The sequence below is a fragment of the Papilio polytes genome, unplaced genomic scaffold (genome assembly GCF_000836215.1).
Source record: "Papilio polytes unplaced genomic scaffold, Ppol_1.0 DF820889.1, whole genome shotgun sequence".
Classification (NCBI taxonomy): Eukaryota; Metazoa; Arthropoda; class Insecta; order Lepidoptera; family Papilionidae; genus Papilio; species Papilio polytes.
In genome coordinates, this window is record NW_013528315.1 from 424,196 (window position 1) to 554,806 (window position 130,611).

At 32.8% G+C, this 130,611-nt stretch overlaps 6 protein-coding genes and 1 long non-coding RNA gene across 16 annotated transcripts in view; 4 read left to right on the forward strand and 3 right to left on the reverse strand.

The window, feature by feature from the left end:
* The window catches only part of LOC106110069, a 102,300-nt gene extending 60,050 nt beyond the window's left edge, over positions 1-42,250 (forward strand). Inside the window, exons 3-17 of the mRNA XM_013291755.1 lie at positions 26,609-26,668; positions 26,754-26,890; positions 27,218-27,411; positions 27,637-27,765; positions 28,537-28,657; positions 30,852-31,130; positions 36,501-36,687; positions 37,897-38,025; positions 38,209-38,440; positions 38,544-38,717; positions 39,587-39,783; positions 40,449-40,564; positions 40,889-40,975; positions 41,254-41,410; positions 41,920-42,250. Coding sequence (XP_013147209.1) covers positions 26,609-26,668; positions 26,754-26,890; positions 27,218-27,411; positions 27,637-27,765; positions 28,537-28,657; positions 30,852-31,130; positions 36,501-36,687; positions 37,897-38,025; positions 38,209-38,440; positions 38,544-38,717; positions 39,587-39,783; positions 40,449-40,564; positions 40,889-40,975; positions 41,254-41,406 — 2,195 coding nt within the window. The 3' untranslated portion in view covers positions 41,407-41,410; positions 41,920-42,250. The remainder of the gene's footprint in view (positions 1-26,608; positions 26,669-26,753; positions 26,891-27,217; positions 27,412-27,636; positions 27,766-28,536; positions 28,658-30,851; positions 31,131-36,500; positions 36,688-37,896; positions 38,026-38,208; positions 38,441-38,543; positions 38,718-39,586; positions 39,784-40,448; positions 40,565-40,888; positions 40,976-41,253; positions 41,411-41,919) is intronic.
* Positions 42,251-47,847: 5,597 nt separating this feature from the next.
* Positions 47,848-50,905, forward strand: LOC106110105 (coatomer subunit gamma-like). The gene is made up of 2 exons (XM_013291818.1): positions 47,848-48,464; positions 48,787-50,905. Exons 1-2 carry the CDS (start codon positions 47,919-47,921, stop codon positions 50,830-50,832), a joined length of 2,592 nt encoding a protein of 863 aa, XP_013147272.1. The 5' UTR covers positions 47,848-47,918; the 3' UTR covers positions 50,833-50,905.
* LOC106110106 lies at positions 48,882-51,506 on the reverse strand. Its single transcript, XR_001226056.1, has 3 exons — positions 51,337-51,506; positions 49,092-49,177; positions 48,882-48,970 (listed from the first exon to the last, which is right to left on the reverse strand). It is a non-coding gene; the product is annotated as an uncharacterized LOC106110106 (long non-coding RNA).
* Positions 51,507-54,581: 3,075 nt separating this feature from the next.
* Positions 54,582-80,508, forward strand: LOC106110082 (period circadian protein). 9 transcript variants are annotated; one of them, XM_013291774.1, is made up of 28 exons: positions 54,582-54,807; positions 60,117-60,217; positions 61,074-61,151; positions 61,828-61,994; positions 64,059-64,183; positions 64,659-64,742; positions 65,545-65,676; positions 65,754-65,829; positions 66,312-66,515; positions 66,828-67,056; positions 67,443-67,554; positions 67,694-67,813; positions 68,159-68,308; positions 68,773-68,891; positions 69,293-69,382; positions 70,066-70,200; positions 70,474-70,648; positions 71,236-71,380; positions 72,044-72,142; positions 73,049-73,162; positions 74,004-74,170; positions 75,853-75,987; positions 76,389-76,484; positions 77,719-77,910; positions 78,381-78,476; positions 78,823-78,924; positions 79,343-79,480; positions 80,084-80,507. In XM_013291774.1, exons 2-28 carry the CDS (start codon positions 60,129-60,131, stop codon positions 80,183-80,185), a joined length of 3,471 nt encoding a protein of 1,156 aa, XP_013147228.1. In that variant the 5' UTR covers positions 54,582-54,807; positions 60,117-60,128; the 3' UTR covers positions 80,186-80,507. The 9 variants fall into 9 exon arrangements, with proteins under 9 accessions (XP_013147228.1, XP_013147230.1, XP_013147229.1 ...); XM_013291776.1 differs by having other exon boundaries at positions 65,754-65,814; XM_013291775.1 differs by having other exon boundaries at positions 61,831-61,994.
* Positions 80,509-83,432: 2,924 nt separating this feature from the next.
* LOC106110084 lies at positions 83,433-102,510 on the forward strand. Its single transcript, XM_013291783.1, has 5 exons — positions 83,433-83,580; positions 93,516-93,725; positions 97,294-97,359; positions 100,368-100,501; positions 101,793-102,510. Exons 2-5 carry the CDS (start codon positions 93,524-93,526, stop codon positions 102,108-102,110), a joined length of 720 nt encoding a protein of 239 aa, XP_013147237.1. The 5' UTR covers positions 83,433-83,580; positions 93,516-93,523; the 3' UTR covers positions 102,111-102,510.
* Positions 102,511-119,649: 17,139 nt separating this feature from the next.
* On the reverse strand, positions 119,650-120,222 carry LOC106110070. The gene has a single exon (XM_013291756.1). The coding sequence runs from the start codon at positions 120,220-120,222 to the stop codon at positions 119,650-119,652; it is 573 nt and encodes a 190-aa protein (XP_013147210.1).
* Positions 120,223-129,059: 8,837 nt separating this feature from the next.
* Positions 129,060-130,081, reverse strand: LOC106110079 (flightin). 2 transcript variants are annotated; one of them, XM_013291770.1, is made up of 4 exons: positions 129,982-130,081; positions 129,682-129,871; positions 129,305-129,568; positions 129,060-129,183 (listed from the first exon to the last, which is right to left on the reverse strand). In XM_013291770.1, exons 2-4 carry the CDS (start codon positions 129,855-129,857, stop codon positions 129,168-129,170), a joined length of 456 nt encoding a protein of 151 aa, XP_013147224.1. In that variant the 5' UTR covers positions 129,858-129,871; positions 129,982-130,081; the 3' UTR covers positions 129,060-129,167. The 2 variants fall into 2 exon arrangements, with proteins under 2 accessions (XP_013147224.1, XP_013147223.1); XM_013291769.1 differs by having other exon boundaries at positions 129,060-129,568.
* Positions 130,082-130,611: the final 530 nt, after the last annotated feature.

A 130,611-nucleotide genomic window follows, 5' to 3' on the forward strand; every position in this document is an offset into this window, starting at 1 on the left:
ATACGAACTATGGCTTTGATAGAATTATGCGACAATTAATTTACTTTCAATTTAATTACTATTCAGCTATCCTCACTCGGAAATTTAGTACATGGCAAAGGCAAATCCATAACGTTGCTCCTATTACATTGACATTATTAATGTTTAATTAAACCAATAACCTGACAATGGAATACAGAAATTAAATTATAAGGAAATACGGTGAAATCATTTTTATTAATATGTCGAAACAAATAAAAGATAATCAGCTTTACAAGTAAACGCGGTATAAAGTTAAACTTAGGAATAAACTGAGTATAAGAAAATGTTGGTACAAATTATAATTTTATTTCGCGTTTAATTGTAAGGCTGAATGTGTTTCGTCAATAGAATTTCAAAATTCGATTTTAAAAAATGGCGACTTATTTCTCAGCATGAAATTTTTCAAAATGTATCTTGTATCATTTGTCGGGAACAGTACTCGGGAGACAGCTGTCAGCGCACGTCTTCCTTCCTGCTATATGACAAATACGTCCAGTCCCGGTTTGAAAAATACGCTATTGTCATTTTAAAAGTAACATTAAATTGAAAAAGGGAACTTTGTACCCTTTTCTACTCCTTCCTCAATTTGCATAGCTGTCACTAAATCAAATATTGCATACTAGTTTTAGAGATGTTTTTAATTGCATTAGCGTAATTAACTTAAACCCTCAGAGCTACTGAACCCGCCAGAATGGCGCTTCATCAATACATCTGAATGATATTGACAGCTGTCAGATGGGAACGGGACATATGCCAATACGTGTAATGTAGTGTCACGCCAACTCTCCAGCACAGTACTGTTTTTAGCACTAGGTTCCGGCATGTTAGGCGTTTATATTCCTGTTACTAGTACGTGCCAACGAGCATGAGTATTCCCGGCCTAAAATTGTACTGCATTTGACAAATTAACAAGAAGTTTATTTTTTATGTAATTTACATGGCTTCTTTCTGTTGTTCAATGTACCTGAAAGTGAAGGCATTGGCTCCTTAAGCACAGAAATTCCTAATTAAGGAGCCAAAGCGGTATTGATCCTGTAAATAATGATTTTTCAATAAAGAATCTTTATTATTATTATTATTAATTGCATAACACCTATCATTGAAACATTACATCACATCACAGTAAAAAACCTCATAAATATTTAAAACAAAAGAATGCTAAATAATTAAGAAATTATTACTTTGTTGTAACTCTTCAGAATACACGTGAATTATTTCCCAGCTTTCGTGAAGCTTCTGATCGATATGAACTTTTGGCACAAGTCCAGTTGCCTACAACTTGAACGTGAATTATCAATTTTATCGCTTTTATAAGTAACTACAAAACTATTATAGTAATATAATATTAATTGTGTTTTTTTATAATTGCAAGGTTTACTAATATTACTAATAATTACTAAATGTTTAACCAATCAATTGTATAATCGACCCTTAGTAGGTACCTTGGCATCAAGAAAACTATTATATCTTCTTAAGAAAATGTATTTGTTTTCCTATTTTTTTATGTGTATCCACTTTCCAAGAAATTAAATTTTAATTATTACTTCTAAAAATAGCTACAATATAAACAATAAGTCAGTTATTTTCATACCTTTTATAATGTGACCAGACTTTCATTATTGTTATATTGAACCTTTTACGCTCGACATTTATATGCCATTTCCTTTCGCATGCGAAATTATTGTACATTTGCTACGTTGCTAAAATTGCACGTTCACCATTTTTTAAACAATTGCCTACCGCCGTTATTTCATCGAATTGGAGGTTTAATTGTACATGCTCATTTAATAAAATGCTGTACCAGTATTAGTAAAAACTAATTTTAAAATACTTACATTTGAATGCTGGTGTAATATTTAAAAACTTTAGGTTATTTGCTCATTGTTCAGCCGGGGCAAGAGGCTCATGCCAACCTTGACCCAGGAGTTTGTAGGTCGCAGGAATCACGTATCAAATACAATTCATGACGCAGTATCCTGCGAAACGAGTATTGATGTTCCCTTATTTGAGTAATCACAGATTATTCATTAAAATCCTTTTTTATTTTATATGTGTATTTATATCTAATTGCATTATTATTTGTAGAGTAAAAATGTCTCTTTACAATAAATCAATAATCAAAACAAATAGAAATAAATAAGTTATCATAAATAATATTATAAATGCGAAAGTTTAGATGGATGGATGTTTGTTAGAGTTTGTACCCTAAACGGCTGAACGGATTTTGATGAAATTTAGTATAGATTGTAGAGATAGGATAGGATCGTATGGAAGAACATACAGACTACGTTTGTTTTTTTTAATTCCACGCGGACGGAGACGCGGGCGAAAACTAATGCTTTATATTTTACACACAGGTTTTAATTATGACACATGTAGGTCGCATTCTTTAGCGTATAAAGAGAGACGTAAAAGGAGTTTGGCACCCTGCCAACTCCTATTTCAAATTCCGAACCGCCAGTATGTCGGGACATTCTCCCAGTGCCCCAAGCATCCTTGCTGGTATGAAAGTGGGGCATGTTATTGTGTACGCGGTCTCCCGTTGTGTTGGTTTCGTTCTCCTTTATCCATCCTTTTGTTTCGTTCATTAGAACTGTGACACTAAGAACATAGACACAGGTTCCCTGATTTCAAGTCTAGTTTACGTATACATAGTTGGGTATAACATATAATTTGAACAAAATACTGTTTTTTTGATACTTAATATATTTTGCAATATTTTTAATTGATTAATATAAATGTTAACAAGGAATTATGAAAATTTATAAGAAAATTATCATATAGTAATAAGAGTAAATTTTTGTTAAAATGTCAAAATACACATTAATTCCTACTTTATAAAGCTTATTAAAATTTACTTTTTAATTCCAAAATAATCTAGGATTTTATAAATCTTACAAAATTTTTAACCTATACTAAGTGAAAAATATTTTTTCGATTTTTTCAGGCCCGCTAACTCCAATCTTTAAAAATCTATTAACAAGGAGCAAATTATTGATAGTTAAGAAAAAAATCAAGATAAAAGTTGTTTTGTTGTGTTACGAAGAAATATAATTTTTCTTCGTACTTTACTTTCGTTGGTATTTTATAAATAATTTTATTCAAATTCAACCAATCAAGGATAAGGACTAGCGATCGAATGCCCGATTTGTTGTTTAGAAGTCGATCGATCTTATTTTTTTCTTCTGTCTTATGATTATCGATTGAATATCTTTTTCTACTTACTTATATAGATAGTAATTTTGCTTTGGATCGGTGATTATTGTCGGCCGATAGTCAAATATACGTGCCAAAGTGTAATATAGAATGGATTAAGTCAATCCCTTTCTCTTTGATCTCTGATCTTAATACACATATGAAGTTATTGCGTAACTGTTAATCTGTTTGTAGCTCAACTGACTGATTAGTGGGATGCTATCACGTTCCGTCAACATAACGTCGATCTAGTTACATCAATATCCAATTAATATTGAGGCAATACCAATATTATTGACGTTTGCGTTAATTGTAGACTATATTAAACAAAATATGTTTATATACACCATTATATCAACTCTTAATTATAAAAAAAAACTAAAACTATACTTAAATACCCATTTAGTATGTAGCATTTAAAAGAACAATTTAGTTCCCGTCCAATATTTCAAGTTTTTTTAACCTAGTTAAGCGTAAATAAACATCAAGTATCTAAACACAAAACAATTATTAGGCGTTTTAACATTAATAACGCATCGTTGTAACAATGCATATTTTATCTCCAAGACTTGTAAACTCGAAATGTTTCAAAAATTTCAACGAGCATTAAGAAATTTGTAAGCTGACGTAAAACTTAAAATTGCATTCTCCAAACAATGTCTCCATTGTGAGTCTATTAAAGTTTACACTTGCTATAAATTTTAATCACAAATGCTCATTTTCGGGTCGTAAATATGTCTAGACTGTCGCCAACAGGCTGCAGCTACGAGTATGTTTAGCGTATGAAAATTTCGAATAATTCACAGCAAAGTTTATTCTTGCTTGCGAGAACAAGATAGTGAAATTAGATGAAATTAGTTTAAGCCTGCTAGAATCGCGCACTTGAACTGTTCAGTTTAAACTGTGTAGGCAAAACTTTCAGCTAAGTTCAGAGCTGTAATTGGGACATTTTAGAATTATCAATGTCAATCTTTGTAGTGGTAGTGCCCGCTTTAACATCTTAGCACGAACGGGCCGGCACGCCCGGTGTAATACCACGACCACACAGAAGACAGGCGTGAAATGGAAGCAATTCCGTGTTTCGTCCGATGAGTGTGGTGTGTGTGGAAGTGGATTTGACGGTAGAGGAGATGCTAGGGGAAATATCCTCTTTATGTGCGTCTCCTCCTCCGTCGTATAAGGGTAGGCAACGCATCTGCAATTGCGGATGTTCATGGGCAGCGGTCGCTTCGCCATTTTGGCAGATTCAGGTGGCCGCTTGCTCGTTTGCCACCTTATGTTATAAAATAAAAATAAGAAGTCAACGTATTGAAATTCATATTCGACAGTATGGTATATTGTAACAGTAGATGTGAATCATAGAAACATATTTTATTAAATAAATAATATAACTAACTTTATAATATGCATAAAGTATTTTGGAAAATTCAGTAATGTACACATGATTCTGACATATTAATTAGCGTCGAAGCCTTTGTAGCTTTATCCAAAATGTTAACATATTTTTGTTAACTTCGTACATAAGCTTAATTATTTATTCAATTAGGTGGTTTTTTTTTTACTGTTAGATATAACCAAATAATGAATGTAATTTGAATGAGAGCAAAACGTTTTGTCGATTGTGGCAATAGAAAGCCACGGCAACAAAAACTAAGTTCTAAATAATTTTATGTTGATGTTTTATTTAATTTACAGCTAAGTGAGAACAATGAATTATTTTAGCTTGCAAACATAAACCTGATCCTATAACAATGAAAGCAAAAACAAAAGAAACACGATGTTATTGGAGCCAAAAGTGATTCGTGAAAATGTCATAAATAGTGTTTTATTTTTGGATTTGCTAGTTTCCTTTGTATAATAATTTAGTTTGTTATAGTAAAGTTTGTTTAGAGTAGCGTATTCTAACATGGCTTTTAAAGTATTTAATAAAAAATTGTGACTATATTAAAAAAAAAATACTAATATTATAAAGAGGAAAGATTTGTATTTTGATATATTGGAATAACTCAAAAAATAATAGGCCTATTTTAATAATTAGACCGTTATCGTTCGATCGAATCGATCGTTACCGTTATCAGTGAGGTCTAATCTGTTAGGTTACATTTTTTATTAATATATTTTGTAATTCATGCAGGCGAAGTCGCGAGCAACAGCTAGAGTACAATAAAAAAGATTACACGAATTCAGCTGAATGTTTCCTGAATTTTACTATTGAAAAAAAAATATACAAAGAGTTCTATTTAGTGCATGTGCATAGAGGATGTAATCTCTTAACAGCCAATCGACCATTCGACGCTAATGGTTTACACGTTTACATCCAACAACGCTTTTGTTCGACAAAACCTTGCACGTTGTCTAACAAAGTGGTTCCCGACTTTGTTTGAGATTATTCACGCTTGTTTGACGAGTACAATGTTTATGTCGTCATTCATCAAGTTTTGTATCAACATAAACATAGCCTTAAAATGACAAAATTAATTCGCGGAACCTTCGTGTGATATTTAACCCTTAAAAACCTGATTTTTTATTCAAATTTAAAATGTATGAATGTGCCCTTTACTGTGGTTTTTACTAATTGGGAAAATAGTAAAAAAAAACAAAAAGATATTCTTGTACATTTTCATAACATGTTCCTTTTTGTTTTCTAACTTGAAAATTATTAAAAGTAACATGTAAACAACCTAATCTATACTATTATAATAAAGCAGAAACACACACTTCTTTGTTGCCTAAGACGTCAGTAATTACAGCATATTTTTTAATAATTCTTTTTTTAATAAAGAGCCCTACACTTACGTCACGCTTTAGGCTATATATTTCACGCTATTAATCTTAGGAGGTAAATATTTCGGAAAAAAGAAGAAAGTGGGCAAGAGACCATAAGTTACTGCCAACATCAAGGAAGCAAGGTTGCCATGGTTTGTCATCGTGTCATCATTTTGACATCTACTATTGATAATTTGACACATGTAAACCATATAATAAAATTTTCTTAATTTTATGCGGATGAATCCGCACGCGAACAGCTAGTCAATCGATAAAATTTGAAACTTCAGTTATTTAGGGGTTAAGATAATATTTTTTTTTATTTCATGCATCTAAGGGAGAGTAAAAATGCAGTTAAGGCGAAGTACTCCACATTAAGTGGTTGCATTGACTTCCTGCAAAGTAACAACTCTGTATGTAATATTTGTCAATAATAACCTAAATATGAATGTGCTTAAGTAAAATATAAATTCACATTAAAAATTAATAATGGACGTACATTTTAAACGAAATCACAAACGCTCTCTGGAACCTTCTCAAGAGCTTTTGAGGTAAACTTTAACGTAAATACTCGTACTTGGTAAAATTACAGTTCGCTGAAAATCGACGATTCTCAGTGCTATTAAAATATGTACAAATGTTAACAAGTTCGTACTAACATTATAAATACGAAAGTTTATATGGAATAATGGCCCGATTTGGACCGGACTTTTATTGAGAGGAAGCTGACGTAGACATATTATGGTTACTTTTTTATCTTGCGTAGAGGAAATCACGGGCCCCAATTAGTTTTATAAATAAATTATAATTGTGTTTGTCAAATGGGAGCGAAAATTATGTATTTAAGTGCAATAATTCTATAGTAACGAGTTTAACGTGGGCTTTAATCATCTGCGGTTTGGAAATTAATTATGTATTGCAATAACATGTATTGATCCGCCACCGAACGACTAATGGTGCTGAAACCAGTTACACACATTCAGTTAACTGAATAGTTGGAACGTTAAGCTTGCTACATACGTTGTTTTAATTTAAATTAAAAAAAATCTTTTTCTATTGGAAAATCAATCAAGAAGCCATTTATTCGCCAATAATTGCTAACTTTAATTCGCCAATATTGAAATTATACGTAGGACTAAGATTTAAAAATACGTGGTAATATGTATTGAAGAGTTTTTGAGATATTTAAAAACCACAAGATATGCTGAAATGTATGAGATAAAATTAAACAACATATTTTTTGCATTATCAAAGATGACGACATGTTCAAATCCTAATTTAACCAGTAATATTAATAATTTTTGAAGTCTACTTCAAATTACTCTTTGATATGTTTTCGTAATTAAATATCAAACGTCAGTCAACAAAGTTATGTTTAGTTCAAAGAGTTTTGATACGTAATAAAATACCAACGAGTGTAAAGTTTTTCAAATTGGTGTCAAAGTTTATAATCACTTCAAACAATTCTTAAACAAAATTCGCTATTCACGTATTTCTGTGTCGATTCGATTTGCGATCGAACCCAAAAACCGATCTTCAAGATTCAAAGATAGATAGATAGAGGTAGTTTCAAAATGTTAATTGAAATCTTTGATAAGTGATAGAGGTATGACATTTATAACTAACCCTGTGAAGCGTTACTTACGATTATAAAATTATCTCTAAGCAATTAATACATTGTAATATTCATTTTATTAAACAGCCATCTACATGTAAGAAGGATACATATCTCTTCGAATGTATCCAATTTAGCGCTACACCTAACATTAGTAGGTAAAGTAGGGGAATCTAATTAACACACATTGCTCCCGATGTTATGTCAATTATCTAAGACAAAACATTCCATGATCATTATGGAATTCTTGGAGAAGATATACTTGAATTATATCGAGTAATGACTTGATTCATTGTAATGTAATTAATCTGATTGATTTAATTACAATTTCAATCACTGGATTTAGATAAAAATATGTTTCTGGGCTTGACATTTTCCATCTGTACCCAACTCCACACGGTGTCTCCCGTTTTTTAAGTTAAGTTACTGAAATAGCAGGTATTTTTAAGATTATAAGTATTTCACTTTTAATAATTATTACTGTTAATTAAAATAAAAGTAAATACTGGTCTGTTTATAATTAATTATTTACGGCTTACTCACACGTGCGAGGCGCGACGCCACCGCGATACATACATACAAGAAGAAGATACAAGAAGGACCCCCGCACGGTCTGAAACTGGTCGGTGCCGTCACCGGAAAAAGAAAAGTATACCTGAGTAAGCCGTAAATATTTAATTATTCTGAATACGTTTAAGTTAGTTTTAAAAAATCTTATACATTTTGCGGTATAAATGAAAAGACCTCTCAACTTTTTGCCTTTCATATCTAAATGGACAAATAAATTTGTATTCAAATAAATTATTAAACGAAATCTCTTTATATACGTAAACAACCAAATTGGTTTTGCTTTGTACAAGACAAAAGCCCGAAAAGAATATGTTTCTCGCAGCAGAAAACACACAGTACGTAGACGGAATATTAAGAATACATTGGGTTTTGGATAAAAAGACTACATTTACTCTAAACAATAAAACACATACTAATACTTTTTGTCTGTGTGTCTTACAATAAATAAAATATTTCATATTTGTAAGTACAATACTAGAGACATATAAAAATGTGAGAATAAACATTTATCACAAAGATCTTGGAAGAACAAAATCTAGTTTTGCCTTCCCAGGTTTGCACGTCTGTTGAATTCTAGACAGCAATTGTGTACCAACAACCTCCAAATGACCGTCGCCCCTTCCATCGGTTCAAAGTAATAAAGACAGGATGATCTGCAGCATTAAAGTTGTATGTAAATTGTCATATTTCCATCTTAAGCGGGCAGCATTCGACGAGATTAAAATTTACATTTCGTGTATTTACATTACTTTTTTTTCTTTTAAAAACTATAATTGTTATATGACATCCCGTATTTAAAAAAATCCATTTCTAAATTATACTAGTAAATAAATAGTTAAATAATATGATAAGATAGTATTATACTGTCGGTCAGATTTCGGGTTCACCACGTGTGTAATCTGCAAGGACTTCGACTGCACGTTTGAATACCATGTTTCCAGTTAGAACTAATCTTATTCCTAGCGCGCTGAAGTAATTTCTCTAATGAATTGCTGTGCGGGTGAAAGTTCAGCTCGGTTTGCTCTCGCGTCGGATTAGACTGGGAGTGAACGATGGAACTAAGCTACTAGTTTGCGACTTCTGTTGATTGTTATAGTTTTGAAACTTCGACAACTGGTACTCTAGTTTAATTTTAACATTAATCTCAATAGATTAATATTGTCGGCTAAATGTTTAGTTGCAATATTTAATTTACACGATACTATTACTGTCGCAGACTTGACATTTATTAAATACTAGCTATTGGAAGCGATTTCGCTCGCGTGAAATTAAAAAAAAATATCGGCATATTTCATTTATTTAAAAACGTTCAAAAATACAAATCTTTCAATATATAATACGAGCTGTCGCCGCAAAATTCGTTAGCGCATATTTGGACCACCTGTTACGCTATTTATACAGCGCGGAATTAAAAAAGAATATGCCTATTCATGAAAGTCCCGTCGAAATCGGCCCAGCCGTTTCGGAGATTAACCGGAACAAACGCGACTTGTAGACAGATAGACATACAAAAAAAAAATTAATGCGATTTTCGTTATCAGCAACGCAAATTCATCATTTGATATTCTAAACAGACACTCCAAATTATTATATGTATAGATAGAGGAGTTTTTTCCAGAAACGTTTTTTTAAACACTGTCACGGTTACAATAAATCCACTGTTTGTTATTAAATAAACAAACTAAACGGTAAAGTTGCAGTGTCGTTTGAAAGAAAAAAGTATACCACGCGTTACATTGTTTACGCTTTTTCTGTTTTCAACGATTTCGTTTAACGTAGCGACTAAATGTCTGTGAATACAAATGTGTTTTCAAACTTCGTTAATCCTAATATGTGTTTATTTATGTTATTTCGACAAAAGTTTAATTTCGAATATAATTTAACACAAAACGAAACTGTTGTTGTGTTAAAAGTTATTATTATTATTTTTTTAGTAACTTTAAGAGCGAATCTTTGACAAAAATGTTGTGCGATTGTCGATTGTTTCGTGCTCAATTCGACTGTTTAGTTACACAATTAAAAATCGAATAGTGTGCGCACCTCCATATAAGTTCATAGGAATCAAACCTAAACAGTCGTGCGATACTTTAGTCAAAGGTGTGCGCAGGCTTTAAATTGCTCAGACGCGCAGGTATTAAGGTCTTAAAACTAGTTCCAAAACTTCTACAGACATGACCACGTTATCCCAGTGCTCGGGTCTTTTTAAACTAGTCACCGTAGACTAATATTGTGTGAAAATTTTAGGCTTTAAATGACGTAGGTATTACGTTTGTACATTATGAAGTCACTTTTTAACCGTAACTTTAATTATTATTTTACTTTTAACAGTGGTTAAGATTAGATTTTTTTTATAAACATCCCATTTCAAAAAATTCTGAACTGCAAAACTGAATTATTTAACAAGGTTTGCACCTAATTTATGTATTTTCCTTATATAGAATGACTTTAAAGGAGGCCTAGTCACCCTTAACTAGGGGTGGGCTTCGGGCACTTCAGAGGGGAAATGTAGTAAGCTGATGATGATATTGTATTTTACAGTTGTCAAGAAAAAGCTCAAGAAAACTTTAATTCAGTAGCTTTTCCACACCTTTTTAATAGCGGTATTTAGAGCTTGTAAAACGACGCCGACGGCTATTTAACTTATCACTTTGCAACGAGCAATCTAACCTTAAACTGATTACGTCTAGTTTAATTTTCAGCACAATTTTCTTTAAAGAATTACTAGCTACCGCGTGACTCCGTCCGTGTGGAATTTAAAAAAATTACATTGCCTGTGTTTCTTCTAGACTGTGCTCTACATCTATGCTAAATTTCATTGAGATCCGTTCAGCAGGTTAGGTTACAAACTCTACAGACTACATCCTAATTATCTTGTACATTAATAAGATATGATTTTTAGAAAATTAAATCATTAATCAATGAGAACCCTAAGCAATGCTTTAGAGGCACATTACGGAGCAGTTTCATTAGTCGTTAGGGCCCGCATGCGTTTCCTTACCTCATATTATACTCCTCAAGTGAGTCCCCGCACGATGCATGCGAGCTGTAAAACAATTCGATTATTAATTTGTTCCATTACCAAAACGAATTAGAACCTCATCAAAATGAATCATAAGTTACACATTTAATGAAATACATTTCGTAATTAATTTTTGAAGCTAACCAAAGCTTGGTGTCTTGTTACGTCAACAATAGAGGAAAATATACCGGTCGACTAAAACACAGTAAACATGCCAACAAAGGCAGAATAACGTCGGGCATTAATAACAGTCATTTCGTTTTTATTGTGACAATGTCATTTTCAGCTCTGGAAATGTTTGAAGGTTTTTTGTATTTCAGAAAAATAAAAAGCGCGCGTACACCTTTGACTAAACTATCGCACAACTGTTTTTTTTTGTTTTTTATAACATAAGGTGGCAAACGAGCACGCGGCCACCTGAATCCACCGAAATGGAAAGCGACCGCTGCCCATAAGCATCAGCAGTTGCAGATGCGTTGCCTACCCTTAATTGACGGAGGAGGAGACGCAGATAAAGAGGACATTTTCCTTCATATTTGTCTCCTCCACCGTCAAATTCACTTTTCCTTCCCACCCTTACCTCTAAAGAAAAAGGTAGAAAGGGAAAGGGTCTAAAATTAGGCCTCCAAGTTAGTCAAGCTTTGATTCCTATCCTATGATTATATTCCTATATATATGTAAGTGCGCACTCTACTCGATCTTTAGTTATGCAACTAAACAGTTGAATTGGCTGCGAAACAATCGACAATCGCACAATTGCTCGATAGTTTAGTCCAAGGTGCACTCTCTTAGAAAAACGTTGCTACTTTTGCGTCTTTTGTCTCCATATACTTGTACATAATGTTTATGTTGGTAAAATTATTATATTATGTCTGACAAAGATGTCTGCAACCTAATCTGTTTATTTTTGACCGACTTCCCAAAAGAAGGAGGTACTTTATTCGTCTGTATGTTTTTTTTTATATCTAATTTCAATGAAAGTTTACTAAATTTTCAAACACTTGAACCACGTTACTGCAACATCGAAAAGGCATTTGTCTTCTTTAAGACATTGTTTTTTTTAAATAAACAACACATAAAATTGTCAAAACAGAACACTGGCCAAAGAGATGTGAAATAAAACGACGTGTTGAGTGAAATGACATGAAGAGGACAGTTCTTTTTTCGGTATAAATGGATTGGCACTTAGCGTTCATGTCCATTTTATTTTCCTTGTTTCTTGATGGACACTTATATTAAAACACATTTAATTTTCAAGATAAAAGGATATGGGAGTAGGATGTGTTGTAAGAATGTTTTCTTACGAAGTCTCTTAACCTTTTTGGAAAATTTGCATTTAAAAATTCAAGCGGTAATGGGGCTCCATTTATAAGTGAACACTTCATTATTTTAATTATTATCAAATTATAAATTCACGCCGAAAGTAAAAAAGAGCATTTACAAGAAAGCAATGTGAATACGGTGTGTTTAGTCAGGACGTTGATTCCCGGTCGGGAAATTTCTAGTTTAATTTTTCAGTACTTGATAAAGAACAGCGTACTTTTATTGTATCACAATGTATTAAAAAGACTTCTACTTGAAACTATTTTTTTAATTATTCAGCAAACAGAAAAGGTAAATGTTTCCTTTGATATTAAATCAAATTTAATTCAAATTAAACTTTGCTTCGGAGCTGTGACCAAATCGTGCAAAGAACTTTCATAATAGCGCTTTTTAATATCACATCTGTAAATATGACATCTTTGATTTGCGATGGTTTAACACTAGATGGCCTGCTTTAAATCTCAGAGCGCACTAACACCTTTGACTAAACCATCGCACAACTGTTTAGTCGTGCTTTGATTTTTAATATGCAACTATTCGATTTTAGTATGCAAATAACAGTTTGTGCGACAGTTTTGTCAAAGGGTGTCCTGTCCATCTGTTGTTAAAACAATTATTTTAAATAACATTAGTATTGAAGCAAAATAGAAAAAAACAACTTTCATATCTAATGTATATATTAAAAAATCTAAAGCATTTTTAACCATCATGGTTGTATTTGTATACCTTGATGAATATTTTTGTCAGCGTGACGTCACCCGTGTTAACAAGTCAAACAACGTATGTAGCGGACAGATGCGAGCAAACACGCGATACGTTCAAATTATTACAAAGCTTTATAAAATGTTTGCTATGATCGAAGTGTCACACGCAAAGTTTATTTTAAAATATCTTACACAATTAAAATCACATATGCATAGTTAAACTTTTTTAAACTTTCGGATATGGTTTATTTTGGTTATTTTTTGGCGATTTGTTCTTAATGTTTGTGTTGTGATTTGTTAAATTTTTCGTTACGATTTTTGTAGAATAAAATCTATACTAATATTATAAAGAGGAAAGTTTTGTATTTTTATATGTATTGAAATAATTCCAAAACTACTTGGCCGATTTTAAAAATTCTTTCACCTTTATAAAGGTAATTTATCTATGAGTTACATAGGGCTTTATTTACTTTTTTTTCATGCAGGCGAAGTCCCGAGCAACAGCTAGTTTGTAAATCCACCTATACTAATCAACGTCTGTTACTTATAGCGGTATGCATAGAGTATGGACCTACAGTTTGCTTTAAGACCAGAAGTGCTCAAACACTTTTCCCAATTATTTCTATACTCTTAAATGTATGATTGTGTGTGCCTGAAGTCGTCCTACTCGAGTATTAATTTAATATGGTATCCACGGCACCGTATAACAAATACAAAATGTTTTCATACAATATGCAAGTCAAATATAAATTACATTGAAGCAGACTAATAACATTCCATTGGCATTACTTCACTTCGGGGAATCAGTAATCAAGGTTCAAATTTAACGCAGAGGAGAACCGGAAACGTAGTTAGGCATGTTTTGATTGGATAGCTGGAACTGTACTGCACTAAACATTTCCCATTTCAAATTCCCTGCAATTAGAAATGTTCATGCGTGCTTATTGCGGGAGTTTAACATTACACATTCCTTACAGAAACTCAACATTTATATGACTGTTTTAGTAAATTCAACAGCGAATCTTCTCAGGTAAAACTGTTTAGATAACTATAACTGTACAGTTCAATTTGCAATTTACGTTTTGCATCAAACTGTCAGAACTGAGCCTTTGTGGCAAACTTTAAATAATATAAAATAGTTCTAAGAAGCGATGAATTTTGAATGGACAAAGTAACATAACCATTGGAGAGAACTGTATATGTTAGCGCGATTGGCTTAAAGCCGGTTCTTGTTGAGAACAGAGAAAATGCATTAGTACCCTTTCTCTCTTCGAGGTATCTATTTGCGAGTTTTTTACACAAGCTTAGGAAACATAAAATTTATTTCAAGTGTATAAAACCTCTATCTAGGTCGCTATTACAAACGGAAAAGCGAATTGTTTAAAAAAATCCCGTACAATAAAGTGGAAAATCGAAGTTATTGGATAACGTCAAAACATTGATTCATTTTATACAAACAGCGCGATTTTTTTTATGTTTTTAAACTCGTAACACGTTAAATAATAAGCTTTTAAAACAGATATAACAAACTGTTCGTTTGTTTGTTATTCGTAAAAAAAATTGTTGTAACTTTTGTTTAAGTTTTCCATCGATGCATGTAATTTTTACAGCAACTTGTCTTTTTGTATTTCTACTCAGGATCATTATTAAAGGAAACAAATAAACAATAATTAGAATCTTAGATATATTTCACTAACAAGGTCTGTAATTAAAGCGGGTTTTCATTTCAGCAAGTATGTTGTGATTGCTGTTTATAACATGGCCTTTAATGACCGTTTTGCGTCCAGAGTCAAAGAGATGTGCCACGGGCGACTATTGACGGCCCGACTGCATACAAGATACAATTTCATGCTTCATGGTTCATGGTTCGTTGGCAGAATTCGCTTAATTTTGATGGTATAATGCTAACACATGCTATGCTAGATTTAGACTTGATCGCACAATATTTAGAGCAATAAAACGACCTTACAAGTAAATGAACGTTAATAAGAGGTTCAAACTTATTTCGTCTAAAGCCCACTTTAAAAATCAGTATTTTGAAGGGCCGTCCCCAATTTTTTCGCGATAAAATCTTAGTAATATATTTATCCCGTCTGGAGTTTAATTAAACCTATAGTCGATACGAGATTCTTTTTGCCAGATCATACTATCTTACTAATATTATAAATGCGAAAGTTTAGATGGATGAATGGATGTTTGTTACAGTTTGTAGCGTAAACGGCTCAAAATTAAAAATAATCAACAGCTCCTCCAGTACCCATAATAGGCGTTACCCACGTGAGGAAAGACTAGCTTAGATATATGATTGTAAAGGAAACGAGAAATGTGTACTGGGGTTACGCCACGTAACAATTCGTGGACCTTGTTAGTGGCGTTAGGAACGTAGTGTTGTATCTAAAATTTATTGTTCATATGATACGCTTGTATATTCGAAAAAAAAAAATTAAAAGGTGTGCAGAAACGAATTCCAATTAATTCAGTCCGATGTTACCTAAACAAAAGCGAACTGCGTAGTCAGTCTTATTGTCGTCAGAGTTCGCATTAGCCAATATCAAAAACCGGTAAATCTTTTAACAGACGTGGACTTTGACAATAATTGAATGGACGTTTGTTAAATTCAATTCGTCGGAATTTTGTACAGTCTGTTATTTTAGTTTTTATTTTCGCTTCGCAGCTTTGACATTTTTTGTAAAACTGTGTTACGGCTTTCCTATCATCCAGTTTAGTGAGAAACGTAAATTGTGGATTCATTTTACAATTAATCTTTTATGAAATTATGCTCAAAGTATGGAATTAGCTTTAATCATACAAATATTATAAATGCGAAAGTTTAGATGGATGGAAGAATGTTTGTTAGAGCTTGTAGCCTAAACGGCTGAACGGATTTCGATGAAATTTGGCATAGACGTAGAGGATAGTCTGGAAGAACACATAGGCTATTCGGTTTTGATTTTTTTTAATTCCACCTGGATTGAGTCGCGGGCGAAAGTAAGTTTAATAATAAATCATATCATACATATCTCGCAGCGATCAGTGTTCAGAGTTACGATACGTACAACTATAGTTAAAACTCTATAAAATACTTTTACATAATTGGGTTATATACTCCAAAGTTTACACTAAAATGAACAATACTTTAGGTGCATCGACGATTAAATAATAAATGGTATACTCCTATGAAACTCATACATGACCAAACATTAAGCTGTGGATTGTCGTTGAGCATAATGTTAACAGTTTAAAGTTAAACGTCAGATTTTCATGCTCTATATAATGGGCGGTTTTCGAACTACTTTTAACAATTTGATAGTGCTTATAGTTTGATAAATTCATAAAATGCGTTTCCGAACTGTGTAACTTGAGTTTTACCCCGTTGAAACGTAGTTCAACCTAACACTAATGAAATACTAGGTAATGATAAAATAAGTGGTGACTTCAGAAACCCAGCATAAATTAAACATAAATTTGAATTAACAGATAACTTGTGAAATGTGATCTTCTAGGTTCATTCTTTATTTAACTAGATTAATGCTGGGTTGCTGAAATTTTACCTTTATTTTATCATTACCTAGTGATTCATTCCTGTTAAGTTGACCTAAATTTCAAAGGAAAAAGCTCAAGTTACAAAGTTCGGAAACGCATCTCACATATTTATGGAACTGTAAACACTAACGAATAGTTAAATGTAGCTGGGAAACAGGCATAAATCGATGCGTTACTAAAAATGTTAAATCATGCCGTACCCTGTGTTCACATATAGCTTTAAAATACATCGCCATCTACGTGATGGAATCGTGTTGTTTTCCTTTATCGTAAAAACGTAGGAAATGTATATCTATATCTATACTATTATAATAAAGCGTAAACACACACTTCTTTGTTGTCTAAGATGTCAGCAATTACAGCATATTTTTGAATAGTTCATATTTTAATAAAAAGTCCTACACTTACGTCACGCTTTAGGCTATACATTTTCACGCTAGTAAACTTAGGGGTAAATATTTTGGATAAAATCCCTAATGTGGGAAAGAGACCATAAGTTGCTGCCAACATTAAGGAAACAAGATTGCCAAGGTTTGTCATGTCATGTCAGTTTGACATTTGCTATTGATAATTTGACAAATGTTAACAATGAAATAAAATCTTTAAAATTTCATGCGGATGAAGTCGCACGGGAACAGCTAGTATGTGAATAAATTAAAAGGTACGTGTTGTTAAATAAAAAAAGTACGTTCAGTGTTGGTCTATACGCAATGTGGTTGTGGTAATTAAGCGACATCCCTCTAATGACTATGTTTGCGGTTTGCTTTGAAACACTCTTAATTCTGACCACTCAGCTTTAATCTTCTTATGCCACTACTATCATGTCGTTAATTAAAAAGGACTATACAACGTTACATTATAGTTAGTTATACTTTGTATCCAAAAATAAGCTTTCTTTGATATTGGAATAGGTTCCAGCATTAGCCTGAGATTTCATATGCGTGGAATTAAAAAAAAAAGTAAATATGTGTACTTAGTCCTTCCAGACCATCCTTTACATCTATGCCAGATATCATCGAGATCTGTTGAGCAGTTTAGGCAACAAACTCTAACAAATTTTCATCCAAACTTTCGCATTCATAATATTAGTAGTACTAGTAAGAAGTAAGAGTTACTATAAGACTAAGATAATAATAGTATTTTACGAAGTATTGTAATGATTAATGCTCTACATTTTATACATTTTTGTAAGTATTACTTACGAATAAGGTCTGCCATTAAATCTGAAAAGACGTCCCGCAGTAAGTAAACAACATTATCAAGGGAATGTTATTGTAAATACGTTCTGTAATCCTTACTACGCCTATATGAACGGTCCGTCGGCTTCTGCTAGGGGCGCGATCAATCAGACGGAGTGACGTCATCAACTGTCGAAACCAAATGCGTATCCCGGATTATGTTCGTATTTCGAAATAACAAAGGTACTACGCAACAGTTTCAACATCTTGAAGAGAAACTTAATTATGTACAGGTTCAGTACTATTGAATAGCACGTATTTCTGACGAAACGAATAAATATTCCTTGTCGCGGTTTAAATGCACCCGTTTTTAGTAAGTAATTTAGTAAAAAAATACAATGGTAAAATAATGTAAATTTGAATTCGAGGTTTACTTCTTTTTTTGCTTATAGTTTGTTGTTAAAAAATAATATCGATGTTATCCTAAAATATTATACGAGTATTCAATCCTCATCTGTCACATGCAGTTTTATGCAGCAATCATTATATCTAAGATCCAATTTGCTGGCAATCATATCTAGAATAAAAAGTGTTAATGAAAACAAGATCGAGTCACAAGTAGCTCTCAGCTGCATGTACGTGTCATATTCTAATTGTGCCAGTTATTATACTGTCTTAAAAGTCTTCGGACAAAGTGTTTCCTCTGACAAAATTGCATACAAGATGTGTAAAACTAAACCAATGGTCAAAATGTTCAGACGTTTTAAATTAATTATCTAACTAACATTATAAATGCGAAAGTTTAGATGGATGGATGTTTGTTAGAGTTTGCAGCTTAAAATACTGAACGGATCTCAATGAAATTTGGCATAGACGTAGAGCATAGTCTGGAAGAACACATAGACTACTCACTTTTGTTTTTTTAATTTCACGGTGACGGAGTCGCGGGCGAAAGCTAGTTTTAAATAATGGCTAGTACAATTATTTTAGTCTGATAGATACTGTTTTCAGTTACCACATGAATTGTTTCTGAAGTCGCTCACGAATACGTCGGTTTAACAAAAACATACAGACGAATTGAGTACCTCCTTCTTTTGGTAAGTCGGCCAAAAAAGAAAGTAAAACCCCGTTGCCTTAATGCTTTTCCAGTGTACAAGCCATCTCTGTTCAGTTACGTAGAAGCAATCATTCATATACTACTATCTCCAAAGTTTCACAATACAAGATCTTCAATACTAGTTATAAAAAACGAAAAAAACTGTATCTTTGTATGTAACAAATAAACACTCAAACTACTGGATCTATTACAAAAAATCCTTGTTCAATTAAATTTTAAATAATCGCTTAGTAGTATAGACCATATTTATTAGACAACTAACTTTCGCACGCGCAAAAGTATGATATTGATCTGTGACGAATCTCATCGAGATACATTCAGCAGTTTTAGCTTCAATTCTACCAAATATCCATCCATTCGTCCATCCATCTAAACTTTCGCTTTGATGATATTAGTAAGATATGTTTTTAATTCTCCGTGGACGAAGTTTTGTGCAACAGCCAGTAATTAAAAAAACTTTTAAAAGTAATCATATGGTATGCTCTGGTTGAACTGTTTGGAAGCAATCAAAATAACGTTTCCATTAAATAAATACTGAATCAGAGCAAATACAGTCATTTTATACACAGATGAAGATAGTTAAAGTTGAAAACATGAAATGAGTTCTTTGAATCTTCGTACGCGGTGCGTAAATATTGCATCCTATTTGAACTGAAGTGAACCTAGATTGAAATATAAATTAAAAAAAAAACGATTCAGTGTTTTACCACCGTATTTTCGTGCCTTTGATTCATACTTTTTTGATTGGGTATGGATCTCACATTCATATTACATAGCCCAGTCATATTGAGTTAAGAGGTGCTTGATAATATAAAACCAAACGCTGTGAATAAATTTATTAACATGCGAAAAAAACAGATTTCTGTTTGTTACGTAGGAATATTTTCTAATAAATAACACAACTTTTTTCAATATGTTGTGATTTGATGACGACGATTTTAAATTCACAGTTACAAAAGTTGTATTTGAAAATTAGCTTTCGCCCGCGAATCCATCCAAGTGGAATTAAAAAAAACAAAAGTGAGTAGCCTTTGTGTTCTTCCAGACTATCCTCTACATCTGCACCAAATTTCATCGAAATCCGTTCAGCCGTTTAGGCGACAAACTCTAACAAACATCCATCCATCCATCTAAACTTTCGCATTCATAATATTAAAGTATGATGTTTTTACTTACAAGCCGAATTATTTTATCAACAAACTAATACTTTAAAAATGAACCTTTAGGAATGAAATGAAGAAGTAAAGTCTTGATACAATATAATATCATAAAATATGTCAGTTACTAAATACTTACTGCGTTGGCGCAGCGACCCAAAGTGGGTCTTGGTCTCTGACACGAGAGAGCGAACTAAATCGATATATATTATTATGTCATAAGATATAAAGGACTGCGGAGTGGTTTCTCTGTACTATGAGTACATATGACTAGGTCTGTATGAGGCGCAACACTCGACGCCACAAAGGAAATTGTCGGACGTCTGATCGGTCGGTTAAAACACTTTCTCGGACATATTTGTTGATGAACTTACTTGATACAAAAGCGTACAATATTTATACGGGTATTGTGAGAAAAATCAATGTTTTAAATGGTCCTTGTAACGAAAGTATAATTATTTGAACACCAGTTTAAATGTAAACGAATGAACGAATTCCGCAAACCTGAATTGGTGTTTCAATTATGATTTAATTGTAATTGACTATTGGATTTTCAATTAGCATGTTGAATTATTTTCATTCATTATCTTGGTTGTTGTATCTAGTAAAATATTTTGTTGTTTTTGAAATTCAAGTGAATAACTACATATTAGTTTTGTCATTAAAACTTTTAATTTCAATTACTCTTCGTGTATGCTCATGTAAAAAAATACACAGTAACAATACGTATATGTAGAAATTACGTTCGAGATAAAAGATAAAACATTTGCTTGTGTTTAATTTAAAACAAAATGCTCTAGGGATTTAATTAGTGTGCCCTGAACCGAGCTCGTTCTTGGCTTTCGTTTTAACTTTGCGGCTTAAATGACAAATATTTGCGTACCTCCTTTTTGTCCACTTGCTGTTCTTGTGACGAGTTAGGAGTTTAAAAATGTTTGTATTTTTTCAATTTTTTTTCTCAAATAAGCTGATAAATATGGCACTCAGAAAAATACGATTGTAAACTATAAAACACACAACCCTATAAATCAAAGATAAAAAAGATTCTTGAAATAGGCTTTCAAAAACATAATATTTTTTTATGTTTACAAATCGATAGGTAATATTCTCTTATTTGATACACTCAAATAAGAGAATATCTAAGCTACAGAATATTTGTTTTATATACACATTAATATCCAAGACCAAAATCTAAAACTAACACGAGTCGTATGAGCTCTCGATGCAAGTCGTAATATCCGGTGCCGTTCGATTGATTACGAAATCACATCGTAGCACAAGTTCCATTTCAAACGAAAGTTAACTAAAGTCCATTATTATAATAACTGTACAATGTTATTCATGTTAATTATTATATATTAAAATTTATCTTATTTGTATATTTAATACTCTCAATACTCTTTGAGTATTTTAGATACTGGAAACAAAAACTATAGTGCAGTATTTTTTGATACAACAATCGTGAGATATTCATTACGTGATGACGGCATTGTCATGTCGCTTATTCTCTATAACAAATAACAATATGGTTTTGTATTGAAATTTACTGTTTTAAAAGGAATTGTTTGTGATGAAAACTCAAATTTGAAGTTAGATGTAAAAGTAAATATATGAACCATCTTATAGGAGTATCTCAATTAAAAAAAACCTCGTTGTATGCAAAAAAAGAGTTGAGTTGCGTTCAAAAAATGCATAATAATAATATATATTAAAAATATGACGTAAAACAAATTAGAAAAAAACTTATCTTAAGTTTAACAACTGCCTGTTTCACCCCTTCTGGCTCGGAGCCAATTTTACCTTCGAAATGTAGGCTGAATTGAAACGGCTTCCGGTCAAATGTGGCGATTCTCGAATATTACACGAATGCAAACATCAAAGGCTATTGGAAGCTTTTAATGCATCGGAATATAGGGAATAATGTGCAGTTAAATGCCTTTTTTAAATGGAATACGAATTTTAATTTGACATTAAACGAAAGTTGCAATTCAAATAAATATTTCACGCCCCACTTATCTTTTACTTAGATTTGTTAGAATATCTTGTTAGAGAAAAAAATTTACAAGTCTCTCTTTCCGCTGGGAAAGGAGATAAGATTATTACGATTTTATAAGATCTCAGCAACAGTTCCTCTAGCAGAGTTTAAAAAATATTTCTATCAACTGTTCCTTATTTTTTACCCTTTGTTACATCCCCATACTTTCTATTAAAAACATCGTCTAAATCAATGCTACCATTTCGGAGATTATTATCAGAGAGACAAATGTAAGAGATTGGATTTTTGTTATAAGCAACGCAAATACATTATGAGCACAAAATAAAATATAGTCATTCTATTTTCATTAACTAAATGTATAGTCATTTTTATTGAGTAGCTACATTGTTTAAAAAATAACGCTATTAACATTGTTACCATGATAAAACACACTTAACATCTTCTATGCACTCTACACAAGACTAAGCTACGTTTCAAGATATACCCATTGTTATCGTAAATCGACGATAGAAAGCCTCAGCGCACTTCAACTCTAAAGCCTGTAGTACACAGCCACGAAATAGAGATGCAAGCGAAGTGAAGCGTAACGCTTGTAGCACATCGAGGCATGAAACTGCAACATAGTTTCTCCGTATTATGTTTGTTTTGACCCAGTAAGGCTGTCTGTTAATGCATAGACAGGAATCAAATCCATACATTTCATATAAACCTACGCTTCACATCGGTGCATGTTTCGCTTACACGGCTGTGTGCTACATACATATATTTGCGATACCCGGCACAACGGTTCAAGTGCCGATCAAACATCTATTTCCAGGAACGTTAGTCCGCTTTAGATTCAACCGGGAAAGATCTATTTATCTTTCTCTTAGTTCCCGTTTATAAATTTACACTCATTTCGTATTAAAATATTCAAACAAGCCAATTTTTATTACTTTGCTTCAAACCATTATTTCGATATTTTTTTCTATCAACAAGTTTATAAACGCTCCTTAATTTTAAATACCAAACGAATAACAAATATAACCATTTCTCTTAAAAATAATACTACTAGGAATATGAAGAGTAAACTTAATCGCAAAGAACGTATATTTTAAGTAGGGTTGTAACCCAGCTTCCGCATCCGCAAGTGCGGAACTTCCGCAAGAAATTATAACTCCGCATCTGCTTTCCGCATCCGTTATTTCTTAAGCGGTATTATAACGGAGGTAATTTAACGTTTTTAACGTGAGTGGGGCGATTAGGTATTGTTTATGCGGCCCGCGCGGGCTTGATATGTCAACTAACTATAATTGTTGTACATTATACTTGCGTAATAAACTGTATATTGTAATTATGTACCAATCTGTATTTTGAATTTAAGTAGTTTTAGTTTTTATTTCTTTAATAAATAGCAATTAGTATTTTAATCCGCTTCCATTACCCACCGCTTCTGCAGAGGTGATGCCCTTCACCTCCGCATCCGCATCCGCTTCCGTTAAAATGACCTCCGTTACAACCCTAATGTCAAGTTATAAAGGAAAAAGGGTCCGAGCACAGTGAACACGCCACATCTATCATTACTGACTGCTCTTCTAAGTTGCGAGTGAGAATTTTATGTAGGTATGTATCGCAGGGCTTATTTTACAGAGTAAAAGTTATATTTATGTTAGAAAATTTCTAAGGTAATACATTTAAATGGTATGTGTATTGCATGGTGTATGCGGCCATGGCGATAGTAATAAGATTAAAGGAACGGAAGCAGGCCATTAGTGTGTAAGTTCACTGAATACCCACGAGCGTACTATACGTAGCGTATCTATACTCGACTGTTATTATTACAAAATGAAATTGTATCCTGCTGTAAATACTCCATATTTAAGTGTAACATTATGTTTATTTTCTTGGTTTATTTATGTGTTAATAACTGTATAATACCGCTTTGACATTGATAATTTACTAATTTGGTTTACGATAGTTTTAAGAACAGTAAATTATCTATGAAATATTTTAAATTCCTTTTTATTCATATCTAAATGCTTTACCTATTTTTCCCAGTTTAACCGAATAGATACTAGCTTTCGCCCGCGACTCTGTTCTTGTAGTATTAAAAACGACACAAAGGAATAGCCTATGTGTTCTTTTAGACTATCCTCTACGTCTACCAAATTTAATCGAGATCCTTTCAGCAGTTTAGGAAACAAACTCTAACCAAACATCCATCCATGTAAACATTCGCTTTTATATAACATTTAAAGTGTGGAAAACTTGATGTAGATTGTTATCGAATCAAAGAACAAAAATTCATAGGATCTTTGTCAATGACATTACAAAGAAACAGAAGGATTCGAGTTCCAACTTTCATCGTTCGTCTGCTTAAAGAGTCTACAGACTCATGCATTGCAAAATTCTTTAACGTGGCAGCGAACATTGTTCCTAACAGAATTTCACTGCGCGTTTAGTGTACATTGTCAATTACATAGTCATATATGTTAAATATGTATTATTATTTTCAAATTATTACGTGGACGAAATTAAAAAAAAAAACTCATGTAACCACCCACTATGTATCCATACACTTTTCCATTCCATTTAATTTGACTAAAGACAAAAGGGTTGTACAACAATACCAATACGACTTTTATGTATCAACTTTTTTTAATTAAAATCCATTTTCAATTGGATTAGTAAAAAATTGACGTGTTCCAAAAAGCTATATACAATCGCTTAACCGGGTTTTTCACGCTTTAAAAGTTTCATCGGGTATTTTGGAAATGTCAAGAGTTCTACGAATTTAGGAAACGCTACGAGCTACGAAATGAATGGAATTTTTGCACTGCGACTTCAATAAGCCTCCGTTCGCTATTTCGTTAGTCTATTTTTCGACCGTTGTAATACTTAACTGCTGGACTTAAACTGAATTAACACCTGCGTCAAATAGTACTTTGAACTTTGTAACTGGATGATTCTTTTTAACTTTATCTTTATCATAAGGATTAAAACTATAATATTTATGATTCTATTACAACTAGTTTTCTCCCGCGACTTCGTCCGCGTGGAGTAAAAAAAACAAAAGTCGGTAGCCTATGTGTTCTTCCAGGCTATCCTCTACATTTATGCCAAATTTCATCGAGATCTGTTCAGCCATTTGGGCTACAAACATCCATCCATCTAAACTTTCGCATTTATAATATTAGTAAGATAATAATTAAAACTTGCTAATCCCACATTTATATTATGTGTATAGAAAAACCATATAAAGTTATCATGATTCATATTAAATAAAAAAAAAAAAACATTTTATTTTCTTAATTCAAAACGCGATTGTTCCCTAATTACCGCTAATAGTGTAAATCCGCAATCGCTTGACCCAAAATTGAGGGTTTCTGAATTTAAAATTAAATAGACCGCAACGACGAGTCTATTTTGAATTCGTCGGCCTGGTTTTCTGCATTCGATTGCAATCGCCCTGGTACTAACATCTCAGTATTCGTGAGATCAAATGTCCAGAGTAACTGTATATCTAGCCTAAATTGCCTTTTGCTGCGAAGACTGGGAAAACTAGATACATAGAGTAGGGTGTGTATGATGTGTGTATATAGTTATATTAGTTATATTCTATTGTTTCCGACTTCGCGCGCGTAAATTTAAAAATTAATGAAAAACACAGCCTATACTACTCACTAATTACGTAGCTTTTTAATGGTGAAATAATTTTTGATATTGACCCAGTAGTTTTTGAGTTATTTCAATACATACAAAAATAAAAATCTTTCCTCTTTATTACAATAGTACAGATATAGATATAGATTTCCATTAAGAAATCTTGATGCTTGTCTTTGCGATAATAGTTATAATTACCCGGTCCTATTTTTCATTTAAGCACATGACTCGTGGTTCAAATTAAAGATAAGAAAAAATCTTAACCGTTCTGTTTATTCTTTAATTGGTTCCGAGTTATAGAATTTCTTTTGTTCCTGGTGTTTTATAAGAATTTATGCTGGGAATTTAATAGACAATCAACTATCATCTCTGCAAAAAATGAACAAGGATTTATTTAGTGTTGTGTTCTGGGAAATTAATTTATTAGACAATAATAAGTAACTTTCATAAAGTGTTTGCTGGAAACGAATCTCGATAATACGGAGTAAATAACGTAAGAAATACTTCTCTGTACTTTCCAAGAAAATAGAAAAACACAGTGAATGCAAAGAATATAAAAGTCGAAGGTTTCTAGGAATTGTATATTTTTACACTAATGTACTTTCATTTTAATTTTCATTTAACAATTTAGTTCCAGTTATTCAGTAATAGAATTTATATTAAAGAGGAAAAAAATTATAACCAGTTCGTAAATCAATATTTCCTATTAATAAAGGTAATGCCACTTGATCTTATTAATATGTCATTTTCCTGTTGTTTCAGAATGCCCTCCGGAGACATGCGTTGAGGAAACCCAAACAGATCCTCCCGCGCCTCTTACAAGTAACGCTTCACCACCTTAACAGTTTTGAATAATAGATTATTATAAAGATATTTAGATAATAAAACTTATTATGTCTTTAATCAGGCGAAGAAAGTGACGCACCTGATAGTGAGGGCAAACTGTCAACCGAAAGCTCACCGCTGCGACGCCGTAGGGGAGGCATACTCAAGGGAGGACGGCTGTGGAAATCCCTTGACGCTGATAAGGACTTCAATGAACAAGTAAATATTTTGAATAAGTAGAAATTCGTTCTTAGTTTTACTCGAGAAGAGTTTGCGATTGTTTCGATCGCTGAACTCATAATATTATGCCCAACTAGCTTTGACTCCGCCCGCATGGAACTGAAAAAAATAAAAGAAAGTAGCCTATGTGTTCTTCCGACTATCCTCTACATCAATGCCAAATTTTATAAAAATCCGTTCAGCATCCATTCATCAATCTATACGTACGCATTTATAATGTTAGGAAGATGGATATGAAACGAATAAATGTTGATTTGTATAACTTTTTTTTATATTACTATATAAATAAGTTATTAATTTTAACAGAACGACGATCAGAGATCAACTACAACTGCCAGCGATGAAGACGGCTCGGTCACACCTAGATCTGTACGTTTCGTGGAAAGACCCCAGGAGTCAAAGGAGGAAGAGCCTATTCCACAGACAGAGCCGGAGTCAGCGCCAGCGTCCGACGATGAGATGCCCATTCAAAAGGACACGACCGCTAATACCACACATAGGTAATTCTTGACACATTCTAGAAAATACTTTCTTTCTTTTCTGCTAATTCAAACTTTCTTTTTATCTTCTTATTTTTGCCTTTTGTTGATTTATCAATTCTATACACTTATCATAAATTTCAAATCTTATTGTTTTTAAAAAAGGTTATACATTTTTCATATATGTTATTATGCATTATTCGAAGTTGTTTTTTATCAGACCTCATGGATATTTTCTTGTTTTAGATTGGAAACACCATTGATTCTTACAATTCAAACACCGAAGACAAACTCCGCGGTTCAACAATTGTTCAACAGCAACAGGCCGCCGCCGCCCGCTATAGAACCGCAGCTCATCACATCCGAAACTTTGAGGTTATTAGAAAATATTCTCTCTTTTGCGGAGCGTTGGTCGCTCAGTGGTTTGAGCTACTTGCAATCTACAGTAAACGAAAACGAAACTAAACGAAATTAGAATTATTCGCACTAGAAACTCTGTTAACTACGTATAGTTTTGTCTGTCGCTGTAGGATTAAACAACATTTAGTAGTGAATTTTGTTATCAATTGCTAATTGTCTTTATCTACTTCATTAAGCGGCAAGTATTTTAAACGTTCATTAATTTCAGAAAATATTTAAAGCGTAAATACCGAAGTGGAATTCCAACAACCATTCCAATGTTTCTAATTAGCAAATATAAATTTAAAGGTAAAATCAAAACCTTTCAATTAGAAATAAGAGAATTTCTCAGAGCAATGGACGCTTGCTGTGTTTAATGAAAGGCGATCTGAGTTATCGTGTTATTGAGTGTATTTATATTACTCAAATTGCTTCTTCATTTATTTTAATGACGTCGATTATTTCTTTTACCATAAATATTTAATTGTTCAATTTAAAAATAATAACGGACAATAAGTATTACCCTCATTATAACTTTTCACATAGAAACAACGTAAAACTGCATAGATTAATATTTTTTGGTAATTAGTTTATGTGACAGGGATAAAACGTTATTTACAGTATACACTAGGAATTAAATAATTGTTTTAAAACTGGTATTTACGAGTTTAACTGTAGTTTGTTTATGGTTTATAGTTTGCGTTGTAATGTAATGTCGAGTTTGATATTTTTTTTTGTCTAAATCAGGGCTTGGGACGCTGGTGTGCGACCGAAAGCAGAAGATGTCGCTGTTAGACGTGTTGCTGAAAGAAATGCTCTTCGCTGCTCATTACTGCGCAGCGAGGCAAGGAAGAAACAGCAAGCAAAGGTATGTGACCATCCAAAACTAAGTGTTAATTTTGAAATAAAATCATATTAGATACACAAGAACATTTGTTGAAGCAGCACCGTGTGCAATTACCAGTACAATGGCAGTCGCCAATACGCCATTGGAAGTCTATACAATCATTAATCTAAGATTAGAGGACAGCGCGGCTATCGCACTAGTGGAAAAGTGCTTTAGAGTAAAAAGCTTTAATAGAAAATGTTATGTATGTTAGGTGTCAAAATTTTCAAAATTAAATTGTACAGTAAATAAATGATTAAATGCAAAATTATAAGTCTTCTTATCTATTTAAAAAAAATAGGATAGAATATAGGTGGAATTAAAAAGCGGTAATCTTATCATAAATTTATCGTAAAACTATAAAACTTGCAGATAAAAATAATGGTATGATAATTATTTAACAATATCTTCCTTGTCATCTGAGCGTAGTTATATCAAATTAGTTAGCAGTGTAATTAGCAATTTCATTGCAACTGCGGCAGCGAGCGCGGCTTTGACATTTATACGTTACAATTTAACACGTTCCGTGCGTTACGGGAAGCATTTTCCCGCATTTCAGCTCCCGTGTGGGCGGTAGCTAATCGTGTCATCTCTACGTTCCCATATACGAACGAAAGAGATAACTATACTCTGACATCCTTGCTTCATATGTATAAGTTTAAGTTTACCGTTGACGCACGGAACGTGTTAATCCAATCCGACGCAGATTACGAGCTTGCGAATATCGCATCGGAACCACTACCTACTGTGCTCTTAATTGTTGAGTTATTCCATTGTAGGAACATTTATCTGTTACCGGCGATCTACATTCCACGGAATCTTAATACTTTTTAATTGAAATTTTAATTTTGAATCCATTTACGATTTCTTGTATGCAACTCCCGTATGGTCGGTGCAACAGGTTTTTGTTCTCCACATAACTCCATCATACGTCATCTCAGTCATCACTCCATTTTGATCATGTCACCTTTCACGCAATCCATCCATCGCTTTCTAGGTTTACCTCTACCGATGTACCTCCCCACTCCTAACTAATATTCTCCTTGTAACATGTGAACCGACCCTCCTCATACCATGACCTCATTTTATCTTGTAAAGTGTAACACAGAACATCAAAATTTTAATGCAATCTGATCAATAGTTACCAATATAAACATGGAGTTTATTTTCAAATAATGAAAGAACAATTTTTTGTATGAAATCTTTCAAATTTCTTAAAAGAATATTACAGGATTTTTTTTTTAATTTGAAGTTAGATGCAAGCGCATGTCTTTAGGGTCATCAATAAACTTATAAAAATGTTATTAATTAAAGACTTAACTTCTTAGCTGACTAGAATATTTATCATATTAAATATCTTATAAAATATTATAAAAGCTTATAAAATGAAACACCTTATTTTATAAGCTGTTATAATATTATGCTTTAAATTAAATAGAAGACGATTAAAATTATCACGCAAATGAAATAATTGAAAAGCGCTCTTTATTGTTTAATTAAGTTTGTACAATCTGGCGCAGCAGACTATGGAAAAATAAATGAAGCTTACATTGGCAGATTAATTAGTGTGAAAAATATATTGTGAATTGCTACATGCTCGCGGTTTGGTTAAACATTGCTTTTTGTTTTCTATTAACCAACGGGCGTAACACTCACGAAATTTTACTTTATTTTGAGTCAATATTACACTGTGAGCATTTTAGTACACAAATATTAAATGCTTGTTTTACCTTTCTATCTTCATTTTCACCTCTAATAAATGCAGTTACTTTATAAAGATGAGACACCACTGTCGTAACATCGTCGTCGTATCTGCATATAACAATATCTCCTTCCCTTTCAATCTCTCCGATTTTCATCGCCCCTATCTTAGTCTACTCCTGTAGGGTCAGCTTACCAGGTTTTCGTCCTCCAAATAACTCTATCATACGTTATCTCAGTCATCACTCCCATCTTGATCATGTCACCTTTCACGCAAACAATCCATATCTTTCTAGGGTTCCCTCTACCAGATTACCTTTACACTCATAACTAACGTTCTTATTATTACATGCTATCCATCCCTCATAATATGCCCTCTCTTAAATAAACTGAGATAACAATTCTGTACTTCTTGCGGCATGATAGTTAAAATGATTGAAAAAAAGCATGTGCTCATACGAAGCAATTTTTACAGCAAGAAACAACATCGCTGGCAGAACGTATACGTCTTCTTACTTGTGACGTGGAGGACGAGCCGGCCGAAGACCGCGCATCTTCAGCGAACGTTAACGTTGACAAGCTGTCAACTAGCAGCGACAAGTCGAGCGACAAATCGTTCACCAGCATGGATAAGAACAGCGAGAAGGCATTCGGAAGCGCTTCATCCAGCTCGTCATCTTCTACACTGTCAGCTCCAATGCTCGTACGACAGCACCCACCAGATCTAGGTGACGTTCATCATGAACAACCAAAGGTAAGATTTCGCCTGTAATGTTTTTAAATTGTATGAAAATAATTGAAAGTCGAAATACGAAACTTTACTGCGAACTGTAACATTGATTCGAAATCACGGCCATAATAACTTAATAATATTTTGTTAAAATAGTTATTAGTAGATTTTTGTAAATTTAAAAACATTTATTGTACTATTCCAACTAAGCTCTAGGCTTAAAAGCAATATGCGAATGGCCAAGGGCGGATCCAGCTTTGGCCCCAGGTGTGGGGGGTCACATAGTCGTTGTCAAGTCATATTTACATATTTTGTCAAGCTCTTGACCAACCAGATCAGGAGGGGGTCAAAGCCATCATGACCCCCCCCCGCCCCTGGCTCCGTCCTTGCGAACGGCCAGATTCGAACCCTCAACCACATTATCGGCAATCCCCGTAACTACTAGACTATTGGCGCTTATTAGATGAGATTAGACCTAGATAATTTAGAAAAGACAGTATTGTAAAATTGATACAGGTGAAACTTGCGATCTTTGTTAACAAGAAAATCGATAGAATTACTGAGCGTAGGTCACCGGGGAAGAATTCAATAATAACAAAAATTCCTCGGTTCAAGCCATCTAAAATTCCAGCCATTTAGGCCACGACTATAAGCTGTTCAGTGTTGGTCGGATTATGCCGCATGCTCAGACGATAAAGAAATCTTTGAAGGCGACAAATAATGTCACACTGAAAAATATTAAATGGATGAAGTGTAAATTCTTGTACTTGTCTACAATATTTGGTTATTTACTTGTTCTTTTTATAATTCGTCGTTATTTCTTTCAAAGGACTTAATTAAGAATTTGACTTTCAAATTATTCCTCTTCTAGTTGACTTTCAACTTTCATTAGCGCGCTGATCAAACTGACACTTGTTTATTTATTATTTGATAATCTGACCCCAAAACGTCACAGCAATAATGTAATTCAACAGATCTGTATAAATAGATAGGTCATTGCTTGGAAAAAACAGCTTTTGTTTCGTTCCCAATCAAACACGCCATTTGACGTTAGTGACAACTTCGAATCCTCATCACCGCTAGCAACCACGACCACCACCGCGGAAATGAATAAAAATACACAAAAGAAAGCAAAAATGACCCGAAATTTCGTCGCGCGATTTTGAGCTAAACTATTTAACTACGTCGTAGTCTTAGACTCCAAAAATTAAACAAAAAAATGGGACCCACCTGCAAGCATTACCTTTCGGATAAAAAAAGAATTATCCAAATCGGTCCACTAGCGGCGGAGTTATGCCGTAACACACATAAAAAAAAATAAAAAAAAAAACATACCGTCGAATTGAATACCTCCTTCTTTTGGGAAGTCGGTCAAAAAAAATATCTTGTCTTATAACCTAACCTGTCTTTTTGTTGAGGTCAGTGTGTAATTTAGTACTTATAAAACAAATGCCACGGCTTTTAAATAATTCAATAAGTGTATTAAAAAGTCAGATGTTCCAAAATAAATTCCTTAAAATGGAACAGACAAATTTAAGTTAAAAGTTACGGTTAGTCTTCCGAGAAAAAATCTTAAAACGCCATCTGATCGCTCGAGGACTGAAACAACTTATTCTAGATGCTCTTTAAATTTTCAAACTGTCTTCTTCGAGAATGCGGCGTAGTTTTAGTAAATCGATTTCTTGTTCTTTTCTTAAAACATCTCTTATTCTAACGGAAATTTTATCGCTAATTTAAGCGTAATTTATGTTTATTGTACAAATATTTAGAACCTTTCGAAGTAAACTATATGAGATGAGATTTTATTAACTACGTTTTTATATAAGAATAGCTGTTGCTCGCGACTCCGTCCGCGTGAAATTAAAAAATAATCACAGATGTAGCCTATGTTACTCACAGATAAATTACCTTTCTAATGGTGATAGAATTATTGAAATCTGTCCAGTAATTTTTAAGTTATTTCAAAACATACAAAAATACAAATATTTCCTCTTTATAATATTAGTACAGATTTTGAAATGCTTTCAGACTTGGATTCAGTCGCCACTTTCCATCAGAGATAAATTAAAATATACCCAATTATAACTCGGCTGCATTAAATGGCCATTATTTGAGATAATCCTATTCATAATTGAACAGTTCAACGTGCCACTTAGAATTTCAGCGCCGCAGTTCAACAATTATTGAAGTAGCTCACCGCCGCCGGACGGACGCAACAAAGTGAGCGCAATTGAGATTTAATCCAATCCTATTGGATTTTGTGCGCCGATACCAAGCTTAGTACTGACCAATTTATCGCTAACCACAAACTATTGGAATAATCGACAACTATTTACAGAAGCTTATTACTTCGTGTCTGATACACAGTGCTAATAAACGATGAGATTTAGTTACAGCGAAATAACAACGTTCATTTATATTCGTCTTTTGTTCGATATTGAATCTATAATAATCGGGCACTGATCTATACAAATAGATATGCGATTGTTTGGAAATTACAGTTTCTGCTTCGGCCCACCTAAAATGCACCTTTTGATATTAACGAAAGTAAAGTCCATCACTATTATTAATACGAAATCAATGCGACTATCAGCGCCAAAATAGACAATCGAATAGACACAAAGTAGCGCAAATTTAAAGCTGTCCATTTATGAAGGTCAGGGACTGCGGTCCATGAAATAGCTTTCAAAAGAGTAAATTAAGAACGGATTAAAACAGAACTTGAACTGAGCAAAGGATTAACAAGTCTGTATCATTTCAGTATCTTGTCAACTCCGGAAAGATTTAAGACGCGGAAAAATGTTGAAAATGTTTCTGCCATTATGTGTCAAGTAGCAACAGCTAATCCTTACATTTTACAAATATCTTAAATAAACGAGATACAGTTATCGTATTAAAAGAAAAAGTTAGCTAAAAATTCAAATACACTGCACAATTAAGTCTCGTGACTATTAGCAAATATCATGCAAGTATAATTATGTGTCTATATTAAAATAAGCCTGGAATTCAAAAGCATATGAAATTTCGATCTCAAGGCTTAGAAAACTTTGTAATGACGTCACGAGCTACTAAACTATAAGAAATGATACGTGTGTGTTGTATGGTTAACTCGCCAAGTCATAGTCCCATATGTGACGTATACAAGTTACTAAAATATCATGAGAGTGCCAACACCTTTGACTAAACTATTGTACAAATGTGCTATTGTCGATTGTTTCGGAGCTCTTTCAAGTTTATAGTTCTACAACTAAAAATCGAATAATGTGCACACCTCCATATAAGCTCATAGGAATCAAAATGGGACTAAACAGTTGTGCGATAGTTTAGTTTCATGTGTACGCAGGTTCTAAATCAACAGTATTTGTCAATGTACAATGCCATTATTTCTCGTTAAGGGTATTATTTTATCATAACTGACATAAAGTTGTCAATTTAGTAAGATATATAGCATCGAAAATTGTTAACGGTTAGACTAGATAACATTTTAACTGACGTAAATTATAGTTTTTATAAATAATCTTTAATTAAATGTAATACAAGACTCAGTAAACACGATGGTAAAACAATTATTATTTAAGCAAATCAGCTTTTTTTACTTAATAACACGATATCTTTTAATCACCTTAGATTAAAGTAAACCCATAGCAAAAAAAACCTCAACGCTTTAATTGATAGTTACATAATAATGTCTCTGTTTTTCTTAATCAGTTTGAAAGGCACACGGTTTAAACTAACAATTAAAAAATTGGACGATAAGGGTCCGTCTACACAGACCGGGGCGGACATACTATCCGCCGCCGCTATTTTATACATTTGGAGTCGACCGATCGCTTGTTATTTTACACAAAACAAATTACGCTTGATCATGATAACAAAAGATGTGAAAAGTAAAATTAAACCTTATACCAAATGTATAAAGCTCAATTTGAGCGATGAAAATCTTCGCACACTAGGACCTGTCTGAACGGCCCCTTAAGGTGTTGAATGATTTACAATTGCCATTCCCGTCGAGAGCTATTCCGATGCATGCGATGGACCAATTAATTTGTGCACGAAATTCGAAATACGCTCCAAAATACCGAACTCAATATACCTGTGTAATGAAATAGTATTTACGGTACTTCACTTGTTTAAATACCGCTTTGCATTACTTTTCAATTCGATTGCAATGGCACTTTTACTAACAGATGTTGTCATTCTATTCATTCTCTTGGACTCTTTGACTACAATGTAATACAAGTGTTATCCAATTAGCATGGTATGTAAGGAGGCAAAAGTCGCCTGTGACAAGAACATTATTTATAAGTTTGGAGAAGTACATAGGTAGATGTGGGTTTGGAAAGAAATGGATGGATTACGTGAAAGGTGACATGATAAAAGAGATAGAGGTGACAGATCAACCTAGAGAGCAAATACGTGGTGCGACAAGCTTAGGGTGGTAAGATAAGGACGGGGAGGTTGGTGAGATTGTGACATTACAAAACATTTAAAAATTTCGTTTGTTAATGAAAAAATGTTTATTCAAATGTAAATAACAATGCATGTTATTACGCCATGTACCTATATTAAAGAAATCATTCCAAAGTAAAAACTGGATCAAATTTTACGCTCGATGTTCTGTATGTTTGTTTTTCGAATGAGTTACCGTATAGGAGTGCTAACAAATCTGAAACCTTCGGAAAATACGTCCAGAAACGAGCTACGTCGAAATTCCATTTTGGCAGCATATCGAGTGGATCTATCTACGTTAAAGCTAATAGCAGAACTGTCCGTATTTGAGTGCAATTTTGTGTTTATGCCTGGATATTGGTATTTTAATTTTCACAGGAGTTATCATTTTCGCGAGTAAATAACTAGTCTAAAAATTAGTAACGTAAGTCTGTAGGGTAGAGTAAAAGTAGTAGGTACCTGTTTATAAAATTTTAAAATCCTGGAGGCATTTTTTTAATTCATGTGCACGATGTAGATGTAGAGTAATGCAAATGAATGATGCCGGGACACGTTTCGCGCATGATGAAGTACATGCATACTTGGTTTCCGAAATGTAAACAAATCCTCGAAACAATTTAGTTACGGGTAATTTGATGAACAACAAACAATTGAAGGGTTTTACGATTTACTTTAGTAAATCTAAATGAGGGGTAATTCAAAATACAATCTTATCCCACGACCACTAGACCAATACTATCGTTATACACTAATAGTTACATTTAAAATAAATGTGAAGGAGGAAGATATTAAAGCAATATCCAAAGGTATATGCTGCTTCTCTGATCTGATCGTTCTTTTGAAAGAAAACTTAGATGTCGATAAGCAACGTTAACTAGGCTGAATGAGATTTAAAAAAAAATAAAAGTCTTATTAAATGATCTTGATAATCCGGTATGTATACAGCCAAGGCCGGAGCCCAGACGTCAGTTCCTGTCTACATTGGCACCGCTAACAGCGTGCGTCGGTAACGCCGCTCACCACGAGGGCTTCTACTATGTGCCACCAGGAGACAGGACCTCAGCAGCTACTAACAATGACTACAAAGATCATAATGAAGCACCAGCTCCTGACGTGGTCGCCGGAACTCCTGGTAAGAGTACCCATACGCCAGATAACCAATTCTACCTATATGTTAGAATAATTTATAATGTGAAAAAGTTTCTTTTCGTAAAATGTCTTAAAAATATATTCATGTCACACTTGTTCGTTTTGAAAAATCTAGTCTTTTATAACAGTGCTGTGGCTGAAAAAACTCACTTTAACATACGCACCGGAGTCCGCAAAAATAATGAAACTCGACTGGACAATCGCTACAATTAAAAAAACAACAAAAGTGCGTCTAAACAGCTGACTATGACGCTACAAAACTAAGAACTATGTTTTGCAAGATCGTGAAATTTTCATCTTTGTCACAACGGCAGAAAAATAAAAATAATAATCATCATTTAATTATTTTTATTTTATATGGTTTCGCAAACAGGATATCGTATTCCATCCAAATTATCAATAACATCTAACGTAATTAATATAAAGATAACAATAACATAAAACGAAGTAACTAGGAATGTCTTTCTGTTTGCCGTAGCGTCGTAGATATGTTCTCATTAGTATCGATTAAACATAAAACAACGTCCTTGGCTGCTATCTAACAAAGCGATCGAGTCTGGACAATTTTCTGATATACGACTAATGAAAATGTAAAAATAAAGCTGACTTATAGTAAAACAAACTTACGTAAATAAATTATTATATCTTTTATTTAAAAGATGTTTAAAAATGAACACTTAATAATTTTTAGGTATAAAGTACAACATGAACAATAACGAAATTATTTCTCAGAATTATCCGAGGTCGTAAATTTAAATGAAAATGTTATTTAATTAGAAGAACTTTTCGGAATAACTGGAAAATACTTCCAAAAAAATATGTAGGACAAAGCCGTGTAACTTTCAAGGGCAACAAAAACTCTGTTTTGTAACTTTTTTCAATTAAAATATTTGACGTAGATTTGTAACCTTCCTTGTACAAAAATATGAGTTAGTTAACACTGAAGACAAAAGAATTTTAACAGTAAAAGATATTTTTTATACAAAGATAGGTATAATTGACATTGGTAATCCTGTCAAAACTTGAACGTTCTACAACTAGGCGACAATAGGGAATTACTAAGTTGAAAAACAAATTGGCACATGGCTGTGACTTAGGCTAGCAGACATAAATTTCGGTACGATCTAATGGTTAAGAAATGCACCGCTGATTCTCTTAACCTACATACTAAGTGTTGTATAATGTACACCAGGCGCCAACGACGGTGACGATGGATTGGCTGCATTCGCCAGAGCAAGTGCACCACGAACTGAGCGCATACGACAACGATACGGTCAAGATTCACATCCCGTCAGCAGCGATGATGAACATGATGATTACGGTAAGAAAACTACACTCCTATATTTATCATCTTTAAATGTGTATTAATTTCGATTCATTATATTTTAGAACATTCAACATCCATTGATTTTGAATGTACACAGAAAGTACTAATAATGCAAAATATATGAATACAAAACAGTAAAAACTCGTTAGCGAGAGATGTTTCAATGTTATTTTGTAGGCTTCCACCGTCGACCTGCAGTCCGGGGCATTGCGGTCAAACAGCAGCTAGGCACATCGAACGATATGCTGCAGCAAATGCAGAACGAGTTGCAGCCAACATCGAGCACTGCTGCAACCCATCACCAACCCCATGCGTGCCAACGCACCAGCTCCACATACTCCTGGCCGTATTACTCTGAAGCCAATCTTAATTCGAGGCCGCAGAGCCGCACGAGCACCAACACTAATTGGTAAGTAACTCAATAGAAGCTACGAATATTTCTGAACTGTTTGGGAACTGCTTTTGTGTAAATACGCAACTACAAACTACACATTCGTCGTTTTCGTTATTAGGATGAAGGCAACAGATCACGTGGTATCTCGCCAGTGCAGCATCTCCTCGATGCCGCAGCAGCAGCATTCGGAGATGTGCCACGCTCACGCCCAGAACATGGTGCCATATCCGCAATACCAACAGCGACAGCCAGAAAACATGTTCAGGAACTGTTCCCTCTACGCCAATATCGGGTAATTACTAATACGTAACCGGGTAGCACTATAATGGTGGGCCGAATTTTTTTGCCAGACGCCGCGGACATCACGGGTTTAGATTTCGGTGGGGCGTAAAATGATACACACCCCTCAGCGCGCTTTCCTTAACCCTCCGTGGGCCTCACTTCCCTTGGAACATGCACTTGCAGCTATCCACGAGACTGCATAAAGTTTTAATCTAGTGCTACATCTGTACTCCGTACTAAACTAGTTACTCGTAGATAATACTGATATCTCTTAAAAAAGTCTCGTCACAAATGTGATATAAAAAATCTTAAAGTTATCTTTGTATTCGGAGCAAACGATACTAATCACATTACATAAATTCCAATTTCTCCACGATAGAATTAATCCAAACTAGATTCTAATAATAACTTTTTTTAAATAAAATTAATGTCAAAATAAAAAAAAGCCACGTAACCCTTACTCCGGAAGGTTTTAATTTAAAAAAGTTGACAAACTGTTTTTGTGCCTACATTCCTGAATCTATAGGAAATGGGACACAATGCGAATGAAGGAGATTGCACATTGCGGCCCAGATAGTCAACCAGGCCTTTAGCGATTATTTCAAAAAAACATGGATCAGAAACAGCGAGAAACCCAGATAACAGCCGGATGCCGACCTAGACTCCGGCTTTGTTCGCACGGATGTACGGGAAACAACAAAGTCCCTTTTACACCGCTGTTTATTGTCGTATCTGCACGTTCTATTTTTTGAGGACGTGCATTATCGCACTTTGTTCTTTTGCGGGTAGATTTCAAACGATAGCGATTATGTTACGATGCGTTAAAGTCATTTCCTGCATTGATTTGACTATTAGGTTCAAATGTCTAAGACTACGTAGGTGTTCCGACAGCAGTCAGGAGTTGTACAGCTCGCAGACGAGCTCCGAGCAGACATCGCCGGTGCGTGCTGCTGCGCGCGGTAGACGGCCGGAGTCCCCGCCGCCGATTCGCAGCCACCACCAGCTGCTCTACGTGCCCTACAGCAGCCACCACCACTACCAACACGAATACCCAGCTCAGTGGGCACCTAACGACTGTATGTATAACACTAACTTTCGCCCGCGACTTCGTCCGCGTGGAATAAAATAAAAAGAAAGTGAGCAGATTATGTGTTCTTCCAGACTATCCTCTACATCTATAATAAATTTCATCGAAATCCGCTCAGCCGTTTTGGCTACAAACTTGCATCTATCAAACCATCTAAACTTTCACATTTATAATATTACGAGTAGTATGTTACTAACTATATAAAACGGCTCGTCACATGTTTATCCCATTTATACCAAATACTTTTGAGCTCTGCGGGGACAATTCTTTAAAGTACTACTAGTGGTACTATGATTATTTCACGGTCGCAATAGTCTCTCAGATGTCGACTTTGAAGAAAAAATACCATCACAAACTCTTCTACAACTGTTCAAAGACACTTTTTTTACGCACCTTGTAGGTAACGACCATTTCAAGTATAAGGTAAAACGCAAATATTTTAGCATATAGGAAGATCCTGCAATGGTTTAGAAATAAAATTCAATGTAGTTCTTTAGATCTTTAAGGGCCGTCGTACACGAACAGCTTCCAGCAAGCAACCGTAGATTTCAAGTTGCAGCGTGAAGCAAGTAAAAATGTATATGTTTGCTTGAAGTCTCCTCGGATTCCGCACTATAATTATCTTAGCTGATTACTATTAAATTTTAATTCCAGATAACCGCCAAGTGCAATCGTACTATCAGCAGCAAGCTCGTAGTGGGGCCAGTACACCGCAGCCTAATGCCGCCCTCCAGCAACGAGCTCATTACAGCCACGCTCTGCAGTTGCAGGTGAGACAGAAAGATATTTAAAAAAAAACATAATAAGACAAACTATCGTAAAACTGTTTAGTCGCGCTTGATTCTTATGACCTTATATGGACTTCTAAACTACTCGATTTTTAGTTGTACAATTAAACAGTTGAATTGCCTGCGAAACAATCGACAATCGCACAACAGTTTTGCGATAATTTAATCCAAGGTATGTAGAATGTATGTATTAATGTATGTTCAATGATAATTCGTCTGTATTATTTTTTATTTTTAAACATGCTACAACCAGTAATAAATATGAACATAGATAAAAATCTTATACAAAAACATTGGCGTTTACAGAATTTATGCCCGGCCCCGGCAAGATACAGGCCCGTACTTGCCGCGCAACCTGGCGGCGGAAAACAAATGATTTGCTATTCCGAAAAGGTAAAATATATCTCTTTAATTTTTATAACATTTCCCTACCCTATCCATAAAATATTATAAACGACTTTGCCCGGGTAAAATTAAGAAAAGTGAAAATGTAGCCCGTGTTATTCGCTGATAAAATGGCTTTTTATGGTGCAAGATTTTTTTAAATCGGTCCAGTAGTCCAAAAATCCAAAACTACAAATCTTTCTTCTTTATATTATTGGTATAGATTAAAAAATAGACTTTTATAAAACCTCTAAAATTGTTTAAATGTTCATATTTTTATATAATAGGTGGCACCACCGCTTTACCAGCCGGCTCCCGGATCGCCGTCGCGAGTTCCCCGTGCTCCGCCAGAGGGCGCAGCGTCAGCCTCGCAGGCGACATCGGCTACGTCACCACTAGCGCCACCGCAGAACCCGGTGTACTACGCCATGAACGTCTGACGGGGTAATTCAGAAACTTTCTAATATAACTGATAATATATTTGGCCTGAAGGCCTTCTTTATTACATTGATCACGTTCTTTACACCAAGGAATACATTCTATATTTTCGTAATAACGATAAAGTAGTTAAAAAATTAAAAATAATGTCGACTAATCTAACCAGATATTAAAACATAACAATGTTTATATTTTTCTGGACACTATTTAGCTTATTTTATACCAAGAGATGGAGCTCACTATAATTTTGTAAAATATATTTCATAATAACACTAGATGGCGTTGAACTTAACTGATATAGTACGTTTCAGAGAAAGTAACTCTGAAAATCAATTGTTTACAATGTCTAGTCTATATATTTCTTAAATGTCTGGATCTAACAGTAAAAAAATTAGGACTAATTTTCTTTCAGTCTCCTCAAATAAAAATTACCGGTAGATAGTAAAATCTACTATAAAATAAGATATTAAGAGATCACGAACACGGATTTGATGTTATTTTTTAATGTTTTTCAGAAAATCGTGGTAGATGCTGCCGGCATAGACGGTCACCCTTCAAGTAAACTTCGACATTCAGCATGAACACGACGGATACTAAAATTTCTCCATATCTAATGTATTTCAATGTTTCTAATATAATACGTTCTATTTGAAAGCGATGTAGTGAAAGTACATGAAAACGGTATGAAAAATAAATGTTGTAATTTACGTAGTTGAAACAAATGACAGCAATTGCTATGTTCATTGGTAAAGAGTTAAAATATTTAAGGAATACTATGGTTAGGAGTTTATTGCGACCTACACTATAGTGGAATCTCAACTTTTTTCACAATATTTAGGAATTTTCAAAAACAGGTATACAGTTTACAAATTCCTTACACTATTCTAATGATTTAATTTCTTAAAATACTTCAACTGCAACTATAATAATATAATTATAGATATTTCAACAAGCAAATACATTAAGTTTTATAAACCCCAAAGAGAAAACCAAATATCTAGAAAATAACCAAATTGATTTACAATCCAAAGATTAGATATTAAGAGAAAAAGGACCTGTCCCACCAAATTGTAAATTGTCTGATAACCAATATCGGATTTTATTCCCTTATTTGACAGTGCAGTCATTTTTAAGCTATCTAAGCCTGTATCAGCCAATGGTGGGACAGGCCCTAAGACATCGTTTACGGGTTCGAACCAAAGACATACCTTGTAACTTTAATTTTAAACCATTTCTCCGGTAATCTCATGGCCTCTCGATTACAATTGAACAAATTTATTCTAGCACATAACTCAAAAATTATCACTCGGAACTTATACAATATAATGCAATTTATTTCTCTGCCTACCCTTTACGTTACTAAGGTTAGTTCAACAAATTCATTAAACAGTTGACAACCATTTTAATTGTTCTTTGGAATGACTTTTAAATTTTTTACACATTTATTACAAGTAACATATGGCAGCTAATAATAAACGACAAAATAAAAAAAAAAACTATTTCCTTAAAAATTAGGACAATAATGAATTTAAGTAGCGACTTCAGAAAACAATTCGAGTTTTGTATAGATGAAACCGGAAATTAAAAAGATTGTGCCGATTTTAGTATGTAACATAATTATGAGTTTTTGTACAACAGCTGTAATATTATACAAAATTACTCTATTCGTAAAACGAAACGTATTTTCCGGAAAATGATATCAACTATAGAGTAAACATATCATTTAAAATAATATATCTGATTGATAGGACTTGTTCTTACTTCACGTATCAAAATCGGTACAATTTTCCGGTTTTGTTTGTTGTATTGTTCGGGTATATGTTTGGCGCAAAAAATTGTAAGAATCGTAAAATTTCGTCGTTCGTCGATAAATGTTGGTAAAACGTCATGTAAAAAAGTAAATAGTGGCGCAATACGTACATTTATCATAAACTAAGGAACTTTCCTAGTGACCATTTAACGAGTCTAGATGTGGCAGTTAAAGTGATTTGTTGTGCGCGTTTTGAAGTATTGCCAGTGCCAAAATATTAGAGTTTATTAAATTTTAATTACTAGTATTAAAACGTTAGAGAATAGTGCGTATGCATGAATTTCCAAAGCCGGCCTAGATAGGTTTATTTTCATTTAATTATAGGCATGTAATGTTTTGTCCGGAAACAATTTATAACCCAACATATCGTTACTCCAAAACGATGAGAATGATTGTTTAAGAAAATATGGCCACCGCATACCTAAAAATTTTTCAAATGTATATATTTGTGACCGTTGTCCAATTTATTAGATATACAAAGTCACAATATACAAACTGTTTCAGTGGTTTTGTGATTTTTATAATCATATAAATCTAATTTAATTTCTTATTTTATACATAAAAATAAACAATCGCACAATCACATGACCAAATGGAAGACCAAAATTCGAACACATTTCAAAATATTTAGGAGACGTATTTTTGAGAATTCTGAGCAGGTACCATGCTAGACAACTCGGAGTTGTTTTAGTGAGATACGATGCATAATGTAAAAAGTGATATTGTTTTGAGATACGAGTTTATTATCATGGTATGGCAATGAACTATGGTACTAAATAACTCGTTACATAAATAAGCAGGACTTTTGCTATCTTTTGCAGTAGATGATAGATGTTTGACGAATATGTAATTGTAATGCTTAAAAGGCGAGCCAGTAAAATGTTTAATATATTATAATAAGGTGCAAACGGATTGCAGATGTTGTCTTTTGCGCCTGTATTAGGTTAGGATTTACCACTTCGTAAAATGCCAATGTCGTAATGGAAGCGATCCATGGTCTAGGATTTTATTTCGAAAAATTAAACATAACCCTTCCAAGTAAAGAAGTAATTTATAGTGAATGATGGTGTAAGAGTGTATATTACAAAAAAATTTAATATAAATTTATTGATTATTCAAAAAGGAACAAAAATGTAGGTTCACTAATTTAGAAAAAAAGAAACAAAATTATTTTTGGCCATTTGTTAAACATTAGAAGATTAAAATAAAAAAAATACATTTATCTATGTATGACATAAATACAGTTTGTGTAAATTTTAACATGTGAATAGGCAGTATGGTCGGAGGATATTATGTTTGACAAAATTTAGAAGAAAAATTAATTATGATTCTAACATTGGTAATATTAGGTGGATCAGTCGGCGAAATTTTATGGAAATTTATAGATAATAAGTTATTGAATGTATTTATAATATAATATAAAACTAATTCATTTTCTAGCATCATGTAGAATGTAGTTTTGTAGCAAACATTAATCACTTCATCAGAAAATATTGTATTATGCCTATAGTCGTATTGATGAAAAATAATCTCGATTACATTTATTTAGAGAAAATACGAATACGAATGTAATAACGTATATAGAAATTTATCAATGTATTATAACTTACGTTTAAACTTGCGTGGAAAATATTGATGTTAAATCTTTTAATTTAAGTTTTCATTTGCTTTATTTGGTGTGGATGGTGTAAAATCAAAATTAGATATTGTCGACAGAATCTACAACATGGCTAAACATAAACGGCAAAAGCTGGACTAAATAATTAAAACTATCGACATTACGTGTAATTAACTAGTGCGTTTGTGCAAGATCTGCTGTTAAATTTATATGAATATTGTAAGATGTCTTCTAACAGTTTCACCTTGCAAATCAAAGAGTAAATATTGCTGAAATTCCTGCCAATCCTAGAAATTACCAACACCATTCCACACATTGGATGAGCTTGATGCTTGGCGTTTTAAAAATATATTTCCATTTATGTTTAATTTTTAATATAGAGGTTTTATTTGGCGCAAGGTATTTAGTTGTAAGTAATTAGTAGATGTATCAAAATGATAAATTTTGGTGATACTGGAAGTTATGTTCAGAAATGTGATACTATATTGTTTTTCTGCTTGGCAGTGTTAAGTTTAGTTAAATAAACACCTACTGATTTGTAACGCCTAAGGCGTGATATTTTTCGCCAAGGTAAATGATTTATATTTCATGTTCATATAAAATTTTCCCTTATTTATAGAGAAATTAATTATCATACTATACTTCATATAGTAAAACTTGTTACTTGTTAGGATGAACGAACATTTTACTACTATTTAATAATGTTTCTTCGTAATCATGTTTCGTTTTATATAGTATTATTAATTATTAGTACAATATCAGAAATAAAGTGATGTTGTACATACCATTACTTAGAAGTCTAAGATTCTCTTATATTTATAACCCTCGATTATGAGCTAAATTATCTGTGAAACTCCCCGCTGGATTCAAACGTTATTTATACTAATTTATTTGATAAATTCACCATTAAAGGCCTGTCCAAATTGTAAATTGTCTGATAACAAACCAACGTGTAAAATATATGATGGAAATATCGGATTTTGTTTACTTATCTGACAGTGATGTCACTTTTATGTTATCTGAACCTCTATCAGCCAGTGGTGGGACAGGCCCTAAATGTTGTTACTTAAAAATAGTAAGAAGCTCACCTTATTTGTACAATTAAGCAGTGCTAAATAATAAGTTAACGCTTATTAAAATACACTATAATTTAATAGTAAGATAACGTTCTAACCATATAAAACAATCGAGAATCATAAAAACAATAAGTGTAAAAAAAATTTGCTGTTTTATATCTTCGGCATTTAACCTTTAAGATAACTCGTCAAAAGATTTTTATGTTACCACAGATGTTAGTCTAGCCTCATTTATAATTTGTATTAAATGCTTATCTGAAAATTTATTTCGCATGTCATGGATGTTTTAATATTTTACGTTAATTACCAGAAAGGTTAGCCTTGCCACAATGTGGTCTATTTGCAGCTATTCAATGTTGTAAACGACATTGTTTTTATTTCAATTGCATTAATTTACTGTAATACATTTAACAATGATTCTGTCAAATAGTTCGTAAATAAGATTTTGTTACATGCATTAGTTCATTATTTGTTTTAGATTTATAAACAAAGCTATGTTAGTATTATGTAATTACAATTTATAAATCAGAACACTTTAATATGATTGTAAATGTTAGGGCACTAAATGCCAACGATTTTTCAAATACCCTTGTACAAAAGAATTTGTAGATTGGTAAATTAATAAAGGATAAAAAATATTACATTTGCGTTTATTTATTTAATCCCTGATTTTAGATACCGTTAACATTAATTAAATATATATATTCTTCTAATAACAGCTAAAAAGATATCCGAATAAATTGACCTACAACCCCTAGATCAAGGCAGCCGATTTTTGTGAACTAAAACTTGTTCCACAAAAGACGTGATTTAACAGCCAAAAGTACGGTTTCAATATGAATAAAATTATAGGCGTTTCGAGATATACGGATAAATGATTATTTACAACTATAAGGCCCTCTAGCGCCCAAACGAAGCAGCTTTGAATATAGGGAAGTTCGGTTCAGTCAAATTGTCACATTTTCTACCAATCCGTGGTAGTTGTACACCTCTATCTGGAATATCCTGTATATGAAATTGAAATAAGATAAGCAATAAAACTGGATTTGATTTTTAAGGCATTAAAATTTAAGAATTCCTGGATAAAATCGACCAAGCTTCGTTTTTAACAAATAAATATCTTTTAAGGTCTGGTAACCCTGGCATTTCACGTTCATTAAAACATTTTTCGTATTCATTGCTCTTCGAATTTTATATTACCTTGACTTGCATTCTTAAATCACCTAACTAACGAACAAGGGCGGATCCAGGTTTGGCGCCAGGGGAGTGTCACATAGTCGTGTTCAAGTCAACCAGCTCAGGAGGGATCATGACCCCCACCCCTTGATCCGCCGTTGCTAACGAATCGATATAGACCTGGGTCAATCGATTTTTCTTACGATTGAGATCGGTCACGGTATAGTGATCGGGTCTTTAACATCATTTAAGTCTGCGGATACTTGCAATCTCCTACTCATAACATCAATGAAAGTGTAATCGTCTCCTGCCTTAAAGGCCAGCAACGCATCTGATGTCCCTCTGATGTTACAGATGTCCATGCCCATCGGATCAATTAATTTTGCGCGATCCGCTGCCCATTTGAACCCGTCTAGAGAAAAGTATATTCTGATGTTTGCTTTGTTGTAGACCTGTGTCGTGTAAGTCATGATCATGATCCATTGGCTAAGTGGTCAAGTTCCAAAGAATAACGGAGGCCCGAGTCCTATTAGTAGGTCGGTCAGTTACAGTTTGCAGTTGGTGAGCGAGACACATGTGTGTCTGTCCATCAATGGTTAGCTGGCTCCTACCACGACCCACACGACGAGAGTTGCTGGTTCAAAAAACCCGCATATTCTGCGAATTGCACTCCGATCGATCAATCGATTCAATCACAGTGATCCGATTACTCATGATCGACACAGAACTATTATGACATTGACATTTTATGTTAACGATTTTTGTTTATGGTAGGGTATTGTATTGATTATTACAGTTTAAAACCATTTATCATATTATTGAGAAATACAAATAATGGCGAATTTTCGTAGAGATAAAAAAGAAGAAGAAGGTGGCGGAATGGAAAAGTTTCGAATGTTGGATAAAAATATTATTTTACAAGAAGTGCGATACTTTAATTCAAATCAAGTAGATGCGAAGAAATGTATTCTTATATTGAGTAAAACCCTAATCATGCTAAACCAAGGGGTACATCTTACAACAGAAGAGGCTACAACCATTTTCTTTGCGATAACACGATTGTTTCAATCAAAAGATGTGATGCTGCGTAGATTGGTATATTTGAGTATAAAGGAACTTAGTTCTTTGGCTCAAAATGTATTTATTGTATCATCTTCTTTAACCAAGGATATGACTGAGAAAGTAGACTTAATCCGAGCTGCAGCAATAAGGACACTGAGAACCATTACAGACAACTCAATGTTACAAAATATTGAAAGACACATGATACAGGCTATACTTGATAAGAATCCAGCTGTTAGTTCAGCTGCATTAGTCTCTGCTCTGCACTTGACTGCATCAGCTCCAGATTTCGTTCAGAGATGTTTGAATGAAGCACAGGTAATTATGATTTGATACATTTTATTTCAACTTATCTTAGATTATAATGTCTTAATTAAAATAGTTAAGTATTTTAAATCATATTATTAGTTGTTTAAGTATCATTAAGTATAAGTCGATAATTAATCTTATAATTACTGTTTTACTTATCTATGTTAACGGCTTGCAAGTGTTATTTTATGGATATGTCCTTACATATCCTTATATAAATTGTAATCTTATAGAATTAAATACTAAAAACATTTGTAGAGGGAATAATTAAATAAAGAAAGAACAAATGCTTGACTCATATAAATATTTAATAATACACTTTTTTTTACAGGTAGCGATCACATCTGACAATATCATGGTAACATATCATGCACTTGGAGTCATTTCTGCTTCCAGACATAATGACCGTTTATTTATGGATAAATTGGTCAACATGTTATTGCAAAGGCCAATTCAATCGCCTTATACAGTTTGTCTTCTTATTCGCTATGCTGCTAAACTAGCAGAGAATGAACCTGAAGAATCAAAATCTTATTTACAATTTATAGAGTCTAGTTTATACCATAGATCAGAAATAGTCATATATGAAGCAGCACATGCTGTTGTCAGTTTAAGCCAAAATATAAGAGATCTTACTCAAGCATTATCCGCAATACAAATATTTTGTCTCTCTTCAAAAGCTTCCACAAGGCTTGCTGGGGTAAGAACTCTAGCACAAGTTACTGCAAAACATCCAAAAGCTGTGATTGTTTGTACAGTGGATCTTGAAAACCTGATTTTTGACCCTAACCGTTCAGTAGCAACTTTGGCTATTACAACTCTGCTTGCTAACTGTACAGAGAGTTCTATTGGGCGTTTGATAAAACGAATCTCAAGTTTTTTGTCTGAAATATCAGATGAATTTAAAATTGTAGTAGTTGACTCTATTAAGAACCTTTGTTCTAAATATCCTCGGAAACAGGAATTCCTTGTATCTTTTTTATCTGATATGCTCCGAGCTGAAAGGGATGAGGAACACAAAATGGCTATTGCAAATACTATTATTACACTGATTGAGGAAAATCCAGATGCCAAGGAAATAGGCCTATCTCATCTGTGCGAGTTCATTGAAGATTCTCATCAAGAAACTCTTGCAGTACGTGTTTTACATGTTATAGGACATGAGGGTCCTAAAGTTCGTCAACCTTCAAGATTTATCAGATTCATTTATAACAGAATTCTTTTGAACTCCGAACCTGTGAGGGCAGCAGCTGTTTCTGCAGTTGCTCAATTCGGGGCAGCATGTGCCGATCTTCTACCTAGCATAAAAGTTTTACTTGATAGATGTCAAACAGATGATGATGGCGAAGTTCGAGATCGGGCTACTTTTTATAGTGCCATTTTAAATTCTGGAGACCATAAACTTATTAATAATTACATTTCTAATGTGCCAATTTACAATTTTATACTATTAAAAGAAGCACTTCAAAATCATTTAAATACAAATGCAGACCAGAGTTTCAATATGGATACAGTTCCAATTGTAAAAAACATTAAAAAACCCAAGGATCAATTAGCACAAATTGAAATATTTCCGGTAACTATTGTTTCTCCAGAAGAACAATATGCAAGTCAACTTAAGGTGATTCCATACATTGCAAAACTTGGCCCAATATTTAAAACTTGTGAACCAATTGATCTGACAGAACCAGGCACAGAATATCAAGTTAAGTGTATAAAATATATCTACGCCAAACATATAATTCTTCAATTTGAATGTTTAAATACACTGTTTGGTCATCTACTTAAAGAAGTCCATGTATGTTTAGACATGGCTCCTGAATATAATCTTATTGGTGAAATACCATGTGAAAGTCTACCTTATGAAAAGAAAGGAAATATATTTTGTGTATTGGAATTTCCTAAAAATCCACTGAATTCTGTAGCATGTTTTGGAGCAGCTCTAGAGTTTTCCGTATATGATTGTGATTCAACAACTGGAAAGCCTTACCCTGGAGATTGTTATCCAGATACATATACTTTGGAACCTATAGAAATTGGAGGTTCTGAACAATTTAATATTCAACCAGCTTCTGAAGACTGGGAGGTCTCTTGGGAGAGTGCAGAATCTCAAAAAGAAGTAATAGATACTTTTGTCATGAATGACTTTGATGTTACAAAAGTTGCAACAGCAATGTGTAAGCATTTAGGTTTACCAGACTCTTCTGTAAAGGGGGATAATGTAAAGAAAATCTGTGGTTTAGGGATGTGGCGTACAGGCATTCCAGTAATATTTTCAGCTAGAATGGTACCATCTCTATCAGGTGTTACCATGGTGCTTACTGTCAGATCGCCCAGTGATGCTGTAGCTACACTTTTATTGGCTGCTATTGAATAATCTGAGACACTAAGATTATCATTATTATAACACTATTTCAAATCATGACTTATATTTATTATTAAAAGTTAAGGTTAGGGTTAAATTATTGTGTAAAAACATGTATAATAAGTTATTTTAATAAATAAGATAATGTTTTTTAATATTTTTATTTTAAATCTTACTCATATTTTATGTAATATACTATAATTTATCTTACTAATAAATTATAAATGTGAAAGTTAGATAAAAGGATGGTTGTTGGAAGGTATTTCCCGAACAACTCATGGATATTGATAAAATTTAGCACAGATCTAGATTACTGTCTGGAAAAACACACAGGCTATTTACTGTGTTTTAATTCCGCTCGTATGGAGTCGCCGGGGAAAAGCTTGTTAGATAATATAGGTATGGATTGAAGGTAGGAAAGACTTATTATACTATAGTATGTTAGTATTGTTATTAGCTCTGAGGTATTAGTATTTTATTTAGATTCATCATCCATTGACAACATAGATATAATACCTCCTGGACTCTCATAATAAATAGTTGATCCCATCTTTTTTTCGATGATTTGGCCATCGTCAAGGTTATTAAATAGCAAAAAAAAGCTAGGTAGCGGTAGCTGATGATATCAATGGAGACACAATCCTCGATTTTAACTCTATAAATAAATAGACGGTAGACAAAGTAGATGCATACCAGTTAGACATTTTATCACAACACGATTTTCGATGTGTCATTATTGAGTTTGACAGCGTGACATGACATAAATGTCAAGTGCAAAGAATTAAAAATCAAGTTCGGGAATATTGTGAACATTTGTTATAATGCTATTTATTCTTATTTCAATATTACATCTATATAAAATAAATTAATCTCCAAACCAAAAAAAAATAAACAATTGCAAATGTTGTGTTTTATTGTTGCTTTATATAATTATTAATTAGTGTTTTAAAAACTTCACGACTACTTATATTATTAAATTACACTAACGGACAGTCTCAATATTGAATGATCGATCTCAAAAGCATCAAAAACACATTGCACATAGGAGATAGTTGATCGACCGCGTTCCACCAAACTTTTCATTAGAGTCAGAATCCGCGAAATCGTAGTACAGATATAGTCAAATAAAACTTTATTTTATATATAACTGGAAAAATTTAATAATATATTAAAGAACATAACGTATTTGGTTTTAATATAACATAACCGTACTTCATACGAATATTGTAAAAGCAAAAGTTTAGATGGATGAATGTTTGTAAGAGTTTGTAGCCTAAACATCTGAATGGATCTCGATGTAATTTGACATGGATGAAGAAGATTGTTTGGAAAAACACATTAAAACACGGATTGCGATCGCCGATTGATAAAATTGCATATTGAGACCGGCCGTGATGAACCTCTGTCTTACAAATTACAAACCAGTACGCTACGGCCACGTCATCGCTCTAACGGTCGGATTACGTGGATAACTTTTGAGAGCGATTTTGACATGGATTGCATCGATCGTTCGTTATTGAGATCCGCCGTAAATTAGTAAATGGATTCGATTAGTTCTTAATTAAATATAGGCCTAACATAAGTGTCTGTTAAGACTTTACACTTTTATTTGTTCGAAAACTCTTCACCACGAACAACCGCAACCATCAGCGTCAAAATGGTGAAAATCAAACAGACACAAAATACCACAGATTCCCGCCTCTTCATTTATGGTGGTAATTGATCTAGTCTAGAGTATTAATACAAATCTACGTTTAGTGCCTAAAAGTTCTGTAAACTGGCTTATTTCATACCTATCTTTTTTTAATAAAAAAGGAAAACGATTAATTGTCAAACTAACTGCAGATTCACTTTGGCTTATTAAGGTATTTTATTTATTTTCTATTATTAACTTTTGCCCGCGACTCCGTACGCGTGGAATTAAAGAGAGACAAAAGTGAGTAACCTATGTGTTCTTCCAGACTATCCTCTACATCATTAACAGTGGTAGAGCCCGCTTTAACATCTTCGCACGAATAGGCCGGCTCGCCCGGTGTAATACCACGACCACACAGAAAACAGGCGTGAAGTGAGAGCGATTCCGCGTTTCGTTTGATGAGTGTGGTGCCGGAGGCCTAGTTTTGGTCCCTTTACTTTTCCACCCTTTTCTTAAGAGGGACGGATGGGAAGGAAAAGTGGATTTGACGGTGGAGGAGACGCACAGGAACAGCAAATATCCTCTTTGTTTGCGTCTCCTTCCACCGTCGATTAAGGGTAGGCAATGCATTTGCAATTGCGGATGTCTATGGGCAGCGGTCGCTACGCCATTTCGGCGGTTTCAAGTGTATCTGTTTAGTAATTTAGGCTACAAACTCTAACAAACATTCATCCATCCATCCAAACATTCACATTTATAAGATAAGGTACATAGTAAATAATTGATTAAAACAACGTCTTACGAAACTGTACTAAATAGTTTGACTGTAAGATCAAGAATAAATTATAAAAGTACGCAAAGACTTAGGTAAAAACTAATATTTAAAATAGAGTAGATACATTTTAAACTAATATATCTAATTAACATCTCATGTATATGTTTTATAGAAGAAAGTTAAGATTGGGAGAAGGAAGAAAACGTTGATCGGTCTCGTGACTATCGAGTCACGTCAGTCTCGATCGCGTTTTCATGTTAAAAAAAACGGATAAGGTATCCCTAAGGATACGGAAAAACGTGTGTAAAGGACTCGATGCAATAAGGGACCATTCACACACGCACAGAAAAGCAAGTCCGATATATCGCTATTCTTTTCACATAGATCGGCGATAATTATACGCTTGCGGTAGACGAAACCATTTCACATATTCCGACAGTAGAACATTGTTTACGGGTTCAGTCTGGAGCCGAACCCGCAGATGGTCTTCGAGCGCAGAAGACTGGTTAGTATTGCTTCCTAACAGATAACGTTTGATCCTAATGAAGAAAGAGGTAAAATGTAAAAAACAAATATTGCATTAATTGCTGTCCCTCACTGGCTTGGGTCGTTTGAATGGAACCTAAAGCGAATGCACGCAGCGTAAACACGCCGATAAGTAATAGAATCAACTAAAACTAAAACACATGCTGGCACATTTGTCGCTTTTATGGCCACGTGCACTAAAAGCGAAACGTAGATATCGTGTCCTTTCTTTCTAATAGTTGGCTCACGTTTTCCAGTGCGTGAACTATAGTGATGTGCATATGAGACACGGTACTTAGGGAAATACAAATTTATTTCATATTAAACAATTTCTATTTACTATTTACAGCTTAAAATAAACATACTCATTTTCGTGCTCAACAATCTGACTAAAATTTTTTTTCGGAAGATGCTTTTTGCAAAATATCCGTCATGATTTAGGCTAATAATGAAATCATTAAAGTAAAAACTCACGAAACCAAGAAGAAATTATCAACAAAATGATGTTTTACTAAAAAAAAAATTGAAATTAAAACTGTAGCATTTCTATATATTCACTATTTAACAAACCAATTGTTCATAATATTGACTTTGCAAGAGTCTACTTTTATGTTAAGGACTGTTTTAAAATCACGACATTGTTAGCTTGAAATTTTAATAGAACTTTATAAATATTGCTTTGTAAAAAAAAAATCAAAATTGGCCGTGTAGCAGTGATTATGAAGATATCTTTAAATCGAAGTGGAAATCTAAGATCGAATCGATATCGACATAAAGTTTCACGAGTAAAGGACAACACTAGGAGTTCAACACAAAATTCACTTCTTCTGTCAACCAAACAGTGTAGTTCTATTATGTCTTGGTAGCAAGTCGAAAAAATTTGAAGCTAAGAAAATTTATCTACTTCATTGTTTTGATAGTGTATCCAATTGCCGTGTTAATAAGTTTTTAAGTAAAATAAACAGTTTGGACAAAGTGAAGTTTGTGTTTAGTAATTTTATAAGTTCAAAAATTTCCTTCACTCATGAGGATCATTCAACAATAAATACAGGTAACTTATATTGTATATTTTACTTTTAATATTTATTTTATTTCTATGTTTATTTACTCTTGCATTAATCATGCTTGCTGTTTTTATTATTATTTTCTAACAAAGATATGTAAGTAAATATATTAATATAAAACATAGGTTTCATTTCATTCTTAGAATTGAGTAATTAAGAATGTATTGAGTATTTTCACTTAAGGAGAAAAACATTTTATTGTTAGTTACCTGTATACACACTTTAACTGTTTTAAACTATTCTCATACTTCTATATTTAAGTAGCTTTTGCCTGCGACAAATAAAAAAAAACAAAACTAGGTAGCCTATGTGTTCTTTCAGACTATACTTTACATCTCTGTCAAATTTCATTGAGCTCCATTGAGTGGTGTAGGTGGGGATTACATTGCTGTGAAACATCAATTCTAAACTGAATCCATTCAGTTTAATGATTTGGCTGGCGCTTTTACTTTTGTATAAAAAACTCAAAATGACACTGAATAATATTAGAAAAAATAGGAAGAGACAAACAGAACTATATAAAACATAGTTATAGAAAATTATTAATTAGGCCTTGAAGGTGGAGTGATGTCTTGATGTTTATGGCCATGAGTCTACATATTTTTTTTTTCATAAGTCATAGGTAGAGTTGTATAGGTGTGTCAAGTAATTGAATCCTGTTTTATACTATGTATGCATCAATAGAGAAGGCATCCTTTCAGTGAAGAACAACCTTAGGCGGCTGTTGCATGCACCTTGCATCTTGTTGTGCTATATTGCGAATGCAGAGCGAAATGATTCTCTATGTGCCTCTTAAATACTGTTTATATTATACTACTAAAATAGGAGAAATTATAGAACTGTTTTGAAGGGAATAGTACTTTAAATACTAAAGCCAAGAGATATTAGAACATATGTGATAAAACTGTCGGTCTGGAGGTAGTGGTAGTGTTGGGTAGAAAAACATACAGTTTACTGTTTAAAAGAGAATCATACTAATATTATAAATGCTAAATTTTAGATGGATGGATGTTTGTTAGAGTTTTTAGCCTAAATGGCTGAATGGACATCTATAAAATTCGGCATAGATGTAGAGGACTGTCTGGAAGAACAATAGACTACTAACTTTTGTTTTTACAATACCACGCGAACGAAGTCGCGGGCGACATCTAGTCAATTTATAAAGAAAGGTGATTATGGTAGAGTACAGAAATAACTATGATGTAAACTGGATATATAAAAACTTTTATTGTCCCCTTTTAAATGAAAATCAATATTCTGATTGTAAAATTTATTTGAATCCTATAGTGTGTCTAAATAAGATAGATTAGTTTGACAATTCATTTGAAATTTAGTAGGGATGGGTTGTGTAAAATCAGTCATGCATCTTGTCAATTTTCGATTTTTATTCTTATAGAAGTTGGAATCGATAGATTCATAGTTATAACTTGTGAATTTAAAAAAAACACTTTTTTCTCAAATTGATAATGAGAGTAAATAAATGTTTATTACTACTACAGCCGTACGTAATCTAATTGGATTTCTTTCTAAATTCTTCACACTATAATCAATACTAGAAGTGTCCTCTAAATTAGTTAATAAGAAAATAATAATTTTAGTTGAGTTCGATAAATATTTAAACCGAATATCGATAGCCCACAATTGTTCGCTATGCGAGTTTATTTCGTCATTAAGATACCTGTCTATTACATACGGCATTTGCCTTCATACAAATTTAATTCGCTACTTCATATTCGTCATTTATCAAGCTAATCTATCTTATTTAGACAAACTATATATACAGATATATTTATTTGTATATGTATTGCATTGGACGTCTAGAGTAGAGTCGATATTGAGGCGTGCGATGCCACGTGACTCGATATCGTCAACGCAGTACGCATGACGGGACGACTTGAATGCGGCGCTAACGTGGCAGAACCGTGTGTCACTGGGTTTCGTCTGATATAACCATTAATGTTACAAATAGAAGTATTTTGTATCTATTTCATTATCACCATTTCGGTGCTGATAGAACTATAAAATATCAACAGGCGCATTTCCAAGCAATTCTCTATCCATGTATACTGATCGGTGCCAGTTGTATTGACACATATGGTTGTCTCTGTTTTTTATAAAGCGAATAAAAGGTACAGCAATACAAGTTCACCAAACACAGACTTAATAGAAACCACGTCGTTTATATTAATTACAAACATTTTGTAAGTATAATGACATGAATTATATGCAATCTAGCACTAATTGATATTATTATATAACGAGTAAATTTAATAAAGTCGACAATGCAACTGACAGGAAATTGCATAAAAAATGGTTTGTCATGTAAACTTATTAGGTTTTCAATTACTTGTAATATGAGCTACAAAAATGTAAATCTTTACGACATTACTTTATATTTACTGTGGTTTTCAATATTCATATAATATAACGCGAATTATTGTTAGGTTTTTGAAAATTTCCAAATTAACTATAACTATTATACTTTAGGGAAGAATACTATTCATTATCATCACTAGCTCACTAAACGTCCCCACTAAGGGGCTCGGAACCAACCCTAAGCAAGGGGTGAAGAATACTGTAAGATATGTAAAAAAATATCCATGTCAGTAGCTTCAGATATGGTTTGACTTTGAGATCTAAATTGGCAGTTTAAATGTAGATATTGGAAACACAATACGCAATGTATCTTCGCGTGAATGGGATTAAACTGTTTGTTTTAATGATTGTTTTGAACACGTAATATTGAGTTATGCATTCAACGTCCTCGGATTAGTTATATGTACAGTTGGGGAAACTGGCGGTGTCCATCTAAAAAGGTACAATCATACTAATATTACAAATACGAAAGTTCGGATGGAAAGATAGATGGATGTTTATTAGAACTTGTAGCCTAAACGGCTTAACGGATTTCAATGTAATTTGGTATTGTTGTAGAGGATAGTCTGAAAGAACAAATAGGCTACTCACTTTTGTTTTTTATTTTAATTCCACGTGGACGGAATCGCGGGCGTAAGGTTGTAACATTATAAGAGCGAAAGTTTAGATGAATGGATGGATGTTTGTAAGATTTGTAGCCTAAACTGCTGAATGGATCTTGTTGAAATTTGGCATAGATCTAGAAGATAGTCTGGTATAAAACATAAACAGTTTAGTTTTGTTTTTTTATCCCACGGAGACGGAGTCGCTAGCGAAAGCTAGTCGTTTGAGTATTTTGAAATGAGGCGGAACAAAAATCTATACAACACAGCTTACAAATGTATCTGTACGAAAAAACGCCGGATGGTATTAGATGGTACACATACAGACGGCTCATTTCTTTATATTATTATCTCTTCGTTTGCATCACTAACTGTATGTAATTAGTTATTTGTAGGAAGAGGCGGAGTTCGACTCTTTGTAACGATCAAGGCTAATTTTTCTCAAGTGGAACACTGCGGATTTTCGCGACTGTACAACCTGAACACATGAAAACAAACTATGAAATGTGAATAATATAAAATGGTTGAACTACGAATCACTATATACATAACTAGCTGTTCCTCGCGAATATGCTTTGCTATTCAAATGACTGTTACATAACCGTAAACAAAGACATATAATACAGGAAATATGATATATAGACATAGTGAATTTTTTTTCACCGGTAATTTCTTTGAAAGGTACTATGTTAGTTGACTCGTTTAGTACGCCACCTTATGACCTTGTATTGACATGTCATAAAACATTTTACAAAATTATACTAAGCTCCATCTTTTGTTTTAAAATAAACCAAACGGTGTCACAAACAAACCATAAACATTTAAATCTTATTTAGTAACATTTATTGACAATTCATTTAATTACAATTAATTACATTGACATATGGTTTTGAGGACCTATTAATAAACAGCGTTAGTGAGGATCATGTGAAAAATATCTCAAGTGAAGTGTCAATTATGCACTCTATACTTTTTTGAATCTCTGTGTAAAACTTAAATATTTCAATTATAGTGGATTGTCAATTGACGACAGACATTTAAATATGTTTAAACCTCTTTGTTTGTCTCAAACAATTGAGGCGAAAGTCACATAGTCAGACAATTCACCTGGTTTATGAGATATGAAACGGTTGATCGCTTTGCTTACTTCAACGCTTGTGCGAATGTTAATACCGTCATTGATGCAATGATTTATGCTAAAATTTAATTCAAAAAGTTGGAAAATATATTTATGTTTAATTTTCTGCAGCGGAAAAAATATGTCATTAATTTATTTAATTGCCTTTCCCATACTATTTATATAGCGGTTATAGATGTTCCAAGTATTCCCTCTGGGATACCTCTACCATCTTTTTTTAAGAAATTAATACTTGCTTAAAAATTATGTAAAGAATTGTAGCACTTTAAATATGCCAAATAAAGTTTCGTGATATCTATTTTTTATGGTTGTATCACATCGACCATTCTTTTCTCTAAAAACATCAATTAAAATGCGTTCGACTTAATTTGTGACTATTGTTCGTATTCGGTATGAATTCTTCTCCTAGTAAATATGTTTAAAAAACACTAAAAGCAACATAATAATTGACAATTGAAACACAGTACACTCCCATCTTATAACCATTATATCTATATTGTACAATTAGAGCAAGCTCACACGTGAAACTAAACTATCACACAACGCTTTGATTCCTATGAACTTCTATGGAGATGCGCACACTACACGATTTTTAGTCGTGCAACTAAACAGTTGAATTGGCTGCGAAACAATCGACAATCGTTTTGTCAAAGGTGTGCTCTTATTGTACGCTCTTGTTATTTTGAAGTCGGTATCGGTCAACGTAAACTCAGAACTTATTATGTATACGTTTAATAGCGTATGATAATTGTTATGTTATAAACATAGTAAGCCTCACGCATGTAAAAAATGTCACTGTCTCCTCGGCTTACACGTGCGTACTCCCTATAGTTAAACAAATAGGTACGTATACCACGGTTTGCACTCGCGTGCCACACGTTGGATTAAAAAGAAACTTTGCCCCTTTCACGTGTTCATTGCTTCCGATATTCCAAACTACTTTTATATGGCCTCTCTTCTTAAGTTGTTATACAATTAAAGTTACTCCCGAACTTTAACTCTCGTTTCTAGAACGTTTTCCACATAATAGAAATTGGTTAATTAACCATTCATTAAAACGAGTATAACTTAACTAAATTTTAACAATGTAACTTGTAACAACAACTAAGTTTATTTAAACTTAGAAACTTTACTTCAACTTACAATATTGTTGTTTAACATTTCTTAATTTTTGTTATAGGTTCTCTTTAATATGGACAGCATGGACGACTCAGAGAACAATGCAAAGATATCTGATTCAGCATACTCTAATAGTTGCAGCAACAGTCAGTCCAGGCGCAGGTAATTATTATATATTTTTGTATTAAACAACAACTTAAAGTATACGCTTAAACAATTAAACGACATTTTATAACTAGTTTTTGATTATTTATTTTTTAATTTTACTATATTGTAAATTTCGAAGTATGCAACCTCGGTTGCCGAGTTCGTATACTATAGTTGAGCCAATTTAATAGGTCACGTTTTTGTCGTCTGTTAGTTTTAGTTCCATAATGAAATAACCTTCTTAATATATCAGGTTTCACTGACCCAACGTTGTAACGAAGTTCGATGGTAATTACTAGAAATTATGTAATTGTATTTTTTTAAGTAATTGTGTAGTTCTCACATATGAATATATTAACGGTGCAAAGATATAGATTTTTATGAACGTTCAGAAATACCTATTTTGGTAGGATTGTTACAAAAGGTTAAGACAATATTTTGTCTTGAATGAAACATTTACTAAATGGTATTGTTACTCAATATGATAGAATACTTAACAATGTACTAACTATTTTTGTTGTTCTTACTTCAAAAATATGCTATAATTTTTATGCCCGCTGTACGAGGTTATTTTGTTGGATGTTGGCTGTATCAAATTTACTTATAAGAATGGTCAACCTATGTCCTCTGCCTTATTTTGTTCTGCTACTTCTAAATGGGGATATTCTGATTATTCGTAATTAAATTGTTAAGGATACCTTATTAAAATACGAACAACAATATTTCCTAGCTGTAGCAGATACTTGAATTATCTACGTTTCTATATCCCAAAGTCTTAGATTTCAGACTGAAGTATTATAATCTTTCGGTACTGTCTTCTGACAACGGAAACTCACAGTTACACCAAATTTATGGTTACAATTTTTTATAGTTCGAAGTCAACCCACTCTGGAAGCAATTCGAGTGGCAGTAGCGGTTATGGCGGGAAACCATCTACATCCGGTTACAGGTGCGTCATCTAAATATTAAGGACCATTTAATGATCGTTTAATTATATCAATGTCTTTATTATTTTTAATAACTACCCAAATTTCTTTTGAGCGATGGACAACATACTAACATATATACATAATATAAAGTTTTTTTTTTATTTAAATGTTAAAATGAAAAATATAATTGTAGAGAAGTAATGTAATATTGAAAGAAATATCAATCACCATATAAACCTACTAAATCTCGCTATCTAGAATCTAGAAAAGTTTTCCACATTATAATAGATTCGGTATTCTAAAGATGCCTTTATCTTGCATGTTGTATTGCAAGTTTTAGAATTTCAATGACGTCATTTGCATGAATTTACAAGGCATGAGCACTTTCAAGGTGCAACTGCGTAATACTTTAGTATAGTGGGATTCATTATTAAAATTCGTACTATCTTTTCGAATTGGCAATCTTTAAATATTTTTTATTCGTACAATCAAGATAATAAAGTTTTTGTTCGATTTCCAAAGAAGCATTTAAACATGGCGGTTTCGGAATTAAAAATTGAAAGACAACGGTCTAAAGCAATTACGCCATGATTAAGATTTTACTTCGAAAATCTGTTTAGTTTATCTTTGCGTAAAGCATTCTCCAACCAGCTTTTTATCGACTTGAATGTACATCTACATATATGTTTTTTATAGTAGTAACAACATTAATCAACCACAAGAGAAAAGGCTGAAAGAGAAAGATTCTAAAAAGAAGAAGCAAGCGCATACGGAGATGTTAACAGAGGTGCGAAATGAAATGGACGATGGTCTTCCAGAATCGGCGCCAATTTTTGAAACCCCCAAAGAAGACATTGACATTGGTGGGTGATGCGACTTATTAAAAAATAAATTATATAACGTATTGTATAGTAAAGTTGGACAAACATATCTGGACGACGATTAATCCTGCCAGAATTTACAAATGTATAATCTAGTTATAGTCAAACAAGGATGTCTAGACCGATGAGGGTGCCGCTGCTATCTGTTGCTTCTAACATAGATAATGACAAAGGAGGGCACTAGTGAGTTATTTTTTAGTTTTATCGCCGGGTCAGAATTGTCGGTGTATAGGCGTCGAAAATAACAAAGACAAAACGTAATATAGAACGGCTTTTTATCTTGTCCAGCGAGAGAGGTGCTCCTAATTGTTTTGTTATCCGTGTAGGTCTTTAGTCAAATAAGAATGTATCTCGGTAAGAGGGTCGCTCCTATAGGATGGTACTGTCAGAAAACATGTAAACCTACATAGAAATAAAAATGGCATAAAAGAAAAAAAATGACATGACACACAGAAGGGAAAGGATATTAAGAACTCGGTAGAATGGCGCTAGTGACGATCATAAACAAAAGAAGGGGAAATATCCTCTTTATGTGCGTCTCTTCGATTTAGGGTAAGCATCTGCAATTTCCGATGCCTATAGGCAGCGTTCTCTTCGCTATTTCGGCGGATTCAGGTGGTCGCTTGTACGTTTGCCACTTTATAATGTAAAAAAACGCCCACCAAGTCAGATATCCTTGTCGGTCTATGGCTATTTTAATTTATTTTCACTTGCCCGCCGGGCCAGATAAATTTGTCCAATATTAAGCTATTTTAGGTGGCGCTAAGTGACATCAGATTACAACATTTTTAAATATCGCGACGTTATAGAAGAAAACGCTGTCGAAATACTGTTTTGAGTACATAAAGATATACAAAGCGTTTCAAATAAGAAAGTGCGTGTGAGGATCTGTTAAGTAGATTGTTAAAATAATGTTTACATTCAAATAGAATGTATCGGAATTAGAGACCAAGGAGGTTTGGTTCGCTGCGCCATAGTAGTAAGTAAATCATAATCTCCGATTAAAAAACTACGCATTGTTGTTACAGTCTGTACTTGTGTAGGTATTTTTGATGAGTAGAGGTTACAGGTGCACAGGTTTTTATTTGAAACGCATGGTATTTGTGATGCAGGTTCAATTCATCTTCATTGTAATTTAGCCCGGTCTAGGAAATAAATACATCTATTACATATAACATGATTTACAAAATATACTCTACAGCAGTTTATTCCGTGACATAAATAAAAAAGTCAACTATTAAGGAATTACAGTTTAATTGCTCACAAAAGTAAACAAAATTTAATTTTTTTCCATCAAACCTTCTCATTTATCTAAACTTTTGCTGGTAAATATTTTTAAAGGTTTTGCGAATTATCCGTTACTCTTTTTTTAAAGTTTTTTGATACCTGCTGTGATATAAATTATGCGTTTAAAAAGATTAATCGCAATCCTAGATAACTTGCTTTCAAACAATTAAAAAGCGGGCGTCCTAAAATTTAAACAGAGTTATTATTATTACAGAAGGCCGAGGAAAGTACGGGGTTAAATTAAATGTAGTATTCAATAAATTATTCTGTATTTCCTTCGGTGTAACACGCTGACACTGTTCCATACTTAAAGGTAAAGTACAATGGGCAGTGAATACACGGTACGTAATATCTGATGTTTTTCCTTGTCAGTAATGGGATTACGCATTGTACAAAAAGGGTACGGGTTGTAGTATTCTCTCTACACAATCTTACACTAAGTTACTGCTTAAGTAATCATTAAATGACTCTGAGTGAGTTAAAGTTTTGAAATTTTTGCATCCATTTTGTTACATCTGTATCGTTACAAAAATCTTTTCTGACTAGATATAGTTGTAGACTTAACTATTCATTTACTTACAATTCGTTATGTTAAATCGATTTTTTATATTAAATTTGAGTATAAAATCGCGGAAAAAATAGTAAAAAGATTTCATCCCTTCATACATTTGCCATCTTTGATATTTGGACTAATATCAGGTTAAAAAAAATTTTCGATTACATCCCATGTTAAAAGTATTTTTTTATTGTGTTGCGCAGTTGTACCGATGTCGTCACCAGCGCTTGCTTCACCCGAAAAGGGTTCAGAAAGTATGGATATTTCGACGTCGGAAAATAGAAGTAGCAAAGGGGACGTCGAACCCGTGAGTGCTGTTTTCCTTAAGGTTAACCCACGTGAGGTCGCTTCATTGTTACATCCTAAATTAGAAATTCACGTTTCTTTATCCCATGTTAATCCGTCGTATCGTCAGTTAGAGTTGAACATCCGAACCATAACGTTCCAATCGTAATGGCTGACAAATTTTGTGGTGTTATAGGCCCGGCTATGTACATATATAATTATAATATTTCGTTAAGGGTACGTACTCTAGAAATAAAGTAAATAAGATAGTGATAACTTTACGCAAAATAGTGTTTTTATAAATGATGTAAACTTAATTTATATTTATTTAATTTAAATTTTGATTATTTTAAATTATCTAAATCTAAAACGTTTATAGTTTAATATTCTATTCTAAGTATTAATATCTAAGTATTCATGCTAATATTTGACTTTGAATCTTGAAGTTAACGTTCAAATAAATTTGTAACCGTACTTTGAAGAGAATGAGGTATTCAAATATCTTTTTTAATTGTCAGTTTGATCCTGATATCACCAAAATGAAATCACCGGTCCAGAAATCGTTCGACAACGCAATTACCCGATCATCGTTATCTTGTCGTGTAAGTGTTTTTTATCTTTATAAGTTATACTCGAACTGTTTCTAGTAGTTTCAATAATTACTTTTGAGTGGTAACTTTGTCTAAGACTTAAAAGTAATGAATTTTAAGGAACACAGGAACCATGTGTTAATAAGATATTCGATTTTAGGCCTTACAGGGATAGAGGGATACCTAGATTTATCAAATAGTAGTGTTTTTGTGTTATAATATTTTTTTATAGTATTTAAGATGTCTAATAGTAGCACCAGTGACAAAGGAACAAAAGGTTAGCATGTTCGGAGTATGTAATGAGATATATGATATAAGAACTTCGTGAATGTAGAAAGTACACCTGTAGTAGTAAGTCTAAGAATGAATGGATTGAATGAAAAGTGACGTAATTATAGTTTGTCTTTTTAACTTGATTAGTTTGATAAATCACGGATATGCAGTATTAAATACATTTTGGATGAAGAAAAATTTCGTACTAAATAGACGGGTATTATGAACACAAGTGCTTAACTACGAACCTATCGATCCCAACTTCTTTGAGAATAAAAATCATACCTGATTTTACACAATCCATCGCTAAAAAATCAAACTAATCATTTAGACAGACTATAACAAGAGACGGCAGAAAAGAGGGATGATAGACTTTGTGGACTTAAGGTCGTGAAGACGAGGTTCTTTTTTAACATCTTTCACTAAGGTTAGAGCCCCACTTGTTAACCCTCAGGATCTTTTATTGACCAATGGCTCTATTGACATGGGTTTTTTCGATTTACAATTAAGTGACCCTAAATATTTATATAATATGTTGCAGGATGGATTCTCTTGCGTAATATCTATGCATGATGGTGTGGTCATGTATACAACTTCATCACTCACCTCAACGCTCGGCTTCCCAAAGGATATGTGGGTTGGCCGATCTTTTATAGATTTCATTCATCCGAGGGTGAGGCAATTTTTAGCAGTGTTTTCGATATTTTACGTAAATTTAACAATTGTTAAAACTAAATATTTTTGTAACAGGACCGTAGTGTCTTCGCTTCGCAGATAACTAACGGCTTAGCGGCACCGAAAAATGTAAATGGTACGCAAGAAAAAGGTAATATTTTTTTATTTAACAGTGGACCACGCAACTAGAGTGTTGCATGACTGTACTTTGCATCGAGCTGTCTTAGCTTTCTTCGAAACATTTAGTTTCACGTAAGTTCATATACATAACATTTTTATGTTATCTAGCAGCATATATGTATATTTTAATATTGACTACTCTAACTTTTTCTATTTCTTGCCAAAAAGCTTATAGAGAAATATCATAACAAATAAAAACCTAACTTTTACAAATTCTTTTATTAATTACAGAGTATCAGTTTTTTTATTTATTTTATTTATATATTTATCGTTATAAATAAATACAAATATTTCATTACATGTTCCAAACATTATAATTTACACTTTTTAAAAACATTTACAGAATATTAGGTGCGCATAACACAATGGGTGTAATAGGACAATCAAGACTTACACGAATTTATTATTGAATTTGTCGAATTATTTCATTATGAAAGTTAATTTTATTTCCAGTGCCAGAAAAAGAAAACTTAGTATCATCTATGGTTTGCCGTATCAGACGATATCGGGATTTGGCTTCGGGTTTCGGAGTCAAGAATAATTCTGTTGTATACATGCCTTTCCTCTTGAAGTTATCTTTTAAAAATGCCAATAACGAAAAAGTCAATGATGTATACCTAGTTATACAGGCGTCGCCATTTTTCTCGGCATTTAAAAGTAAGTATTACTCTTCTGTACTAATATAAAGCGTAATTACATACTTCTTAGTTTGTAGGATGTCAGCGATCACGGAATATCTTATCTTACTAATATTTTAAATGCGAAAGTTTACATGGATGGATATTTGTTAGAGTTTGTAGCCTAAACAGATTAAAGGATCTCGATGATATTTTGCATATATATATATAGAAGATAGTCCGGAAGAACATATAGGCTTCTTCTATGGAGTCGCGAGCAAAAGCTATTATATTATAAAAAGTATCTGAATCAATTGTTCAATTAATAGATTTTGATGATTTTTCTTTGCAGTACCAAACGAGGTGGTAACCAAACCAATACTATTCATAATTCGGCATGCTGCTAACGGCAATCTGGAATACTTGGACCCTGAATCAGTGCCCTATTTAGGTTATTTACCTCAAGATGTTACTGACAAGGATGCATTGCATCTTTATCATCCCCATGATTTGGTCTATTTGAGGCAGATTTATGAAACTATTGTAAAAGAAGGCAGGGCACCGAGATCAAAGCCATACAGGTTAGTACAAAATAAACACGCTACAGTATTTTTGTTTGTTACCTTACAAAGTTAGTATTACACACAAGAGCATTGAATCCGGGTTACTTAAAAAACATAAAATCAAGTTTTTTATACGATTATTGTTAATATTCTGCCATTTATCTCTGTGTGAAAGAAACTAAGAAGTTTAAAAACCTTAATTTCATGAGTATTTAATTGTTTATTAAACACCGTTTATTTTATTAAGCTAATATTCTTAGTTTACGAGTTTTATATAGATATTTTTTTAAATTAGGTGACCCGATTTCAATGCTCTTGAGTGTATTTACTAGTCTAGTATAATATCTCTGTTAAAAAGTTAAAATCTTCATTGTATTTTTAATATTAACGATTTTTTTTTACAGGATGAGGGCACAAAATGGTGATTTCGTAAAACTAGAGACGGAATGGTCATCATTCATTAATCCGTGGTCGAAGAAACTTGAGTTCGTTATCGGAAAGCATTATATAATTGAAGTATGTATTTTAAAATTAATTTTCATGTGTTGTAATGACTGTTTATTCTATTGTATATATAAAGTATATAAATGGGATAACTTAAAAGAAAATATTACCATATCGAAATTTCTCATTTAAGAAAATATTTTTATTCCAGGGTCCTTTAAATCCTGATGTGTTTGAATCACCTGATCCTGAACGAGGTCAAATTTTCTCCGAAGAAGATAGATTAAATGCTCAATCTCTTAGAGATAGTATTATTAAAATTTTAAACGAGGTAAGTCTTTTCTTGTTAAGTTGCTAAACAATTCAAATCATTTCGAGTAATTAGTAATTAAAATCCAATAAGATAAAATTTTTCTAAATAACTAAAGGCTACTATGTTTAGGTAAAAAAATGAATAAAAAAGACATGCTATGGACCCTTTGCATAAAAATAGTATTTACTCAAATCCGCTCAGAACAATGTAAAGCAATGTAAAGCTAAAATATATGCTCAGTTGTAACTGACCAGTTTGACTGTTCAGTTACAACTGAGCGTATAGTGAACTTTAGGTTGGACGTGTAGCGAGCATCTCGTGTTGAAAATATTGAAAATGCCTATAAATATATGTTTCTCTTAGGTACTGACTAAGCCCGCTGAAGCCGCAAAGCAACAGATGAGCAAAAGATGCCAGGATATAGCTAAATTTATGGAAAGCCTTCTGGAAGATCAGCCAAAGAATGATGATGATAGTCGCGTAGAAATGCAAGATCCAGATCTCAGTTATTACGTAAGATTTAACACAGAAATATATATGTACAAATTCTTATAAATTTCATATAAATAGATTGTAGGGAGTATATCTAGATGGTGCATAAATATCTATCAACATGTTAAAATACTTTAGATTTAAATCCAAGTAAAGCTAAGTTTTGTTAAGTAAATTAAACATATGTGAATATTGTAAAAGAAACCGAAAGAAATAATTTTGTGCTTTCAATAAATATAAACGATGTGTCTTATATAATAGCGGAATTAAATTATTTGATAATGCGCAAATTACCTTATTATCCATAAAATATATAGGTTTTGACAACCTATGATCTAGACTAGGTCTTATTGGACAAGATACTATCTTATTCAAAGTAGATATTACAACTATTTTACTGTCTTTAAATCCCCATTGGGCATGTTTTCCCTAGCAATCCTTGGTAGTGTAGTAAAACGGTAGTTAACAGTAGGTTGGTATTACAGGAACGTGATTCAGTGATGCTGGGAGGTATATCTCCTCACCACGATTATAACGACAGCAAATCGAGTACTGAAACTCCAGTCAGCTACAATCAGCTTAACTACAACGATACATTGCAAAGGTAAGAAAAATGCTTTTAGAATCCACAATTATATGGAATATGTTGCTTTTTAAGGTTAATTATATTGTGCGACTGAACAGCTATTTTTGAGTTAATATTCGGGGAGGAGAGCAGAAATTTTTTTTTGTTTCATTTTAAAGATACAACTTATCAACATAATTTAGGGATTAAATAATTTTTGAGTTATCTTTGTGGATAATAGGAATTAATTACGTTTTAATATTTCTCAATAGTATATATCAATTTTAATTTTTTCGATTACCTAACAGGGGGCATCGGGCAAGTGTAAAAGAACTCGTAGAAGTTAATTTAATTGTAATAATACCTGTGCTTCGATTAATTGAGAAATATACTTTAATGTTGTACTAAGTTACATGTAATTATAAAATGATTGTTTTTAGGTATTTCGAGAGTCATCCATCGAGTTCGTACGAAGAGTACAATACTGTGACCGGTGAAAATGTTTTGGGAATGCAGGACCCGATTACAAAGTGAGTTATAAAACTGATCATGATCAGTCACCATTGATCATGATCAGTCACTACTGATCATGATTTGGTTCGATTAGGTCTTTCATGTTCTGGTTAAAAACCGTATCGATATGAAAGAGATGTTAATATCAATTACGGATTGGAATGTAAAACTATTAGAAGGAATGAAACGGTAGTGTATGCGAGAGGGTGTGTGAGCGAGATGGAAGATACAGTTGAAGAACAAAAGGTGACCTTGACCGGTTAACGTCTTGTGAAAGAACCAAAAAAAAAAAATTATACTTATACTTATATATATTATAATAAAGCATAAACACACACTTATTTGTTGCCTAAGATGTCAGCAATTGCAGCATATTTTTCAATAATTCTTTTTTTAATAAAAAGCCCTATACTTACATCACGCTTTAAGCTATATATTTTCACGCCTTAAACATAGGTGGTATATATCTTGGATAAAAAACCCTAATGTGGGAAAGAGACCATAAGTTGCTGCCAACATCAAGGAAACAAGGTTGCCATGCTTTGTCCTCATGTCATTTTGACATTTGCAATTGATAATTTGACACATGTAAACAATAAAATAAAATTTTAATAATTTTATGCGTATGCAGCCGCACGGGAACAGCTAGTAATTATACGATTAGTTCGTTATGGTTAAAATTATTATTTTACTTTTATAGGGAGCGTATAACACCACCGACGATTATAGTAGATTTTGTTGATGATGATGGAAAACCAACGAAGGGTGATGAAAATAATCGAAACTCTATTGGAGATTATCAGCCGATTCGACTCACGGAATCCGTTTTATCAAAGTAAGTTATTACTGACATTAGCCAACGACTCCGTCCGCGAGGAATAAAAAAACAAAAGTGAGTAGCCTATGTGTACTTCAAGATTATCTACAACTATGCCAAATTTCATTGAGATCCGTTCAGCTGGTTAGGCTACAAGCTCTAACAAACATCCATCTCAACTTTCGCATTTATATTAGCAAAATATAAACTTATGTCTTATTTTATATTAAAATATAACGTGAAAATTGTATTTCGTGTGTAAACATGTCTTATTTGGATATTTTTTTATAGACATAATGCGGTAATGATTAAGGAACTTGTAAAGATACATCGAGAAAACCGCTCTAGTAAGGGTGACAAAGAGAAGCATTCTAATGAAACTAGACAGAAGAAGAAAGAGCATTTAGCTAGATGTAACGCTTCTTATCAACCGACATCCGCTGGAGTGAACATTACTATGTCACAAGTGAGTTAAAAAATCTGTCTATACTAATATAATAAAGCGTAAACACACACTACTCCGTGGCGTGAGATGTCAGCAATCAATGTCAATCAATCATATAGGCGAGGTTTTTCGTCTTTTTATGTTTTTTTCAATATTTGGTATACTAAATTACATATATGAAATATATCTGCGCTACATTACCGGATATCTTTTTCTGGCAATTGAAAATTATTTCTGTGTAGTCCAATTTTATTGGAAACTAGCTTTTCGTCAGCATGAAGTTGGAAAATAGTAAAAATATAGCCTATGTTACTCACAGATAACGTAGCTTTTTAATGGTGAAAGAATTTTTGAAATCGGTCCAGTAGTTTTTGAGTTATTTCAATACGTACAAAAATACAAATCTTTCCTCTTTATAATATTAGTATAGAATTAAATCGTAAAGCAAATTTTTTCGTTCATAACCACTTTATAAAACATTTGTGTTTATTTACGTTGATATTCTCTTTATATCACAGTTTGACATAATCTGTCGTTAATTAAAAACAGACCTACTATGATACATTTGAACTGAAAATTGTTAATGTACGTGTAATTGTATTTTCCAGCCGCAAGGAGTGAAACGGTCTTCAAAACAAATTGATCTTGAATCCGTAGCACATAAGCACCATTGTACCACTCCACGACAAACCCGTCGCAAACAACCTATAACAACAATGCCGCATACTATAACAACACCGGCGACAACCATTGGTAAGGACATGCAAGACAAAGAATTTATTTTCCAAACCACCTAACTGTTATTGTACAGCACCATCGTTAAGAGCTAGAAAATGCTAACGGGTTTTCAGTAGATTTTCTCTTCTGACAAAATAAAGACGTATCAAAAAGTGGACATTTAAAAAAAAATCATATTTTGTCAGAACGAATATAGCGTAGTTTAGTTTTTGGTCATTATGGGCGATATTGTAATTTTCCTCTTTCCTTTGTCATTCAGTAGATGTCACATAATGCCAGATGGGTTTAGAAAGCTTTAATCTATGCAATATATGGAAAAAATTAGCGGGAGACTAAAGGTTAACGCACAATAGTCAACTCCTAGTCCACCTGGCACCGCACGCAGCGTACCCTTGCTATTGTTTAAGTGTTTCCAATTAAACGTGATAGATTCAATGTATTTATTGGCAATGTGTCCATTTACCATAAATACGTCTGCATTGTGAATGGACGACTCGTCGACGTATCGCGTCAATTCCGGGGCAGTGCGGTAGGCGAGGACTAGACATGTGCGCGTCAACCTTTATATTTTTTTAATGTAGATTAGTTTTCTGCTAAAATTATTGGAATAACGACACTAATCAGAATAAACTAGGCATAAATGCGTTTGTGTATTTATAATTCATATTGGTTCGGTAGCTCCAACAGCCTGGACGTCAAACCCCATGAACGCGTATATCTTGGGCGTTGGAATACCGCAACAAATGTCAATCGTCAGTCCCGTAGCCGCTATGCCAGGTATTATCATTACATTTCTTAGTATTTATTAATATTTTTTTTATTTGCTTGCTTGATACTAATCTTTTTTATGCAAAGCTGTATTGTTTTCGTAATTTGCACACAAATTTGAAAATAGTATGGCAACTTATTGACAACTTGTTGATGTCTATGGTTTTAGTGTCGCTCTTTTAGTGGAATTAATAAACTAGCTGTTGCGAATTTGCCCGCGTTAAATTAAAAAAAATAATGAAAAAAAATAACCTATATTACTCACAAATAAATTACCTTTCTAACAGAGATAGATTTATTAAAATCGGCCCAGTACTTTTTGAGTTATTTCAATACATATAAAAATCCAAATCTTTCCTCTTTATCGAACGAACTTTAAAAAACGAAAAATAAAAAAAATTCAATTAATTATGCAATAGATAGTCAAAATAACATTAATAAAGGAGAAATAAAAAAAAAGTATTACAAGATCGACTTTCCATCTTACTTCTGACTAATATTATAATTACGAAAGTTTAGATGGATGGATGTTTGTTAGAGTTTGTAGCCTAAATTTCTGAACGGATTTCATTGAAATTTGACATATATGTATAGATCATAGTCTGGAAGAACACAAAGGCTACTCACTATTTTTTTCTAATTCAGCGCGGACGGAGTCGCGGGCGAAATCTAGTAATTTATATTTGTACGTTGTGCTCATAAGGCATGCGTACAACTGACATAAAACATCGATACTTGGTAGACCCTAACCGAGTCTAAGTTCGATAGTGAGAAACGCAAGCTTATAGCAAAAATGACAGACTTATTACTAACAAGTTTTATTTTTTTTAACGGATCTTTACTGGACTTATTTGTATAACCTCAAAATCGTATAAGTGTTATAGTGGGACTTATTATTTTTAATTAAATTTCCAGGTATGTTTCCAATGCACTACATGCAGCCACATGTACCGCAAATGCAACCAAGTACATCTACAAGCAATGCAGTGCCTGGACCTAGCATGGGACAACAATATCAAGAACCACCAAGTAAGTTCACTACTTTCTATTAATTTAATTTTTATATCTCACTAGCTTTCGTTCGCGACTCCGTCCGCGTGGTATTAAATATCAAAAGTGAGTAGTCTATGTGTTCTTCCAGACTATACGTCTATACCAAATTTTATCCAGATCCGTTCAGCAGTTTAGGCTACAAACTCTAACAAACATACATTCATCTAAACTTTCACATTTATAATATTACTAGCTTTCGCCCGCGACTCCGTCCGCGCGGAATTAAAAATAAAACAAAAGTGAGTAGCCTATGTGTTCTTCCAGACTATCCTCTACATCTACGCCAAATTTCATCGAGATCCCTTCAGCCTTTTAGGCTACAAACTCTAACAAACATCCATCCATCTAAACTTTCGCATTTATAATATTAGATATGATGGACCGTCAAAGTCAAAAATTATCGACCCTTTTAGAAATAAATATCAGCTCGTATGTATGTTATGCCAAGTTTTAAATACACCGAACAATGGGTAGGAAATTACAGTCCTCGACTACATTCTGTTAACCTTATTATGCCTATATTATTGTGACTTATAGTATAAACTGCTCGACGGATTTTGAATTTTTGGAATGTTCTTTGAAGTGCCCTACTTATTGTGATATCTGTTTGATTATACACTAGCTTTTGTCCGCGACTTTCCCTGCGTGGAATTAAAAAACGAAAGTGAGTAGCCTATAGTTCTTCAAGATATCCTTTACATCTATGTCAAATATCTAGATCCGTTCAGCAGTTTAGGTTACAAACTCTATCAAACTTTCGCATTTATAATATTAGTAAGATTACTAATTGAAATATTTAATAATGATTTTGTTTTAGTGCAAGGAATGATGTACGGCCAAGCAATGTACGGATCGCCGTTTATGTACTCGCCTATCAATCCGCAAGTTACGTACCCAGTGGCACAAAACTTTGTACCATCGCATGGAGTCCAATATGTAAACCACTTAAATGCACTTGACTTAGGGGACCGCAATTATGTGGAGGTAAGCGACTAATAGCTTCCATCTGTTTCCGTGTCTAACATTATCTTAATAGAAAATCATGTTTGCTTGGAAACGTACGCTCTAACCCTATTAATTCTTTCACACTTAGCGAAAGTTTTTATCGCCCCATTTCTTTGCTTCTAGAGTTTGGAATCTAAAAGATTCTTTGCTTCTAGAGTTTAGAATCTGAAAGGTTGTAATTAATAATTGTTTCTTTTTTTTTCTTCATTCTTTCTATTTTACTACACAAGATAACGATAACATAGTTTGCATTTAATAGTTTCAAATGAGGGTAAAACATTTTTGGGCTACTAATGTGATGTCGTTTTATGTCTTATGTTTCCACGTAATGCCATATGTCTATGGTAAATCAACTGTGTTATTTGTAAGAAATTGAAAACATATTTGTAATTGAATGTTTTCAAAACATCTGTGTGATGATATTTAATCTAATTTATTGACAATAAATTTTGTGTGATGATTGCATATTTTTATAATAAAATGTTATTTGGATAAACGGCTTTTTCTCGGATAACATAAGCATGCAGTAAATGGATGTACATTGTCGGGTTGTGTGTGGACAAAATACGTTAAGACCACAATAGTGTTTTTTTATAGTTAACGTTTAAATGTTAATTTTTTAATTGAAAATCGAGGTGTTTTTAATGAAAGACAAAGAAAGATTGGGAAGGATGAAATGAAATGTCTCTAAACTCACATTCCCGCAGGATGAATTTAGGTCTCAATATTACTATCTACATTTTACCAAAGGCTTCCATTGTTTTGACACTTGTATTAACACATATTGTTGTGATGTTTTTTTAAAGATAATGTGATTTTGATCATTTAAGTCGAAAATGACAGTCAAATTTAACATTTACAGCTCCGATGTGATAAGTATCGCATGTTTTTATGATATTTTGTGAAGTTTTTTCATCATTTTTATATTTTTTTTTGAAAAACCATAGTAATTGAGAAGTTAGTCTACTAGGGTACTTCGGTGCCCTAATTTTACCATTCCCAGATCAATTTGTATGCCTTAATAAATAAAACATCCTTTGTGAATTCAAGTGAAAATCTTTTACTGTCTTAACCATTAGGGATTACAGACAGGAAAGGTTTACCACGATTTTTAAATACGCCAACTTCGCATGTTTTGATAATACAACACATGTTTTAAGATAAATATTGATCCCTATGCTTCTGTTGGAAATTGTTCTTATGTAATAATGTTTGTACAGTCAAGACATATTTGGTTGCCAGTCCTAAGCCTGGAGAAAGTATGAAGGGAAATTTTAATCATTATTAAAGGTTTCGGCCTGTGATTTATTTATTACCTTTTTATTTTGTTTAAATTACTTATTAATTAATTTATGTTATTTCAAGTATGCGTGCACTTCTAAGATGCCGCTCACATCGTTTATCTGTAATTATTTTCCATATCATCAAAAATATTCGATATGTGTGATACTGGCAACATGAACGTCCCTACCAAATATGTTGATAATTTACTTAGGTTAGGACAAAGACTAACAACACTAATCATTCACAATTTCACTCATTCTGCAGCCGATTCATCCTGCTTTATCATTATTAATTGCTTACAAATATATTAAATATATGGGTAATTGTACGGTCGAAGTTGTAGCAGAACTAGGTGTAATATTAGAATGCATATGCAGGCGTGTAAGACAAGGTTGCCTATGAAGAGCGGGAAAACAAACTTTGGATATAACAGGAAGGGAAGGAAACGAGAAAATCAAGGAAATGTTCAAGGAAGCTTATTGAGTAATTCTTCAGCGAACGCTTCATACATGGTATGCGATTTTGAACATTATTGTCGAATAAACCTTAGTTTTTTTTTCTGAGTTTTGAACATTTGGTAAGGTAAGTTTTTGTGCATAGCACTGGGGTTTTGATAATTCAGTGAATAACTTATTTCTGTTAGGATATCAAATTTAATTTCTCAAATAAGTTGTTTTACTGTCCCTACTTATTGATTTCAGTCGCAAATTTTCATTTATGATAGAGTTGTTCAATAATCAACTCTGGAATCCTCTAATGTGATGCCAATTCCTTGGAGTAAACGAGGTTAACACATTATTCACTACTTCTTCTCTCTACGAGAATATCTCCAGTTAAACTTCATTTAATATTTTCCGGCGAAGATTGATAGAGTTTATATTTCCTTAGTTTCTATTGTCCGTTTCTCTTGTAGGACTCGAGCGCTCTAAGTAGCGATAAAAGTGGGATCAGAAAATCGCCGGATAATTCATCAGACTTCAGTTTCTTCAGGACCAGTTTCAGTGTAAAGGTTAGGGAAATGCTGAATTAGGTCCATTTTATCTTACATTTCGTTTCACGATTACTATTTATATCTGTCTTATAATGAGATATCTCTTAGTTATTCTGTTTTTCATATTAATATTGATATAAGTGTTATAGGTAAGATTTTTGGTTATATAATTCATATTCATTATTCGGTGTCATGTGCTTTTTATCTGCTATGTGATATGATGCCGCTAGTATAGATCATACTAACATTAGTATATTTAGATTTAAATCGTAGTAGTACCTTCTCCAATACTTTATACGTTGCTATGTTTAAATGTTTCTTTCTTGTTCCCGAAGTCGAATAAAAACTTCCTTAAAACGAGAGGTTAAAATTACTAATTAAAGTAAGAACACGAAAGCGTATATTGCGTACCAATATCGTCACATAGATTATTGTGATGCCATGAAAAGCAATTATTTTTATTGTATAAAAGTCTGTTTTAGTCAATTTTTTTATTGTGTAAAAAGGTACCATGATTCAGCGATGGTTTGGTTTCAAAAGAAAATACAGCATGGTTCATATATGAGTGTGATTTTTTTTAAGAATTATTATGTCTTGTGTATTTCAGTTATTTGTAAAATTTATTTGTGTGGCATTTTTTTTTTATATGCTTGTGTTAAGACATGTTTCTTTTACCGTGAGTTCGCACTGCTTATACTTAAAGACAAATCGTGTGTTTACTAAAACGTGATCGTGGTTATTTAAAACCGTGACTTCGTCCGCGTGGTATTAGATAACAAAAAGCTACGTATCCCTCGGGAACCAGACATTTCTCAGGGTTGAACCTTATCCCATGTGTATTCCAGACTTTGTTTTATATCTGTGCCAAATGTCCATAAGATATGTTGAACCGTTGCAGAATAATCGAATAAACATTAAAAAAACTAAATTAATGAATCCCACGGGAACCGTAACTATTCCCGGGATAAAAAGTAGCCTATTTGTTCTTCCAGACTATGCTCTAAACCTGTCCTAAATTTCTTGGAGATCCGTTCAGCCGCTTAGGCTACAAACGCTAACAAACATCCATCTATCCATCGTAACTTTCGCATTTATAATATTTATATGATAATGGAGTTACGAATAACGAAAGGTGATAAGTTTTAAGATTTATCCAGTCATTACTTATTGATTGTCTTGTTGCAAACTCACGGTAATAGATTGCGAGGTGTACGTGCATTGTAATATAGTTTGAGTTATTGTTTGTTAACAGAGTGTAAAGGCGGTACATGACATAACGCAAAATGATGTATCTCAACCTACTAGACCTACCAATAGCGAGGGAACGATAGAGAAAACTGACGAAGATTCAAGTTATTCGTCGTTTTATTCATCTTTCTTTAAAACTGAATCCGGAAGCGCCGAAGAAAGTAATGATACTAAAAAGCGCGGTAAAGAAAGTAAAGTAAGTGTCCACTTTTTGTTTTGTGTTGAGCATGACAGAGAATATTTAAGGTTAACGCGCACTTGTCAACTCTTCGTTCACCCGGCCCTGCCTCGTTATCGCAACGTTCACTCGTCAGTGCCTCGAGATTTCCATTAGAGCGGGATAAAGATATATAATTATGATAGGTCGTTCTCGCTAGTACGGGAGGAGGTGGTGCGTGAGACGCCCGCGAGCCATTCACTTGCCATAAACGCGACCGCCTTGCTTGTGGTATAAAAAAGAATGGAACGAAAATAAAAATAAATAATATACTATATAATGAAACTAGCTTTTACTGTTTTAGCTAGCGACTACCTTCAAGTAATTAAAAAATAGGAAATAGCCTATGTCTTCTTCCAGACTGTGTCCTATATACCAAATTTCGTTCAGAAAATACACATCATACAAGACCCGTTCCAATTTTTTTTAAATATTTTTGATAATTCCAGAGCGCTTGCGATTCGGGAAGTAGTTATCCAGGATATAGTAAGGCGCCAGCGAAGAAAGGACCCCTAAGGAAAATGCAACCACCGTGGATGGAACATGTAAGTAATGCTAGGGCCCTAATATCCCGATTTCCCCCATTCCCGAAAAGAAAGTACGCGTTGACGTCTGGAAATTTGTCCTATCGCGAATACAAAGTACACTTCTTTTCCTTGTTGCTAAATTTCCTAACAATAATATATATCGCATACATTGCATTTTGATCGGTTACATACATTTCATGCGTACAGTTGACTGCGAAATACCGATCTACTTCCTTATTATAAAACGGGCCAATGTAGTATTAATAGTACTTATTAAAGTAACAATTATGAAGCAACATTAGGTGTCAAATTACAAGAAATACCGTTTGAATTGCTTTTTTTATTATTTTCTTTACCGTTTCAGGTGTGCGTTACATCCGAGCTCATTTACAAATATCAAATTCAAACTAAAAGCAGGGAGGAAGTTTTGTTGTCTGATAAGCTGAAATTAAAGCAATTGGAGCAGGTATGGTTGTTAATTATATGAACAGTGTTAGTCCGCTTTAATATCTTCGTACTAGGCCGGTTCGACCCACGTGATACAACGACCACACAGAAGACAGGCGTCAAGAAGCAATACCGCGAACACCCCGATGTGTGTGGTATCTGAGGACTAATGTTGGTCCCTTTTCTTAACCATCATTTCCTTGTACAGTAAGGATGGGAAGGAAAAGTAGATTTGACGGTTGAGGAGACGCATAGGAAGGGGTGATATCCTCTGTGTGCGTGTTCTCCGTTAATTAAGAGTAGGCAACGCTTCTGCAAATGAGGATGTAAATGGCCGCTCGCTCGTTTGCCACCTTATATTAAAAAAAAATGATTACTCCCAGTGGTTGAATATGTGCATAATAGTCGATGTTAATATGTAATTGTTTTTATTTTAGCCATCATTAGTGAACGAGCAATTAGGTCAGTTATATCTGGACCTTCAGTTAGAAGGTGTAGCATCAAGGTTGACACTTGAAGAGGGTATCACGAGTTCCAGTAGTTCGGGCGAAGAGAATTTTGTGGGAGTTTCTAAGGTTTGTTTTGTGCTAATTTTTTTCTGTGGTGTTGGTCATTGAAGTGTATTTGGCTAAGGTGGCAACACTCTTGTCAAGTTAGTTCTATCCGAGCCACCGACGGGAGTAGACGCGATCAGCACAATACTATTTATTTTGCTTAAATTATCAAAGATGTCTTAAAATCTATCAACATCTATTGGTGCTCAAACCGTAGTAGTGGCAGCCTATAGCGTCCTCTACTCGAGTAAACAAAGAAATTTTTCTTTTTTTTTTCGTTATAACGAGCATTAAAACATTTGGAAGCTACTAACGCCTTCAAGTTAAGAGACACAATTTTAGTTAAATTTACTATCTTATGTATTGTATCTGGTTTTATTTTTAGTAATTCTGTTGACGTAGACATCTCCCTTTTTGTGTGAATTGGGTGTTTTCTGTTGGAACGATCATCCCATTTGGATTTTCCAATGGGAAACACCCTGACTGTTACCCATACTACAATTAGAAAGAAAATTCGTATTTTTGTATGTATTGTATGCTATTTTTTTACTATTTTTTGTTTCACGCGAACGCAGACGCGAGCAACAGCTAGTCTTATCTAATAAAGCTTTTGTTTGTTTGCAGTCACAAAAGAAGAAACGCGAGTACAGCAAACTGGTGATGATATTCGAAGAGAACGCACCCCTCCCTCCCCCGGATTCTCCCCCAGCAGCTTCAGTGTCGTAACATTGTGACAATTATGTCACCGGTAAAATTTCTGTCAATAATTGACGCACAAATGTTAGAAATTGAAATAATTTTGACTCATGTGTGATATGAGTCGGGATATGTCTGGATATTACGACGCAATTCCTAATAATACTGTCGGGTTTAATTTTTTTGACAAGAATTATCAACTTTTTGGGAAAATTTAAGAATGTTGACGGTTGAAAAAACAGTCAATAATTGTTGAACAACTAACACTCGTAAAGACATTTGAGCAAAAAACAATATTTTTGATATATGTATGTTAAGTAATTTTAGATATGTTCTTTGAATATTAAAATTAAAATTCTATTGCTAGTTATAATTAATATAAGGATTTAAATAAGTAATAATAATTTTAAGTAAGTAATAAGTTTAAAGTATGTAAATCTGAAACGTGCTACTAAAGGTCCAGTTGAAGCTTGAATGCAATATAAAAAAAATTTGGATATCGATAAATCCAGAACAAGTTTAAGAAACTTCTCATTGTAATTATATTATTTAATAATTACGATGTTATTTTTTTTGCAAACTATACAACACTGCCTACCTATGGTTTACGCGTTTACGTTATATTAAATTTGACGTTAATATTAAGTAGTGTTCTTTTATTATTTACTTTGATACTTAAACATAGTTTTAAATGAATATACTAAACTCATTTTCTCAATTTTATAATCAATTAAAAATTATACGATGTTTGCATATTTTGTAAAACACTTTTACAAGAGAATAATGCTATTTGAAAAATATTTTCTTCATACTATTATTGCTAAGGGGAGATCAAAAAAAAATACGTTTAAACTATTTTTAATTCGATTAGTATTGTGCAATAATATTTTTCGTAAACAGCCAATGTCACAAAAAATTCAAGTTACCGTTAATTTATGTTAAAATTGATTTAATCATGTTAAAATAAATGTTAAGTTTGAATCGGATTTATTTTTTTAGAAAGATTATGTTTTTGTTTCTTTTAATTTATATATGAGTTTAAAATTCGAGTAGATAATGAAATATTGTTTTAGATATTGCGTTTCGTATCCAATAGTATTTTAATCATTATAAGATAAGTTTATAAACGATAAATAAAGTACATATGCCAATAGTAAATACCCTTGTCCAGTTACTGGCATGTGAACCCTAACTTGCATGCTATGGTAGCTAGCACGATGATTTTGTGACAGCTACGTTCATGTTATTTAAGGGAAGATGGGTACGAAACTGGACACTGGCGTCTCGTACGATCTCATTGTCTTTATACTGGCATGTGTATACGCAATGCGCCAGTTGCTGGCATGCCAGCTAATACTTTTAAGTGTATTTCCACCTTAATATCTCACTTTGGATACTATTTTTGGCCACGTATCTTAACATCTTTAAAGACAACATTGTTTTACATTTCAACGTTGTATTATCGTTTAATATCTTAAACGTTAGTTTATAAATAAATTCCTATAATTATAAATTACGTAAAATAATGATATTAAATATAGTGTTGGAATAAATACTTGAAGTTTTTTTTTGTTAAGCCATTACCTACCATTTTTATTATTACCAGCTGTCTCTAATAATGAGCCCGGAGCCTACTCTACGTTAAGTCCTCGGTTGACACACACCTTTTAATTTCTTCGCCATTATGTACAAAAAATGGTACATGGCGGGATTTGAACCTAGGAAATGTAGATTACAAGTCAAATGCTTAAACCCCTGACCCACTGACGCTCTTTATCTATCTATATTATTATTATAAAGCGTAAACGCACACTTCTTTGTTGCCTTAGATGTCAGCATATTTTTGAATAATTCTTTCATTAATTAAAAGCCCTACACTTACGTCACGCTTTAGGCTATATAATTTCGCGCCATTAAACTTAGGGGGTGAATATTTTGGATAAAAACCCTTGGTCTAGGTGGGGTAGCGGTCAAGCGCTGGTTTTTGGAATTTAAAAAAAATATGTGGGAAAGAGACCATAGGTTGCTGCGAACATCAAGGAAGCAAGGTTGCCATGGTTTGACTACATGTCGTCATTTTGACATTTGCAATTGATAATTTGACAAATGTTAACAGTAAAAAGAAATTTTTATATTTCATGCGGATGAAGTCGCATGGGAACGACTGGTCATGCTAATATTATAAATGCGAAAGTTTAGATTGAAGGATGGATGGATATTTGTTAGAGTTTTTAGCCTAAACGGCTGATTGGATTTCGATGAAATTTGGTACAAATGTAGGGGAAAGTCTGGAGAAACACATAGGCTACTCACTTTTGTTTTTATACTACGCGGACGGCGTCGCGGGCGAAAGCTAGTATTTTTATATTTAATTAATAAAAAATATAGCATATTGAATAATAAATATAAAAGTCCGAAGCTGGTAATGCAAAGCAACTTAGACCTCAATATAATGTTAAGTTATTACTGTAATTTTTAATAAGCAACTTCATTTAAGTTTTCTTAGGGATGAGGTTTTTTAAATGTCATATAGGTAACAAAACAGCCTTTAGCTGGATACCTAAACAGGTTTATAGACACATTTCGTTCCAGTCCAATCCTGTTTCCACATATGGATTAATTTATCATCCATTCCACATTCTTTGTAAAGGTCATACCAACATATGTCTGGAAGACACATTACTGTATGTACATGACACCTGTATAAGGAAATTCTTACCTGCTTTCCTTATTATAATGAGAGTGATGGGAATATTAATAAAAAAAACAACGTGAATCTGCCCATCCATATCCGCGAAAAATCAAAGTTGTTCAAGTCAATCAATCTGCACTGGGCGCGGCTTTAATCGACTTTTTAAGGACTAGTTATGTCAACATTTATGTGGCTCAGTCTACCCTGGAAAGTTTTGATGGGGAATAAGAGAATTATCGACCATACTTGACAGTTGTTCGCTATAAAGGGAGAAAGTAGTGGTAAGACTATAAGCGAATTGGATTAACACCTTTCTATTGCATTGAATAATTATTTTATTACGCATAATTTTAATATAATGTTTACCATTTGAGATATAATTTTAAAATAAGCAAATGTTAGTAGTACGATACAAACTAAAAATCGCACTAATACACTCGTTATTGTACTGGACTTAACAGTTGGCTATATGCATAGAATTGTATTTCACCGCTACTCACACACACATCGACAGTTGGCCATGTTTATGCACTGTAATTACATTCACACACACAAGCGCGCAGCAACACTAACACATACGAGACTCTACCTGCGCAAGAGTCGCATTCCGTCACCCACCTCCGCGATTGGCCGTCGAGCCTCTAAAGGCTTTGAGACAGTGTCACAATTTTTTTTTAAATTTAGAAAGTTGGTTCAAGTGTTTGCTTTGTTACCACCATGTTTTAACATTAATGTAAGTATTAACGTGTTTTACTTTATTTTTGAAAGTGTGGTACAATTAAATGTTTTCTCTTATCATATTGTTGAATCATTTTACGTGCTTATATTTTCATATCAGAAATGTAAATTAGTATATAAGTTGAGGTAACAAAATATTACCGTTTTAAAACGTTATTTTTTAAATGAATTACAAGTAATCTATATAAATCAAAAGACACGATGGAGTAATCACGTGAACTGAATATAATCTAGAAGGTGTGATCTTACAGTTTTTCTCGATATTCTTGTCGCATGAGTAATTTTAAAGCACAGTGGAAAACGTTACAGAGATGTTAAGGTTTTCTTTTTATTAATTCTGATGTCATCTTAAGATATTTAGTAAATCGTCTTAAGATATAAAAAATATAATATATATTAACTATTAAAGTTATCTTTATAACTTGAATAATTTAATGGCCGCGAAAGAATCTTACAGCACGACGCAAAATATAAAAAAAAACATTTTCCTTCGAGGTCAGCGTGTTAACTCAATGATACGGAAAACAAACTGGTTACTTGTACTTATACGTACTTAAAAACATGTACTTTAGGCTACAGTTGCCTTGTTTTCTTCTTATTAGCGTATTTTTGTCATTTACGAAAATTAGTTAATGTTTAAAGTTACATTGACAAAATGTTTAAAGTATTTGATAAACAGACGCATATTTTTAACCTTGTTCATATTGGTCATATTTAAAAAAAGTCTGTTTATAGCAAAGTTCTCCCACACACGTCCAAACTATAACGCTAAGGTCTAAAAGCTTGCAATAACTACTAGTGATAAAAATAACGAAACCTGGAAACAATACATGGAATGAGGGGTCCTTCTTTCCCCGTCTATACCCATCTCATCTCTAAGGTCATTGGTCCCATTTAGCCTTTACTCTTACCACTCACGCTCACGCGTCTTAGACGTGGGTTTCAGCCGTGAAAGCCTACTGTTAATAGAATAACAATTAAAACATTGTCGATATGGTACTTACCAGATTACATCTCCTAATTCAAGGTAGTAATAGATTTCATCATCATCTCCTTGTCCCAAGTCGGACCGGCGTACAAACGTTTTGGCATTATTTTTGCGGCCAGCCTTCTTTTCAGAAGCTCTGATTGCAAATTTTGAATACGTTATAAGTCAGTCATCGCCAATTTTAATTACTTTATTGGGTTTAGTAATTTTTTTTGTGAAACAATTTGAACAATTCTTGATGGTATAATTAATATTTAAAGTACTTTAATCATTACTATAATTTAGTCTTTCTACAGAATACCACAGATAAGTGAGTCATTTGTAATTAAACAATATTTCTAAGATTACACAATGACGTATTTAAACATGCAAATTAAGTAATTGTAAGGATATTAATGGCACATTACAAGAACTTGACTTAAGTAGAAATGTAAGTAACTTAATCAAGTTACAAAACAACTCATGTTATAATAATAGAAATTGACGCTGAAATATGATGACACGGAGCGGGTTACCTGTATAGTTCACATTTTATAAGGTCTTCCAATCGTAAAGTAACCAGAAATGGGCTAAAAACATACACCTACGTTTCAAAAAATTTAGATCATAAAATAAAATTGCATTGATGCCTACATATAGCTAATAGTTTCCCACAGGCTTATACAGCTGCATTGATTCAAAATAAATACTAAGTGATCAGTAGGAGTGATTTATAAGAAAGAATTATATTACTAGATTGCAGAGACTGACCCGATATGATGTTCTCGCTGAGATGATTTATGTGACGCATAAACAATCCTATAAAAGTCGTTTGCCTTTTGATGATATGCGATTTATAGTCTTATCATGATTGTTCCTTGAACTTACACGTATCAAAACAAACATTTCTAAGAAGCCTTGTAACCTATATCGCATTAAATTCTTAGTTTTGTCTAAATTCACTATGAAACATGCAAGGACTCTCAAACAGTCTACTTAAAAAATCAATATTGTAGATAATACAAAAATATTTTATTTTGTTACCGAAAAAAGTTACCGAAGAATTGAAATGCTTCACTGTGATATAAAGATTCATTAGGGAGGGCTGCTGACCTCACTTTAGAAACCTAAAATATAACATGGATATTAAAACTAGTTAATTTGAAATTAACCAAAGTAGTAATAGTAGTAGTAGGTGCTACGGTTTCCGCAACTCCACGACTGGCGCGTATTTTGCGTACGAATTAAACCATACTAATCATAGCTGTCCCTTCCCCTTAAACCTTCCCAGAACATCGGCTGATGACGCCCATGGTATGACATTATCACGGTCTCCGTTCTCCGTTCGTTCTGTAAATAAGAAAGAAATAGATATGCAGATAAGTGACTTACATTTAGAGGGAATTTCACTTTTTTTACTTCAATTTTTTTTTATCTTCCACGTGAGATTAATTAATAATACAGCTTAAAATTAATAAACTTAGAGGCATACTACGAGTGCATCCCTTAATATGTTCCAAAGAGAATAATAACATTTAAAAATCTGATATTAATGTTTTTCTTTTGCTGTCATATTCTCGCATGACAAACCTGACGCCGGAATCAAATAACCAAGTCATTTACTAATTACTTCGTGTTAATACAACACCTGCTCACAGAAGCTAATGACCTCTTCAAAGTAAAGAAAGATAAGACATTAGTGTAGCTTGAGTGTCGTACACTTGTCGTCTCTTTCTTACTCTTAGTATAAAACAGCAATAACTATATTATGTTTTTGTACATATTTTTAAAGTAAACCCACAGTAAGAAAATAGTATGTATTTAAATTTGATTAAATTAAACCGTTTGTTAATCTGTTGAATTTACTAAAGAAAGAGATTAAAATCCCTTTTAAAACTTACTGAATTTTGCAATGAACTGAGTTATAACTATTTCCTCTTTTGCTTTGGATCATTATCTCCCCTGTCTTATCCTGCTCCCGTAGTGTCGGCGCACCGGGTTTTCGTGCACCAAATAACTCTATGGTTATCATCTTTTTGGATGTATAATAAAATGAAGTGAAATGACATGAAGAAAAAATATTGTTTGATTATCCAGGGATTAAAATCAAATTCAATGAAAATTAACAATAAACATTTCCGCATCAGAAATGGAATGTTGTATAGATTTTTCTCTTCCTGTAGTTACCAACTTGACGGAATAATCTCGTCTTGTTTGAAAATCATAAAAATTGTTATCACAAACAACATGACTAACGTCGCCAATGTTATTATAAACAACCTTTGTCTCCTTTCATTAAATGTTCGTGAGACAATTCAATATGTAGGCAGGTGAAAAGTCAGTAAGTAGTGTTCGAGGATGATTCGTGCAATATCCGGGACAGACTATTGTTTGCCAATCATATCCGGCTTCGCTGCACTCAACAGAACATTTAATATACTCCTTTTCTAGTCTGCTACAGTTTACATTTATGTCGTTTTAATATTATAATTTTAAACCAAAGATTTACATATAACATTTTAAACTGCTCCTAGTAATTAAAATTTGATGAAAACATTACGTATTTTCGGCGAATACATACTGGGGCTTTTACTTTATTGATGCGTTTCGAGAGTTCACTTAACATCCATTTCAGTAATCCGACCTATGGCTAGTGGTCCTACCATAGTTTTACGAACTAGATTTTAACTCGAACGAACAAATATCGTACTATTATATACGCGGATTCAAAATAATAGTTTTGTATGTTATGACGAGATAAAATCATTTCAATCAATGTTTTTACAGGTTTTATGTCAGTCATTGTCTTTTTCGTTAAGAGTAGATAGTATGTGGTTCTTGAAGTTTTAAAATATTTTATGAAGTGAAAACAGAGTGAGTAAAATTATGGTAGCGGCACCAGATATTCAATACAAAATTTTAACTACAAATTAATTGAATATGTACTTCAATAACCACATTTACAGAAACGCATTTCTATCAAATGTTATAACCACTGGGTGTATTTGTATTTTGAACATAACTACTTAACTGCTTCATACATTTTTCTTCTCACATTCTTCTAATTTAACTCCTAACTGGTTGTTTTACAACGTATTCTACGTTTATTAGTGACATCACAATTAATGTATTAACTAATACTGTACTATATTTGTAGAATTCCCTTACGATTATTCTACGTTTCTCCATTTTTTATTATAACTAGCTGTTGCCCGCGACTTTGTTTACGCAACAATAATATAAAAAATAGCTTATATTATAACCGTCTATGTCAGCTACCCTTCAGTGAAAGTCTGGTCGAAATCATTCTAGCCGTTTCGGAGATTACCCTGAACAAATGCAACAGACAAAAGATTTTTAAATGCGATTTTCGTTACCAGCAACGCAAATACATTATCTTCCTGAAATCTGGGTTTCTTCTTTTGATAATACAAACAGACACTTAAATTTCATTATATGTATTGATAGATAGATTAATATTTAATGTGATATTGTACAATTTGTCTAAATATCAAATAACAAATACATTATAGTTTTCCATTATTTCCCAATAAACTCAAAGAGGATTTGTGTAAATCGCAACACAATGAAGTAAAAGCTCCCAGAATCCATTTGATGCTTTCAAATTGCAATACCAATATCGTAATCCTTTAGTACTTACCTCAAATCTGAGTACTTCGTATCGATGCGAAGACTGTCGGTCTACAGAATCCGACCGCTTATAATTGATGTATTTATAGGCGGTTTTCAAACTACTATTAACCATTCGATAGTGCCTATGGCTCGATAAATTCATAAAATGCGATATGTAACTTTAGTTTTACTCTGTTGAAACGTAGGTTAATCTAAGACTTATGAATGACTAGGTAATGATAAGCTAAATTGAAACTTCAGAAACCATGCATTAGTCGTTTTAGGAACGTAGAATATGGCGTCCATAGATAGCGATCATTTTGATATTTAACTTTTTTAGTTATTTTTTAAAAATTGTGAAATAAAGTAAGGTGATATTGTAAAATTAAGGGCTAATATGGGTAATACTGTAAGCCATTCTGTATGTAGTTATGTTAGAAGAAGTATTGAACAGAAATATTTGGGAATATTCGATTTTTACTTTAAATTCTATTTCATCTATGAGGTTAAAGGTTTGCACAGTTGCAGAATTATGTTTAAATTGAGTCTTATGTCTTCAGACAAAGAAAACACCTTGATACTTGGGTATCTCCTTACTGATTGTTATCGTAACAAGTCGGTAAGGTGTTAATTAACAGCGACGTACCACTGAGTTACGTTTATGGTAGTGTTGTGTGGTACAAATACTAAGTAGTACACATTTCACTGTTGCGTGAATTTCCCTTTTAAATGGTTCTTGAACCACTAACTTCGAGTGGCTTCAATTGATCAAATCAAATTGCTACAATTTTCGGCGTAAATAAGTTTTATTTCTTAACTAGCTTTCGCCCGCGACTCGGTTCGCGTGGAAGAAATAAAAAGTTAGTAACTTATGTGTTCTTCCAGACTATTCTCTACATCTATGCCAAATTTCAACAAAATCCTTTTAGCCCTTTAGGCTACAAACTGTAACAAACATCCATCTATCTAAACTTTCGCATTTATAATATTAGTCAGATTTTTGTTTCTCATGCGGTTGTTATATTCAAAATTAATGGCAACAGACGCCGCGTTTATTCGTTTTATTTTTATTTGTATAGATTTCGTTATCATTTCAAATACATCATATTTCATACATACCATGTTATATTTAAAACGATGCTTTCTTTTCTGCGAATGGAGCCAAAAGATATTTATTTTTAAATCAAGAGTTGCGTATTATTTATTGGACAATGCAACATAGAGACCATAAGAACATACGACCGTCGGTAGCAAAGACTCTATTCGCATACAAATGAGATAAAACAATCAATTTTATAGTCACCATTCTCGTAGCCATGTCTCACTTTCCTTAATGTTTTTGTACCTATCGATGACTTAAATAATCATACCTCCCATTTCAATGTTATTTACAGTTACTTTATTTAAGTGGAAAGTTACGAGCTCAAAATTGCATGAACTGCCGTATATTGTTCACGGTAAATAAGCTAAAAATCTAAGTTACGTGTTTATCGTAATTTGTACTATGAAAATAAAATCATTGATAAAACATGCTTCGTACGTGATCGATCGCTGAGGCTCCAAGGTGAACTAGTGGTTAGATCACGGCATACCTTTAGTGTCACGTTTAAAAATTTATCATCTTCACTATCTTAAGATAAAGGAAACCGAAAATATAAATTAGTAAATCAATGTTCGAAATGACAAAAATAGTTATTGTTTCATTCACATTAAATGACCATTAGGTTAGTAAAAAAAAAAACATATCAGGGTTTATACGATTGGATAAGATACGAAATGAGTATATTAGAGGAAGTTTGAGAGTAGCCCCAGTGGTTGAGAAAATAAGGAGTAAAAGGTTAGAGTGGTATGGGCATGTTATGAGAAGGGATGAATCGCATTTCATCATGTCGGTCATTTCGGCATCATCATCTAGACGTATTCATGCATATTAAAATACAGAAGTTGCATACAATTCTGGGAAGAAAGCTCCGATACTATACTTACATAGGTACACATTTACAAAGGTACACGTATGAGTAACTGACATTCGTATTTCTTATTTTTCTTGTTAATCCTGTTTGTAAGTATTTCTTAGCATATACGTTAAAACTATAGTGACTTATTATCTTTTTCTTTTATTAAGAAACAAATGACCCGTACTTATTAATCATGGTCTGTTGGTATTTCCCAATTAATTTGTTATTTTCTTGAAAAACATTTGCTAGAATAATATGTTACAGTATTTTTTTGCTAAGAACAAATAATATTATATGGTACGAATTTCTTGAGAACGCGTACGATTTATTTGAGCAGTATTTATTGGATATGTTATCTGTTAAATCTTTTCTTCGATGTTGATATTTTGTCACTTTTCGGAATTCAAAGTTGTTACCTAGAGTAACCCGAAAGCAATGTTTTTGGGTTGCAATGTGTACTACACCGTATAATCATCATTGGCACTTTATATGTCCCCACCCTCAGTCAACCACGGTGGTCCAGTACAATTTGAATGACTCCATACATTTCTTTGAATTTATCGATATGTGCAGGTGTTTCTCACAGTGAAGATAAACGTGATACAACCATCACCGTTTGGTGGCATATAATAATTAAATGTTACATTGGTTTAAAGAAAACGTTTTCTCAGTAATTGCCTTTTGTTAAGTATATATGCAATTAGATTTTCGATAGTCTACAATGTCTTAATTTAGGTTGCGGTTTAATACATTTTGATATTGCTTATAACCTCAAATTAGATAATAATTTTGTGCAATGCTTGGAATACGATCCTTAAGGTGTTAAGATTATATAATCACTAAATTAAAATTATAATCATGTATTAATGTATCTCGAATTATTCACCGTTGGGTCTAAATCCTTAATAAATTGTCTTTATTCCGGTTGCCTTTGTGGCCGGTTGCCTAGCAACCGCAGTAAAAACTCTGTAGTCGTTCACAAGTGCTATGCCCCAGCGTATTGTAAACATGTGTAAGCTTTCAGAGATGTTTAAAACAATGTTTCCACCCTGAATTAAATACTTTGTATTGTTCGTAGTGTAAGTGTCGCCGTCATCTTATCAGGTAAATTCCATTATACATTCCGCCTGTTTTCTTACTGATGACTAATCTATGACTTCAATATAATGCTATAGAATCATTTAATCTTCATATACTTTTGGACATTTGTGTTAACAAAAATTTCATATAACATCAAAGGAATATAATAAGACGTTTTTGACAGTCATTTAAATATGTGGCGACATCAAGCGTGTCTACAAATTGATGTCAAAATATCTGTATTAATTACAGAAAACTTTTCATCTCGCATCAGTAATTTTAATTAATTGAAACGTATTGGTAATGGCTCTTTAATTGCATATTACGCTTCAATTAATTCATAGTCCGACGTTTTAAAGTAAAACAAATGTTTTCATATCAATTAGCAAGTTCTTCACAACCAAGTAACATTACCAATATTAAATTTCAATACAAATATAGTGTACTTGTTTTAATTTCGCTGTGTTTAAAATGTAAAATAAAATAATCAATAATTAATTTACTAAATAATAATTTATAAAGTAATAAACTACCAATAGACAAGATAACCTTGTCGGAAGCTGGTGTTGCCACAGGCGTCCGACATGGTTATCTTGTCTATTAATGTTTTGTAAAAAATAATTAATGTTTTCTATTTATTACATTAATTCCCGGATTCTTGATATACTAAGTTTAGATGGATGGATGTTTGTTAGAGTTTGTAGCCTAAACATCTGAACGGATCTCGATGAAGAATGGTCTGGAAGAACACATAGGCTTTTGTTTTTTTCAATTCCACGCGGACGGAGTCGCAGGCGATAGCTAGTTGATTATGTAAACGTTTGTATATATAGACATTATATAGGTAAATATAATAAACTTATCAACATTGGTCACGACACATTACCATGTTTTCTATGACTCATGCATTACTATTCAAGCATAGTCTGTTACGATCTTTTCGATATTAAGTTTCAACGCCATACTCCGAAAAGTATGTTACCTTAAACATTATAAAGAGGTGACATTCAATAAAGATTACTTGTTAAACATGCTGAGTAGTATACCAAGTAATCTTAAACTAGTATAAATTGTTAATTTTAAGCGTAAAATCGGAGCTAGAATTAGTTAATTTAAGATTGTCAATGTGTTATGAACATGTGTTGCAATGGAAACCAAAAGTTAAGATGATTATTTGTGATACATCAAGTTATAGTAACACGAACTTGGACACAATTCCAAAAATTTCATGTTCCAAATTTACGTAGGAGCACAATCAATTTGTATTGTCAAACTAGCTGTTGTCCGCAACTACGCCCACGCAATATTAAGATAAAAAAGTAGCCTATAATATGGCCGTCTATGTCAGCTACACTTCAGTGAAAGTCCGGTTGTAATCAGCCCAGCAGTTTCGGAGATTACCCGGAACAAACACGGCTTGCGGACAGACAGAAACAGAAAAAAATTGCGATTTTTGTTATCGGCAACACAAATACATCATCTTCCCGAAATATGGAAATTTTCTTTTAATATTACAAACAGACACTCCAATTTTAATACATGTATACAAGATTAAATGAACTAGTGTGTATATTTTTTTTTAACAATAGGTTGAACGTGTGTACAGTAATGTAAAAGGTTAGGTGAACCTGCTTAAAGACACATTCCGACAAACGGGATGCGATATTTTACGGTGGGTTTTTATTGTTGAAAGTCCCGTCTAGAGATTTTTTTTAATATGGCGCCAAATTTTGGAACACAGTCTATTCAAATCCTGGAGGTATTTGAATAGGCCGCGTTGGCGTTTCTTATTGTATAGTGCACCTGTTAGGTCGGCCCCTGTGTGACTCATTGCCGCCGCCAAGCACAATTTGTACATAACTTAATTGACTTCTTTTCTTAATGGCGGATATCGTATTTTGAATTGATTTTATGTCCAAGTTTTTTTTTTTATTTCCAAAATAATATCTACAATCGAAATTAAAATTTTATGGTAATTTATATGTTGCAAACAAAAACATTATCTTCTTTAAAATTATAGTTATCAGATTTATACTATGTTATATACTTTCTAATTAAAACCGGAACATCTTTTAAAAGCCAAGAGACTTTTAGTTTATTTTCTCAAGCAAATCACAACAACTACGTTAACGGAAAATTTCCGTTAATGATGTTTTAAGTCGAGATAAATTCTAAGTATTTCATCTGTATCTTAAATGAAGTTCAAGAAAGACAGCCTTCGATATCCATTAATTAATCAATACAAGCCTACGGGTAAAGAACGAGATAAATGCTGTTTTTTTTTTATTTCAGATTCGACGATGTCACGCCTCACTATTCTCCTGGCTGTCGCCGGTGCAGTATCAAGTCAGCTTACGTTGGATGGTGTGAAATGCGGCCAGCTTACCTGCCTCTACGAAGAGTACTGCTCACCAGAGACGAACAGATGCGCTCCCTGCTCCACTGTTTGTAACAAAACTCATCATAACTACGATTCCGGCTTATGCGTTAAAGAGTGTCAAGGTTAGTCTGTCATGTTTCATTCACCATCTTATTACAGTCGACTCATTTGAAGTTAATAAACTATCAATATCCGTATCAAGGGATGTAACAGAAGCATTGCCTTTTGGTAGAAATAATAATATAAGGAATAAATGAGATGGGGAGAAGGGCTATAATGGGACTTATATAACATCAATTTTACCGTTGAAAGTTATTGAAAATATTTATATTTAGGCTAATAATAATGGTTTTACAATGAGTTTGATGAACCATGTATTCATATGCTATCGATTTCACATATTGCATTATTTTAATTATTTTCTAAAAATCTAATTTTCATACTTTATTTTAATAGCTATTATATAACATTGTATGACTGTTATAAACTTTAAAATAAATCTGATGACATCAGACATTGTAATAAATGACAGTTAAATAGAACCTAATTTTGGTACCTTTGGATCAAAACCGAAGACGATACCGACATCAAGAGAACCGCACGACAATATGATTAGATGTTTCAAATGGGTTAGCATAATTTATTCATTTAGTTATTAAAGTGTTCATGAATCTCAATGTTAAATATATACATTAAAAGCGATATAAGATTTTAATCCATAGCTTAAACGAAAATTTAAAAAATAAGAATGCAACATCGAAAAAAAAATCGATTTTAAATGGTAGGAATATTTAATTACTAAGTCCATTGCCCATGATTCCCTCCGCGTGGAATTAAAAAAGAACAAAAGTGAGTAGCCTATGTGTTCTTCCATACTATCCTTTACATCTATGCCAAATTTCATCCAGAGCCGTTCAGCCGTATAGGCTACAAACTCTAACAAATATCCATGCATCCATCTAAACTTTCGCATTTATAATGTTAGCATGAAATGAATAGTAATGTGTAATCTTTTGAAACTTTGTTGAGCTCGCAAGAGCTCCGGTCTAAATTCTCTCTAACAGGAACGCATTAAGATTGGAATATGTGTGTACTAAGCTTTATGGCTTTGTAATCGTATTGTATATTGCTATTAAATTCTACTGCCGCTGCCCGCTTTCAATGAAAATTCACTACAAAGTGTTGCATTAAATATTTTGCCTTTGTAAATTCGAGTCCGGATTCTAAAACTGGAGAATTTTTATATTAGCAAATATTTTTAATTTCAAATTTGGTAATTTTTAATATTTATCTTGGCAGAGATTTATATTGTTTTGAATTTATTGTGTATCCTTTAAGACTTTTATCCAATGAAAGCCTTCGAAAGGGCTTATACCGAGTAGTTTGCTGATGACTAAGAGTTATCTACATGCAATAATAATAAGAGCCGTCATGTTGTCTGCAAGCAAATGTTGACTCTATTTTATGTGTCATAAGATTCCTTATCATGTGCGATGACAACTTGAACAACCAGTTTTGTGACCGCAGCCCGCCTACCTGTATACTTAGTCTTCTCTAAATATTATATCCGTCTCTCTCAGTTGTTGATTAAAGAATGCGTATGTTTCAGGTCAAACCACTTTATAAACAGTTTCATAACCAATCTTTAAAGTTTTAACTTCTGTTTAATAACATGCTTTAATTGGAAATACAGCAATTTATATGAAAATTTCATTACGTCTGCTCAACGTTTAAAATTAGACAAGAAAACAGATAAAAGCAAACGGAATGTAAGAACGTTGTTACGGTGGAACTTTAGTGAAGTTATTTTTATACCCCATGTTTTTCCAGTACTAAGTATTGGTATTATATTCTTTTCACTTATGTTTGCGTAAGTTGTCGTTTGTCGTTTTTTATGGTGGGTTTCTGAAGTTTTCATTTAGGTTATAATAAAATATTATTACCTATTGATTAATTTATGTTAGGTTGACCCAAGTTTAACTTAATAAAGCTCATGTTATGAAGTTCGAAAACGCATTTCATGAATTTATCGGACCAAAAATACTAGCGAATGTTTAAAAGTAGCTGGGAAACTGGCCATTAATCCCTCAACGATTTCCCACGAAAAGGAATAACGTAACATGCTCATTAATTTGCGCAAACGATACGCAAAATATCTCGAATTCACGTAACATAATGATGTCGAGATATTTCAAAGAAAAAGATTATTATCGAAAAAACGACAAACATGTTACATAATTTTTTTTTAAGCAGCAAACAAGCAAATGGTAGACTTAATATTTCTATCTATGTTACATCTTACTATTATCATAAACTGGAAAGTTTGTATGGATGGATGTTTGTTCGAGTTTGTATTTAGAACTGCTGAACGTATCTCGATGAAATTGTTCAAATACGTAGAGCACAGCCTGGAAGAACAGATAGGCTACTTTTGTTTTGTTTTTTACTTCATGCGGACAGAGTCACGGGCGAAAGCTAGTTATTAAATACAACTAACATTAAATACCAGACCGTATTTAATCTGAAAAAAATGTTTAATCTTGGTATCGTAATAAAAAAAATCTTTGCATTAAAATTGAAGAAGTTAACGTTACGAGCCATTATAACGTAGTTTTTACTTATATTAGATTTCCTATCCGTACTGAATATTCTTATAAAACGTTAAAACAATATGAAGCTAAATAGAAAAAGTATGACGAAGCGTAGGAACGGATCATTGGTAAGGGAAGCAACAATACCCATACACTTTATGGTCTGTTGATTCCGACAGGTAGAGTATACACAACTGTTACACACACTTGCAAGTAGCGTTAACGTAAAAAACTACGTCTGTGTGCGTTACACTTGTTCTAGTGTGCAGGTGCATCACCGCTTTACAAAGTACAATATGACATTCCTTCCCAACGTTTTGAAACAATTTTTGATATCCGTTCGTGAAAAGGTACAACAAAATGTACGCTAACTTTCGTTTGAAAACTTTACTTTTTCAGCATTCGCTCTCACTTAACTCTATCTATTTTTGAACGGTACTCGACATTTTTGCATAAAGAGATTCATCTGGAAAATTTTTCACGGTCGATAAAGTCCGAAAATTATTTTCAAAGCTATTTAATTTGTTGTCTTCTTTGCTGACGTTACCCGTGTTTCATGTTTGCTAATCCCTTATGTTGAGGATGTGTGTGTATAGGAACGTATAAGTACAGGCACCTGTCTATTGGGGTGCTTTGCATTGTTTGCGTGACGCTACAATGTTTGTATTGGTAGTATTTTTATTCTCTTATGCGTTAAAACAGTTAAAATATTGATTAAAATATTAGACGTGAACTCACTGAATGTTTTTTAAATTATAATGCTTTTTAAATTAACTTGTAGTGTAAAGAGATTAAATTTCCTTATTAATTTAGTTCCAAGTTATAATTAATTACAATGAAACTTATGTCACTTGGTACAAAATCAATACTACGGAGTTTGTCACGAACACCCCAGGATATAGAACGTCTCTAAGCAACGGTAGACATGTCAATAGAAAGTTCTGATTGAGGGAAATCTATCCTGCAGAGAATTAAAAATAACTTCTATCAGTAAAAAAAGAAGAATCACAAAAAGTGTTTGTTGGTAAACTAGTTATAACTGTTGAAAACTGCATCTTAATTAAAATAAATATTTCTCAACAATTTCTTTATCTTTCAGGTTACCTGTTGGACTTGAGATATTTGCGTAGAAACGAATATGAACCGCCGACTTTAAATACTGATGGTAAGTGCTATTTTTTTGTTAATAAATTAATAATTTACCTGATAATAATGTAATTTTTTATCACTACACTAACGTAATTTGCCATCGTTGCTACAAATGTTACTTGAGCTCTGCAAAGCGAATTTGATTGATAACAATTTTCTTTAATATTATTAATATCTTGTAATGTGATTACATCAGATGGATTCATCTTCATATCAATTTGAGTACTTTAAGGCTAAATATAACCTTACAAAGAAGTAAATATCATCAACATTATAGTCCATTATGCTAAAAGCTTATATAATACATATATTGTTTAAGCACTTGCATTAAATATTTATACAGAGTTACTCTAAACGTGAAATTCAAAGAAATGTGTTAATCGCGAAAGTTCCACTAAGCTGTTTCTTCTATGACCTTTTAGCGATTTCTTTTTTATTATTTTTTAGTTTTGTTCGATGCTTTGCTATTTTATTGATTTAATGATTGTTGTATTGAGAATTTTGGTTGTCTAATAATGTTAGTAGATTTAAATTAAATGTTAAAGTATGAAAGTCGATTTCATGTCGTCATTTTGTGTGGATAGTGGCATGAGCTTCGCCAGGGGGAGCAAAGAGAAGTGCAGCTGCTCTAGACCTAAGTTATAACATCACCTGGCTACCCCCACGGGTCTGAATTTACAGAATTTACATCTTTATAATTTCTATTAGTTTCAATTACAATACGCATATTTTGAAGCTATCTCATTATTTGAGTAGGTACAGTCAGCTTAATATATGTGTACATTTACAAAACTTCAGATACTTTTAAATGTCTTTGGTTTCAAAAATATGCATGTACGTATTTCTCTATATGATTCCTACAAAGAGTACATGCTATGGTCGGATATTTGCACACGTATTTTTGATTCCGAAGTCCAATAAGTTTCTAAAATTTTGTAAAAATGACTGTATCTGCTCAAAAAAAAAAATAAGATTGAAATTAATATGTAAATTCTCTAATCAAAAAAATACCTACTGCAAAACAGTAACTGTAGCGATGTCATAACGTTATAATCAACAACTAAATGCATTTAAGCACTCCTTATAACATCACATATTTAGCTTTTATAAATTTTAAAACAAGTAAATGGCTGCGTTTTAACTACATAAACAATTTTATTAAATGAAGTCTATACTGGAAACTTTTCGCAACAATACACAAACTCGTGCAATGTAAACTTTTTGTGTCTGGCAACAACTTTACCCCTACCGATATTTATTAATAACCGGGCTGTCTGTTTGTGCGTCCATTTTCGCAGCACCTAGATAAATATTTAACAATATTGAGCTGAGTTTACAAAGCCGTACAACACACGGTCGCCAATTAAGTGAAACACTCCATAGCATGGTTTTAACAAAATATTTAACTATGTAGTTTTTGTGGCAATCAAATCAATAGCAGATTAAATGGACTTATCTGCCTGATTTGTAAACAAAAAAAATATTAATCAGGTGTCAGAACAGAAGTTTCTTTTTAAATCAGCTATTTTTGAAGTAAATTGAAGACAAATGACTAGAATTGGTTTAAATACTCGCACACTGCACAGATACACAGACTCATCTCACAGCGAAAACACACAAACACCACACAAATGGTCGACATTCCGTATCAAATAGCGGAATGTCGTCCAAAATAAAGGATCAGCGATACACTCCACACCCTTTTGATCCAATTAGGATTAAAAAAAATACTAGCATATGCGATTAATCTGGGTGAGAAATTTCTGAAATCAGACAAAAAATCGTGTGGTATTTAAAGGGAAAAAATTGGTTTTCTACCTTCAAGACTTCTGCTTTTAAATTAGTCTATTGATTTGTCACTCTAGTTTTATTTCCTGCGTTTAAATGTAATTTATTTCTACGAGTAACTTTTCCCGCCTACTTAGGTAAATGAATTACATTTAATCTTTATTGCGCTATTTTACAATTTGTAAAATTGCTATGCGACTTCCGTATTATTGACAATGTATTTTTATTACTCCACCTAAATAACAGTTTCCGAATCTATTTTTATTGTTGTTGTACTTTGATAGCTGCTGGGGTTTTTATCCGAGTCTTCTATAATTTCTAACATATCCACCGTGTTTGTATTGAAATTGCGGGAGTGTTTATCTGAAGTTAAGAAATTATCAATCTTGGTGACAATCTATGCAATACATGACCGTCTCAAAATAATGGACTCACGACCACGGGCTAAAATTTATGATGTTACCAATTCTGTTATTAGTCTATCTGTTTCAGAGAATGGTTACTTATTACATTATATTAAAATCTTCGTTGCATAGTTCTTTAAACATTTAAAATAATAAGATTGTTTAATATGATTGAAATGAGTTATTTGAGGATTGCCGTTTATATTCCGCACAAACAGAACATGGAGATTTCATCAACAACAGCAAATAACACGATAATAATTCAAATTAGCGATCGTGTTCATTCCACCACTGCTAAATTAATATTGTGGCACAGAGTGTAGTTAGGTTAAACAGTGAAAACGCAGCATTCCTAGCATACAGTGCAGATTAGATGAACCCGTTTACCAAAGATAAATGCTGGCTTTATTCGATTATTGTTTACGCTTTGCGAAATACTAATATCAGATGTTTTACCTCTTTTGAAGTATTAAAATATCATCTAAAAATTTAAAAGAAAATTAACATTAACTATAACATATTATAACATTAACCTAAATCTAAAAATGGAGGTCGTCTATTTGTTTTAGCATGATATTTTCTCCCGTTTGTTATCAATAACAAATTCAAAATTCAATTATAAATGACTCGCAGATCTTATGCGAAGTATACATATGTCCCTTATGGTTTTATATCACTGTATCCTAATGTTGCCCTATTTTGAACAGTGAGGGGTCGTTCGATGCGTATTCTCCCCGGACTTTCATTACTCTGATTGCCAATTCGAGCTTATTATGTCCTTAAAAGACAATCTATTTAAAATAGTGTTTTAACCGAAAAAACGATTATCTAGGTGCGCAGCGGCAAGCTCAAACGGCGCTGATCGTAAGCGGCGTGGCGCTGGCGGTTTTGCTTCTAGTCCTGATCATCGTATGCCGGAGCAAGTTCTCGTGGAGGTCTATTAAGAAAAGATTTCAACCACCTAAGGTAATATTAAGGGATACAAATTTTAATGTTATAATTAGTGGATTTCCTTAAGCCTTTTATTGATCTTGATCTTCTTTACTTATAGTTTTGAAGTTTCTTTTAAGTTTCAAGTTCTTTTTTTAAAAGACCTGCGAACTAATCGGGGTTTTGTTTTTTTTTTTCTATAAAAATATTACTAGATTTTTGTTAATTTACTAATATTTCCTTTAACCACTCCAACTAAGCTCTAGGTTTGTGCTAGGATATGACCCACGACAATAGTCGAACGGCAGGATTCGAACCCTCGACCGTAAGATTTAAAACCGTATTGACGAGTAAATATAATAATGATTTTAAATTCCGATTAAAGGTTGAGTATCGAATTGTTTAATTCATTGTTAAATATTATTAAGGGCTTTTAAATCTTCCCCAGAGTATGGCCAATTTACTCAGCCGGAATGGTTTTAGCTTAAGGATTTAATATTAATCAATACATCAAATAATTCAACACATCATCTCAACCTTTAATTGGAATTCGAAAACATTGTTATTTTTACATTTACAATGTTTTAAAAACTTGAACAACACGTATCTTAAAGTTTTCCGGTTCTTTGTTTAAAGATCAACATAAGAAATATTTCCTGGTATTCAGAATGTCTTTTGTTTTTATTAAATAACAGAATATATTGTTGCAGGATATTTATGTATATTTTACATACATATATACATCTTAGTATTCAAAATAACAACTTTTATCCATAATTGTTAAATAAATTTTTATACAAGACTAGCTGTTCCCGTGCGACTTCATTCGCATGAAATTATGAAAATTGTTTTATTGATTACATTTGTCAATTGCAAATGTCAAAATGACATGATATGATGACAAAGCATGGCAATTTTGCTTCCATGATGTCCCATGGCAGCAACTTATGGTCTCTTTCCCACATTAGGGTTTTTAACCAAAATATTTACCCCCTTAGTTTAATGGCGTGAAAATATATAGCCTAAAGCGTGACGTAAGTGTAGGGCTTTTTATTAAAAAAAGAACTATTCAAAAATATGCTGTAATTGCTGACATCTTAGGCAACAAAGAAATGTGTGTTTACGCTTTATTATAATAGTAAAGATTATTACATTGATTGATTATTAAAAACAAACATTTTTGTTTATTGTTTAAAAAAATAAAAAAATAAATGAGGACTACGTTATCATATTTTTTTAAAGTGTGAGGTACTTTTATCGTATAAGATCAATCATTATATACGTATTTGTAATATTTTATTAATTAATATAATTTAATGATTTCCAGAATCAGATTAAGCATTTCCCAAGCGAGCTCACTCATCACAATGCGCACGCTGATTTCCCGCGACCGAAACACGAGCTCAAACTTGAAATACGAAATCCTGAACCAGCGAAACGTACCACCCAGCCCTTGAATGTAAAAGACCTCGAAACGAGAACCTCGCAAACGGATAAGAGCCAAGGGGCGACCACGCCTAAGACTGTTAGCACCGCGATCAGTAACAGACACCCGGCTGAAGACACTACCTTGGACTTTTCCTACGATAATATGGCAATGAATGTCAACCCACCCGAACAGCCCGAAACAACGAACAGATTCTAAGATAGGGTTGTCACATTTATCGATAGTCCCGACTACATCAGCATTTACTGAACAAAGATAATTTTCTATATCAACTATGTTCAGTAAATTCAAAGTGCTTTTGAAAATTCGTGTATTGGCTGATTTTATATGGACATTAAACTAATTCTTTATTTTTCAGTAATTAGTATTATTGCTATGTTAATAATGCTTTCGGAATGAAAATTCAAAATATTTCGTTAAAACGAAAACATTTGAATTTTACCAACGAATTGTTTATCGATAGCTATGTATCAGCCATTATAAAGCACTAATCAATTGATTTAATATCTGTAAGAGCGGGTGCACAACTTTGACTAAATTATCGCACAGCTCGTTTGCCATTGTCGATTGTTTCGCAGCCCATTCAACTGTTTAGCTGCACAACTAAAAATCGAGCACCTCCATATTAGCTTATAGGAATCAAAGCGCGACTAAACAGTTGTGCTATAGTTTAGTCAAGGGTGTACTCGCGCTCTGAAAGTATTTAGCGTATACAACGATAAATTACTTTCCATATTTTGCTAAAGATAAAACCAATGTCTATAATTTATTGGTTTTAATTTAATTGTAAAGTGAAAATTAGTTAGTTTTCTTAATTTTTACAAACTCGGGTTTTTTAATACATGTGCATCTGATTTGTATTACTAATTGATGTTGTACTTTAGGCATTTAAAATACTTAAAAAATAAATTTCCATATCGTAATTAGATAAGCGTTTGTACATTTCGCAATGTAGACATTGTTGATGTGCCAGCTGATCATCGATACGCGCTGTAACGCAACACGTTACACGGCGAGCATTTAAGTCAGTTATTAAGGAATATTACGCAGAAAATGTGTGGAGTTGTATTACGCGGAGAATATTCGGCAGCAGTGTTACAGCATAAATGCTCATAGTGTAACGTTACGCCGTGTAACATTGGTCAGTACGCAACCTTTGAGTATCACTGTATAATCTAGATTAGAAATATTGATAATAATATATAAGATGTATTGATTAGATATATTTTAGAATTACTAAAAAACGTATTATCATACACAATATATGTTCAAAATTTATTTATTGTGCGTGTGATTAAGTTGTTACTTATTTTGTGAACATAATCTGTCATTTACTACATTTTTCAGCGTTACGAATACGTTAGAGATTCCTAAAAATCCGATATAACTAGTTAATATATGAAATATTGTACTTAGGAACCTTGTTTATTGCGCACGATATTTCTGAGAATCTGATAACGATATAAAATAATCGCTTCGTAGCTTCACGTAATTCTTTTCGCTATGAAGATATCAGGCAAAAGAACAATCGTTTGGACTAGCTTATTATCGTTTTAAGTCGTATTTATAATTAAATAGTTTATAGTAAGAAGGTTAATGCACATTTTTCGCAATTAAAGAATCAACACAACAACAATTATACGGTGTTTTCTGAAAAAGTCACAAAATTTAATGTTCATACGGTAGGTTAACCATCTCCTTAAAAAAATGAATATTTTTAACCGAAATATTTACATTTCTTGTTTTTACATTTTTTGACAAATTATATGTATATTATACTATGTACTTAATTTAACCTTTAAAATATATAGATTTGTATTTAATAATCAATTTTATTAATTAGTGATGCTTAGGTTATAAGAATTAATAATTATTTAATGATAAGAGTCGCTTATCAAGCGTTAAATGTTAGAGTATTTTGTGTTAATTTAGTAGATAATCTAGTATGAGTATGCTTTCTATAATTATATTTTTAATTATTGATAGATATTTAATACATGACCGTTTCGACTCTAACATTTCATTAGGTAGGAGAGAAACTATTTAGGGAGTTATTTGTTCACTTACTCAATCTTAATTAGACATCAGTTGGATACTTCTATAATACGAAACAAATACAATCTTATTAATTGATCTTCTGATAAAATCCCTATTGTATCGGCTACTTATTGTTTGAGATGATTGATATTTGATGAATCAAGAATCGTAGCTGAGATACGTATATTAAGATGGATATGTGGTGTGACAAGGAAGGATAAAATGTCTATTAAACGGTGTTTGAAAGAAGAGTCAGTGGTGGTGAAATTGAGAAGTAAAAGGTTAGCGTGGAGGACGTATACCGAAAAGTATTAAGATTGAATGTGGGTGGTTACTAAGGGAGAGGAAGACCGATGAAAGTATGGATGGTGTTAAAGAGGATATGCTTAAGAAGGGAGTGAATTCTGATATGATGGTTGATAGAGATGTATGGAAGAGTACATACATACAATGAAATTGTTTCAATCATAAGAAAAATTATTATCAAACCTTTTTTAGAATCATTTCTATAAGCCATAGTGAGTCGTTGCGCGTCTGTTATTATATTTCTAGCATAAACACTAACTTTAATATCTTCACGTTGCTTCAAAGCTCTTCTTATCCGTACTGGAAACAAATGAAATTCTACATAACTAAACAATATTTGCAAAACTCCAGATGGAGTTTTCATACAAGTTTAAGGTTTGTCGTCAGGACTTTTAACACTATGTAGTATAAATATTTTTGTTTAAAATGCGGAGATTTGTACTGCGCGAAACATTTTTAATTTGTGCCGCTTGACTGCGGGATTATGTGGCATTAAATGAAGTCATCAAAAGATTACTTCAATGTGGCTTCAAATTCGGACATCAGATAGTATCTGGAGGTATCATTAAATTTATGTAAAAAGAAAATCATCTCAACTTAACGAACTGAATGTCTTTTAGCAACAAACATTTTAACATCACTCAAAGTGTAATATTTCGATAAAATGTTCCATAACTAATTGCGAGATTACGCGCTTTAGCCGTAACAAGCAGATTTTCTACGAAACAGAATCATTAAATTGCGAGGAACGCGCGCTTTGAACTGATTGTGTGGTCCTAATGATGTGACATCGTATAGCATTTTGTTGTAATACTATTGAAGCGGCATTTTCATTCAGATGGAGTGCAAGCATGATTAGGTTTCTTACAAAGACACTTAAGAAATATATAGACTAGGCATAGTGAAGAAATTTTTTTTTAACCGTAGTTTCTCTGGCCCATAATATACAAGTTGTCTAGATTAATTCGACAAAAAAATTATAATAAGCATTATCTTTTGTTATAAAATAAATTAAATAGTGTCATAAAATAAAAAAACGAACATTTAAATATTACTTAATGACAACTATTTATGATTAAATACAATTTATTATATTAGTACGTGATTTCGAGGCTGTCAACACATAACGTTAGTAATGATCTTTTTTTTTTTTAAATTGCAAAAAACCAGCGCTTGACCACCTAGACCAAGGTGAAGATGTGGTCGAAGGATGGTACGATCATGTGATAAATGTCTTACTTGAAGTTGGTCCTATGCCTACTCTATATTTTTTTAATCTCTTTGGTTTCTTGTAAGAAAATAAAGCCGTCAGACGACTGCGCTTCGTATGAAAACATGAAATTAATTTTCCTTCGAGATAAATGTAAAGGAAATGTTACTGGAATATTTTGCGAATTGTTTACTTTTTAAACTTTGAAAACTAACTATGTATCTGATCACAGCTTAAATAAGTATTTTTTTTTTCATATTTAGTCAGTAGATAATATAAATGTACATTCAGGTATTTCTCTGCTCGGATTTATTTTACATTTTAAAAATAACTAACGTTTGCTTGGTAATTTATTAGCAGATATTTGTTAGTTTACTAATTTCTTTTGATCTACCAACTAAGTCTTGTGTATATAACTTCGAATGATAGGCTTCGAACTTTCGACCACGTGTTTGGAAATCCGTACCATTAACCATTAGGCAATACGCTTAAATTCGCTCCAAAACCTATTTCTAAACGCATTATAACAATATTACTAAATACTTATAACTCACAAATCGTTAGTTTCGTTTTGTTTATACTTTTGACATTTAGTGTGGGTTTCGACTGCAATGATACTTGCATTAGCGCATAATGTGTTTCTGTTTTTTAAATGAGAAAGACAGGGATGACGATATGAAGTAACATAACAGCAACGGCAGCCGACCATTGCATCCACTTTAACCACAGATCGATATATTTTTTTATTTAGTTCAGCTGAATATTAAGAACAAGGACATACTTAACATGAAAGTAAAAGGCGCGATGTATAGACGAACGTTATGTAAAGTAAATCTTTTATGAACATTCAGTCGTTTTAAAAAAATCATCATAATTCTATAAATGCGAAAGTTTGAATAGATATATGGATATTTGTTACCTAAAATCTCTGGAACGACTCAACGGATCACAATAAATTTGCCAAAGATGTAGCACATAGTTTGGAAGAACATTTGCTACTTAATGTTTTTAAATCCGCGCGAACAAAGTCTCGGACAAAAGCTAGTTTCTATTTAAAAACCTATCTCATTCCATAATGATCCGTTGAAATTGATTTGCTTCTTGAATAAAATTTTGTTTGGCACAACATGTTCGTAAATCCTAAACTTACTTTGTTTTAAAAAATGTCTCTTAAATGTTTATACCGCCTACTGCTAATTATAAGCAAGAAAAGATACCATTAACACGTTCTCATCAAAAGTACAACAACTACTAAAAATTTTTAATATGCAAAGCATATCGTAGACATGTCAATCACAAAGTAATCTGCCTTTGTGTCTCGTCGCAAATTTGATTAAATATTATACCACAAGTATGTCTACGTTAAGTCTTGTAAGGATATTACATGTTGAAGTTTTACCGAGAAAAATGTACATGTAAGTAAAGAAAGCATTATTTTGGTGTTTTGTATTGTTGCGTGTTCTATACGTGTTTACTTAATTGTTAATGTTTGTTTGTAATAGTTTTTGTTACCCTTTCATGTTTGTATTGTCTGTATCGTAAATAACGAAATAAATTTTCTCTTTTTAACATAGGATTTTAAAGTTGAATCTCTTAGTGCATTTTACATATCTTCAATTTGTTTTGTAAAATTCTTTTCTCTTTATTAACTATGTATGTAAATAAAATCACATTTTTAGTGACAGTTTGGTTAAATTAACAGCATGTCATAAACTGAGCGTGAATAATTCGTTACCATTGGAACAAAAATGTTTTGCGGCGAGATGGCGGATACTGATCAATTATTTAAAACGATCCGACTGTTTCAACCTTTGACTTTTAAGAGAAAGGACCTGTTGTCGCGCGCATACCCTTCTTTAAAAACAAAAAGTTCTAAAACTGATTTGTGCTTGTGTTATTAAAGTCTGTAATTATTATTTTTATGTCTTATAAAGACGTTTAAATTTTATTTATCTGCCATCATGATTATACTTTTGATTATTTTTTACCTGCGAAAAGAGGCAGATTTCGTTTCAGTTTCGAGGCTCCTCTATGCCTAGTCCATATCTGTATAGTCAAAGAATTCAACTCATTTCGTAAATGTGCGTACTAGACAGACAGGAATTACATTTCTGTGTATACAATCCATTGTATGTCCATGTCCACATGGCTCATAAATTAGTATTTGGAAATTAAATGTTCTACGTTAATCAACGTAAGCTTTTACCTGCAAACAAAGGCACATTTAAATTGATTTAATAGTTACTTCTGTAATATTGATATTGTTTTTGACCGGCTTCCCAAAAGGAGGTACTCAATCCGTCTGTATGTTGTTATTATTATTAATCTCAGATCCGCCCATCCAAGATAATCACAAGTTAATTTACTTCAAACATGTCATTCCATGCTTAATTTAGTAAGTTTATTTTATAACCATAATTAAATAAACAATAAATTAATTTTATTGATTTATTATTAGATAGGCTTTAGTTTTATAAATGAACATTTTATTACAACCGTACATTACATTCCATAGTCGTTAGATAATCTGACCTAAAAGGTTAGTTAAACTTTAATATAATTATAAGAATTAGTTGTAACTAGTGACTAATTATTTTATAAATTATAATAAATTGAAGTTAATAAGATGCACACAAACACTTATCCGTAACAATTTTTCTAAATATTTTTATCTTAAATAAAAATGCAACCAGAAATGATACTTTAAAATGTTTCATCCTTACTTGACACTGTGAGTTTTCAGTTTGCATTACAGAAAGATGTGTATGAAAATTATTATCTTATTTTGTCCGAGATACAGGACCTATTAAGAACACGCTTTCTTCTACTTTTGTATTCAAAGTAAAACATAATTTTGTCTTTAACCTTATAATTTATAAAACCCTAAATAAAATTATTTCAATAACCAACAAAAAACTAAGTAAAGAGTAGAAAACTACGTAATCGATTGACTCATGGAAAAATAAAATGGACCTAATAATAGTTCATGTCAATTCTAACAGATATGTATTGTTAAATGCACAGAGAAGATTTTCAATGTAAAAGTAGGGGAGCTTTGTCGTCTCCTTTCTTTGATCTGATTGAAAATATAAGTAAGGTTCTTTGTTGAAACTTACCATATATGAGATAATATTTCTTTTTAGATTTCCTAATGTACTATTTAAAGGTATATTTTTTTGATTTTTTGATACGTTTATGTGTTTGCGTGTGTTGTTTGATTCATTGTTTTGTAAATGTTGCTTTTTTAACAAATTAATCCTGCGAAACATTGTACTTAATGAAAATTACCATATTTGCACTTAGTGTTTAACTTAGTATAGGAAAAACTAGATGGTTAAGTTAAGGCAATCTGTATATATATAAACTTTCAGGTCATTCCGTCCAATACGTGTAGACTGTATCATATGATTTAAAATTAGCCATTAATAATCTTAGCTATTAAATAATATTTAAAAATCACTTTAGTTACGTCTTTTAATGTTAGAAATAAAGTATCACTTAGTATCGTTTGTTTTAATCTATACTATTATAATAAATTAAAGATTTTTTTGTATATTTGTATGTACTGAAATAACTCAAAAACCACTGGGCCGATTTCAAAAAATATTTTACTATTAAAAAGTAAATTTATCAGTTATACAAGCTAATTTTTTTTATTATTTTTTAATTCAACAATTGAAAATATTACTAAGATGCAGTGACATGGAAGCAATTCCGTGTTTCGTCTGATGAGTGTGGAGGCCTAATTTACGTCTCTTTCTCTTTACCACCCTTTTCTTGTAAGGAGAGGTTGGGAAGAGGAAGTGGATTTGACGGTGGACGAAATGCATAGGAAGGGGAAATAACCTCTTTATGTGCGTCTCCTCCTGTGTCGTATAAAGGTAGGCAACGCATCTACAATTTATTAAATAATAATATTTATTTATTTACGAAGCGGTCGCTTCGCCATTTTGGCAGTTTCAGGTTGCCGCTTGCTCGTTTGCCGCCTTATGTTATAAAAAAAAAAATAGAAATGTTAACTTCTGTTATTACGAAATTCCTTAACAAAAGAAAGTAGAAAGATGAATTTTTAAATGAATTTCCTATTAACACACTTACTTCGTATTTGCTTGTTATAAGTTTTTATAATAAAAGGCCGGAGTAATTATTCAATAGATTATTATTACGTAGAGACGTGTATCGAATACTCGCTGCATGATATATTTAATCAAAGGTCTCTTTGAATAACTACTTTTTAATTATGGGTATCGTTAATTCAACGTATTTCCAATACTAGCTGTTTTATAATTCCTTAGTTTAAAAGTACATCATCCTCTTTTTTAAAGGTGTATTGTACCGTCCTCACAGTATTACCAACACGTTAGATAGTGACTTTTTGAGCGCATCCGACATCGAAAAAAAAGCATAAACTGTTAACCCTTAACTTGGCAGAATTTTATTTTTTCAAATATCAAAATAATATTCATAGCACTTAACCTTGATGACCTAAAGTGTTTAGAAAAAAAAATTGATGTATCTCTACAGATACACTACCAAGAAAAGGGTTAACATATCTAAAATAAAGAAAATTACATCACACTACTTTAAAGTAACAGATTATTTATTGCTAGCAATTTACGTAATGAAAAGGATTAAATAAAACTGTATTAAATCTAAATTGTATTATGCTATTTGGTGTTAATTTCTAATAACTATAAAAATAATAACTACGGATATAACGACTTATAAGGTGCATGAAATAATAATACAGATTTCATCGTATTTTAATTATAATATCAATGTAAAAAGTTCTTTGTACAGTGAAAATAAATCTAGCATCAATTAAGTTACGGATCGATGTAAGCGGGAAGCTCGCAGCGGGAACGCTCACTTCCGGGAGAGGATATTGCATCCGGGAAACTTCATGTGATTTTCCCTATCAAAGTTAGCATCAAAATAGAAAATTACATATAAAACGTCCTTTGTATTGAACTATATTGAACTCTAAATCTCTTACAGCACGCTTTAGGCTATATATTTTCACGCTGTCAAAGTTGGAGGGTAAATAAATTGTAAATAAAAAACATCATGTGGGAAAGGAATCATAAACTATAACCAACATTAAGGAAACATGGTAATGGTAATTTAGACGTTTTATTTTAAAATAACCTCCTACTTTTAGAAAGTCGTTTAAAAATATTGGTGATTAAAAAAAATCTCACAGTACTTTACGCGACGGATGGTCATACGTTCGTAAGTATATATTCAAATAAAACAGCAACATTTGGTATCAAAATAAATCAAATCAAAACTAAATCAATTCAAACATCAACGAGGGTAATAACGTTAACTTCAACACTTAATTCTGTATTTGATTGCATTTTAAAATGTCTAGTAGTTACTTTTCACGGCGCTGCAGGGAATACAATTCAAGATGTTTCCCGAGACATCTTTAATTACAATAAACATAGCTTTTCAATTGCACTGTAACATTGAGTAGTCTGAAGATGCGCTTTATTGCATTACTTAAGCGGATGTTGCATTTAATTAAATTTAATGAAAAATATCTGACTTTGAGAGTTTATATCAGACATCTGCCGGCTCTACCGGTGTTCAAATTAAAGTATTTATAATCATCTGAATTGTATAAAAAGTACTTAATAATATAATGGATATAATATATTTCACTCTATATATGCAATAATGCATCTGCTTTTGATCTTCAACTGATTCGTAGAGTGACCGGAACTAATATCAACGTTTCCTTTGTGCCTTGTTACTGGGATGTTGCAAATAAAGCTAGTAAACGACTGAACCGTGTGTCACTTCTTTACCAATAGTTTATATTCATTTGTAAACTAAGAGTTAAGTATTAATTGTTTTGTTTCAAGGAAATAATTTGAGTGTTAGAAATGGATGAAGAAATTCTGTATTACATTGACTTTTTTTATGAATTCAGATTAGTCAGTAAACAGGTGTTACTGATTACTTTTTTGGCAACATTAAATTTTAGAAAATAGTTCAGTGTCAGTTGTGAATGTGTACAAATTTACTAAATGCTAAAATGTCAAATGGATTAGTGCCAGTAAATTTCGAGGAATTAATCTTACTAGTGTTTTAAATGAGTTTGGATGGATGTCGGATCACATTACAATCTTTATCTTTTGGTTTCAGCTGTAGACAGTAAGTGAATAAAATATTAAAATCTCTCTTTCCTTATTCCAATCAGGTGGTGATGGCGCTCATGGATTTATAAGCGATGCAAATATTAAAGATTATGTCGTCTTATAACTATAACTTATTTCGCCAGCAGATGAAAAAAAACGGCAGTATTGTTACTAAAATGAAAGAATACTCGAATGAGTATTAAAAAAAATATAACTAAACTAAGTATACTTACAGAATTATTTATATTTGCTGATTCCTAAAGAACGGAAATGTTCCATTCAATAAATAAATACCCCTAGTTTCAAACGTGCAGTTTGTATTTGATGTAAACAGCATGTCATTTCAAATAGCTTGTTAATACTTGACGTAGTCTCACGTTTCCTGCTCTCTACCTTAAGGGTTGCCATATACAGACTTTAAGCAGACAGTCCCGAGGGCTTCAAGTGATCAGGCATAAGACGATCTGCAGTTTCCGTACCAAATTGACTCTTGACATACATGAACCACAATATGCATCCATTGTTAAAGTGCAGTCGACTGTTTGAAGCTGGGTGTACTGAATGCTTGAAGTGGCACGTGTATGGCGGTATTATATGTAGCAATTAGAAAGGCAACCTTGCTGCATCTAGCTTTTCAGTGCGACACACGTTGAAAGGTAAATGCAGTGAGTGTGTGCGTATCCTAGTTTCTCGGGTTCGTTTGCTTACGATCTCCTTTACGAGCTTGGTGACGTCAATTCAATGTACGTTCCAATATCACTTAATACATGCGGGTAGTACTAACTGAACCGATACATACCTGGTAAAATGTCTTTAGCTTTTAGTCAAATATATTGAATGTTGACTTCACGGGATCGTTGAAATTTACTTAGAGCAGGTGTACATTTTTGACTAAACTATGGGACAACTGTTGTGCGATTGTCGATTGTTTCGCAATCATTTCAACTATTTTTGCACAACTATTTATCGAGTGGTTCACCTCCATATAAGCTCATAGGAATCTAAGCGCGAATAAACAGTTGTGGAATAGTTTAGACAAAGATGTGCGCCTCTTAAACAAGCTGACAAGAACGCAAAGTCTGTGACTTTTCGTGTTTTTTTTTTGCAAAAATGTCAAAACCCGTTGTGTGAACGTAATCTATCGCATTAAGGTTTTTCAAATTGTAATCAGCAAGAGCAATGATCTACAGAATAGTAGGTACGTTAGTATGTATACTCGAACGTAATGCGAGATTAGTTCCCTAATGGGGGTATTGATTTTATATTGTTTTCGTCGCTTAAATTGTATGCAGTTATTAGTGCTTAATGAAGGAGTATAGAGGTTACTGCTGTAATTTCTGTTTTCATTTTTTTATTACCATAGTTATACAACTATATAGACAAACAAATCCATAGAGGTAAATGTTATTCAAATGATGTAATTGACAAAAAAAAAATTGTTCTGTCTATTCGTCCACAAGTCTGCGTTTGTTATTGATAATCTCTATAACGGCTAGTTCAAACATGCCGAGATTTTTAAAAGGAAACGTATAATGTATGTATACGAGACTAACATAGAATTATTCTTTGTTTTTTCCTTAATTTTATGACGACGTAGTAATTGTTGTGGGTTTTGTTGCGAGTAGATAGTAATTAATATTGTAATTTTCACTTAGTGTGTCATATTAACAACTACTATTGTGAGAATGATAACAATATTAAATGATGGCTTGCGCATCTCTGTAGTGTATAGTAAAAAAAAAGAAAAGTCACTTGCCCATGTATTCTTCAAGACAATCCTCTTCATCTGTGCCAAATCCAGATCCGTCAATTAGTTTTCGCTAAGAACTCTAACAAACTAAGCTTTCGCATTTACAATACTAGTAAGAAGTAATATTACAGAAGACTATTTTATTATTTGATATTAATATGCAATTGCGTTTGAAGTATTCCCGTTACAGAGGTTGGTTGTACACACGCAACCACAAATTCTAAATCAGTTCCAGGGAATTCTCTAGACTTGATCAAATACGATTATTTGCCGATGCGATGTGATGCCGATGCTTCCCGTATTTAAGCTTGCTCCCGATGTTAGTTGTACCGTGTGTATACAAGCTTTATTTGATTATTAGGAGTAGTATGGCCTAGGATTTGCATATTATTTTCAACTAGTCGTCCAAATATTAGGAACTGAAATTTACGTTAATTGTTGAATACTATTAGTGATCATTAAAGCTCTCGACCAGAGTTCTCAAAAGTGATTTTTTTTTCGTCTGATATGTTATACCTTAGCCTATGTTACTTGGGGATAATGTACCGTTCTAATAGTCCAGAAATTTTTAATATTGGTCAAATACTCTTTGAGTTTGTAACAAGCTCTTTCCTTACAAGTTCCTTCTTAAAACATGAGTCACACATTGACATTATACTTCTTTTCACTCAGTTGCAGAAACTTTTTTAATTTTTATAGTAATTAAATTAGGGATTTTTGATTTTAGTTGTCTGAAATCTCATTTTTGTTAATCATTCAGTGCTTGCGTTAATCAACGCGCTGTCATATGAAGGGCATGGATGAGACCGAAATTGCATTAAAGCGGTATAAATGCGGTTGAAGTATGACGGTACAGATAATGTAAAATGTCACTGCACGTCGGCTACGAGAGGTGACGGGCTTGATTGGAAAACTTTGATGAATTCAATTTAGCCCGGTTTTAACCATGTACCGAAAGGAACGTTTTCGTAATTAATTTAAGTTCTTTGTTATGTTATTATAAAATACCTGTTTTATATAGGCTTTAGTTTACAAAGTTGCGTCGACAAAAAGAAAAAAAAATTAAGGGCCTGTCCCAACACTGGCTGATAGAGGCTCAGATACCTTACAAATCGGGTCACCGTCAGATCAGAGAACAAAATTCGATATTTCCATCGAATATTTTACACATTTGGATTGTTATCAGACAATTTACAATTTGGTAGGAAAGGCCCTTAATTTCAGTCTTTAGTGGTTTAAACGTTTAGAGATTTTCTTTAAGAAAGCGAAATATTCACTAGACAATGTATGCAGGCTATTTTGAAAGCAGACGTAGTGTTTCAGAATTTGCAATACAAAAGAACTATTTGTTTTAGCCGCACTGTTAAAGCTGACATTGATGTATTATATAACCATACATTTCTTCCACGTCACGGAAGTGTAGGATTCCTCGGATCTCTCCGTTTCTGATGTTTAGTCAATTAAGAAAACAAATTGCGTTAGTTAATTATCTTTGTTAGAAAACATTCATTCCAATTTTAAATCATATGTATGTTATTGATTGTTTTTTTTTTTTGTACAAAAATTTGTATTTTTTTATTTTGTATGTATAGTAATAATTCAAAAAATAATAGGTCAATTTTAAAAATTCTTTCACCTTAGGGTTTCAGATTAGTAATTTATCTGTAAGTGACATAGGCTATATTTTAGTAATATTTCTTGTATCATTTCAACCAAGATCTAGGCTTGCGCGAGGTGGCACATTAGGGTGACAATAAAAACGGGCACTGCTAAAAGAATTTGATGGTACTTCATTAAGTTAAAAAAAACCGAAAGGTTTTGTTTGAAATATAATGTAAACATTTTAATGGAACATTCATTAATATACTGTTAATAAACTGTAGTGATATATTTTGAAATACAAAATTATCCATGTTAAATTAAACATTTTGTGAAGAGCAAATTATTGCATTAATTGTTAATTTGACGATTCAATGATCAGGTCCAATTATTAAATGAAACATGAATAACATTTGAGTTGTATTATGTAAATCAAAAATACAATATTGTGCACTAGAAAAAAGTTCCTCTTCCTAATTGAATGGTATGTCATTCCTTAGTGAACCAATATCACAACAGTTTTGTCTTCCTTTGATTGCTATGAGCTTATATGGAGGTGCGCACACTCGATTTTCAGTTGTGCAACTAACAGTTGAATTGGCTGTGGAACAATCGACAATCGCACAACAATTGTGCGATAGTTTAGTCAGAGGTATGCGCCCGCTCTAAAAGAGCTTACTTACTTACTGCGTTGGCGCAGCGACCCGAAGTGGGTCTTGGCCTCCGACACAAGAGAGCGCCAGCGTCGTCTGTCCTGCGTCGTCGCCTGCCAGTTGATCGACTCTCTAGCTCGCGCAGGTCCAGCTCTACGGCGTCTCGCCAACGGTATCTGGGCCGGCCGACGGGTCGGCGGCCAGTCGGTAATTCCGAGATACGCTTTTTTGGCTCCACGATCCCCCCCCCCATTCTCATCAAGAACAGAGCTAAAAGAGCTAATTTTATTAAACTAGTTTAAAATTTTCTTGCTATTTTCAGCATAATTAACTAAATTTGCAAGAAATCTGCGAACATCTTGCTAAGCAAATTGTACAAGTTGATGCTGATCTCAACTCTGTAACTGTTATACGGATAATTAGTAGTTTGTGCAAGTTTTTCCTCTGGACTTGACTAGTTTTAATAACTTAGACTAAGTAAATATTCTGTACACCTAATTATTTTAAAGTTTCAGTTGCTTTAAGGAACACTAGCTGAGCTTATTTTAAAAGATACCTTTTGAATTTCAATCTTCATCCGTCAGAACGCTCTTCCGTTCATAAATTATCGTCTCGTATGTTATAGGATGTTTAAATATAATGTTATACAACGAACGAACAATGTTAAACAAATAGTACCACTGATAAGGAATTGTGTTTTTAAAACCATTTAAAAACACTAACTGCATTCAATTGTTAAAAATTATATGTTCAATGTCGCTTTTTGTCACCTATCGTTTTCTAATGCAATTTTATGAAATTAATTATAAAAGAATCACTTTAAAAAGTGAAAGATCGTGCCTAGATAGAATTTGATTTCATTATGTTTTTATATCAGGGGCCCGCTAATAGATCGGATTGAATTCAAAGTGTTCACGAAGTTTCTAGGCGAGAGTAATTCAATACTCTGACTAAATTGATACTGCATTTTAGTTACTAGTTTGTTACTACAAATCTACAACACCGTTGCGTAGATTTTATTCAACGTCCATGCCATTTTTGTAATCTATATTAATATTATAAAGAGAAAATACTTCTTAACATGTAATTAAATAACTCAAAAACTACTGGGCCGCTTAAAAAGATTCTTTCACCATAAAAAAGCTACCTTAGCGATAGGCTACTAACATAGGCTACATTTTTACAATTCACACGGACGAAATCGCGTGCGAAGGCTAGTAATATAAATGCTTTCTACTTTATTGCTTATATTGTTATTTGTAAAAGCAAATTATATACGTAAAAATGTTAAAGTTCCGAAGCAAAACTCTTCATTGGTTAAATAATTCAAAGTTTACAAATTAGTTTCCATTTACATGTATTTCAAATGAAAGTAATTTATAAAACGTAATTAACTCTGTTTGAAAGATTATGTTTAATTTGTAATGCAAACATATTAATTGCAATTTTAATTCCCTATCATACGCCGCGTCATTTGAATGACTAATGGAAATTATTACGATGCTTGTGGATGTGCACAAAGTTTTGTCATTAAAAACAATAAAGTGACGGTTTTACACAACGGAGCGAATTTTAACAACACAATATGGGATTCTAGTATTTCATTTGTTTTTTTTTTATCTATATCTATCTATACTAATATTATAAAGAGGAAAGATTTGTATTTTTGCATGTGCTGAAATAACTCGAAAACTACTGGGCCGTTTCGATTCTTCCATTAAAAGACTACGTAACCATTGAGTAGCTTTTTTACTTTCCTTAAAACTAGCTGTCCCCCGCGTGAAATTAAAAAATAATAAAAAAAAAAGTAGATTTTACTCACAGATTTTAATACACGGCTTTATAATGATGAACGAACTTATGAAATCGGCTCTGTAGTTTTTGAGTTATTCCAATAAAACATAAATACAAATATATCCTTAATAACATTAGCATAGATTCCACGCGGACGAAGTCACGAGCATCAAAGAGTTTCATCATGTTATATACAATATCATCTTATGCTTCAGAATCTTTAACATTTTGGTTTGTAAACCCTGCAAATACATATTGGGTAGTTTAATTTTTTATTTATATACTACGGATACGGTATAAATGTGACGTATTTGGTGATTCTGTTATAACCTGACCAACCTGTGAATATGACATTTAATATGAAACCTCATTTCTATAATAATTATCCAATTGCACAGTAAAACGCGATCCCTTTATAATTAAAAGCTGCAGCATAGATTGACAAAAACCACACAATTATTTTCATTTTGTAAATGCGTTTAATATGATTTTATAGATAAAAAAATATTTGCTGTTTTCCCTGCTTTTAACTACTGTAACATACATAACAACTGTAACATTACATTTTTCAAGAATATTTTGTATTTTAATTACAAAAGTGTTAAAATTTAATTAACATGAAACATTTTTATTTCAATATTTTTTCTTAATTTCGTACCTCAGTCAATAAACGCGCTTCGTAGCCTCTTTCTTAACCTGTAATAATTCTTGGGATAATCTTCGTAGTCATCGAGTACTCTTTGAAGTTTCCTTCGTATCATTTTCTGTTTATGTTTCTCTAGCATATCCGAATACGCGTCAGAAAATGGTAAAATGTTGATTCCCCCATCGCGTGTAACTAATCCTCTTATTCCTGGCACCATTCCTGCTTGTTGGTTTCCGTAAGAAGCATACGTGTTGTATGGGAGAAATGGCGGTGGGGGTGGATTTGAGGCTATTGGGTAAGCTACTCCAGAACCTATTGGCATTATAGGGTTCGGTGCAAAAGGTACCCCAACTGGTAAGGTTCCTGGGATTACTGGAGGAGGTGGCGGAGGTAACAGAGGTATAGGACCTATTGGTTTTGGAAATACTGGTATGGGAATTGGCATTGGGATAGGTCCACCTACCGGCTTATCTGTTTTCGGTCCAGTCTTGAAATAACAATAATCTGGAATGCGTCTCGGATACCAATATAAAGGGTTACAAGGATCCTCACCCTTAGGAATTGTATTGTATTTTTTTGAATTCTGTATGTCCATGTACGAAAGTCCGTCTATAGAACATTTAACTAAGTTCATAACAAGAAGAATAATTATTTCCTGAAAAATAAAATTGTGTAGTACTTTTTTATTAAATAGTGATCACTAGAAGTAATATATCCTGTACTTTAGTTTTTGTAATAGTTAAACGGTGAATTTTGTTAGATTTTTGTTTCAAATGTACATAATTGCAATTGTAACAATATGGTTAAATTTATGATTAAGATATATAAATCGGCTATAGACAAATTATTAAAACTAGCTGAGTTATTTACCTATGGTGCGACCTACATTACGATAAACGAAAAGTAGATACATACCTTAAGTAATAATTTCATTTCACTGCAAAAAGAGTACTAATAAATTACACGTCTGACTCAATAGGAGTACGCTTTGAAAATGGACAATTACTAAAACATTGATATCGTGAACAATGCAATTTTTTTCCAAAAGGTAAAATAAAAATTGCACAATTGAATTTACTCCAACTAGAATTCTATAGGACAATTGTTATTGATTTGTAAGATGGTTCAAAATTCATAACCTGAGATTGTATTTGCACCTTAAATTAATAAACAAAAATTCTAACATATAACATTAATTATTAGACAATATTCCGTTCTGGAGAAATAGTATTATGCGGATAGATAAAACAGGTAAGAATGAGATTGAATGTGGATGGCAACAAACGTAGAGGAAGACGAAAGTAAGTATGAATAGATTGTTTGAAATAGGATATGCGATAGAAGTTTAGAAGGGAATTCAGATATGACGGATGGTAGAAGAATAGATAATAGTTTAGGTATTCGAAAGTTAGAAACTTGACAGACAACTCCATAAACCATTGCCAAAGTATCGTTAGATAGATTTGATAGTATTATACATTTCCAAATAAAATTTAAAAAAATCGATGTATGTACAAATAAAAGATTTAAAAAAATATTTTTTTAACGTTTATTAATAAAACGTTTAATGAACATTGATGTAATGGAAAATGTAGATTAACTTTTCTTGTATTTCACTACTTTATGTGGCATCATTGCTTTTTGATATGCTCCTGCTATTTCTTTTATTGCCTTTTCACTTTTTTTAGATACCGGCTGATGATAGACTGCAACTGGCCCGTACTGTGGTGCTATTCCTATCTCCGGTGCGGTTGGTATAGTCATTGCGTCACCTCGCATCATTTCTATCATCTTTTTAACAGGATTTAACGGTTGCTTTTTTTCGTAAATCACTTGTCTTTTATCGGAAATTAGTCGAGGTAATAAATACTCTGGTGTAAAGTGATGATACTCGTAACTCTCTTCAGACTCATCTTCCATTTCATCGAACAATCTATCTTTAAATACTTGAAGTGGTCCCATAGAACCTAAATTGGAACGAATCAATTTTTCGTACATGTCAATACAATCTCTTGGTAAATGTAAAGGATGCCAGTATATGGGGTTGCATTCATTTACGTTCCTGTAGCGTTCTTCGAAATCAAAATCGTCCATGTATGTTACACCGACTATCGACGCTTGAATGCATATTGCCACTTTCATCAATAATAACGTCTTTATAAGCTTCATTGGTATCTGTAAAAAGCAAAAATATTTTAAGGCCTTTTTTTAAAAAAAAAAAAACGAATTTCAGTGTTTACAACGGATTTATTAATGTAATTGCTGAGGCAGTATTAAATTGAATTCGGTGTTATGAAAACCAATTTCTGTACTACATGAGTAGTAAATTACTATGAATATAATGTGAAGTGTCACAGTAAGAAAGGTCAGAATATATTTGGCAACCAAACGACGGAACAATGTGCTAATATTTACTATTGTAATCTTGACTTAAAATGTTCAAACTGGTGATAGACATGAGCGTTTATGATATGAAGCGTCTGGTGTTCCGACTGTCACTTCTTGTGCCAAAACGATGATGAGTTAAATCCACTCAATAACGATTTTGAGACAATGAGTAAGTTTCTGTATTTTATTTGATTAACGAATGTATTCTATTTACAGTTTTTCCGAACCGTTTCATAATCGCTTCAAAGATAATCGTGTAAAAAATTACGAAACCAAAATCCTCTCACTATTTGCAAGAGTTACAACGGTGGTGACTGTATTATCTTAGTGGTTACTGTACATAATATGTCATTCATAATATACCTATGAACGGGTCTTCAAATTGATAATAGAACCAGCCAGATGAGATGGCGTTGTAATTAATTAAATGGATCTCTGTCAGACGAACATTGTTGAATCAATCTAGTCGATGATCTAAAAGCATTCAAGGGAAATAGGATTAGTATGAATGATTCAAATAATGTAGTTATTGTCACTCAAGAATTTTATTAGAATGAATAATGTGATATGAAAAGGATGAATTCGCTCGTCATAGAATAGAATGGGTCTCAGAATGACAAACCTTGATCACCATTATAAAGCAGAAAAATAACTAACTAATGTCGATTTCTATGTTGAATACCATTTATACACGTAATAAAATTGGAGTGTCTGTTTGAAGTCGTAAGAAAAATACAGATTTCCAGAAGAAGATATTTTTGTGTTGCTGATAACGAAAATCGCATTTAAAATTTTGTTATCCGTCTGTCTGTCTGTTTGTCCACAAGTCGCGTTTGTTCTGAGTTATTTCCGAAACGGCTGGTTGGATTTCGACATTATAGGCTACTTATTTATCTTACATTGCGTGGACGAAGTCGCGGGCAACAGCTTGTTTGTAATAAATGCGAACTCATTACAAACTTTAATTTTACAAAAGCATACGGTTTAAATTACCAAAAGCAATTGCATGAACATGCATATAGAAACGAAAATGCATCAACTAACATATTGGATGAAAATTAACCCAGAGTAGTAATTTATACTGTGACGAAATAATGTATCATTCGTGTAATTTCCTAATGGAGTATTTGAATTTTCGTTGCTTTGATGAATTATTGGTTTTATTGCGCTAATGTGAAAATTAACATCAAAGCGAAAAGCACTAGCAAATTAAGCATTCAAAATAATTCATGAATCAGAACGATAATATATGAAATTTAAGCTTTCGCCCGCAACTCCATTCGCGGTAAATTAAAAAAAAATGATAGTGAGTAGCCTATGTATTTTTCCAGGCTATACGCTATATCTATGTCAAATTTTATCGAATTCCGTTTAGCTATGTAAGCTACAAACTCTAACAAACATCTATTCATCCATTTTAACTTTCATATTTATAATTTCTATAAGATTGTTCCGCAAAATGTAACCAAATAAAATAATACAACAAATTGACAATTCAAATCAATCGCGATAAAAATAACACAAGCGACGTATTAAAAATTACGCAGTTGAGTCATCATGACGCCTCTGGGTCTTGGACAACTGGCGCTGGTACTATGCCAGTGGCTAAAGTAATAATATGACGCATAAAGATCAGGGTTACGACGTTTCAGGTGAGATATTAGAAGCGCACGCACACCTTTGACTAAACTATCACACAACTGTTTTGCGATTTTCGATTGTTTCCAATTCAACTGTTTAGTTGCATAACTAAGCTTACTATATGTAATCAAACTCATAGGAATCCACGCAAAACTAAACAGTTGTGCGATAGTTTAGTTTCAGGTTTGCACACGCTTTAACACATGACTGAAATATAAAAAGGCGCGTTTTACTTACTTTTTACAATTAGTTTGTAGTCTGCATATGGTAACCCTCTGCCCTTTCTATGTCAATGATTTATAGCAGATTTGAAAAGATTGTTGAATTGTAGTGTTCTAAAATAAATTATATTCAGAATACGCCTATTAAAATTAATAATAAATAGTTATCCCTTGAAAATTATAATATATGGCTAAAATAGTAACTACGGACTTAATTGAATAAAGATCCAGCCACCTTCTTGTTGTTAGGTTAAAGATAATTTTTGACCAACTTCCCTTAAGAAGAAGGTACTCAATTCGTCTGTGTATTTTTTATGTGTAACGCGATATCTCCAACCCTGATGGACCGATTTAGAAATAGTTATATATATTTTTATTCGAAAGGTAATGTTTGCAGGTGTGTTCCATTTTTTTCTGTAACTAGAATATGACGAACTATAGTGACTGCACTTCAACAGCAACTCAAACACTCGAAAACATTGAACTGCTTCTGTAGTGTTTTCGAAATACTGATTTTAAGACGGCGTAGAAGAAAACAATGAAAATAATATTTTACTAACTTTCATTAACAATAGCATAAAGCATCTGCTTTTCTACGCTCGTACACGGTATTAAGATATTTTAGACATCAAAACAATGAAGTGAGTACTTAAGTTCTCGAGGAAAATACCATTGCATTGTTACTTTCTTAGTAAGATGTTGTTGTAAGAAAATTTCTAAGTGAGAAAATATGCATAGAAAATAACAATGACATGTATGAAAGTTAAAGGTTATTATTTAAAACGTTAAGAACTATTATGTTAAAGTGAATACAATTTGTATACGAAAATATCAAATGTAAATTGTCGAGACGTAGACAATACGTAATGCTCACCGTTATGACGCAGCGTCCTTAAGAATTGTTGAAAAGACTTATTTTAGTCTCGCTACTTCGACACCTGCCACTTGCATTGTTTCAGTGTACACTATTTCCACAACTTGTGCAGTATCAACGACCAGCTGTGCGATTTGTACTTTGACACGACTCCTTAATGATTGTTTGTCGTTACGTCGACAGAAGTATGGTTCACAAAATACCGTAGTTATTCTCATTGTTTGGGATCCTTTATGATCTTCATAATTTCATAAATACTTAGTTGTTATTCAAGAAGATAGGGAGATGTATTTAATATGTCAGACAACGGTAAGATTTTCATTTTTCTAGGTATTTAAAACTTGGTAGCTATAATAATTGCGATTCTACAACCAGGGACGTAAGAGATGTGTTACATATATTTTAAATCTAAGAACTTAGAACATATACGACATTTTTGTGGCAATAATAACAAATAGATTATCATTATAAAGCATCATAAATTTTGGAACATGTAAAAATGAAAACGTCGTTAATGATATTAGAAAACGATAGTTAAGTACCAATTAGTAAATATTTAGCAAACTTGAAGATAAAATCTCAGACGAAGAGGTCGAGAACAGAGAGAAGTGGAAACGTTTACTCGTAATTAGAAAAGCCGATCAAGCAACAATAAGGGTTACGATTTAGGAATCGATGGAGAGAGAGAGAGAGAGCTCTTGATAAGATTATTCTAGAGATATTCACGTTAACATCATAAAATTTTATTGAGTGGTATACACATAAATACAGTTATCATCTTCTAAATTTAATTTAGTTTTTGAGAAACTATTTTAATACATAAGTGGCGAAGTCATAACACGTCTTGATTCAGGGTATCGATAAACTTTTATTATAACTGGTTGGATTATGATTGGCGAACGCTGGAGCTGATCAACTGAAACAAATGATAAATAATAAAACCCTCATAACAGAACACGAGAGAACATACAAATAGTTAGTGTACATCAGCGAGTACCTATTTCTATTGTTAAAAATAAATTATTTTTTGAATTCCTAAGATTCACTTAAAATTATATGAAATCATAAAAAATTGTATTGCTATATTTGGACAAGTTAAAAGTATATTAGTTATAGACACCGGATTATAAAAAAAAAGAAAAATGGTATCTATTTATTATCACTTCTTAGTTTACGCTGAAGAATATAAAGCTGTTAATATTAAAAACGGATGTGTAAAAAAATCAGTAAAACACATCATCGTTTTTGTTACCTTTTTTCACTTGTTGACTTAAATTTCCATCGTTACTTTCCTTCTGGGACAAAGAGTAATTTAATAACACAAAAGCAATAAACAGAATCGTCGAGTGCATTACGATGTGTGAGAGAATGAATTCGAGGCAGAAAATTTTATTATGCTCTGAAATAAAGTTCGCTGTGATTTTAAAATGTTTTATCGAATTACCTGAACAGTCAGTAATGTTTAAAGGTTTAAAACTTACTTAAAATTACTTGCTTTCTTTTTGCGGTTTTAGTGTAAATCCCAAATTAATCAATGTCCTTGAAAGCGAATAAACGTTTTTCATTATTCTTTACAAAGGTACTTGAATATTAATGCCAAACTTTATGTTTCGATGTCGAAAAACTCGTTAGTCTTGGGCATTATAAAAGATGTCTTATGTAATAGATTCCTGTAGGCATATTCCACTATTTAGATGGGTATTTTTTTGATCCCGCTCTATTAAAATAGCGGCCGATCTTTATAACCAGAAGAGCTGAACTTTGAGTGACAGGACTTAGATAGGAAGCCGATAGGGAATATTATAGAAGACCTTTTTTTTAATTCCACTCTAACGAAGTTTAAATAAAACAACACGAGTAATTCTTTTTATGTGCCAGTATTTTCTTTATAATTTTATCGAACATTTTATTTGTCATAAATGAAGGCATAACGATAGGCGAAGGACAACAGACGTTATTTCCATCTTCTTTATTCTCAAGCGAATGTTTACTTTTAACAGCACTGCTAGGACTGTAGTTTTCCTCTAGTACTTTACTAAGAACGTCAAGATGTGTAGAACCGTTCTTGTGAGGTAAGTCAAATATCTCGTTAGTTTTCCTCGCGTCCCAAGCTGCAACCGTAAAATGTAAAATAAACAAATATAAAAAGAAATCATCTAGCAAATGTTATTTTATTTATTGCACTAACAACTTGTTTCCCATTTGATTGCTCGCCAAATTAGTAAGGCATTTGGTTTGTCAGACAGCAACAAGTAAAATAACATTTTATTCCATTCTTGACTTATTACTTGGAAATCGAAATTGCTTACTCGAGCGAAATTGTTTTGTTGTTGCCTAGCGATCATATTAGTTTAAGTATTTATTAAATGCAAACAAATGGAACTATTGAGAATATTCAAATATTATTGAACTAAATCTCCTACTTCTAAATCAAATAAAAATCTTAGAAGTAGATGACATTTGAAATCGTTGCATTATCCAAATATTTTTTTAATAAAATTATAAGAATTTCATTAAGTTATATATCCTTTGTTTTGCGATATACAGTAAATAGTTTTTTGATGTCATCTACGATTATTTTTTGTCTTTCTCTTTTGGCCGGGATTCGTTTCTTATAACAGACATTGGGATCTAAGTATGGACAGACACAGTCTGGTTTTTTCTTTATTTTCATATGCAACAGGGCTTTTTTATCATCGTCGTCTTCGTCATCATTTTCTTCATCAATGAATGTCGGTGGTTGTGTAGATGTGGTGCTTCCCCGGTTAGGTGGTGTTTGCCTCCTTTTTTTTTTAGTGGTTGTTGTTTTTGCTTTTGGCGGATGAGTAATTTTATTGCGTGGATTCTCCGGCTCTTCCTTATTGAAATTTTGAATATAGGTATCTTTATATACTTTTTTAGCATAATTTCCCAAATAAACAGGGAATCCTATTGACAATTTCTCACCACTACATTCACCTTCGCATAACTTGTATGGTGCGGTAAACATAAGAAATTTCGGCCTTGACTTTAATTCTAAAAATAATAGATATAAGTTTTACTCGACCTATGTTTTTATATATTGTAATAACCAACTTTTATTCAATAATTTTCCTTTTCATTATTGAACTTGAAATATATCATAACCGACGTGTCCATTGTTCAAAGGCGGAACTAGTAAGTATTAATAGTACATAATATATAGATAATAGTAGATACCTATAAAACATAAGATCAATATTAATTCATGAACTAGAACAGGACTTTTGTACTCGGACAACTTCAAGCAGTTCAGGAGCTAGTATCTTATTTTTCAACCAACCCAACGACAGCTCGATGCAGCCGTTATGACTTGAACGAGGCCGTGTACGGCAGCCCTATGATTCATAAATCAACTGTCAGTAATTAACGAGTGATTTTACTTGTCACCTTTGTAATATTTTGCCTACTTACTTGATCCACTGATGATACGTTCCATGAATTCATTTCCATCTAAAGGTTGCTCATTTTCACGTCCTTGTTTCTGGCGTGTTGTGTATGCGATATTCCAAGTGAAATAATAAAACAAAACGAGTAAATTTAGATTCCGGTAACCAATCATCGTTTATTCTGAAACGAGCTGAGTGTATACAAATTTTCCTCTAGATGCCACAGCTATTTCACAGTCTTTATAAATAGTTTATTTTACATTTTCATTCAGGTTTAAGTATATTTTTGATTTAATAACTAATCAAATGCAGTACTTTAAATAAACATTTTAGCACATGTTATCGTTTGTATAAATTTATTTATGTTGGCGAATATTTTATTTTCATAGAGTCAGACTTTACCACGTCGAAAATAATGTATTGTTCTTTAAAATATTTGATACTATTGCGTGTGAAATAAAAGTTTACGCTTGTAATAAAAGTTTATATTGATTGTATATGAATTTTACGATTTACAACATTACATAAAATAGGCAGTGTTTTATGGTTTTATATTAAAACTAGTTGTTCGCGAATTCGTCCGCGTGGAATTAAAAAAGACGAAACTCCATGTGTTCTTCAGATTACGCTATATGCCAAATTTTATCGAGATTCATTTAGTTTACGCTCCAAACTGTATCAAACATCCATCCACCTAAACTTTCACATTTATAATATTAGTAAGATTTACTAGTAGTCGATAATTTACTACGAATTTCGAGCAATTCAAGTTATTTTTGAATATGGGTTTAATAATGTCGACGAATGTAAATTATTTCTAATAGACAAAAGAGTTAATGACAATAGTTTCGCTGGGGATGAGATTAAAATAGACGACCAAGAGACTGGCATAGAATGACGGAATGTTGAATATATAGCTGTCTAATGACATTGCAAAAGTAGCTTTAAACACCTACTACTAATCCGGGATAGAGGCCATAAATATGTACGAAAACGTTCTCACTAATATTCGTGATAAGCCAGTACGATCTTCATCGTTGTGCCATCGCCGCGACCAATTAATGAGATGGTCTGATTTTATTCTTATCTCCATGTTACTAATCGAACATCTAGGAAATCTTGATCATTGTATCATTTAATTATCTACAATTTGGCTGAATGCCGCCTTTACCTGGTAGGTAACCAAGTGTTCTGGACAGCGTCCAAACGATTACATTCACTGAGCTGTCAAAGATAAGTTATTTTAGAGATCTCGACATTGAAATTTAGTGGACGACGAACGAATATGTCAAGCCTGACAATAAACGATATAATTCAAGTGTTACCTTACAATATGTTATTGGTAATTGATATAACGTTTTGTTTCTCAAAGTGACTTTTGTACAGACAAGACAGAAGACAGAAGTTAATATAGAAACTAAATATGGCATCTCATAATTAAATTAAAGCAAACACAGAAGCCGTGACTGACGTTTGTCACTATTAAAACTCAAATAAGCCAAAAAACATTACCATCTTGTCAGTTGGAAATTTATTAACTAAAATATCACTATATATTAATAGTATGACCTTTGTAAAATTACCAAGAACTAAATAATAAATGTTAATAACAAATTGTTAATAAATCTAGTGATAGTAATGTTTGCGTACAAGTTTATTTTGATTTAATACTTGAGAGCGAGGATAGATTCGACGTTCCTTTATTAATTCAGCTTCCGCCCCCTATCTCTTTTCCACAATAAATTGTCTCGGAACAATTTGTTATTCAAGGGGATTAAATAAGGCCCATTTATATAGCAATTTATCTAATATACCCTATTAGTCGAAAAACAGGATCGATTATTGTACATTACTCACCGGCATATTAAATTACGAGTAATTTTGATGTTAATTATTGTGCCGAGGCGACACCGGAAAACGACGTTGGTATTTATTTCCTCGACTGTCATTTGTTTTACTTGTACTAAGAGCTTCTCTATGTTTCCGTGACAATGAGCGATCGCCAACTAAAGCATTTCTAAAAGCATTGTTTAAAATTTAAAGAGAAATACACTACACGTTCAGAACTAATTTTGAATGTTTAACAAATAACTACATTGTGTGTAAGCAATCCAGTCCAGACTTGTTAACATAACTATTTCTACAGTATTATATTTATGAGCTACTTTTGTATCTCAATTTAGATCATAAAGTAAAGTGCAAATATCGATTTTTGTTTACAACAAGAATAGTTTGAAACGTCAGGTGCGCTTTTCTAAACAACAGAAAGTGGTATAAGAGTTTCAAACGTAAACTTACTAAAATAATTCAAAAATACATCGCCTTGCATCTGTGTCTAAAAATCGCTGTGCTGTGTTAGTTTGAAGCATTAAATAAATATCTCTACTGTTCAATACCAGATCAGATATTTTAGTGAAGGCAAATCTTAGTCACTTGTTATTTAAAGGTCTTCGCAAGCATAAATTAAAGACAATATAAAACTTATTATTTATTGTCTTCTCAATGATGTTATAATTAGGAATGCGGACAGCTTTCGATGTGATGTGTACTTGATGCGCTTACCGGCCATCGGCGAGAGATAGCTCACGCCAGCGAAATCCTGTAACATCGATAAATAGGTCACGCCGGTTGCTGGGGCCTCGTCCGCCTAGCGATGATAAGCGAGGGTGTTAATGCAAAGCTAAAGGGAGACTGAGCTAAATCCGAGATTGGAATACTTCCTCGCGATGCGAGCCTTGCTGTGGTAGCGTTGGAAACGGGCAGCGGTCGAGATGTGATGGAGCAGAGTCGTGTCCTTGTTGTACGTCTTTGAAGAGTAACTGTTATCCTTGGATAGGTACGTCCTTAGAGCTCGTTCGCCCCACGTTTGAGCGCGTGGTCTCTCCACAGGCAATCCTCTATTACGTCTGTCTAAGTACGAGAGAACATCGTCGTAGTAGTTACGCTGGTAATCATAGATGTAATTGTACTGAAGGAATTTCGGTCTGAAATAAAAAAGTTATCTTGTTAATGCTGCAAACTTTTTGGTACATAATAAAGTTGCGTTGGCTTCTTCAGTGTTGTTGTTATTATATTGGATTTGTATATAATTACTTACCGGGTCCAGTGCTTGAATACAAGCCGACGCGGCTCATTCTTTGTGTTGTCAATCGGCGGCGGGGGCTCGGCTACCTCAGGTTTGGCTTCACCGGCTGCGTCTCCCGCCGGGGCGTCCGCGGCTGGCTGCGCTTCCGCGGCCGGTGCTGGGGTTTCTTCCACTACGTCATCCCACATCGCGCAAGAAGATTCTGAGATCAAAATTCATTTATTATTGACTGACACTCGTAAATAATTATAAACTAGTTCATATTTGTGATAACACAACACATAACAAACACGTCACTAAAATAACACGAACCTATTTGGGTATGGAGGAACGTGTGAATAGTTTGATCGTTCGACTGCGACTGATGATCGTTGCTGCCTCGCGCCGTAAGCAGCCTCCCGATTTATCTCCCTTCGACCCCATCTGGCTCAGCACACGTTACTACGCCCGTGGTAATCGCTGCCAATGACTTTCTGTCAATACATTGAACGTTCAAGAAATTCTTCAATGCTACTAATTGCCAGCGTAATTTGCACCAGGGTTCACTTTGATCTATACCAGCGAAATACAATCGGATCTAGGCGTTTGCCAATTGACAAGTAGCTTCAGTACCGTCACTGAAATTAAAATGCAATAGTACATAAATTATATCGCACGGTGATATTACGAATGTTTGATGATAGAAAAACATGGACGCGAGCCAAATTGTGGTCAGCTGTAAAGATAAATATCAATTAATATCGAAGTTCTAAATTACTTGATAGATGTAATAGATAACACAGATGTCACTCTGTATTTTATGCGAAAACTAAATAAACATTATGTTTTATGTTTGAGAAGATACCAAAGTAATAAGGTTTAAGAATATATTTATTTCCTTAATAAGAATTACAAAATTCACTTACTTAAGGAACTTATTTATCTAACATTTATATTATTATA

Excerpts from the sequence above, each read along its gene's own strand:
- LOC106110070 (XM_013291756.1), bottom strand. The coding sequence starts at position 120,222 with ATGAAGCTTATAAAGACGTTATTATTGATGAAAGTGGCAATATGCATT.
- LOC106110079 (XM_013291769.1), bottom strand. The coding sequence starts at position 129,857 with ATGTGGGATGACGTAGTGGAAGAAACCCCAGCACCGGCCGCGGAAGCG. Across the intron at positions 129,569-129,681 it reads GTATTCAAGCACTGGACCCG|ACCGAAATTCCTTCAGTACA; the intron begins GTAAGTAATTAT and ends TTTTTATTTCAG.
- LOC106110084 (XM_013291783.1), top strand. The coding sequence starts at position 93,524 with ATGTCACGCCTCACTATTCTCCTGGCTGTCGCCGGTGCAGTATCAAGT. Across the intron at positions 93,726-97,293 it reads ATGCGTTAAAGAGTGTCAAG|GTTACCTGTTGGACTTGAGA; the intron begins GTTAGTCTGTCA and ends TTTATCTTTCAG. Across the intron at positions 97,360-100,367 it reads GCCGACTTTAAATACTGATG|GTGCGCAGCGGCAAGCTCAA; the intron begins GTAAGTGCTATT and ends ACGATTATCTAG.
- LOC106110105 (XM_013291818.1), top strand. The coding sequence starts at position 47,919 with ATGGCGAATTTTCGTAGAGATAAAAAAGAAGAAGAAGGTGGCGGAATG. Across the intron at positions 48,465-48,786 it reads GATGTTTGAATGAAGCACAG|GTAGCGATCACATCTGACAA; the intron begins GTAATTATGATT and ends TTTTTTTTACAG.
- LOC106110082 (XM_013291774.1), top strand. The coding sequence starts at position 60,129 with ATGGACAGCATGGACGACTCAGAGAACAATGCAAAGATATCTGATTCA. Across the intron at positions 67,555-67,693 it reads GAAAGCATTATATAATTGAA|GGTCCTTTAAATCCTGATGT; the intron begins GTATGTATTTTA and ends TTTTTATTCCAG. Across the intron at positions 78,477-78,822 it reads AACCACCGTGGATGGAACAT|GTGTGCGTTACATCCGAGCT; the intron begins GTAAGTAATGCT and ends TTACCGTTTCAG.